The 129,979-nt window shown below is 38.5% G+C and overlaps 8 protein-coding genes across 12 annotated transcripts; 2 read left to right on the top strand and 6 right to left on the bottom strand.

Moving 5' to 3' along the window:
- Positions 1-2,998: 2,998 nt before the first annotated feature.
- Positions 2,999-8,753, bottom strand: LOC131968942 (leucine-rich repeat-containing protein 3-like). Its single transcript, XM_059330018.1, has 2 exons — positions 8,496-8,753; positions 2,999-5,344 (listed from the first exon to the last, which is right to left on the bottom strand). Exon 2 carries the CDS (start codon positions 5,275-5,277, stop codon positions 4,420-4,422), a length of 858 nt encoding a protein of 285 aa, XP_059186001.1. The 5' UTR covers positions 5,278-5,344; positions 8,496-8,753; the 3' UTR covers positions 2,999-4,419.
- A 5,000-nt stretch (positions 8,754-13,753) lies between these two features.
- Positions 13,754-45,525, bottom strand: myg1 (myg1 exonuclease). The gene is made up of 7 exons (XM_059328426.1): positions 45,204-45,525; positions 43,487-43,599; positions 34,851-35,010; positions 32,349-32,498; positions 28,982-29,104; positions 27,593-27,774; positions 13,754-14,268 (listed from the first exon to the last, which is right to left on the bottom strand). The coding sequence occupies exons 1-7, from the start codon at positions 45,480-45,482 to the stop codon at positions 14,079-14,081; spliced, it is 1,197 nt and encodes a 398-aa protein (XP_059184409.1). The 5' UTR covers positions 45,483-45,525; the 3' UTR covers positions 13,754-14,078.
- Positions 45,419-85,148, top strand: LOC131964434 (mitogen-activated protein kinase kinase kinase 12-like). Of its 3 annotated transcripts, none has more exons than XM_059328425.1 (15): positions 45,419-45,532; positions 47,666-47,729; positions 63,850-64,391; positions 68,417-68,597; positions 68,745-68,936; positions 69,802-69,960; positions 72,979-73,137; positions 73,332-73,440; positions 76,653-76,762; positions 77,165-77,281; positions 77,817-77,954; positions 78,396-79,104; positions 79,994-80,061; positions 81,309-81,609; positions 82,850-85,148. In XM_059328425.1, the coding sequence occupies exons 3-15, from the start codon at positions 63,890-63,892 to the stop codon at positions 82,934-82,936; spliced, it is 2,832 nt and encodes a 943-aa protein (XP_059184408.1). In that variant the 5' UTR covers positions 45,419-45,532; positions 47,666-47,729; positions 63,850-63,889; the 3' UTR covers positions 82,937-85,148. The 3 variants fall into 3 exon arrangements, with proteins under 3 accessions (XP_059184408.1, XP_059184406.1, XP_059184407.1); XM_059328423.1 differs by having other exon boundaries at positions 68,414-68,597; XM_059328424.1 differs by lacking the exon at positions 45,419-45,532 and having other exon boundaries at positions 47,570-47,729; positions 68,414-68,597.
- A 228-nt stretch (positions 85,149-85,376) lies between these two features.
- LOC131964487 (poly(rC)-binding protein 2) lies at positions 85,377-98,657 on the bottom strand. 2 transcript variants are annotated; one of them, XM_059328427.1, is made up of 13 exons: positions 98,501-98,657; positions 96,977-97,099; positions 95,946-95,969; positions 95,804-95,836; positions 95,529-95,645; positions 95,296-95,427; positions 94,299-94,427; positions 93,402-93,476; positions 92,304-92,345; positions 90,620-90,719; positions 90,002-90,054; positions 89,682-89,851; positions 85,377-86,649 (listed from the first exon to the last, which is right to left on the bottom strand). In XM_059328427.1, the coding sequence occupies exons 2-13, from the start codon at positions 97,043-97,045 to the stop codon at positions 86,613-86,615; spliced, it is 981 nt and encodes a 326-aa protein (XP_059184410.1). In that variant the 5' UTR covers positions 97,046-97,099; positions 98,501-98,657; the 3' UTR covers positions 85,377-86,612. The 2 variants fall into 2 exon arrangements, with proteins under 2 accessions (XP_059184410.1, XP_059184411.1); XM_059328428.1 differs by having other exon boundaries at positions 90,620-90,692.
- Positions 98,658-101,108: 2,451 nt separating this feature from the next.
- prr13 (proline rich 13) lies at positions 101,109-104,380 on the bottom strand. The gene is made up of 4 exons (XM_059329584.1): positions 103,905-104,380; positions 102,833-102,898; positions 102,234-102,757; positions 101,109-101,646 (listed from the first exon to the last, which is right to left on the bottom strand). Exons 2-4 carry the CDS (start codon positions 102,846-102,848, stop codon positions 101,593-101,595), a joined length of 594 nt encoding a protein of 197 aa, XP_059185567.1. The 5' UTR covers positions 102,849-102,898; positions 103,905-104,380; the 3' UTR covers positions 101,109-101,592.
- Positions 104,381-104,465: 85 nt separating this feature from the next.
- Positions 104,466-114,884, bottom strand: LOC131965066 (anti-Muellerian hormone type-2 receptor-like). Of its 2 annotated transcripts, XM_059328471.1 has the most exons (12): positions 114,845-114,884; positions 112,380-112,560; positions 111,427-111,618; positions 109,972-110,136; positions 109,722-109,826; positions 108,588-108,691; positions 108,285-108,506; positions 107,912-108,026; positions 106,709-106,866; positions 106,382-106,538; positions 105,756-105,892; positions 104,467-105,614 (listed from the first exon to the last, which is right to left on the bottom strand). In XM_059328471.1, the coding sequence occupies exons 2-12, from the start codon at positions 112,414-112,416 to the stop codon at positions 105,498-105,500; spliced, it is 1,509 nt and encodes a 502-aa protein (XP_059184454.1). In that variant the 5' UTR covers positions 112,417-112,560; positions 114,845-114,884; the 3' UTR covers positions 104,467-105,497. The 2 variants fall into 2 exon arrangements, with proteins under 2 accessions (XP_059184455.1, XP_059184454.1); XM_059328472.1 differs by lacking the exon at positions 114,845-114,884 and having other exon boundaries at positions 104,466-105,614; positions 112,380-112,431.
- LOC131965118 (cell division cycle-associated protein 7-like) lies at positions 114,255-120,791 on the top strand. The gene is made up of 8 exons (XM_059328475.1): positions 114,255-114,590; positions 114,879-115,262; positions 116,534-116,629; positions 116,898-117,050; positions 117,990-118,130; positions 118,761-118,910; positions 120,140-120,276; positions 120,530-120,791. The coding sequence occupies exons 1-8, from the start codon at positions 114,477-114,479 to the stop codon at positions 120,570-120,572; spliced, it is 1,218 nt and encodes a 405-aa protein (XP_059184458.1). The 5' UTR covers positions 114,255-114,476; the 3' UTR covers positions 120,573-120,791.
- A 48-nt stretch (positions 120,792-120,839) lies between these two features.
- Positions 120,840-129,372, bottom strand: sp1 (sp1 transcription factor). Its single transcript, XM_059328470.1, has 6 exons — positions 129,213-129,372; positions 128,510-128,586; positions 126,029-127,424; positions 124,349-124,490; positions 123,615-123,805; positions 120,840-122,800 (listed from the first exon to the last, which is right to left on the bottom strand). Exons 1-6 carry the CDS (start codon positions 129,217-129,219, stop codon positions 122,493-122,495), a joined length of 2,121 nt encoding a protein of 706 aa, XP_059184453.1. The 5' UTR covers positions 129,220-129,372; the 3' UTR covers positions 120,840-122,492.
- Positions 129,373-129,979: the final 607 nt, after the last annotated feature.

Below are 129,979 nucleotides of genomic sequence, written 5' to 3'. Positions count from 1 at the left end.
TGTGCCCACTTTATGCGACCACGGCATGCCCAATTTGGAGTATAATACTGAATTTAATTTTCTTTTTTGTTTTGTTTTGATATTTTAAAGCTACCTCACACTAAAAAAAAAATCAAACTGAGGCCTTCTCCCCCTGAAGCTTTGTATAAAAAAAACTTTATTTTAATATCAAAATGACCAGTAGAAGCTTGGTCATGAGAGCCCAGTCTGCTGCCCCCCCTCCCCAATTTGCTGTGACCTTTGACTCCCACCCCTCTCTACTTCCTCCCATCAGTCCCCTCACACAGCGCGTGCCCTCTGCCTCGGCTTACACACTCTCTCTCACACACACACACTCACACACAGTTGAAGAGATTCGGGGTGTGTTTGTCTTTGTTGCTCCAGTCCTACAGCCAGCGCAGAGGGCTCGTTTGTGTGAGGTTGTGTATATTTTTTTATTATTAATAATAGTATTATTATTAATAATAATAGCATTATTATATTATTATTATGATCATGACTTGTTTTTGTTACGTTTTAATTAATGTAAATTGGAAATAAAAGACAAAACCAAGTAACAGGCTGAAGTTGCTTTTTATTTATATCCTGTTTTGTTCTCCCCTGTGTTGAAATATCTGGGGCAGTGGGTTCGACTCTTCCCCGAGGAAGTGCCTGTATTAAAAAAAAAAAAAAAGTCCAGTCCTTAACATTTCACTGTGCCCTGCTGCTTCCCACCACACTGTTTTTGTGGTGATGTCCAGATATATTTTCCAGGGGGAGAAACACCTCAGATTCCAAGAAAAAAAGGCAGTGGAGAGATGAATGAATGCCTGGTCATTTTGATTTTGTTGATGGTCATTTGTCATTTGCGGGGGAAAAAAGAAAAAGTTGAAGGTGGAGATGGTACAGTTCATATCATGTTTTTCAATCATTTTCTTTAGTTTTAACGCATGGCAGAGTAGAAATAGGAAACACTGCTAACCATGATCAGCTCATTCTGTGAATTGATTATGTCTTTCTATAACTCTCTTTATCTTCTTTTCATTCTACAGTAGCAATAAAATATAGAAGCATTTCTATGAACAAAGTAGAGCAATGTTTCTTTTATTTTTTCATATATATATATATATATATATGTTGTTTTTGTTCCTCCTAAAATCACTTTTTGATATATTAATTAATGTAATGGTTTTCAGATCTATGACTTTATCCTTGTTTGAATAATTATTGGCATACAAACAAGTGAAAACAAATCAATGGGACAGAAACACATCACCAATAAAATTTGAAAAAATCCTGACAGAAAAAATCGACAAACAGAGGGCATGCTTGGTTCTTGAGTGTCATTGTAACTTTAGCGAGGCAAAGTGGGTTCAAGATTGAAATTAATTTGGGAAAAGTGAACTTTGACACACAAACATTAGTTGTTATGATTTGTGACAGACAAGTAACATTCAGGAAATATTCTGAGTATGTAAAGTTACAACAATAGTGCTTCACAAGTTTATCCACAGACAGAACAAATATCAAACTTCTTATTCCAGTCTTTTAGCTTGTGGTCTTCCAACCAAAAAACAGGTTTTATTATGGACAAGTTATAACAATATCATTCTACTCAACTGATTCTAGCTCTAATTCACAGTATTTCTTCATCATGAACAACAACCAAAACTTAAATCAGTCTTTCTCTGTAAATTACAAATCACACACCACATTTAATTAGCACTTTACAGTAGATACACAGAAAGTTGTCTATTCTAGGTGTTTAGCCTCAGCTCTGACCACGTCTCCAACCCAACTGGTCAATAAAATGGGGCACAGTTAATGTTTTGTCACGGTATGAACACTTAACTGTACACTTTATGTTGTCTCTGTGAGGCTGCACTGAGGCACAGTGGCATTTTGAGCTAAATGCTAACGTGTGCATGCTAACATGCTCACAATGATGCTAACATGCTGATGTTTTGCAGGTATAATGTTTAATATGACCATCTTCGTTTGTGTGTGAACATGCTAACATTTGCTTATCATTACTAAACACAAGGTGCAGTTGATGAAAGTTGAGCTAGAGGAAAAATTGAAGGTTCACCAAAGGTTTTAAAATTAATTAGGAGCATTTGTACCAAAGTTCATCAAAGTTAATTCATTGTTGCATGTTTTATAGAAATGGATAAGGCGGCGCTGCTTAGCCTTGCAGACAATTTAGCCCAGTGGCCCCTGCAGCCACACAGACCACAATGGTAAAAGTCTGTAAATCTGTAGACACAAACAAGGTCAATTAAGACTCTTTCTATTATGTTTTTTTTTCTCACTGGAGGTTTTATGTTTGTGAAACTATCCTTGAGCCCAAAAGATGTGCTGTCATTGTTTAAACTGGACTGAATAGGTGCCATCCATGAATTCATCCAATAGTTGTTGCCTGACTGGCCGAGACTGTCTTCCGAAGAGCCAAATTGCTAACATGGGTACAAATATTCTCCAGTGGTTCCCAACTTATGTGGCTTGTGATCCCTTAAAGAAAAGTAATGGCTTCTTCTGAATCAAAGAAATGGCTGTTTGAGACAATATCTGCTCAACCTAATATTGATTGTATCATTTAAAGCAGGGTTGCTCAAAGTTTTGATGGCAGAAAGGTAATTTAGGGACCAGCAGTACATCACTAACTTTTCCTAGCAAATTGATGAAAGAGTTGCTATCCAATGAGTAGCTTTTTACAAGTACTCATTCCTAACTTAATAGATGTTTATTCAGAGGATGCAGTTTTTTCCTTGATCTGAAGTGGGCGTGCCATATTTAACAGGTTGGAAAGAGAGTCACGTCTTATTCTATGTCTTCTTATTAACAATGTCTGTTCCATGCTTGTATATGCAAAAATCAATTCCAATTACCGTCTTGAAACTACTATTTACGTCAGTTGTGTAATGAGCAACGCCATCCATTGATGATACATCCTTTATTACAGTGGCACTGCTCAAAACAGGTGGGAATGCGGAATGTATAGCACCAAGAGTGCTCCTGAAAAGAGCTACATTAAGAACCAAACCTAAGTTGGTGCAAATGGGGTAAGACTGAATACACAAGCTCTTGTTGGGAACCACTGTCCTAAACAAAAATTAAATGCTGCTCACTATAAAGTTAAAAGAGGCCTTTTAGCGTCATTATGTTGCAGCAAAGAATGAAAAGCACTCATACATTAACCACACAATGCAGCCTGCCCTCAGAGAATAATGCTCCACATATTGCCTCAGTGAATATGAACTCAAGTGAAATTAAAAATGTTGGCTGTTAATCCAGTCAGGTTTTGTTCCGTATTCAGGGCAGTATACACACCAGAAATGGCATTAAGCTTAACATTGCAGGCGATAAATGTACCAGCTGAGAAAATTATTCCATTTATTATCAAAGTGTTTTGCTTATTTTTCCAGTGGCTTGGGAAAAAAAATCAATTATGGCAAAGCCTATGTGGAAAATGGGAGACAGAACGATTTGTACACAGCAATCAGTGCAGAGAGGACTGAAAAGCAGGACTCAAGAGATTAATTAAAGCTATACTAACAGCTTCTCTCAGGATAAATGGCTACACTAATCTAATTTATGACAACCATCCATTTCTAAATCTGGCTGAAACTTCTTTGTACAAATCAGTGACACACTGTGTGTACACTAAGCTGTCCAGATATTTTAGAGCTGATTGCCGCAGCTCAGAGACAAAACAGTTCACCTCGAGCTCTGATGGCGGGAGTAAATTTAGATCAGCAGTTGCAATGGCACAGAAACCACTGTGGCTTTGTGGTCCTGTATTTGGAGAGCCTTAAATAGCATCTGTGCAAAATCATCGATATCAAAGTAAAAAATGGCCCGTAACAGTGTATGGAAACTCCACATACGCAAAAAACACAGAAATGACACAGGCAATTAGTTGAGGACACACATTTGAGTTTGCACTCTCCTTTCTACCTGATACACACACTGCTGCTGATTAGTGGCTTTCAAGTGTTCATTAAGGGTCACTTGTTCAAAGACTCCTAATTAGCTCTTAATGAAAGATAAAAGACCACAGTATGGGGCATGGTGGGAGAAGAAAAGAAAGGGAAAGAGGGAGTACAGAGGGAGACAGAAGGTTATGAAGTTCAAAGAATTTTCTTTCCTTTTTCCACACTCTTATTTCATGCTTTCCTCTCCTGCTGAGTATATCAAATATTTTTCATTAAATCATGAAACAAGAGGTAAAGAAATATTTCTTTAAAATCGTGGTAAGGGGGCTCAGTTGTAATAAATATAAAGAAATATCACAATCACAAAACACAGCTGTAAAAGGTTCTTCTCCTTTGGATCAGAATCTTCCAGTAGCTCCACACAGCATCTTGAAGTTCATCAGTCATTCTCCATAAAAATGCCCTTTGCTTATTATTTCCATTTCATTTACAGCTGAGCAGGAGTTTAGAAGCCAGTGCTCAGAGTATCTGTCTCTGTGGGGGTCTTGCGTGGGCTGGGCAAACTCTTCAGGTACTCCAAATGCCTGCGGGCCTCTGCTTGGTTCTGCCTCACGTAGTACACTACGTACACAATGACCATGAAGAACCATACGAACATTGTCACCAGCATGGCTACGTCAGTGGTTTTCCTCTGCAGGCTGCAGAAATTCACCCCAGAATCCAACAGTTTGACCAGCGGTTGACCTGCGTGCTCGCCCTGAGACCCCGGGTCCTCCCACCTGCTGCCCTCGCCCACGCCCCGCACCGAGCTCTCACACACGATCCCGTTCACCGTCTCGGGCTCCAGGTTCACAGTCTCCATCAGCTCCTGGAGGGTGCAGTCACAGTGCCATGGGTTGTGGTAGAGGCGCATCTTGGCGCGCGTGGAGCCGAACTCCTCCCTGCTGGCCTGCCTCAGCTGGTTGTGCGAGAGGTCCAGCAGGCGCAGCTCGGGGCCCAGATGCCGCAGGGCCCCTGAGGCGAGCGAGTCGATTCGGTTGTGGGACAGGTACAGGTCCCGCAGGTGGAGCAGGTCGCTGAAGGCACTCTCTGGAATGTTCCGGATGTAGTTGCGTTCCAGGTGGAGGGAGACGGTTTCCGGTGGGATGCCCTCTGGGATCTCCCGCAGCCCGGCGTCTGAGCACAGCACTGTGGCCGTGTCCCAGGAGCAGTGGCAGCTGTCCGGGCACTGTGGGGACACTTGGCCCCACAGAGCCGAGAACAAGAGCAAGACGCGCAGCCATGAATGAAGATCCACTCCCTCACCTCTCCGTCTTTTTCCACTGACGCTGGTACATCTCTCCTCACACCAGCCTGTGCACATCGCCTCACCATAGCCCCCTGACACACACCAGGTCCCAATCTCACACACACGGTCGCACCAGGAGGATCTGAGAAAATGAGAGAAAAAAGGGTCAGTCTGGAAAAGATGACTCTCTCCATCTCTGTCACTCATATACAGTCAGAGCCTGACAGGAGAGATTATCTTGTTGAGGAGCAGGAGGAGGAGGAGGAGAAAAAGGTCAGTGGGTAAAGAGATAGACAATGAAATAAGCTTAAGCTGGTTTACCTGATAAATACGCTCCTGCATGGAGAGACACTGTTACACAAACGTACCAAAACATGTCAGAGGACAACCGTTTCTGTGCAAAAGAAAAAACAACCCTTGTTTTTCACAGCGGTGAGTCATTTAACCCTGTGTTACAAGGTGTTGCCACATGACAACAATTACTTTATCTCAATTTTTCTAGAAGGCAGTAATATAAAAGACATGTTTTCACTGCACTCTACACTGAGCCCCTTTCACACTTGCAGTCTACTCCTGAAATGTTCAGGGACATTTCCTGCATCAGGTGATATGTGAATATTAGCAAGGATCCATTTTCAGGGAAATGTGCACCGCCAGTTTCTTACCTCAAGACCTTGTAACATTTCAGGTAAAATGGCGGTGTGGTCATGTTGTTTATGGAAGCAGAAACATTATAGAGACAAGCATGTAAAGGCTTAGTCTGATGAGGATACATTTACATGGAACAAGCAAACCAATCACAAACTCAACTGAATCCGTGACTTGATTATGGTTTAGTATTCAGCTTTCTTGTGTGAATCTTTGTCTTCAAACAAGCACTTTTCTTCCAAGAATAGATGGATGGTGGACAGTTTAAAAAATAAAAAAGAGACATCCTCTCTGTCTGCACAGAGGGTGAAAATGATAGGCAGCTGTCTGGAATAGTTAGAGATGCTATTGTATTGTGAGATAAAATGACAGATATTTTATGTGAGCTTGACATAATGAGACAGAAATCCCAAGATGAAAACTCTCTGCATTGCCATGACATGAGATGGAAATGTTCCTGGATGTAGTGCATGTGCGAACAGTGAAAATCACCAAGGGTGCCTGAAAGGTTATTCCAGTAACCTACCACGTACAATGCATGGAAGTGGCTTTATATGACTCATAATTGATCACATACATGATCAGAAAATCCTGTCTGCACTGCCTTTTTCCATGGACACGTGACACTGAGAAGGTCATGATGAAAGGGCTCCTAAAGCTGACTCATTGTTCCATATTTAGGCAAAATTTCTTCAAGATAAATATTTAAATGATATCTGTAGTAAGTTAACTTTTAATTTTTATGATTAAAACAAGTTTAGATGGAATAAGTTTTTTATAAAATGGTCTAATTAAGTTGTTAGGCATTAATGGCAACTATATGCACTATGGAAGTGAACTGACTGTTTGGGGATCAACAGTTTGATTCTTTTTTTAGGTTTTTATTTAGATTGAGACATTTTTAACTGTACCATGTAATCTGGAATAAAACGTGCACCTTTTGAAAACTGAGGGAATTGCGATATCCCACCCAAATTATATGTTTGTTCACTTTGGTGTATTCCTTTTCAATAAGAAAGTGATAAGTAATAAAAAGAAACATTAAAACATTTGTATTATGTCAAAGTAATTCATGCAATAAAGGGCTAAGAGTGACAACTCTTGTATTTCTGCATTAAAAACACATAAATCATTACAGATGCTTATCTGGAGTCCTTCCTCCTGCCATCTTTTGTGTTTCTCCAATTCAGAAGAAGAAGAAAAGCATCACATTACACTCATCAATACATGCTCATCTCATTTATCCTTCTATTTATTTTCCCGTGATGCCATGGCTCCTTAATCATATTCCATGGGTGGAGATAGAGTGCCCTGGATGGAGGATATGGGGGTGGGATCGATAGCCCAACTATTGCCTGCTACACTATTAACGGCAAGAACATCAATCCTGCCTCTGTCCCACCGTGTCGATAAGTGACAGAGCTAGGGACAAAAAATAAATAAATAAGGCAGCAGTGGTCTGGGTTTTAGCATGTGCTCGGAGCTCCTGCAGCGAGGAGGCAAAAGTTAAGAAGAAAAAAAGCAATCTGGCTAGACTGAGCATCCTGTGGGCAAAACCACTGGAGAATAAATTACATGTGTTAAGTGTGTTAGGATATCTAAGAGCTGCTTAGCCTCGTCTGACTCACTTTATTTTAATCTACAGTATGTGGGTCTGTAAAGTGTGTCATTTCAGTTTGTCCAGACAATCCAATCAGGTGCATTTTATGGTGAGCTGTGAAAGCTTTATTGTTCTTGTTCCAAGATATAAATCACAATACACTCTTTAAATCTGATTAAAAGACAGCCCTGCTTTTTTACCTGTTCTTTATAATAGTATCATTGTGTCTCTATCCTCCTGCACATACAGCATATACATAATAACAATGGCCTAGATTTGATTGATTTACCTGAAAGTGACAGACAGACAGACCTGTTATGTCCATTAAGTGCTCCAGTGTGAGGATTTAGTTCACCACTCATTAACCGCTCTGTTATTAACATACTGAATGCAGATGCATGCAAATCCCCAATTAAGAAAAAAAATAATCATCTGCTGAATAATTATAAATGGGAATGAGAGAGTGACTCCCAAAGCAAATACAGATGGCACTATGGTTACAGCTGATGATTGCACTTTCCAATTCAGTGTTATTTTTGATACATCCCTGCCTATTTGCTAAAGTAAATGACATCGTTTTAAATAGAAAAAAACCCGAGTCTCGCTGTGCTCTGAGTCTGAGTTCATCTCCGGTGTCACATCTTGATTTTTCTAACGTTAACCTGCATTTAAGTGACAACATTTCCGAGGAAATCTCATTTGGACTATAAATGACATTAACCTGGAGGGGAAGCAGGTCAACAGCACGGATCGGGAGGCAGTGACACCCGGATAACAGCTTTTTAAAATATATATATATATATATATATATATATATATATATATTAGCGAAAGCAAAACATGCACATTTTTGCAACTTTTGAATCATTTTTTTAAAGAAAGCCTCGTTAGGCTCTTATGAAAAAGTTAATGCAATCAAAAAAAGGATAAATCCACGAGTATAACCGGCTGCAGCTACAATATACTCACTAATTATTTCCCAAGATTCTCTATGAGAATTAAACAGAAACTAACTACGGAAATAAATGGATGTATACAAACTTACCTGTAAATTTAGTTTCCTGTGAAGTTTCAAATCCAAAAAACGGGGGAAAAAAGATGCTTATTTAGACTCCGGGTGTAGTTTTTCCGTGGATTTGTCCTGACGGCAGACTGGAGATCATCTTCTCCTACAGTGGAGGGAAACGTTTCAAAGAAGGAAAAACTATGTGAGGAGCGTCAGTAGTAGTGGGTCCGTGGTTTGTCGCCGGCAGACGGCTTCATCATTGCCTGTCGAAACAGGGGGTAGTTATAGCAACAAAGATGTGGGGCAAACTCTCGCTCTCTCTCTCTCTCTCTCTCTCTCTCTCCCTCCCTCTGTGTGTGTGTGTGTGTGTGTGTGTGTGTGTGTGTGTGTGTGCGTGTAAGACAAAGAAACGTGAGGTGTGTCAGTCCTTCTGGTCCCCACTGTGGCTGTCATCTGTCTCTCGTGTTTCTGAGAAGACATTGGTTACCTTCATATGAGATATTAACTTAATTATCTATAAGGTGTAATTCAATTATTTCAGTTGTCTCTTCCTGCAAAATCTGATTGAATTCCGGGCAGGTACAGGTGAAGAGACAAACATGAAGCACACTGTATAGAAGCGCACTTTTTTTATTGCTGAAATATGAAAGTTGCAATGTAACCTACTGTTTGGGAAAATGATTGTTTTGTATCTGCAGGTTCACAAGAAAACAAACAGGATCATGATGAGTGATGGAGCTGAAAGACAATGACAGTAAAGGGAAGGTGCATCTCCTGCAGTCACTCAGTATTCCAGGCTGAGGCACAGGTATTTTGTTGTACATTAATTAATTAATCAAATACCATGATAAAGGTATATTACTTTTACTTATATTGATAGATATTGAAATCTGTAAATTAATATAATGGGACATTATAAATTTCCTCCCAGTAATATTCAACTGCCTAAAGGCACTGAATGTTAAATTAGTGAAATTTATGTTTTAAAAAAAAGAAAGAAAAAAGAAAAAAAGGTTGAATTTAAAATTAAGGCAAATTTCAGTTTCTTACAGTTAAACTTTAAATTTACTGTAAAAAAAAAAAAAGTAAAAATAATTCTTAAAAAACAGTTAAAAATCATATTAAAACCTTTAGTTATTCATGGCGAATGGATGGGTTGAAATTGTAAATTATCTTTAAAATAACTTCAACTGTTATTACTTTAATTTGATGGTAAGTGCAACTTTTACTGCATGAACAAGTTACATGGCAAGTTTTGTAATTCGTTATGAAATCCATTGCATTACAAACAAAAAAGTAATTGAAGAATACTTTTTGAATACTTCAAAAATCAATCACTGAAATAATACACTTATACTTTTTTTAAAAAAGGATACCTCCACAAGAAAAGGACTTCCCCGAAATATTATTTTCTCTTTAAACATCTTATAACATTTTCAATGCAAATCAAATGCATTTTGCATATTCAGCATTTAAAGTTGGTTAGATACAAAAACAGTAGACACAAACCACAGGTGCTCTACAACATGTGGGCTGCTCTCTTTTATGTCAACATTTTATGTATTTTATGTATCCCTGTAATCCCCTCTATCATCGTCTAAAGCCCTCAAACAACAGAGATAAAATAAACAGCACATTAAAAATAAAGACTGAGCAGAACATGTTGGTAACATCTCTACATACATACAGCCCAAAGAATCCATTTACATACACATAAGGTCAAACATATGTTAACCTTGACACCCACAGACACTTACCAGGGTCACACATTTCCATATAATAATAAAAAAACCATAAACACACAGCGACACAAAGTGCATATATTGTATGGAAACATGTTTTCATGATGGTGTACTCTCAGGTCGAGTGCCCTGCTCTCTTTTCTACCATAAGCAGCAAGAAATATCTGCCGGTCTACAGAAGAGCCCTCAGGGAGGAGAGGATAGGTCTGACAGGTCTGATGGCACCTTGTATCCCTCCTCTGCCTCCCCAGCCTGTCCTGCTCCTATCAGACCTGCTCAAAACTATGACATTTCCACTTGTGATAACCACAACACTGAATGCTGCAAGGATAATTCACAGCTGGATTTTTTTTTTGTGTGAATGTTTTGCCCTTGAATGGTGATTGTCTTCCTGGTTGCCAGAGACAGGGCTGCAGACAGGCAGACAGGCAAGAGTTGTGTGGTTTTTCAGATGCAAAATAAGAAACAAAGGAGGTGCATAATGAGAAATCACATGATGAGAGAATTTCCCCTCCACTGTATTACACATTGTTCGCATGACGATGGGTGAGAAGTTCAATTTGCATGAGACAAGGATGGGGGGAAAAATAAGTTGAGGGAGTTGTGTTTATTTGGGGTGCTCTCAGAGGAAGCATTTCTAAAAGATGTACATGCCGAGGAGCAGTTTGTTGATGGTGATGTTGACAATGTGAACTCAACTGGAAAACCTGACTTCAGTGAAGTGAAGCAGTTTGGCATCATCTGTTTGGTTTGGCTGTAGTCCTCTGAGGGGAAAGCTGAATGAACCTTACACAAATTTGTAAACAGATAGAGGCAGCGGAAAAGATCTGACAGCCGGTGGCAGAACACTTCTCCTCCAAGACACAGAGCGCAGGCATGGTTATGAATTTGTCTATTATCTGCAAAGAAAGAAGGAAAAAAACAACCAAATACATGTCCCGGCTGCATGTCGGGTATGCCACATGGAGTGGGAGAGAGAGAGATAAAAAATAGCATTGGAGCATTTCTTGTAACTAGCCTGTCATTCTCTTGGGATTGAATCCACTAACAACAGGTCAGGCTGGGGGCAGGTGTTCTGCTGAGGCTCTCAGTAGCCATTTTTCCACTGCGTGGCCCACTGGGACTTGCCAGGGCTGGAGACGTCGAAAACTGCTTACAACCGAGGACCAGCACAAAGGTTTGGTCTGTTGCTGTGTTGCTAGAAACCACAACGCAGACGGAAAATCCTCCTTGCTGACAAAACAAAGTATTACAAAATGTTGCTTTGTAGGTAATTTGGGTGACAGGAAGGGACTTATTGCTGGCAAGGGGGGAAAAACAGAGCACAGGCTAAAACTTACAAAAATGAAAAATGCAGGAAAAATACAGAGTCAGAGTACCTTGTGATTTCCTGTGCACAGCAATCAGGCAAGTGCACTTGTTCATGAATAAGCCTGAGCTTGTGCATGTAAGGGAAAATTGGTGGCTGGAAAACTCAAATCAATAGATATTGGTATACAAGACAGTTTAGTCCTCGTTTCTATTTCATGTTTATCTCAAATGATCTGCAATTACAGCGCTTAAGTGGATACACCTCAGCTGTCTTTAGTGAAGTGTAAGGGGGGGGGTGGGGGTGGGGGGTGGGGAGTGGGGAGGGGTTGTCTCCCAAAACAACCCAGCACTGGTTTGCAGAGATTACAATACAAACCATGTGACTGTAAAAAGGCTGTCACAAATGTGTATAGATTGGATTGAGACCTTGGCTCAGGTCCAGCACAATACAGAGCAGAGTAATAACACTAAAATGTGTGTGTGTGTGTGTGTGTGTGTGTGTGTGTGTGTGTGTGTGTGTGTGTGTGTGTGTGTGGCAAGGCAGGTGGTGTGGAAAATAGGAGGCTAGAGTATCCCGAGCTAATAGAAAACGTCAGTGCACTCTATGCTGAAAGGGAAACAATAACTCAGCAGTTGAAACTTGAGACTAAATATAGATGAGATGAAACACTAAGAGCTTTATTGTTATGACTTTAGTGTATTATTGGTATACATTTCTAATGTTTGTTTTTCTGAGCAGCATCCACTCAGAGCATAAAAAGCTTTTCCGCTTCAATTAAGAGTGACGAGGAACGCAAGAGAAAGGTGGTGAAACGGTCTCGTCAAGTAAGAGTTATCAATAAGAACACTTTCTATTCACACATATAACTAAAAGAACATTACAATGCATAATAAATGTTTATAATGCATTATAATGTTCTTATAGCACTGTAAAAGTATTTTTAAAAGCACCCATAAATGGTCATAATACATTTAAACATTAATCATAGCACATTATAAAGCATTTTTATAATGATTTATGATCATAATACTTCATAATTGCTGGTTTATAATGCATGATAAACATTTTCATAATGACTTGTAGGGTAAGGATTAGTCTAACCCCTGACCCTAACCCTATTTCCCCATAATAACCTTTATAATAGTGCATTATAAAAATATTATAATGTATTACAACTACAACAGAGATTCCAAAAAAGTTGGGAAACTATGAAAAAAACAGAATACAATAATCTGCAAATCCTCTACCTTCTTGCAATTAAATACAGTACAAAGACAAAACATTTAATGTTCAAACTGAGACTACAAACACTTTCCTTCTGAATTTAACGCATTCTGTATTCACGTTTTACACAGCATCCCAACTTCTTTGGTATTGGGTTGTAGGAGAATCATAACGCACATTAATCTTTGCAAAAACAATGTAAGTGAACAGTATTTATAAAGTACTGTGATAGTTATAAAATGCTTTATTTGAGTGCTTAAAACTAATATTATACAGTGCTATAAGCAGAATATAATGCACTATAATAGGTTTATGATGCATTACAGACATGGGTTTTTAGTGTTATTGAATTAACATCCTGCACTACTGAACACAAACAATAACAGAGTGCAGAGCTACACTCACAGCTATAAGAACCAACGTGTGAATTATGTCTTCCACTGCTGACATTTGAACAACGTGTGCACTGATGGAAACGAAACGCACAGCAATGAAATTATAGAGCAATATGTTGCACAGGGCAAGAGCAGCAGAAGGGCAGCTTTGTGGAGAATGCAATCGGGATGAGTAACAGGTAGAGATAAGAGAGAGGGGGAGAAAATCTTGAGCATTAATGAGAAAATTCCAGGCACATCTGCAGATTTTATTACAGGGAAATCGACTGTACAGCTCGTCCCACTGCCGGTCACCTTGTCACGACACTGGCTGCTGGAAGAAGAAGAACCTCTTTGCGTTTGGACATTTTAGTTCTCAGAATTAATCAGGCCTCATCATTGACGCTTTGATCTCGCAGCCAGAGGAAGTAGCGTCTGTCTCTTTGTAGTGCTGCGTTTAATGTCAGCATGCCGGAAACGAAAGGGTGAACTACTGTCCAGGTGTCTCTATAGGTCGACCCTTGAAAGGTAAGGCTTCACAGGCTTTGAAGATGTTGGAGTTTGAAAAGAGATGTGAGCCGAATTAGAAAAACAAATGCTTAAATGCTGGATTTGACCTCATGAAATGTTAACAAGAGACCTGAATGTAATCCAAATTTGTTTTTTATTGCAAAAACACAACAAAACACACCCACATCAATCAGGGTAGAGAGAAGAAGAGTTACATGAGTCAACATTATGATTCAGAGCGAGCTTGTGTTGGAATATAGGTGTTTCTGGAACTGGTCCAAAGTTATTTGGCTGCGATTTCCATACCATCCTCATCCTGGCAAGGCTGCACAAAACAACATTAGCCCTGGCTGCAACGAACAAGCTCCAAGATCGCAAACTAACATTTTAATACTTGCCATCCTCTCTAAAGACTGACCCCCGAGAACACAATGTGCTGTTGGCTCTCCTCAGTGACCCTTCAGCTGCTTCCGTTTGCAGGGGGCTGGGCGGCAGCCTGCAGGGTCCTCCGAGCCATCTCCAGGGCTCCTTCCTGGCTCTTGTTCCCGCCAATAAAGCCTCCGGCGTGGACGAAGATGCAGTCCTTAATCCCACTGAGTTGTGAGAGTGCTTCATCGCGAACGCCGCGCCACTCTTCTAGCAGGGACAGCCTGGGACAGGGGAGACAGAAGGGCAAGTTGGTTTACAGATGGACACTGTGTGGTCCGTTGCTCAGTTCCTGTTGACTCTTTGGCAAAACACACTGTGCTGTACGTGCCTGAACAGCCAGAAAAACAACAAGAAAAATATCACAGTTTGGGAGTGAGGAATACGCTATAAACAAAATATCAATAAAAGAATAGAATAAAACTAAATAAAGATGTGACAATTAGACAATTGACTTCAGCCAATGAGCCACTTTTCAAGTAAACATACCACTTGCTAAACATATTCAATAACAACGGTTCACACATGCTGGAGGAAGTGTGGAAATGACGAGGCAAACCACTACCACATCTTTTGGAGTTGCCCAGGACTACGACCTTTTTGGGACGATATTGTGGAAACCATACGAAGGATACTGGGACAACAGGTTCCTCTGCCATTTACAACTCTTTTTCTAAGTGATTTACCAGACGGGATGGCAGAAAATGATAGATACCTCTTGAGGATAATGTCTGCAGCAGCAAAAAAAGCTATCACCCGCAAGTGGCTGCAGTCAGACCCACCCACAACCTCTGACTGGTTAGAGGTCATTAAAGAAATTCACCAGATGGAGAAACTTACCTTCCTGCTCAGACTAAAAAAAGGCCTGTATTATGCAAGATGGAAAAAATGGACGGCGTTCTTGACAAACGAGGATCATCATTCATGACCCCCCCCTTCTACTTTTATTGTATTGCCTTGCTAGTGCTCTGTTTGACGTGGTGTATAACCGCCAGGTACATATATTGTTTGGACTGAATAGTGCAAAATTTTATATGTTGATCGTCCTCAAGTGATCCAATTGCCTGGCTATGTTATTTTTCATTTGAATGTACTGTGATGTTGTCATGTTTGACTATTCCTGACATAAAAACTAATAAAAATATAAGTATATAAAAAAAAAAAAAAAAAAACATACCACTTGCTCCTTTGCCCTAAATGAAGGTACGTTGATTATCTTTGGGTTAGTTGGACAAGACTAGCAATGCATATTGTGCAGTCAGATGAGAACTGTACAGAGCCAGTCACGACTCAGACTTAATTTCATTCTGTTTGCCATGTACAGTACCTTTAATCAATTACTTAAGAAAATAAACTGTAAAATAATGACGTGAATGATGATGTCTTCTCAGATTTCATGGCCTGACCTGAGGTGAACTGCTGCCATCCGAGGTGAACTACGTGGGCATGACACACACACACACACACGGCACCACTATACACTATAACCAGCTCCAGAAAATAGACCAATAATAATAAGCTTGATTCTTCTCCAGTAATGTGGCAAATCCCAGATGGGCACATATGAGCATACGACGGCAGCAGTGGAGTCAACAGGCAATCTAACAAAGTAGGGAAGAGATTGGCTCTGTGAGGGTTCGCAGGCTGTCCTCCATAAAGTGCCTCTGGATGTAATCTATGGAGGCTGAGAATTCATAAAAATGTAGAGCAGCTCATTTACCACCCACAGCATGTGGCATGCACCTCTGTCCACAGCGCAGTCACTTAAAACACATTACCACTTCTACTGTGTGTGTGTGTGTGACCATGTGTGTCATTCATAGCTTTATGGGGTTATTATCTCCATTACCTGAGACTACGGGTTTTTGGAAGAAACCTGCCGACTCAAGCATCTATAACGTTAACGATCCATTAATCAATTAATCAATATGTGAAGGTATAAAAACATGCAAAAAAATTAATAAATAAATAATAAAAAAAAATTATATATATATATATACACACACACACACACACATACAGTACTATGCATAAGCCTGTTTTAATAGTGGACACTTTTATTTTGAAAGGATACAAACTGAGATAACTTCAGGGAGTTCAATGTTTTATGTTTTTGCCCCTGAAGAGGCATGAGGTTAGTTTCCACAGTAATCTTGCATATTTAAGTGTGTTTTGTGTTTAAATAAGTTTTGGAAAAAATTAAACTCAGTAATTCATGCTAGCAAGGTTTGATACAGTAAGCTAGTTTTGCATCAAATTAAAACTCTTGTATTTGTGTGTTTTATAAGTGTTATTGCAACTTTCAGTTCAGCAGAACTGAATGCTCGGTTGAGTTTCAGTTCAGTGAGTACTGATATGCAGTTAGAGATTAAATTAAAATAAAAAATGATTGATCTTAATGATCATTAATCGATCATCGATTAATTATTCCCATCTCTTGTGTCATTCATGGCTTTATGGGGTTATTATCTCTATTACCTCAGACCGTTGTTTTTCTCAGAGTATTGACATATTTAGCAGTGATTCTGACTTTATTCTGATTTGTCACTTCATCGCTCACCTCTCGCCCCTCCGCTGCTTCTGAAATAGACTTTTAAAAGCCTTAAGAACTGACTAAATCTGCCAAAAGCATCACATTTAATTTTTTTTTTAAAAGTCACACTAACCTCAGGCTCCTCTTCCTCTCCGTCATATGCTTGATGAATTATGGAACTGTACAGTCTCACTTGTCAGAAATAAAGTGACACGGTTGTCGAACACGGCTGCATTCTGAAAAGTGTTCTCCCTTTTCTCTCTCTCTCTCTGTTTCTCAGGCATTGTGCCACTCTTTGAATATTTATTGCCGTTCTGTATAACATTCTCTAAAACTGTATTCAGTCAGGTAGTGAGGAGCTTCACATGTGAGCCATAATGTCAAATGATTCACATGTGTACTCGAACTGCACTCTCCATGCCATTATCTCAAGTCTACACCGTCGTCTACTGCATCTTGTGCCTATTAAGACCGTCATATAGGACAACCTGGGGAGAAAAGCATGGCAAACGCCTAATCCCTGTGAAATGAAACAACCAATCGATAGCTCCACAGTATGGCTGGAAAACGAGCTCAGGAGAAAAGGTCAACAGGGCGGGTAATGAGAGAAGGAGTGGGAGTGGGATGACTTGTTGTTATGCCAGGCCAGGAAGCTCTGATTCTCAAGATGACCGGTCTAAAAATAAGTCCACAATTAGCAAATTAACTTCTCAAGACCTTCCTATAGCATAACAAGACTGTACATTAGTGCTTCAAGATTTGACACACACGAGAAGAGAGGTTATTAAAACATAAAAGATTAACCGTGCGTTTTGTAGTTTTATAGAGCTTGGACTTTCTCGTCAGTTGTCCTCTTCGAGACAATGATAAGAGACATTTGCATATATGCAGCAAGGCTGAGCTATAATTCATGGTAGAGATGCACAATTTGGGAAAAACATGTTTGTTTTTTAATAGGACCTTTAATTTAAGATGTCTTTGCAAGTTTTACGGAGATTTAATTGATTAGTCTATTGACAGACAAAATAACTGGAAACTATATTGATAGAGATATTATTTAAATCGTGTTCTAGTCCCATGCTCACATGATAGTAAATATATTTCGTTTTTGGACAGTTTGAGGCTTTTTTTTGGAATAGCCGTTGCCATTTTTCACTATTTTCAGACATTTTGACCAAACTATCTGAAAAAATGAAAATGAAAATGCATTAGCATCTAATTCTATAAATGATAACTGAGAAAATAAAGAATAAATAGGAATACAATAAATGGCTAAACAAACATAATTACTGTTCAGTTTCAGTCAATTGTTGACTATTTTCCAAAAAGAGAAAATAATAACTTACACCATTTCTAAATCACGCAAAGCAACGTTTTCTGCATTACACATTGTGTTAAAAAAACAGCACATATCGGACAGCACATACACCAATACTGATGTGCTAATATTGGGTAAATACCCATTTACGGCCTTACACAGAGGCAGAGCAGATACGTGTGACAGCAGCCAGTGTGTTTCCCCAGAAATAGAGTTCTATGTTCTGGTTCAGCTCATATTGCTGTCAGTATTATCCTGCACAGTTCATCTCAGACGAAGGACTGCTTCCACTCCTCTCTTGCCTCTCCCGGCTCACATTTTCTTAGCAATGTGATGCTGATAAAAATAGACCTTTCCCCCTTCCCCAGGTGCTGAAGCAGGGACACAGGTGATAACAACACCCCCTTTTGCAGAGCCGCCACATGCCCACTGGGAGGAAGCAGGCCACCCGGAGAAAGAGCCATCTGGAGCTATGTTGTTGTTTTATCCACCACACAAGCCATTCTTCTCATGTAACTCCACACCAACCGCCATGTTTGCATTAAATTTAATCTTTTAAGTACTCCGCCACCATAAACATATGCCGTGTCTTTATATGAAGGAGCTGCCGCCTGAAGAGATCCTGCAGTGGGGCGGAAAAGAATTCCAGCAGAGGGGAATGAGGTGCGAAAGGTGAGGCGACGAGATAGTGTGGACAGGGCTGATGAGGGGGGAGAAATGGGATTAATGGGGAAAGAGCAAGACCGAAAGGAAAATGGAAGAGGGTGACTAGAGGACGGAGACAGAAATACTGTACATGAGAGAGACAGTGAGAGAGACTGAGAGGCGGAAAAGACACTAATGGGGGAGCCGAGAGCGAGGGGACCACATGGAACGAGATAGAAATAGAAAGCATGTAACAAGGAAGTCAGTGGTCAGATCAGGGCTGAATCATAAAGCTATTCCTCCTTCTTCCGGCGTCTTTGGGCAAACTACAGTGTATCAATAATAAGACGAGTCAAATCCAGGATAAAAGCATAAGGGCACATACTGTCACAGGTTACGAGACATCTGAAGAACATGGCAGTCTGGTGGGCCGGTGGCTTAGAGACCGTCAGCTGCGTCACTGAGGTCTTCATGCACAGCATGAAGTATTCGGAGATATCACATCTGTAGGGTCAATTTAATGTACGTAGACCAAAATAACTATCTCAGAAGGCTTTACAATCTGCACAGCATGTCGCATGAAGATCTTTGGACCCTCGCTTGGAATAAGAGATTTCAAAAACAAACAAACAGAAAGACCCTCAAAAGATGTACAGAGCAGACAGAAGAAGAATTACTATGTGGGGAATCAGAATGACCATAAAACCGAAACACCATTCAATATACACTCACCGGCTACTTTATTAGTTACACCTGTTCAGCTGCTTGTTAATGTAAATGTCTAATCAGCCAATCACTTGGCAGCAGCTCAATGCACTTATGCATGTAGACATGGTGAAGAAGAGCTGTTGAAGTTCAAACTGAGCATCAGAACGGGGAAGAAAGATGATTTCTGTCTCTTTTAACCCATTGACGCCTAAAATGCCTGTAAAACCTCTGGGCGATTTTAAAATAAGCCCCTAAAACCTGAAGTTTTTCTGGAAATTCAACAGAAGTGTCAACGCTTCCTACTAAATAATCGATTTTTCAGCCTCTGTAGCAGATAGAAATTAAATTCAAAAAGTATTTGAGCGCTTATACAAATACTACAAAACGACATATCCGCTTTCCAGGCTTCAATGGGTTATCATGGTATGGTTGTTGGTGTATTAATATGAGTATTTCAGAAACTGCTGATCTACTGGGATTTTCACACACAACCATCTCTAGGGTTTACAGAGAATGGTCTGAATAAGAGGAAATATCCAGTGAGCTGCAGTTCTCTGGACCTTGTTGATGCCTTGTTGGTGACTGGTTCAAGATGACAAAAAGGCAACAGTTACTCAAATAACCGCTCATTACAATCAAAGAAGACCATCTCTGAACACACCATGTCCAACCTTGAAACAGATGGGCTACAGCAGCAGAAGACCACACTGCCACTTTATTAGGTACACTTTGATTGACTTTGAGAGTATTTGTATTGTAAGTTGTTGACTCCACCATTCCTGTGCAGGATTCAAATTGCACAAGGGATTTATAGGAATCGATACAATGCAAGTGATGAAAATTACTAAAATGTATTTTATTAAACCGATATCAGAAGGATATCTGTTTACTCTCTTCTTGGTGCATCAGTTCTGCATTTAAGCGACTTTGAGTATCTTTAAAAGCACTATATAAATCAGATCAAGTATTATTGTATTGACAAAAGCAACCTGAACACTTCTTAACACTATTGTTTACTGCAGCGTACTCTTAACTTTAACACTTATCTGCTCTACTCTACTGCCCTTACTTTTTAACCACACAATGTTTGACTTGTGCTTTTTATTATTTTATCTCTTTTTTTATCCTGCTGTATCTTATTTTATCCTATTTATATTTTTATTTCTATTTCCCTGTTTTAATTGACTGTTTTTACTGTTTTCAATTGTGTCTTGCTGTTTTTAATGTGTATGTAAAGCACTTTGAATTACCTTGTGTTGAATTGTGCTATACAAATAAACTTGCCTTGCCTTGCCTCGCCTTACCTCTGCAAAGCTTTTATTGTGAAACAGTCACAGGAATCGCACTGGATTTGTCACATGAAGCATAGTAGTGATGCTAGATTGAAGAGCCAGGTTAAATTCTCAGAGCTGCTACAGCACACGTTCACCAGGAGACACACACTGACCAATGCTTAGCAGCAGAGTTTCATTCAGGGAGCTAACCCAGCAGCTCAAAGCACATCTCACAGCTGGAGCGCGGGGCGGGGAGCTGCAGGTGAACCAACAGAGTCATTCAGGAGTCGATGCGCTTTTGGTTGGGTGTACACCAGGAGCTGGGTTATTAAAGACAGTGAGTAAAATGTTTGTGATGTGGTAAAAGAGTTTCAGTGGATTTGTTTGATTTAGGTCAGGCCAATTTTAGAATTAATTCACTTACATTTCATAATGGGTTTTCAAAATGTGTTCGCTCAGGGGAATTTCTACAAACAGATAATACCTTGAATCTAAAGAAAAAATTAACAGCTTTAACACAATTATCTCCTCTTTGACAGTTATTAAAAAGAGCCGTCTTTTATATCAACCATTACATTTTTCTATTAAATTTTCCCTTAGGATCAATTTGCATTTGACGTGGGGGTTGGAATAAATACATAAAATAGAAGCCATGAATAATTACTTAGCTACAAAAAATAATATGATTGAAAAGCTGCAGGATTTGTGCTCCGGGGGAAATATCTAATATGAGTGTTGATGTCAGACAATAATGTAAGATTTTATTTTGTGTAAAGGTCGATTTATAATTTGCTACGGAATTGAATGACCCTGAACAAACGGCATAAAAAAAAAACTTTTTATAATCATTTACATGAGTGAGTGGAGTGGAGGACAGCAAGAGAACAGCATGAACAAAGATTCAGGCAAATTAAATTCCATATAAAATGTCTATAAAACTGAGTCTGATGGACTTTAGTTGATCCAGAGGAAACAGTAACAACTATTTGTCTGTATTAGCAGCATATTCCTTCCTCAATCTATCTAAAGTATTATCTATATTCATTTTCACAGAACTACAGTTGTAGTCTGGTGTACTAGAAGATAGGGTTTGATCGTATATTATTAAATTCAAATCCAGTATCGAATGCTCTTATTAAATCTGAATCCCTTATCATGTGATATTACCTTTCAACATTTTCAAGCAACTAAAGACTAAAAAGAACTAAAAGGTGCCAGAATGTGATCCGCCCTCAGATGCTGAAGGCTCTGAACCTTGCAGCTCTGTCTTTAGGCTGTTGTCGAGCCTTTGATTCAAGACGAGAATTTGATGTTCCGACCTGGCCGTTCATTAGAGGACCAGCTCTTAACCTTTGTGAGGCTGCTGGAGGCAGAGGCGCTGCTTGCCAACAGGCAAGGCAGGCAACTGCTTGGGGCCGCAGGTCAGTTTGGTGCCCCCCGAGGGCCGCACCCACTCATGATGCAAGTGGTGTGCATGAGAAAACTTATGGCAAGAATGAAAGCCGATAAAATTTTTATCCAAAGTTGTTAAATATTTTAAGCTTAAATTGTTCACGTATTGTACATATTTTGAATTGCAAGTGTTGTTTATATTCATATTTTGAAAATAATGTTAACTTCTGGAATAAATGCTTTTGCACATTTTACACAGATTATTTTGAGGACTTTGAGCCCATGTTTACACGAGGACGCTTGCGGGGTAAAAACGACAAAATATTTTATCGGAAGTGCTTTTCGTTTAGACGGTGACGGCGTTTTTGGGGCTTAAAAACTCAAAAATCTGAAACCAGCCTCAAAAGTGGAAAAGTTGAATCCGCTCCGCCGTAGCGTGTCCGTCTACACTGCCAAGACACAAAACTCTGCTCAGATCTGCTCACGTCACGTATGTGTTTACGTCACATACATGCTCCAGTACAGGAAAATTAACAAACGTGGGATTATTTCCATGCGTCGGACCTTCAAGCTGCTCTGGCAGCTCTAATAAACTTACAGGAGTCTTTCCACCAAATGTACAGGATATGTAGAGATAGTATTAGTGAACAGAGAAGGATCTGGAATTACCTCCATCACATTCTGGATGCAGCAATTGGTCGGAGGTGAGCCAGACGGCTGTGAACGAGACCTGGGAGATCTAGTGATGGTGGAGAACTTTGTGGAAGGAGTAGCTGATGAAAATGTGTGGTGTGAAAACATCCGCAGGCCCAAAGATGCTCTTATCGCTTTAAGTGATGCCGCCTGGCATCAGACAATCCAATTCCACACACTTTTGCGTCACCGTATGCACGCAGATTTCCTCCCGAAAACGCTCGTCTAAACGTGGAATAAAAAATGAAGACGTGACGCCACTTTTTGCGTCTTCTGTTCAGACCGTCATCATGTGAACGTAGCCTGAGAGGGCTGAAGATCGGGCCTCTCTGGGTTGCTAATGAATCGCTGCCCCAAGTGAGGGAGTTCAAGTATCTCTGGGTCTTATCCATGAGTAGAATGGAGCGATTTACAAGTTACAAACATTTTTCAACGCTCACCTATTGTCATGAGCTTTGTAGTGTAGTAGTGACCGAAAAATGAGACCGCTGATATGAGCAGTCGAAATGAGGTTCCTCCATTGGGCCTTGGGACGAGGAGCTCATGTCTGGAGGGAGCTCGGAGCAAAACTGCTTCTCTTCCTCGTAGAAACTGCCAGTTGAGGTGTTGCAGGCATCTGATAAGTGTGAGTGTGTCAGCCACATCCAACTGGTAAGAGACAGTTATATCTAGCCCGGCCTGCTGCCCCCACAACCCGGCCCCAGATATGAATATGAAAACGGGTGGATGAATAGACCATTTGAGATGGCAGAAGTACAGAAGCTTTAAATGACACGGTCACAACCTGTTACACCTCTACAATGTAATATATAATGAAATGTTAATTAAATGCATCTTAGAGAAGAGTGGCCACTGAAATAGTTCCAGTTGACTCGCGTGTTACAGAATGATGCGTCTTTTCACTCAAGCAATCTTTGGTTAATGTGCTCTGTGCAGCTGGTGTATTTATTCAGCCAGAGAACATGCAAGCTTTTCATTTGAGCCCTTACTGAATTAATGTTAATTACGGTTGATCTAATGTGCCACCGGTGATATCAACCAGTGGGTTTAATAGAGAAGCCTGCCTGGTGGTTGCATGGCTCTTTGCTAAAAATAATAGTGAGGAGAGATAAAAGTTTTGATAATAGTTGGAGCTTAACGGATCGTAACAGAGTTTAATGGGTATGTTTCCAACTGGGATCCATTGGAAGCGGCTATCAGAAACACCTCCCTCAGCAAGACTGTTAAACTCTACTCACTAGTAATATTCCTTCACCTGCACATGGTGAGGACTCACTGCTGCTGTTCTGAAAAGCAGGGATCAATATCAAACAGCACAAGTCATCAAACCTCAGAGCACGAGGACTCAATCCAGCATGGAGAAATAAAAAAACATCAAGCAAGCAGTAAAGCTGCTGGAGGGATTTTGTGTACCAAATGTGAAATGAAACATTCTATGCAACAGCTCATGTTCGCTCAGTATCTGGTGAAAGATCAAACTATCAAAATGTGTTTTGCAGATGACAAAGATGTTGAACGCTGTAATGAAACCAGCTAGAAAGCTGGCTAAAAGTTCATAACTCCATAGATATCACAATATAGCATGTTTTATGGCTATGCAATGTATTAAAAAACAATATGAAAGGATAAAAACAACATTTTGTATACTCTCTTATGCATTTTCTCAGGAATCAGAACGTTTGGCTGCTGGGTTTTTTTATCGTAATGATAGAAATGGTATAGAAATATATATTTATGCTGAACATTTTCATGCTGTTCTGATGATGTATATCATTATCTCACCCAGCCCTTGTGGGACGAAAATAAGCGTGGAGCACATTTCCTTGGCGATACGTCCATATTATGCTCAGTAAGCCTGGCTGCAGCGAAACAACACAGCGACTGCAGGCCTCCTGTGGGGATGCTGATGACGTTATTAGAGCAGCGTTGTGGGTTTGAGTGCAAGAGGCTTCTTAGGCAAACAATTCCCTTCCAGAGGTTACAAACACAGACTTTAGAGGTGCTAACCATCTGACAAATTCACACAGAGGGTCTTTTGTCTCGTCATCGCTGTCATTATGGAGAGAGTGGCAAGGCAAGAATACTAATATGATTTAATGAGCATGGATGAGGCATCTTTCGCTTAAGTGTCAAGCTTGAGGGTTTCAGGGACCTCATTATTGCTAAAAGATGCAGAAAAGCTCCACAACAACAACAGCAGCAGCAGCAGCAGTAGCATCAGGGACGAGGCAAGGAGATATTTATGGCACACACGCAACAAAGTGATTTACAGTACATAAGGAATAAAATGCTTTTCAACATTTAAAAAGACCATGAGAAGGAAAACATAAATTAGCATATCATAAAAGGAAGGAAAATACACAAGCGTGATGGACAAGAGAATAAAAATAGTGCCGTTTCAGAAATAAATAGCCTGAAGTGTCAAAAAAGTAATGGCAAACTAAAAAGCATTTAGAGTTGGATTCAGGATGTTTGTTCCAGATTTTTGATGCGTAAGAAGTAAATGCTGCTTCATCGTGTTTTATAAAGCAGACCGGTCTCAGACAAACTGAGATTTATGGATTATTTTGTCCAAAACCAATTTAAAAACAAGTGAAAGTCGAACACAAAGGTAGAGAGTGCAGTAATCTGAGATCAACACATATTGATTGGATGGCCAGGAAATTTTCTCCACAGAAAAGTGGTTTTAGTGACTTTTCCTTTGCTCACAGTATGCACAAATCTGCTGTAAATAAAAGCACCTGTCAAATTGCCAGCATGTACTGTATATGTGCCATACGTTTAGAGCAGAGGGTGGAAAAAAAAACACCTGAGGGGGGGAGGTGTGGGCACGGAAGAAGGGCTCAGGTGTCTCTGTTAAGGTGTTGAGTGTGTTTACATCCTTTTAACTCCTCAGAGAGAAATGTGAGAACAAAAGCTCTGCCTGAACTGAAGGATCATCCTCAGCCTACAAACAAGTATCTCTATCCAAGCAGGAGTTATTCTCTCACCGGATGACATGTCAATCCTCCGCAAGAAGTTGTCAAATGGTCCGATAAGCATGAAAGTGCAATCATACATCATGATTGGTCTCCATCACCAGAGCTCAACTTATTTCAACACGTCTTGGGAGACTCTGGAGCTATGCCTGTCACTGTATTTTCCACTGATGCTTAGAAAAAAGGGGAAAAAATCCTGTCTGGGAGAACTTCTTGTGTGCGAGTCAGTGTCACAAACAGCCCTGCGAGCTCTGCATGTTTAATTTCCCTCAAGGTAACTCATGCAGGGTGCTCTCTCCACACATGAGATCACAGGCTGCACCTCGTGGAGCAGAAATTTTGCTTAAATAACAACTAAAAAGAGGTTTTTGGTAAAGTGAAATGCATTTGTAGCAGTGTTTCCCCACAGGATTTTATGAGACTGGGGGGGGGGGGGGGGGGCACCGAACCATCTAAGGGGGTCTGGGGGCATGCCCCCCTGGAGAATTTTTTTTACATAAAAAGGCCAAATATGATGGCCTCTCACACATTCTAATGTCACTATTCCATCATATACTCTGATCTCAATGACTGCATATTTTAAGAATAATTTAAAGGAGAATAAGGGTTCTTTCATATTTTATTTAAGGCATCTTATTTTGACGGTCTTCTTGTAAATTCTGTGATCGATACTTGTAACTGTTGCCAATTTATTGCAACAGAAAAAGGAATTCATTTAAGTTTTATTTGTTTCTTTAAATGTTATTTTATTTGGTATACATTATAATGCTTTTATTTTGAAGGTGAACTAAGTCACCAAGTCTCGTTTGGCTGCTCTCGGGTGCGTGTGTGGTAGAGCAGAATTCCCGGGAAGCATGAACAATGGTTCAGATGGAATTGTTTGTCAAGAGAGACTGATCATTAATATGAAGACGACTAAGGATGAAATATAATTCCCTTTATGTAGCATGCAGCCAACGAGGTATTTTGTTTCATTTATCTGTATTTTACTTTGTGGAATGTAATGTTGAATACATTTGATTTAACCTTTATTTCATTATAATTTATGTGCAGTTTTCACTTGGATTTTGAGATGGATGAAGGACGCTCAAAATAAATCAGTTGAAGGAAACCGACTTGTGTTTGCCTGGTGCTTGGAGGGAGTTACAATACTGTTAATACACTGTGCTCTTATTTTGAAACCTGCATGCGTTTAGTGACAGGAAGTTATTCAAAAACAGTCACAGTTTAGTGTGATTAAAACAACTTTAATTGTTAGCTAATGTTAGCTTGCAGCTACCGAACGGTGTGTTTGGACCATAGCGAGACTATAGCGGGCCACATTAGAGTCTGGCGGGCTGCCAGGGTCTAGGTCAGGGGTGTCAAACTCTGGCCCGCGGGCCAAATTTGGCCCGCAGTGTAATTTTATTTGGCCCGCGAGGCAATACCAAATTATTATATAATTATTGTACAATAAAAGCTGACCCCCCGGTATTATACAGCGCATTTACCGCTAATACTACAAATCCCACAATGCCCTGCTGTTGTTTTGGCGCGTAAATCAGGACAGGACCCAGAAACGCGCTCCTCTGGGACAGTCGTCATAGCAACCTCAAGCTAGAGCTGTCTCCGAGCTACCCCTTCCCGAAAAGAAAGGCAGAATTTATTAACCTGTTGAAAAAGTTTATTTTGATATTTAAATCAGAAGGATGCAAATAGAAAAGAGGCATATGATTTTATTTAATTTTTATTTAATAAATTAATGACATTGATGTGCTTTTTATTTGAAATTTGATTTGCATGTCTGCACTATTTAGTTATATATTGTATGTTTATAAGCATTGCTGGTTCCATATTCAATGTTAAAGCAAAACATGTTTGGTATATATTAAAAGGTTTATTTGTTCAATGTTGGCCCGCGATTTTATTCAAGTTTTAAATTTTGGCCCATTGTGTATTTGAGTTTGAAACCTCTGGTCTAGGTGATCAATGGGAAACTCTGTGTTGTGTATGTATTTAGTATGTCACCTGTTCTGGAAGGTGTTGAGTCCAGCAGGAACACACTGGACCCTCCACTGTCCATTCTGGTCGGGATAAAGGATGAACTTGATTGGCGTCTCTACATTGAGCTCCTTCTCCAGGGCAAACAGATGCTCCTTCCAGGGACAGCCGCCCTGGGAGAACACCAACACCTCTCCACTGGGATCCACCTGGTAACCAGGAGGAAATGTTTTGAATAGAAGTATTTTTATTATTTAAATCTGCTCTCACCCGATTGCGGATAAGCGGTTAATGGTAATGAATGAATGAATGAAATCTGCTCTCTGCCTGAAATCAGGCATGGTGTCTGACAACTTTAAGCCTTTAAACTTCAAAGGACAGTAATGAGTCAACAGTAGTTCTCTGTGTAATTTCAGACAGGAAAAAAAATAAATTTCTTCACTTTTAGAGTTCATAATAGTATAATTTGTGATCTAATTGGGAAAAAAGACCCAAAGACCGAAAAAAAGGTCTTTTTGCATCAAGAAACTATTTGCCTAACACCTTTAAAATGGTATTGCTTTGTTTATGCAAAATTCTATGTGAACTGGAGTTTTTTGTATTCATGGTTGTTCGTTTTGTTGCTGTTTTGTGTCTGAATGTTTATGATTTATTTTTGCTGGCGGCTTTACCCAGTTCATTTTCATAACGTTTTAAATAAACCTCTTAATTATCTCATTTCCTGCTGGGTCTGTATTTTGCATGAATGAAAATCAATTAAAATAAAGAATAAAGAAAAAATAAAGAAACTATTTTCCACTGAACTGAAAAAAGGGAACATTGGCATTGAAAATCTTGAATTACCACAGAAAAAAAATGTCCTGTCAAAAAAATGCAACAGACAAGATACACAAACCTGTCACCGAAAAAATAATCAGCAGATTTTCACTGAAAAGATGTGCGTCATTCATTTTTTTCAAAGTTACATTTCTTTTATGCCAATTTATCAAGTTTTTCCTGTTGCAGATTTTTTTAATTACAGTATATTTTTCAGTGATATAACAAGTTTTTCAAGGCCAGTTATTTTTTCAAAGCCTAAAACTTAAAAACTAAAAACTTTTCTGCATTTCTTTGCCCAGAAAACTGTCAGCTACTGGATACTTTTCCCTTTTACCGCCTTTCTCCATAAACCCTAGAGATGGTTGTGTGTAAATAGAAATCCCAGTATTTGTAAAACAATCAAACGAGATATTGTAATTATTGTGACAGGCCTACTATTAACTGCTTTATTGCTTGCAGGATTTCTTAAAAAATACATGTCAAGCCTGTTTGACGATCTTGGCAACTTTATAATGTTTTTGTACCATGGAACAATATTTACAAAGAATAAAGAAACTAAAAGCAAAAATGCACACATCAAGTTGGACGGTCTTGTACCTGAAGTCTCCCCTTCACGGCTTCCTCCACCACCGTGCGAGCCGGCAACCAGGAGGACTGGAAGAACTCCAGACGGTCCAGGAACTCCTCCCCAACCATCTTCATAGCCTTTTTAAAACCCTCCTACATGCAAAGATAGTAACATCATATTATGAAGACAGAGATACAGCTTTATATCACTTTTAGAAGACTACTTATGGTTAAAAAATCATCTTATGTCTGTCATTTCCTGCTGGGTCTGTATTTTGCATGAATGAAAATCCATTATCAATAACCAATCCATTAAAATAAAGAATAAAGAAAAAATAAAGAAACTATTTTCCACTGAACTGAAAAAAGGAAACATTGGCATTGAAAATCTTGAATTACAACAGAAAAAGAAAAAACTCACACAACTCACAAGTGGAAAAAAATGCAACACACAAGATACACAAACCTTGGCGATACAGCTTGATAGCACTTTTAGAAGACTACTTATGGTTAAAAAATCATTTTAATTCATGATCATTCACACTCTTCTTCACTGCTACACCACCTCTGAATTCCAATACAGTTTGACGTGAAATACTTAGAGTGAGACTGTGTGGCAGATGAACCCACCGTCTCCACACTCATCCTTGAAGCCCTGCTTCATCAGCTTTTCATCATGTACTGCAAAAACCTCGGTCTGACCTTGTTCATTCATAGTCTCATGAGCAGAAACTCAAGAGAGCGAGAGAAAAGGCACGACAGATAAAAATACATGCGATCACAAGCACATGCACGCGCTGACTGTATGTATATATATGACTGTGGAGGCTGTGGTGTCCCTGAAATTTAACGGCCATGTAGGGAGTAGACAAAAATCCATTAAGTGTTTCAATTATCACAAACAGGCAGAGATGACCAGGTCAGTCCACCATTAAAGTGTCTGCCAAAAGATTTGTCATTACAAACCTTTCCTACTTTTTCCGATCCCCAAGAGCTGTCTGTGCTCGCAGTGTGAGTTAGTAGGGGAAATGTAAGGAAGTGCAAGGACAAGTATCATATTCATGTGAACTGAAATGGGAATAAAAAACAAATAGCCCAGCTGCTCCACTGAGACAGGAATGGAAAACATATATGCAGACCCATGCTGCAGGTGTCATCCTGTAGAAAACAGTCCATGTTTCCCTGCAGGCATTTCCCTCCAGCACTAACGAGGGGCAGAAAAGTCACACTCGGCCATTTTCGGGCCTCTTTTGTTTCTGCATGGCTTTGAAAACAACCCCTGAAATCCGACTGCACACCGGTTCTGTTTACCACAACACTTTTAACCTTTTTGTGTTTCACCACAGGTTGCCCAATGTGTGTCATTATAATTAAATGATGCGGCCAAAAGGCCTTTTTTTAATACTCGCGTCCTGGTGTTAAATATCAAGATGTCAATAAAATGAATGAAAGGGGATGAAAAGATGAAAAGGGAAGTTCAGGTCAGAGCTGAGTCACCACCCTAAACAATAATCCTTGAGTCATCAATTACATTTTGTTACCTCTAACGAGTAGGTCAGGTTCCGACTTTTTTTTTTGTCAAAAGCATTATATAAACTACTGGCTCAATTTTCATGAAACTTGGTTGAAAGGGGTTAGAACTTTATTTTCCAATAAAAAATACAAATATTTGGAAAAATAATCAGCATATTGATTATTATAGTTGTAAGTTGCAGCTTGCAGTTGCAAGATAGACGTGTGTGTTCAATTCAAAACTTTATCCTTTGTATTTGATGTGTCTTGTAGCTCCACATATAAATCAGCATTTTAAAAACCCATTTCTTGGATGTTAAATGTAAATTATTTTCTGGGTAGAACGAAAGGAGAAGAGGACATAACTAGAAAATTTCCTGAAATTCTGAAAGGGCCATGGGGGCTACTGCCGGTGTGTGTACACTATGATGAGATTCTTCAGAGATTTCAAACAATTAATACTAGTAATGTTATGATACTATATTATATACAATGAGCACACCTACAACAAGCATTCCTTTTCAAGTATTTATTTATACAGCAACTTATGCCCTTTAACCTCAAAATGAGTGTGTGTGTGTGTGTGTGTGTGTGTGTGTGCGTGTGTGTGAGTGAAACATGTGTATCTGGAGGAGTGTTCGTGCTTACACATGCATTTGTGTGTGTGTAACTAAAATCAGATAAAGTTACCTGTGTGTGTGTGTGTGTAACTAAAATCAGATAAAGTTACCTGTGTGTGTGTGTGTGTGTGTGTGTGTGTGTGTGTGTGTGTGTGTGTGTGTGTGTGCGTGCGGGCGTGTGTGTGTGTGTAGCATGTGTATCTGGAGAAGTGTGCACGCTTCTTTTTCGCTCATTTTTTTTCAGCCGTCCCATTCACTTCAATGCAAAATTTTGGGCAGTTTTTGTTCTCAGTACAATTGCCCCATGGCCCTAATAATATCATTTTGGAAATTACGTCAATACATGGCCAAAATGAACACATCTATTTGATCGAGTAATCATCTAGTGATATTCTCAATAGCTTTAAATTATTCCTTGACCCAGAAAAATGTATATTTTGACACCAAGATCAACCTTCTAAGAGGCTTGGAAGATATATTGGTTCTCATAGACTTTATATGGCTGCCATCTCCGATACGCAATCTTGATGAACTGGCTCCCATCAAAAACTGAAACATATGTTGATGGAGAGCATTTAGAAAAAATGTGGTGCTTTTGTCCCCATTCTTCTCAAATCTGGTCCTAAGCCGCCTGACTATAATGCCTATTTATGTCCTGGGAATACTTTAACTGTTCACCGTTATGTTGTGTTTCCTGTGTTATTTATTCACACACAGTACTACCCAGAATGCCCACAAGTCATACTGTAGAAACCCAGACAATGATAAAACACACATTCACTGTATCTATAGAGCAAAAGCTTTAATGGTCATAAAACCTGTCGTGATTCAGTGCATCCTGAGGCACACTGTATAGAGAGGGGGACCTGATTTATGTTCTCACATGAACTCACACCTCCACACCTCCTGCATAAATGTCTTGTTAGTTACACCTTATGATGCTTTGTATCTAGTGTGTGTGAAGACATTCGTTGGGTACAATCATTTCCTGACAGTAACCCTGTCCACTAAACCAAATATTTCACCTTGTAATCCTAAAATCAAAAAGGAGAAATCTGCAATTTGAGGTGTTTTTCTTGTGAAGTCATTTGGTCTTTGAACTAAAACAAGACACAAACACTCATATATTCTGATCTGATATCACACACACACACAGGTTTAATGTAATATGTGAGTGACCTTAAGTTAGAATAGAATAAAAGTGCTGCATCACACCGATCTGCGTGCTAAGTGAGAGTATAAATTCACACTCTTGCATCCCTCACCTCAGTGTCCTGGCTCTTGCTGTTCCAGCGTGGGTTCAGGTGGCCGACACGTGCGCTCAGCGTGGAGGAGACAGAGTAGCGGGCCTCCCCGTCATACTGTGAAATGCCATTGTCAATAGCATCCACCTCCTCCACAAAGTTCTCATACATCTGTAAGAGATTGAAAGAGACACATGACCGGAGAGGTTAGGAACCTGTAATGACATGGGAATTGGCATGGTTTTTTTTTTTTTTTTTTAAAAAGGGAGAATTGAAAGTAAATCCCTTTTTCTAGCCCGGAAAGGACTTTAGAGAAGAGAGCAATGCACTGGGATTACATTATTCTGATTGAAATCCATTTGGTCACAGTGTGTGGGCACTCACTGAAGGCTAAAGTGCATAGCTAGATCATTAAGCCTAAAGGAAGAGGCAAATTGCTGCTATTTTACAGTTCAATGGCAAAGCAACAGAAAGAAGTGGAAGAGGAGCAGAAAAGCAGAGAAGCAGAGACGTTTTTCAGGATGAAAAGTCAACTCCTCGGTACATGGGAAGGTCAAACACCACACATTTGACATTTTATAAGTGGCATACAAGTGGAACTAAGTTTTGGGGCAAAAATAGAGTTTCAGTTTGTCTGAACTGAGGACAAGACACGCAACATCCTAAAATAAATAAAGCCCCAGACGTGAGTAAAAGGATTACTTGGGGCTTAAAAACAAACTGGCACATCAAAAGACCAATGGTAATATAAGTTAATAGAGCTAATATTTATGGTTGACCTAAGATTTGGCTGGCTTAATGTGTCTGACCATCAAAATGTTCTGAGTGCTGAGGCCTCCTCCTGGCCCTGCCGTTGAAAATGCATTAAATATAACTGCATTGTCCTCTGGCACATCCTTGTCTATGTCTTTTTATCTGTAATCTCCACACAGCGACTGCATGCTTTCTGTTGTTAAAACCACCAACACAGACAAAGTGCACAGAGATTAGTGTACTCTAATCTAATTGTAATTCCTTTTATCAAAGTAACTGACAAGTTTTCCTCTTTAGATCTTTACCATCTCGTGGCAATCCTGGTCAACATCACTATCTTTGAGAGGCTGTAGTAGGCTGAGTTTTAATGCCACAGTGAAGATACTGAAATAGTTCCTAACCATTCTGTCTTTCCAATCCATTTGTTCCAACCATGTTATCATATCTTGGAAGCAGTGGCGATTCTAGACTAATTTTACTGTGGGGGCCAAGGAGGGGCCAGTGTTTAATCAGAGGGGCACATTAAAAACGACAAAGATGATATCGAAGCAATCAAAACTCTTATTTTAGCTTATTTAAACACCTTATTTAAGTATATTTGGAAGATATAAATACATTGATTGAAACAATGATACTTACCAACAATTACAATTATTTTTGTGAGAAAATGACATTTCTCATTACTTATTTATTTTGAAAGTGCAGTACAGTGAGGATAATCTTTTTATATATACACAAGCTTTTATTGCACAATTAAACTATTATACGATGTACAAATTCTGGGTTCCTTTTGTGTACAATGAGATATTGTTTGAACAAAAATTAGTTAAGAATTGTTCAATCGCTCGTTATAAATTGATCATTTTAGGGCAGTGGCTCCTGTAGGCCCCTGTGTAGAACCGCCACTGCTTGGAAGGAGGCTAAATGACGCTCCAAACGGCTCATTTTGGTGACGGAAAACTGACATTTTCACAGGGGCCCCTCCCACCTCAAGATAACTAAATGAAAATGGGTTCTATTGTTACTTACAACACTCAGCTTTACAGCCATGTCCGCTTTATGTCAGCTATGAAGTTGACTGGTATGATTGGAAAGCGGAGACTCTCGTGGATTCAATTAGCTCGATTGTATTTATGTTGTGATCTCTATGATAATCACATCCTCTTGGGATTTTACAACCACAAACTAGAACAAAAGCTCACCATCCAGTCATCAAAAAATGCAACTCTCCAAAATCTCAAAAGCTTTTGATACCAAGAAACAGAATTGGTTTTTCTATGATGCTCGTAAAGTTGTTGGTGTGTTACTGTGGATTTTTAGAGGGATTTTTGATCATTTTATCAAAATGTAGCACATTATCTGTGTAACAAGATTGCTGTAGGGAATTTATGAGACATAATAAAGCGTGGGAATGGTCATTGTATACTTTCATCATAATGTTCTGAGCCCTTATACACTAATCATACAGAAACACTAAACATTTGAAAACCAGAACCAGAACACTGTTTATTTTATTTATGACTGAAAAAAACTTGGTTGGTTGTGGCTCTCGTAGGATCATCTTGATTAACTGACTTTGCTGAAATTTGTTTTCCAATTTCATAATGATGATAAACAATAATTAGGTTCAATTCATCAGCCGAGGCAATGTTTTTGATGCGAGTGAAGCGAGGGGAAACATCTGTTTTCAATGGAGTGTTTGTGCTTTGAATTAAACACAATGGATGCTAATCCTTCCCTGCTATAAATCCTTTGTCTTCCTCCTCTCACCTTGTCGAAGAGCACCTCCAGCTGCCTGTCCTCCTCCTTCAGCTGCGTCAGCTGGGCCAGCAGCTGACGACCAAAGTGTAGGTAGACCAGGCCTGCTGAGCTCAGCTTGGTCACCCACGGTTTCTCTGGAACCAGACTGTGGAAGGTCTCTGAAAAGGTCCTGAAGTAGAAGAAAGGCATGTGGTTAGTCGACTGCAACAGAAACAAAAATGGTCTTTTAACGCTAAAAACAATACACAGAGGGTGAAAAGGGGCATTTAATAAAAAATGTTAATAGCTTGTACAGTTTGTACAATGTTTTGAAACTGATGTGAAGCCAATGTGGAGGTGCTTCAACCTGCATTCTTTCTCGTCGCCAGCAGGGGGCGACTCCACTGACTGAAAAAGAAGTTTGGTTGTATAGAAGTCTATGAGAAAATAACCCTACTTCTCACTTGATTTTTTTACCTCAATAAAAACATGTTTCTATTGAGTTTATGGTCTTAATTGCTAGTTTCATGTATTCACGTCATCAAGTGAATCAGGATAGAGGCATAAAATGCTCATCCAAGACACTGTGTACATTTAAATAGCAGTGAACTGTTTTTGGTTTGCCTCAAATTGTGAAAACAGTATAAGTAATTTATCTCAATTAACCAAAATAAAGGCTGTAACTACCTTTTTTAAACAAGCAATTAATCTAGCAATTATTTTGAAAATTACATGAACAGTTTAATCTATAAAATGCCCCGTTTTATTCTGTAAACTACACACCTTTGGATTTTGGAGTGTTGGTCATACATATTAGCGAGAGGAAATGATAGTGGATAGATTTTATCTATTGACTAATTTCTTAATAACTGATATTTGCTTTGCTTTTGTTCAATAAAATCAAATTTAATGATCAGCTTGTTTGTGTCATAGCAGTATTCTTGTGTTGCAGTCATGCCTTTAACACATGAAGGAAATGTAATGCAGCACTGCATGGTCTATTGGAAGATAAAAACCAATACTCAATACTAAAGCCAAGGCTTAGGACATTAAAAAAGAATTCTTTGCTCATAAACATTAAGTGGCCTCTTCAATAAAACATCTGTTGTATCGGGATTTATGCTGGACATTATGGATTGTATGTCAGATATCAATAAAAGGCATTTGCATCATAAATATTCTCCTCAGCTTCAGAGAGCGAGTGTGCATTGACTGGCGGGATAGAAAGCATGCTCAGGCATGTTTGTAAGCGTGAGCACACATGAATAGAAGCCACCGGAGGTCTCTCCTCAGCCACGTGCTGAGATGGTCGGGCTCCAGCACCCAGCCGCTGCTGGTCATTTAATTCAGGCTTAATTAGGATGCTTGGGCTGCAGCACAGCGGAAAACAGACCGTCAAATGAATGAGTGACATGCTAGGGAAGCAGGGGGTAATCACAGCCATTAAAGGGGCTAATTGGCCAAGCTGAGACATTTCTATGCTGATTATCAGGAGTTGGGAGTGAATGAGCGAGAGGAAAATGACAGAGTAAAATGAAAAACGGCTGAGAAAGATTACCAGCTTACCAAGCAGAGGTCATCAAACTGTTAGTGTGAAGTCAACTGTGGCAAAGGAGCATTTAATTAGAACTAAACAAAGGTAAGGGAGTAAAGGAGAATATAAAAATAACTGGAAATACTTTGGAAAGAATTCAGCTTTACTAAGGTGAATTGTTTAAAAATACTTATTGAACTTTGATTCCCATACTGCACCAGCTGCAGCACTTTCTTATGGTAATCACTATATCATTAGACGGAATGGCTTCATTGCATTCTATTTACTGTGTGCAAAATGATGCTTCACCAATCTATCCCCTGCTCAAAGCTTCACAAGAAAGTCAATGACTCGAGACACTCAAGCACTTTATGAAAAGATTATTTCTGGCCAGTAATTTCCCATCATTCGGATAAAATTATGTGAAATTTACTTGCTGAGAGACAGGCACTGTATTAGAGCACAGTGTTGGCTTTCATGGGCTTTAAAGGAGCAGTGTGCACTTCTAGGAGATCTACTGGCACAAACTGAATATAATATATACGTTTTCATTAGTGTATTATCACCTGAAACTAACAATCATTGTGTTTCCTCCTTTATGTCTACATATTACATCGCCATGTGTCCACAGCAGCAAAGAGCTGGGTCATGATTTCAAACGTAAATCAAAAATCATTGGAAATGAACTTTACATTTCAGTTGTCAAAATCAAAAACTGAATCTGTACATCTGAAATTTGCCCATATGACTTTAGTGCAGTAAATTACAAAAAAACTGTCATATCTCCCTTGGTACAATGGAGCCCATTTTTCTAAAGAAGAATTTGAAAATGTGAATGACAGTTTTCTGGGCATAAAACCAATGATCCGTTGATCTTTGCAGCATTCAAAAGTCTAATAATGGCACAGCCTTAAGTGCTGCCAAAAAATGTTTTGAATCAGAAATGCAGTCAAACTGAAACTCGAAACGAATTATCGATTTAGGGAATTGTGATCCCCCTAGTAGGGTCCGGGAATGTCTACCAAATTGGCATATGAAATGTTATTGTCAGCGCAAGTCATCCAAACTGATAAAATCATAGGAGCACAAAACCCACTACAGGGACGATATCCACCAAAAAAATGTTAATAGCTTGTTCAGTTTGTACCATGTTTTGAAACAGATGGGAGGCCAATGTGGAAGTGCCTAAAACCTGCGTTCTTTCTAATGGCCAGCAGGGGGCGACTCCATTGGTTACAAAAAGAAGTTCGATTGTATAGAAGTCAATGAGAAAATGACTGTACTTCTCACTTGATTTATTACCTCAGTCAACATTTTTCTATTGAGTTTATGGTCTTAATTGCTAGTTTCAAGTATTCTTCAATACAGCGTGACTTTCAATTTGTGAATTACGGTCCCATTTAGATTTCATACATACTATATACAGGAGATATCCACCAATAAGAATTATCATCATCTTATTAGTTCTTTCACCAGAAATTTGTTTGTTACATAAACTGTAAAAATAAGTGTGTTCTTTAACGTTTGAATTAGTTTGAATTAATTAAACTGATCTGTTGATGCGACAGCTCAAGCATGCACCTTCAGTTGCACTCGTCAAATCAGTCTGCACTGCAAAAAAGCCAACTTGTATTTTTTGGCCTAAAACAGTGATTTAAGTAAAACTTGGAAATATAAATTATTGACATTTAGGGCAATAATGTAAGTTAGCACAACAAAGGAAGCCAGTTGTCTGCTCAAAAACAAGTTGGTGAGTTGTTGTTACTTATATCTTTAAGTTGGGGTTCAAAACAAGAGACAATAGTTCTGATAACTCTTATTTCTTTGTTGTGAAATGCGGGAAAGCGGTGAAATTCGGTCATTAGCGAAAGCTATCGGCTAACTGATGCTAGCAGCTAACTGATGTTAGCGGCTAACTGATGCTAGCAGCGCTGCTTGTTACAGCTATAAGAGTAGCCATTAGCGTATCAATGCTAACTCATTTCATAGCGGCGTTACAATCGTGCCAATTCAGCACATTGCAGAAGTTAGCAAAAGTAAGGATTAAAAGTTATTATAATGTAAAATTACAAGTTGGTACAACTTACAGTTGAGTTGACAAAAATCTGAATTTAGAGTTAAACAAACTCAAAAACAAAACTTAAAATATTTAGTTTAATTGTCCAACTTAAAATTTTATCGAAGTTTGTTGCCTTGGAATTTTGAGTTCACCCAACTTTTCTTTTTTGCAGTGTGTGCACCATTAAATAAATCAGAATTGTTACTTTTTAAGTATTTAATAAATGCCTCTGCAAACACACCCAGGTGTGGAGGGCGGGCATTTTCAATCACAATGCTGGGCTCAGTAGTCGATGGACAATGGCACTGGCCTTGGCTTTAGACAGGGACTTTCATGCTTTTACATAAACTGAATTGGGAGAAGTGAAGGAAAGCTTCTTCAGTTGGTTTCAATATGCAAACTCTGCTCGATCCCACTAAATTTTTTTTGAAAGTTTTGAAAGTAAACTTTGTGAAATGTCACAAAAAAAATCTCTTCAACTTCTGCCTGTGTTATAACGACCTTGGGCAGTAATCATTGCATCAGTGAAAACATTTTAGCTGTTTCTCTGACTACTCTGGTTTGATCTGTTGCTGTAAACAAGCAAAGGTTGTACCTTGCACTGTGTCCTCCTAATTAGTGACTCAACTTTTTCTTCCATGTGCCCATGAAAGAAATTGTTTGGACTATAAAAAAATTACATCACTGAAGAAAAATGTAGAAATTTCAATCTGATTACTCCCGTCCTTCGTTGAGAGGCAGATGTTAATTAATTTACGGTCACTGTGACCTTCAGTGCTGTATAGTACACTAAATCACTTTATAGGAGCGCTTCAGGAACAGTAATGGCCTCTGGCTCATTGCAAGTTTAACCTCTTTCTTTCTGGGATAATCATTTTAGTTGGATCTGAGGACAATTTATTATTAGTACTGTGAGATTAGGGATGGCCTTAAACAGTTTGTATCTATTTTTAAAGGCGTTTTAATCAATGCCTGCATTAATTTTTACTGTGTACACCTGTTGAGCTACACCTACATATAAGATGTAAATTATTGTTTAAAATTATCCTACAACATGTGTGGATTGTCAAAAGAAAACACAAATTAATTGAATTAATTCAGGTTATTATAAAAAAAAAAAAAAAATGAATTAAATACAGGGGAAGCCTGCTCTGTCCATGAATCTTTTATTCATGGACTTTTTTTTTTCTTGCTGACTTTTATAATTATTTGTGTTATCTTTTTTGTGATTTACATTTTTATTGTAATTTCTTCAGAAAAACAAATAACCTTCTATACAGTATACAGCTCTGGATAGTAATTAGGTAAATAATAATAATTAAAATGGATGAGAAAAATTATATATATGTACATACGTATAATGAATAGGAGAGAAAATGTAAGAAAAATTAGAAAATATATATTTTCTTTTAATTTCTTTGCAACTGTAATTCTGTGCTTTTAACTTGCTGTCTTTATTTTATATACCCTAACTGATTGTGATATATTTTGTCCATGGGAAGCACGTTGTGCCTCTAGCTTGTAAAGTGGTATTTAAATAAAATTATTATCATCCTTATTTCTGTGGAAGCCACCTAACCTACATCACAACACAAAGCAGCATATAGAAAACTTATCAATTACATTTCTCTCCTGACAAAGATGCTGCAAAATGAGCACATTCATCACCGCCTCACTGTTGCAAAAATATACGCTTTCTAGTGTGAGCAACCACAAATGAAATCCCTGGCAGATCTAATCTGTGGTGCTTTATTAACCTTCAGTCAGTGTTTGGAGAACATTTCTTACTCCTCCTACTCTTTCAGACATTTTCTTTCCTGCTTACAAAGCTCCAAAGATAAAAAGTGTTTCCATATCTGCAGTAGTTGCTCACATTAGAATTATATTTCCGGTGAAATATTACAGTATGCAAACACTGGACACTACGCTTTTATTAAAAAATTTTAATGGTTCATCACGCTTGCAGATGCCAGTAGTAGAGTCGGGGTTGGCACAGGTTACCATGAAGTGATGAGGTAATCACAGCTCAGTGCACCCGGAAAGATAAATACTACTGTTTTTTCACACCAAAGTCTGTTGAACCATAGTACACATATTTGGTATGTCGTGCATAAAATGCAAATTCAGACAAACTATTGTGTCTGGTAAAGTAATATTAATGGAGAATTGGCCTTTTGGTATATTGAACAAACGAGATATAACGTGTAATAGGAGCAGTAGGATTTTGGGGGATCTTAATTTAGGGATTTAGGCCACTTTATTAGGTACACCTGTTCAACTGCTTGTTAACACAAATAACACTTTTAAGTGGCAAATCTACGAGAAAAAAATGCATAGATCTGCAAGAAAAAAGTAGTTATTTCCCACTTTTTTCTCGTAAATCTGCAAGTTTTTTTCGCAGATTTGCCACTTTAAATCTCTTAAATCTGAAACTTTTTTTCTTATAGATTTGCCACTTTAATCTAGTTAATTTGCAACTTTTTCCTTGAAATATTACCCCCCTCCCCCAGGTTTGTATTTTTATTTTTGTTCATACTTGGCCCTAATATGCCGTCATAGTCAAGTTCTCCTCGTACAACTCATTGAAGAATAACTGTGTGTACGACTGTTTCTTGCAGATTTTTTTTCTAAATTTTTCATTTTTACATTGGAGGTCAAGGTCAATTATTACTATATTAATATCACACTGATTGGTCAGATGCCATGGTGTCACTGTAGCCTGATATTTGCTGATTAGCTGGAAGAAATCCATGTGGTTCTACGACCAAACAGAGAGTTTAGATATCCACTGAAGTTACCAAATATAGTTCTTCGCCCGATAAAGGGTTAATTGGTTTCATTTTAGGCTCTTACTGTTCTTACTCTGATGTATTGATATTGCTGTCAACATCTGTTTTTAAATTAAAATTAGGACACTAATTGTTCTCCTCCTCCCCTCTTCCCCAACCTCCTCCAGCCCCCCCAGCCCACTCACATCCATCCCTGCCATCACAACCATCTTGCCCCCATCCGTGCATGTGAGTGACAGCCACGCTCTCCTGCGGCCCCTGACAGCGACACGGCAGCCTCTGTGCCTCGTGAACCAGCAGCAGGGGGGCGTTCAATTGAGGGAGCACTAATTATCACTAACCACCTGCCAGGAAGAGAGCCCTGGCATATCTTTATCACCGTGGTCATAAAAGCTATCTCTGATTATCATCAGGACATTAAGCTGACAAGACATCTGGAATGGGCTGATTACTCACCGTGATGCGACTTTTGAGTGAATGCAATCATACGGAAGGAACTTCGGCAGGAAATTTAGCGGATAAAATAAGAGTGTGTTCCTTCATGATCCATGCAATTAGCGTGCTTCAGGGATGTCAGAACACTAAAAATATCTCCTTGATGGACCCCACCCAAAAAAAAAAAAACAGAGGATCTGATTCTTTACACTTTGTTTTCTGGATAACAAGAAATGAACAACAGGTCTGAAATCCAGTTTGATTTCCCAGTCTAGAAACAGGAGGATTAGAAGTGAAAGCCAGATATATAAAGGTTATAAAAGGTTAAATCAATAGGTCTCACAACACTTTACGGCTTAATAGATTTTGTCAATTCTTCTCACCTACGAAAACAATTCAAAATAGAGCCTGATCGAAACTGGATTTTAAGGCAGACACTGATATTAATTATTAGAGTTTTAAAGTCCAATAATAATATATCAGCCCATAGTCTCTCTTTTTGTTTTAAACATTATACATATTAGGAAATATAGCGTTTGTAGGGCTGCAACAACCCAAATATTTCTGATTAATGTGCTGTATTTCTCAATTGATGTAATTTTTAAAAATCTAAATATTGAAAAAATGCAAATTTGCTCGATTAAAGTGGCAAATCTACAAGAAAAAAAGTTGCAGATTTAAGAGATTTAAAGTGGCAAATCTGAGCTAAAAAAGTTGCAGATTTACGAGAAAAAAAGTGGGAAAAAGCAACTTTTTTCTCCCAGATACACCACTTTAAATCTCATAAATCTGCACATTTTTAATCTCGTAAACTTTTTTCTCAAAATATTATTATACATTCTGGCAGTATGTAATATCCTCCAATATTCTCTAGGGTCGAAATTTGGAATTTGCAAGTATTTCAATGAGTGCCCTATTAAGGGTTAAAGTGGTGAATTTGGGAGAAAAAAAAGTTTTTTTCTCGCAGATTTGCCACTTTAAATGTCTTAAATCTGCAAATTTTTTTCTTGTACATTTGCCACTTTAATCTAGTAAATTTGCAACTTTTTTCTCAAAATATTACCTGAAGTTACCAAATATAGTTCTTTGCCTGATAAAGGGTTAATATTTTTCACAGCAGGCATGATGGCAGGTTAAAGCAGGAGTAGCTGAGGTGTAAATTCATCACATTAATTATGGTGGCTGGCTCGATGACATGGCTTTCTGGTGCATCTAAATGGAACGAGGCATTATTAATAATATTAGTTACCGTGTGCTTTACAGCTGCGACAGTTCAAAATGGCATGAAAGAGACATTTTACAGTGTTTGGGTAGTTTTTCAGCACTAAAAAACTCATCATGCTTTACCTTCATACAAATGTTGAGAAAAAAAAGGATAATAAGCCTTGAATACTGACAAAAGTTATTTGGCTGAAGTCCACCACACTGGACTATATCATCACTTTAATTGTAATTTTCAGCAGGCATTAAAATATTTCACAAAATGACTTAAATGTTTAGTCAGTGCTCTGAATCATTATTTTAGTATTGATTTAATAATAAAACAATGTATCATGATCCACTACATTAAAATAAACCCACAATATGATCAGCTGATGAGCGATAAATACTCCTCAGCCTTGGTTCATTATTCTCATTTATTCTTATTCCAGTCTTTAGTTCTTTAATCTCATTTTATTTATTTATTGTATCTCATGATTCCTCATATTTTCGCACTGGAGTCTCTGTGACGAAAGCAACTCGCCCCTGGGGATTATTAAAGTAATTCTGATTCTGATATTTCAAACTGGTGAAATCGAAAACTTTATAAACTTAATCTCTTTGCAGCAGCTTACTGCCGCAGTCGTACCTCTGATGATGGTCATAGCGATGCTTCTTTGGGTCAAACTCTCCTCCCACGTCTACCACGATGTCACACTCTGCCAGCTGTGCCGGGTCCCTGGTCCGAATGATCTCAGAATCCTGTGCAATGAACAGAAGTTTTTTCTAGAAATGCAATCGTCTATCATCAAGAATCTGACATCTGGATTTTATATAAAGGCCTCATTTCGGGTTTCTAAACCCTTTTTAATCCATGAGCCAAATGCATCTAGATGAATTCTACAAAGACTGGTAATTATAACAAGAGTGTGACCCCAATACTTTACAAGTATTTAAGGTTTACAGCTCCAATCTGTAATTTCTGTACACATACTCTACTGCTCAAAAGTTTGGAATTGCCTGTCACAAAAGCTTGATTCCTTACAGTCACATTTTGAATGGCCTTTCATGCTTTTAGGTTGTAAAAAGCCCTTTTTACAAATATGTTATATAAAAGAAACTGGAAGCTTTGCATGAAAGCATGTGCAGATTTACATATTAACGCGTTTCTGTTTCAGTGTCACATGCACAATAATGCCTATAACGTGCTGGAAATAACAAGCATGATGCTTTAGCAAAGCTTTTCTGAAAACTTCACAATAGAAATAAAAGCTTAGTCGGGTGTAGGCTCAGTTGGAAATGGATTGGGAGATATCAGATGAACATACTATGGACTGACAAACCGCAGATTAAACCTTTTCATAGCTGAGCGGACTGCAGAGGGCCCAAAGAAAAACAGACTCCAAGAATATTTAAAGCCCAATTTTAACTGCTGTTGTATAATAACTCAGGGTCATTTCCCCTTTTCTGGACTGGATAATATATTAAAAATCAAGAAACATGGGAGATTGTTCCAACAGTGTGGGAACATCAACTATTTAATCTTTTAACAATTCTTCTTTTGGGGCCCAAACTATTAAATGTAAACAATACATTATCTGTGTGTTGGTTGATTCAGATGAATAATAATGGTTTTGTCTGCTTCTCACCCATCATAAATGAACATGTAGCTGCATTTACATTACTGGAGACAAAATGTTGAAAGCATCAGAAAAACAGTGTTCTAGTTTCTTTAATGTCTTTTTTTTTTTGGCCTAAATCATCTCCTCATGACGCCGGCCACCTATGGTAAAATCTACTACATCCTCAGATGATCTGATCATGTGATTCTTCAAAATAAAGTGTTGCCATATCTCGCTTAAGTCACAAAGGCATGTTAAAAAAATTGCCTAAGTCATTTATTTCTCTTCAGTTACATAATTTACACTCAGTGTTATTACTATGCCAATAGCCATCCTTTTTTACATCCTTTTTTGAGTGAAATGATCATTAAATGTCATATGTTACACTTTTGGTGAATTTTTTTGTGTTTCCTGCAAAACTTGAAAAAATGAGTTAGACGAATATTTTAACAGGGTGACGAAATTATCCTTCTGGGAGCTCCATCTCTCTGTACAACAGCACCCCCGAGTGGCGTGTTATAGTATTACAAGAGATGTGTGACAGAAACACAAAATTTAAAATAAAAATAAAAAATAAAAAATCAGCCAATGCAGACTTTAGAACCCCTTTTAAAAGAGCGGGTTTATCAACACGGTTTATAAGAACTGTCGACACAGACTGAAACTTAAACAGCAGCGGTTAAAGGAACAACACAGGCCTCCATCACCTCTATAACCTGCTGTTATAGAGAGTATCACACTCACCTGGTACTCAGGTAGCTGTCGGAGGAAGAAGCACGCGAGCACTTCGTCGCAGTGGAAGGTGCCGTTATGAGTTCCGATCTTTTTACCGGGCATGTTGTTGTCGGTGCGGAGCCTCTTCGCTTCACTTGACATGTATCGAGCTGCTGAGCGGGTAACGTTCACCGGGAGCACACAGCGGAAGTCAGCTAACAACCGTGAAACACTGGCTGGTTTGCTTGAGTGTATTAGTTTTGTTAAATTTGTAAGAACTATCAGGCGGGAACACCACATTAAAACCATAGATTGAAACACGCTGGTGACGGACGGATTTGGCTGCCGGACCGGAAATGGTGCGTCCGTTTCTTTTTTTTTTTTCTTTTTTTTTTATTGAACAATTGAAAATACAAACTCTCAACGAGAATAATAATAGTAAAAATACTAATGAAAATTGTGTACAATACAAGTGCAAAAAAAGGGGGATGTGGGGACTCAAGAAACAAAAAGACACATATTATCAGGCATTTAGTACAAAAAAAAAACGGAACAGTAAAATAATAAAATAAAAATAAGTTATAATTCAGAACATCAGGAGTAGGGCAAAGTCCAGACTTAATTAAATGGCATATTTGCTTTTTATCTTTTTGAGGGATAAGAAAAGCAAATTCATTAATAAAACCAGAGAAGGAAGGCTTAGAATTTCTCCCCTTTGCACAATGAATATGATATTTACAGATATGTCTAAATGATCCATGTAATATATATATATATATATATATATATATATATATATATGTATATATATATATGTATATACGATGTGACATTAATATAGCAATGAATTTAAACAGAAGAAAATACAATGTTATGTATAAAATAGATTTGATACAAAGTGTAATAATTCAGTCGTTTATTAGATAGTGTTTGTATGTTGACAGCAGAGGGCGATAAAGGTACTGGAAAAAAAACATAAAATCCTAATACATGGATAGATGTTTCTGTTATACATTGTAACATTTCAATAGTTCACTATTTACATTTTTCAACTGTTTAACTACTGTTCAACTATAGACTAAATATGAGCACATTGAACATGATTTCATAGTCTGTATAGCTACGTAGAATTACAAAATAAAACTGAATACATTTGACAATAAAAACAAACTAAATTAAGTTCAACTTGGCTAAAGATGTAAAATAATAATAATAATAATAATAATTCCGTCACAAGTAAAGGTTTTCATTGAAAATGGTTCTTAAGTAAAACTGCAAAAGTATTACTATCAAAATATACTACAAAAATACTACTTCTTAAAATAAAAAACAAACAAAACAAAACTGAATTAAGTTGTATTTGAGTAAAAGAAGCAATAATACTGTGTAAAAAATACTGTTACAAGTACAAGTTTTCATTCAAAATGTTACTTAAGTTCAAGTGCATCAACATATACTTAAAGTACCAGAAGTAAAGGTACTTACTGTGGCGAATGGGCCCTTTAAGTAATGTTATATCACTGGTTTATTGAACGATTCAAAGGTACGTTACTGTTGCAACTGGCAAAGGTTGGGCTACTTTAAAGAAAGACCTATTTATTTTTATTGAGACTTTAAATGCTGTGCTTACCTTTTAATTATATATCATTAACAGACAGCAGAGGGCGTTGAAGGCAATGAAACAATCCTTTCAAACCTTCATACATGGAGTAGCAATACAACAGTGGAGGCTACAGCTACACTGCTATAAACTTTTAATTCAAATGCTACTTTAATAAAATTGCAAATTTATTAGCATTAAAATATACGTAAAGCACCAAAATATTACAATGCTGCTTGGGCATTTTGGGAATCATATATTATTGGTTTATTATATTGATTAATGTTTGTGTACATTACTGTTGCAGCTGGTAAACGTGAGGTTAATTTTAAATAATACTTGATATATGTTTATTTAAATACTTGAAATACTGCTGTGGGCTTACCTTTTAATTAAATATCATCATATTGTATTAATCTATATTTGCAAAGTAAGTAAGGCTATCAAATAAATGTAGTTATGAGTTAAAAATTACAATATTTCCCTACAAAATGTAGTGGAGTAGCTCCAGGGCTGCAGAACCTCAGGGGTCCCAAAGGCTTCATGTTCCCCGTAGCAATTAATTTAATTTAATTTAATTAACTGCACATTTGTTTCATAATATGCACCTCTAAAGCAGAATATAAACTGTGATTAAAAAGGTTCTCAGGCAGGCTATGCAAAAAAAAAAAAATAGTGGTATAATAGTTATGAGTAAGTTTAAAGGCTGGAATCAATAAGGAGGGTCAGACTCAGCTCTCACCACCAACTCTCGTTCTCGCGGTATTACTTTCAAGGTTTATTGACAAGGTAATTAGCCAGATGGGACCTCTGTAGTAGTCAGGCTGAGGAGAGGCATCATCGCTTTCTGTGTTTTCTCGCATGGAAAACTCTCTTGTTTTGATCTACAAAGGGACCCGGCGCTGGAAACCAAACAGATCGGCGTGTCACTGCATCCGGTACCGAGCCTGCTGAAGGTAGGTTTTTCTTCTTATGATTGCAGAATGTGTTTATCTGCAGGACATGATCCCTCATCATCCCTGCGATGCTTGAATGGGAATCCTGCTCAGTGTGATCATGCACCAGCCTGATACTGTTTGCACACATTTCACAGACACGTGCGTTTTTTTAGAGATTCTGTCTACGGAACAATGGAGAGTCTTTTTAAGGCCACACGGTTTGAATCATTAAATCCAGTCGTAAAATATTTGATGCGGTGTGAGTTTAATTTCTAGCAGCCAGGGGGCGCTGTAGGTCAACCAGTCTGCTGAGCGCCTTGGCCTTGGCTGCATCCTCACCAGCTCACTAGGCACGTTGACAACTCTTCATTTCAGCTTAATTAAATCGATAAACATTGATTTAAGGGGGCTTCCATTTAACTCAGGGGGTGTCGGGTTTCTCTGAAAAAGGACGCACCATCTTCTTGTAATAACATCTAGCCTTGATTTTCTCAGCACAAATCATAGATATGTGTTGTTTTTTAAAGGTTTGGCAGGTTTTTTTTGTCTCAGGGCCACAGTGTAGCCTACTACACAAGTTGTTTCACATTTTAGTCTTGTATTAGTCCTTAAAAGACTATTTCTGTAAAATGAAAAACAGACAATGTGTTTTGATTGCATCTTAACATGGTTAAAACCAAATCATTCATCACATTAATGTTAAAATCAAGAAATAACTTCAAGTAATATTATCCCTTTCAATATAATAATTATCAAGATAATTTAACTTTATTGGAGCATGTGTTTAAAAAAACATTTAATTGAGGTTTTGACAAAATAAATTGTTCATTTTTAATGAATTTGTCATTTAAATCTAATGTTAAACAATCTAGAATTTATTCCAACTTCAAACCATTTTCAGCATCTCATTAATCCCAATCATAGGGTTGAATTAGCAGGTTAAATAAATGCATAAATCAAGCACTTTTTGCATTTGCCATGATGGCCTTACTGCCCTGATCAGCACCATGGACAGTGCTCTGCTCTGAGACAACAGGCTGACCTGATGTTTCTCTCTGGATGTGTCTTTGATGTTGGTTTCTTGTTTTTGAGGCAACAAGAGCCCTTTGTACTTGTCATTTATATCTTCTATTCTTCATGTCCCATCACTTCCACCACAGTTTTGTAACAAATGATAATTGGCCTCTTTACTGCAGCTGAATTAATGACTCTTAATACAAGTAATATGTGATCCAGTCAAGTGGATAATTAGCATAACTCTGTATAATTGGCGGCTGGTATTCCTCCAGAATACAAATTTAGAAAACAATGCCACTTCCTCTTATTATTCTGAATATATTAGTAAAATGGGGATAGGATCATCTCATCTGTAGAGAGTTGTGTGTTGACAGAACATTGGTGGACACAAGCAGCACAGAGATTAGAGAATAAAACAGACATGTGAGGGAACAGAAGAAGATTCAGGATCAAGAAAAGATAAATGTGAGGGGTGACAAGGAAAAAAATTGACTGGAGACCAAGATTGCACAGTACGAAGTACAAACAAAATATACAATAACACAGCTGTACAATAGAATCATAACAGTACAATAGCACTCTGCAGAAATGAAGGGAAACACAAATTACCATATAATAGTATGTCGTTTTCTGCAACTCGAGGTCTATCAATAAAGACAATAACATAATTCAGGAGGTAAATAAAAAAGGCAAATGTCTGCACCTCTCTAAACAGAGATAACAAAAACCAGTAAAAACACTCAATTTAGCAGTTTCACATTAAAAGTAAAGTAAAACACACTGTTCAGATGCCGCTAACAGTTGCTCAGTTTGTTTTATTTTTGATAGTTTAAGATCTAGATGTGAAATGACTTAAATCTGGTTAAAATATATAGTTAAAAATGACCAAGATCTATAAAGTGTGTCATAAAAATGTGGCTTACACTGGTACATACTCATTAAAAAAATGAAGAGAGGATAAGACGCCATTGACGGGGACCAAATAAAAAGGAAAATTGCCTTCATTAAAATGAAGATAAGTTCACAACAAAACACATTTAAACTCAAGATATTTTAATGTGGAAAAGTTGAATATCATACCTTTTAAACATTTGTCAAGAAGGCACCAAATGTATACATAACTTCAAACATATATGACTAATAACAACATTTATTCAAACATAGAAATAGATTTTGTTTTGTTTTGTGTTCAGGCATCCTTGAAATAGAATAATCTGAGACAGGGGAGGATCACAGTTGGTTGACTCGCTCTTAAGAATCAGGAGATATCCATTTTTTTTGTTTTGCCTTCAGGGGTGCTTGAGCTGCCCCCTTTTTCCCAAAAATTGAATGAGTCATAGTCACAGGCAAACTGAAATAAACAAGCCTGAAGATAATGTTCATCAGCCAGCCTCCTTCAGCGCTGACCAGTCTGCAGCGTATCCCACAGACAGCCAGCCCCTCAATTGGCTCGCCCCGAACCAGGAGATACAGTTGTGGGTGGTGACCGAGAAAACGTCACACTGCTTGTGATTTTCCCTGCTGCTTCCAGTTTTACACGCAGCGCTGATGGGAAATGAACCTGCCCTGGCTTTCCTTAAAAGGAAGAGCAAAGCAGCGTTCAATCAAAAAGTCAATTATTCGCTATAGGGCCAGTGTACGTCACATTCCCCTGAGTTATAACACTGCAGTGGCTGCAGGGAACAGCGGGAGGGATGGTGTCTGGGTTGTGGATGGGAAATGGTAAAGTGGAAAAGAAAAATATGACAATTATGGTTTTGTGCGGAAACATAAATAACATTAAAAAAAATCAAGTGACATAGTCAAATAATGTTCAAAGCTTGTCGTGATTTGTGTTCAAGCAGTACATTAATTTCCCATCACTGGTGATGGATTATGTTAAAGGTATAATATAAGATAAGATAACATAAGATATTCCTTTATTGATCCCCCATGGGGGAAATTCGGGTGTTGCAGCAGCACAAGTCCAGAGTAAAAACAGATCGAGGTAATGAAAATAGAAAAATAAAAATTAAATAGAATAAAGATTAAAAATACAAACAAACAACCAAGACCATTTTTTTAAATAGTAGTGCAAACAAGTGTTAAAATGCAAGTTTTCAACATTGAACATGTCTAAAAACAACCGACGTATGTTTTGTTTTGTTATGTACATTACCTGTTCGTTTCCAGCTAATTTCAAACCCAGAGAAATCTGTTATTTTAATCAAGGTGCAGTTCATGTTGTCACCTGTCAGTGGACTGAGAGACTTCTAGCTGCAGAAAACTGCAAATTGAGCATTTAATCACACACATTTTAAAAATAATTTTTCTTTATTTTTATAAAAGTTCAATCATTTGACATAACCAAGTCTCCCCTCAAGTAAAAAGAAATATAAACAAAGGATGATGTAAATTTATATGCTTCCATTATTATTACGACATTAATAATTCACGAGCATAAAATGAACAAAATGATTCCAGCCTTTTATTACTTTATTATTTAAGATTCACAGTTATTATGTTATACCATAGTATAAGATGAAATACTAGATACCTGCATCACATTAATCAAGAGAATCCATAAACACAGTGTATTCTCACCGTAAAGTGCACTGGCTCTTGTTGTCAACCCTGAGGCATCTCAAATGTGCATTTTTGAAAATCTCTGTTTAATGTCGCTGCTTCCTGTCCCGCACCCTGAGAGAGAAAGTTCATTAACAGGGAGTGCTTCCCCCTCAACAGATCTAATGGGATACAAACTGATCTCCCTGCAGCCAAAAGAAAAGAACCCTCAAAACAAAAGACAAAAACAATCGTCTGCATAATTATTAACTCTTCCCCTGTAACAGCTGGTGATCCTCTACACTCAGGGGCATTTTGGAAGTGTAGTTAATCCAGTGATAATCTTGAGCATGGTTTACACATATTATCGCTTTAATTGCTACGTGTGCTGTGCAATTATACCGCCGCCAATTACATGGCTATAGTTTACTTGGCTGTCTAAGCATTTGGTTCCCTCTAATAGATGCCCTTTATCAACGCGTGCAAGTGAAGCCATCAAGACAAACACTAATGGATCTTCCATTGACATAATGAATTAATTATACGTTGTGATGTAGAGTGGTGCAGGATGATGCTGAGCTGTGCCGTACAGTTGTAGATGCACAGTGGAGAGAAACGGGAGCTTGGTATAGGGACAGGAGAGGATGTAGGTGTGTGTGTGTGTGTGTCCACATGTGTGTCCGTCCATTAGAATGCAGAGTGCGTCCTCCAGTGTGAGTCACCCTCCTCCCAAACTCCCCTCCCCGTCCCTTTCCCCACCCATCCACCCACCTCACACCACCAGCAGTATCTCGCTGCAGTCACCGCCTAATATTACGCCTCTGACTTCACGCCGGCCAACTGAGGATTCTGTTTCTACGGCAACACGCTCCAGACTCCTCCCCCGCCCCCCCCACCTCACTCATCCCCACCCCCTCCTCTCCTCCACCCCCACTTCCCGGCACAAACCATGTGACTTTCAGGAAGGCTTCTCCAACCTCCCCTTTATTGTTATTAACCCTCTCCTGCCCGAACGCTGCCAGAGGCTCTCCTCAGCAGGCGGCCCGGGCCGGCTGCTCGCCTCTCGGAGGTTTCAAAGGGGAATCAGACGTATCGCTAATCTCCCCGGAAGATCAAAGCAGCGCTTGATCTAAATGTTGGATTTGCATATTTTAGAGCACGCTGGAATGAGTCAATATGGTTCTTCATTTGTCTGGGTCACATCTTGTTATTGTCAACAACAGAGTGGAAAAGTAAAAGTCAATATTTTCATATTGACGGTGAATCACATGAATACTTGTATGTGAAAGGGTTTCGCTCATAGTGATAAAACCACAACTCTGAAGTTAATTGACTCTCAGCTTTGGGTTTTCAGGTCCACAAACACCAGTTTCTTTCATTCTAACCGCTCTTGTCGATATCATTTACCAGACCAAAGAACAGCTGTAGAGGTCATCTGAATATGCAGCGATTTACAACCTGTTGTTATGATTGTTATAAGGCGGCGACCTCTAGTGGCCGTAGTAGATTTGACGGGAGGAAAGGAAGGAAGAAGTCAGGTGTTGGTTTACGGAATGAGTCCAGTTGTTGTTTAACACATATTTTTACAAACTGGCTCTTATAATGGGTTGACTGGGTGCATATATAAACACCCTGACCCATGCACCACTAACAGGGAAGAAAAGTAGCCTCAGAAAGACCGGGTGAGTAGGTGAGGATGGACGGTTAATACGGCTTAAAAAGGGGGAAAAAAAACATATAATATATATAACATACATGTTTTACTGTGGACATTGTGATGTGTCAGTTTGTTGGACCAACCCAACCTTATAACCTTCATATCTACATTAGTGGTGAACTGTATAACGGAACCTAAACCATGATATTATCCTAAACCTAACCAAGTGGTTCTGTTTACACATATGGACTGTGGCTGTGCAACCATTAACAACTTTAATAGAACAGTTATATATGTTATTTTGGGAGTCACTGGCAAAAAAATCTATTCTGTCCAGGACATGTTAAAATTTTCAGCTACAGCCAGCAGCTGTTTTCAGTGAAAAAGCTCTACAAAAACCCCACTGTACTGTACCTGCTCAGCATCAAACAGCAGTCAGTTAATGACCAACTGGTGACCACAGTGGAGCATTTAGCAGCTAATGAATCAGATATTTCCCTCAGGAGCTGGTGTAAACCAGAACAGAGCAAAAATGATAGGGAATGTTTGTTTTTGATGAATTAGGTGGCCAGAATTGCACCTGATCTTCAACATATCATCTCAAAATTTGATAATATGAGTGTGTTGTATTGAGAGCTCGTTTCCACTGCCCCAAAGCGCACAGAAAATCCGCTAATGCAGGTTTTGCCTCATTCGTAGAAACTGTAAATGACTAAAGATGTTTGTTTACCTTGAAGTGGTGTTTCCGGTCAGTTTTCTGACATCTTCTTCCCGCTCTTGAATATGTGATGCTGTAATGGAGGCGAGGTGGATTAATAAAAGGCGTCAAACATCCTTGATAGAGTTTTTAAAAACGGAAATCGGAACCTTGGCGTCCGGCAATGATCTCACCTAAATATTGCCTCATTGGCTCGATTGTTTCCCCATCGTCCCGTTGGGAGATGCGCTATATTGTTTGTGTATGCATGTGCACGCGCCTGAGCATGCATGTGTGTGAATGGAGGAACTTTATGAATGAAAACTCTTCTTCCTGAGTTGCAGACAGGAGGTGAGATCATCTTGTTGAAATGGAGAATCCTCCCACCCCACCAACTCCCTTTGCCCGCCCACCGATACTGGTTGGCGCCAAGCTTAATGAAACCCATCAGTAGCGGCACCCTGATTGATGACAACACCGTCCAATATCAGCTCTCACACCCCCCCGACAGACAGACAGGAAGGGATCACTGATGTAGACATGTATAAGCTCTGACTGATGTAGAAACGATGAGGTACCTTCTTTCATCTGATATCTGAAAGAATGTATCTGGTAGTCTGCTGTTGCTTTTCAGTCAATATGATGTTGCAGCAGAGTGCCAATTATCTTTGCTCCTTTTGTTCACGTTCCCTTCAGGAAAAGAGTTGAGTGAATTTGTTGATTGGCCACCTATTCAGCAGTGTGTGTGAGTGAAAGTGACAATGAGTCACACAAGGGGCTCTCGATGAGGATCCATAAATAGGCTCTACAAAGAGCCACACGCTGCCCTCCCCCTCATTCCCTACACTAAACAGCGCACACACACACACATACACACACACACACACACACCTCTACCTTCCCCTCTAACAGGACTGAGACAATCTGTGACCATTTGGCACCAGGCCTTTCACAACATACTGTACACTCACAGTCAAACACAGGCATGTGCACACACATGGCATTCCTCTTGACATCCTTCACTGCAGGCTTCTGTTAATTCCCTCCTACAGATTATGAGGCATGTTGCCAAACAATGCAGCATTTTACATCAGCCATTCGGTTGGACACCACAGAGTGTTGTACAGTCATCCCTTCAGTAGTGCGATTAAAGCTTTGCGGTTCTAATCGTGCATAAAGGGCACATATTTTACTTTTATTTGTATTCTGTCATACGTGTAATATTACAATGTTGGATGTTCACATTGAAAATTGTTGAATAATTTGGTAAACATTTGTGAAACTAATTCTTATAAGCAAAAACTTCATCTCTTCTGCAAAACTTCTGTTTTCAACTTTTTTTTTTCTATTGTCAACTCAAACTGACACAAGCGCATGACAGATTTCTATTTATGATCATTTGCACCAGCCACGGTACTGCAGTTTTTATATTACATTTTATAACACTGCTACATGTACATACATGGCAACATCAATGAAACCTGTAATCTGTGTTGCTGGTGTTGTAATTTCTCCCCAATTTTAGATCACATTCCTGCTGGAACATGTTTGATTGTGTAGTTTTTGGCTTTTGGTCATTCCTGTGGCTTCAATGACCGTGGAACAGAGAAATGGATGTATTATAATAAGTATAATAATATAATTGTAAGAACTGGATTCTGGACTCAAAGATAGAAGTTTTTCTGTCCAGTGAAAATTGCTCATCTGGCACATGATGCCAAAAAAGTTTTCTGGCTTCCAGGTTTAGCCCACTGAATAACGTAGTAGTGTTTCCCCCACTCAGCCCGTCTGCAACTTCCTGCTTTACATTGCAATGACATCACAGATTTTTTAATCACTTTTCTCAGCTGGAGGAAAGTTTTACAAACACAAAACCTTCACGGATCAAAAAATTCATAATAGAAAAGTCATAATCACGCTTGTTTGCAGCTAGAGGTGTCCTGTCGAGAATGACGATAAGCAATTGCAAAAACCATACGTCACCTCCAGAGTCTCTAAATCCCTCTGGGGCCTTTTTTTGTAATGGAGACATGCCAAGTGAGCGGCCATTTGAGAGTGCGTGGCCTGAAACTTTTGCAGCAGTTTTACCCAAATGGAAACGCCCCTGCAAGATGCCCTTGAAATGCTAAGCAATCTAAGCAGAATGGGCTTTTTTTGTGTTCAGCAGCCATGGGTAGTATGAGAAATATTAAGATTTTTAACATTTTAAACAATAAAGCAAGTAAACATGTTTTAGTAGAAACCCGAAATGCTAGTACTGAACCTGAAAATGAGCATAATAGCTCGACTGTAACATACCAAGATGGTCTTTGCATGTAAGTGTCAGGCATTTAACGTGACAGAACATAACTCATTCTGAATCCACTGTGCAATCTCTGAGAATGAATGGGAGTCCCACTGAATATATTCCTTAAAAAAAGCTGTCACTTTGTAGATTTGAGGTTTTTATCTGATGGGGAGTGATACCCCGCGGCGTTCATTCTGTGCTCGTTTCTGCTGGAGTAACCACAACCAAAGCAGAAACTGTGTTGGTGGACATCAGAGGCAGAAAGCACGGACCCTCGGAGGACTGAACATCCCTGACGAGGAGCCATCCTGCAACTACAAGCACTGATAAATAAATCATGAAGAAAGTTTTAGAAAAAAAGATAGAAATAGAACAGAGGATGTGCTTCTCCATTCAGACCGCCTTAAGACAGAATTCTTTATATGGATGGCATAAAACAGCAAGAATGATTAAAGCAGCTGATTTTTTTGCCCACTATTTCTATTTCATGTGATATTAAAACCAATTTAAACTTTCATAAACCACATTTTTGGAAGGCAAGGGCTCCTCGCATATTCATTTGGGAACTTGAAGTAAATTTCCCATTCGATTGTGAAATTGAAATACAAGTATCAGATCTGCTGACAAGAACAGTTTTGGAAATGCAGCAATTCTCTGGCAGTGACCAGTTGTTAGAATAACTTGCAAAGAAAAGGCACTTAAACATTTAATTACATGCAAAAAGCAATTTTGCTGTTCCTCTCTGTTTCACCTTGTTGGATTATTATTAAGTTGTTTAAAAAATACTCGTTATGGTGCCTTTGCATGCTCCATCACAGCAAGAAACAAACCAAAGTACTCAGAAAATCTTATTTTTATTTGGCAAGGTGGAGAGGGACTCTGGTGAATAGATGAATAAAAGAAAACAGAAGCAATCAGTTTATTCTAACTGTAATTTCAGGGTATAAAACTCAGCAGTGATGTTTTTCATCAGGATTTCATAAAGCTCTGCAGAGAGAAGAGGAGGGGGTGGATAACTTGTGCACTGTGCAGGTTTGTCGGTCTCACATGGTTGGGCTGCGCACTAGTTGGGGTTTCCCCCGCTGTCTGCCAGCAGAGCGATGAGGTCATCGTTAGGGGTTTAAGCCTAACACAAGCTTAATCTGGGAGATAAGGTCTGGATTTGGATTTAACGCTCAAAAAGGGTCACGTAGCTACAACTATTTAGACTGCCACAGTAAATACACAGCTCAGACATGGGATCCCCAGCTGTTCCACGAACGCACATCTTCATCGGCACCAGCCAAATACTTTGACTCTTGGAAGATTCTCCGGTGTTTACAGTGATTTCATGATCTCCCAGTTGGCCTGCAGAGTTACACTGGCATCCATTCACCAGGCAGGATTTCCCTCACTGTAATATGTGAGCTGTGTAATTTGGCAGAAGAGAATAAGTCCCATTTTGTATAGTGTTGCACATAGAAAGTGCTATATATGACATTCAGAACATTAATAAAGCAGCCAACAAATATTGGTTATGTAAAGATATAATTGAGTAATAGTGTCCTGACTAGGCCTGTCACGATAACATTCTTTAGGACGATATATTTTCCCTGATACTATCACAATATATGATAGTATTGTATCGATGATGTTTTAGTTTTGTGTTTAAGTACATCCTTTTCCAAAACAATTCTTTTTTTAATCTTGAGAATATTAAACATTGGAATTGAAATGTGGAAAAGAAATATTAAAATATCCTAGATAAATAAAACAAATAAATAAACTACAACCAAAACAAATAAAATACACCTTCAGACTCTGTTAAGAAAACATTGCAATGAGATAATCATTATGTATTATATTGTTTTATTATTAAATAACATATAAACAGTTGGAATGGCTGCTTGGGGAATACAGGGTTTTTTTGGCAATTCATACTGCCTGTCAAACATTTGTAGCATTACTTTAAACACAACACAAAAAAGCAAAAAAAGTCACACATGTAAACGACAATATTTTGAGTCCAGAAAAAAAGATTGTGTCTATTTTTATATATCGAACGATAATTCAATATAGTAATTATCGTGACAGGCGTAGTCCTGACCAGAGAATAAAGTCACGCCCCTCAGTTTGTGTTTCATTCTGAGCTTCTCTGTGCTTTGTTTTGGTAGTCAGTCAGGCTGGCGTGCATGTTAGTAAAAAGAAGAAGTATGCGATTTGGAACGCAGCTAATGCTCGCGCTGTTAGTAGCATTAGCGGCTAGCCACAGCCACATTGAGAGCCGCGTGCAGGCAGTCAGTATGTTTTGAATCTCAGAAAAAAAACTTTAAAGTGTGATGATTTAGTGTGCATTTCCTGTGAAATGTCTCAACAAAATCCTGAAAATATAAAAGAAAAATTTTTGTTCAGTTTTGATATGTTAAATTGCACAAATTGCATTTTTAGGAAGGTAAATAATTATTAATAAAAGTTATTTCTCTAGTATTTTAGACTAATTGTTTTGCCAGTGATTTCTGAATTTTGTTAAGGACATGGTCTTGGTCTTAAAATTGAATAAAGACTTCTCATTATATTTAGTTTTGTTTGAATATATACACTATACGCATCATCGTTATGAATTTCATTTATGTTCGCAGTGTAACGATACATTAGTCTGGATCGCTGGAGAGCCTGGTTCCGTGTCGCCTGTGAAAACAAACGTAAACCATTTTTAACTTAAGTTATTGTAGGTTGTTTATGTAAGTTATGTGAATCGCGTTTTTTGAATGTAAGGTTAGGTTTCTTTATAAGTTGCGATAGTCACGTCACCCTTGTAACTACTTCACTTTCGGCACTTACATACATTTATGTACTGTTTAAACTCTTTTATAACGCCCTACCAGGATGTTGTTTGCCCTAAACCTGGGTCAGTGGTTTTACAACATGAATCCACAGAAACTTTTTTACAACCGCTGACCGTAGCTATGTGTGTGCTATTCTTAGAACGAGCCGTTGTACCGCGAGCCGCAATACATACCTATGTGTCATAACTGGCGGGACGACCTCTTCTGCCGTTTAGGTTGGGGAACTTGTTTTAAATGGGCATATGACATCATCCCATATCGATTACTGGCTCCTGAATTGAATGGAATCGAAATTGTATCACGACAGACTTTGCGATATCATCAAATATTGTATTGTCCAAATCGTTTATATGACTTTGTTGTGTCTTGTAAGCCTGTGTGCATAGTTTTAAGCTACCCAGATAAAAAAAATAATAATTTATTCATGTAAAATGGCAGCAATGCAGGCACCTTGAATAATTATTAGTTACCCTTGAAGATGAGGATGTGTGGTGGTATTTTCAAACACAGAATGACATTTGTGATGACAGTTGTTTAAACGAGTGGGATATTTTATTTCATTCAGGTTAATTAGAGTCGCTGGGGGAAACAAATCACGCCTGGGGAAAGTCCCATTTAGGCCCTGTGCTGTCCCACTCTCCCAATCAGAGAGAAATGGGTCAGTAGAGATTGGAGAGGATAATAATAAAAAACGACCTGCCGTCCTTCCTCCGTGTCCCCACTGTGGCAGACGGGGTAGTTGCGCACAGATTATGCACCAATTACACTCCATACAGCCGGCGTTAATAGGGTTTGAAGGGATTTACACGACGCTGTCCGGTCAAATGCTGCATACTTTGGGGATGACATCATTTTGATCACCTCACTCACCGGCTGACCCCCCTACCTCCCTGCCTAGCAGCCGCCTCACAGACCCGTTTCACCTGCAGGTTGTCCCGTGTCTCACCGGACCGAGCTCGTCACGGTGCGTTTCTCCTCTGATAGGAGGACTCCGGAGCTGCAGCCCTCCCATCTCTCCTCTGCCGCTCCACAGTCGTGTTTACTATAGGTGAGACAGGCCGTGTATAAATTCCTGAGTGTGCGCAGATCGCATCCTCAGAGGAGAATGGAAAAGGAGGAGGAGGTTTATTAAGGAGCAGGAAAAACAAGCGAACCAAGGGGAGCGTATAGCTGTCGCCGTGTTTACTGCTCAAGAGGGAGAAGCGCAGGAGGAGACGCAGACTTCCAGTCATCCAGGGCGGAGAAACCTCAGTGGATGCAGAGAGGAGGAGGAGGAGTGAGTGAGGGAGCGAACGTGGATGCTGATTAAACCGAAGAAAGGAAGTATCACTAGATGGTTATTAGAATCCGAAACTATAAAGTGGAATAATCTTTTACGGGCAGCGATGGACGTCAGCTGTCGGCACTGAGGTAGGAAATTTTACTTGGCAGCATTATAAGCAGATATACAATAAGAGGGGAGGTCATATGTGGCTGATTTTATCCCTTAATAACGCCCCTCATCCTTTATCATTCAAATCAAATCCGCACTAGTGTGTTTGACAGTAACTTAGGTATTGTCAATGGTGCACCGGGGATCGTACCCGCAGCAGGAGGTGCCATGATGCGCACTAGAAACCGACACATCCACAATGCACTGGCCTGTAACAGAGCGTAGCCTGCTCCTGCAGCTCCCGCAGCTGATACCTCGAAATAAATCAAGTGAGAGCCGGAGCAGCACTATTAACAGGCAGGATCAGTCGGATGTGAATGATTATTCCACATTTCAGACAGCAGATGTGTCTCAGAGGTTTTGGGTTTCGTTTTTTTTTTTACCGATGCAGCTAAAAAATTATAATGACCCAGCGCTGTATATGGTTGTGGTTTGGTTTGATTCGTCCTCCGGGCTGCCTGTCTGTCTTGTTTTGGGCTGATTCTCTCCTCCTGTTTTATGAATTATAGATGGTTATATACAGCTATAGGTGCTGGTATCACGGATAATTGCTCATACATCAGATTCCAGGCACAGCTCTTGCAGTTGTCACAGTAAGGTGGTCGATATAATAGCCTTAATAGCATGTTAATACATTTAGGCTTCGTAATTTGACTCAAATTGACCTTTTATATGGGCAGAAAATGTAAAATACACATCATAATTACTGAATGATAATCTGGAAACTCATCCAGCTTTATGTGTGGGGTTTTATTTTTTATCTTTAAAAAACAAAACAAGACATATCAGGAGAACAACATACACATGGTGAAACTATACAACAACTTTCTTATACTGCTGTCCCCTGTATGTACACATACTGTTTATTATGCGTACAAAACAAAAACGGACAATAAACAGCACAAAAGACAAAACACAAGGGGGAGACATTTGCAATAACAGAAAAAGCCTTTTTAGCAAATTAAAGTGGATCTAATCCATTACAGGATGTTGCTGGACGCTCACAACCAAAATGTGTTTAGAGGGGCGACCACTCTTTCACAGACTTATCTAAGGTTTCTCTGCAGTAAAACTTTAGCGATTTATTATATCATAAAGACAATGTAGGTGGATGCATGTTAAGCCAAGCATGCAGAATACAGCATGATACAAAGCAATTCTACATTTGGACCAGACAAAGACCTGAGACCAAGAACACATAGTTTTGGATCCATTAATGTTTTAATGCCAAGATATTTCTTGATTTCTGTTTGAACAGAAGACCAGAACATTGTGATCAATGGCCATGACCACATTAGATGAAAATAATTGTCATATTTAATATGTATTGCAAGAGTCACAGGCAGTTTGTTAATGATTCTTGTATTGTGTTTTATGTGATTTGTCTGATCTAGTAATTGTTTTGACATTGCACTAAACCTTGGTTCAGGTTTGGTCATCTAGGTAAACACCAAAGTCCTTACCTTTCATAAGCAACTGGTCATATATATACAACTTTCTTATTGAGTTGTGCTGCTTTTATATAAAAACTCTTGACAATACTCAACTTCTGCTATCATTATAATTGGGTGTCTAGTTGAAATAACTCCTGATTTGGAGGTCATGATGAAAGTGCAAATGAAATTCTTCTAGCTATTGCCCTGTTAAAGCCTTCCCGTCTCTAAATCCCACATATGTACAAGTGTAATCAAAGTGAGAGTTATTTGCAATAGGTGCCAAGAATAAATATTGGCTAATTTTAATACCATAAAGCGTTTATTGCACAGCACATGTTTCAACTATAAAATTGTCTTTCATCTTAGCTTGCAACTTTTGGAAACGAACAAAAGGAAGGTCGAACTAACTTTGATACGTTATTGCGATCAAAACTTTCCAAATTTGCAGTGCATTTCATAGACCAGTAACCTGCTATTCATGGTAAAGCAAAAAGTTAATGCTTTTTCTGAACAGTTTTTGAACATCACCATTATGGGTCTTGTTCTTGAAGATGCATTCAGTGCTGCAGTCCTTAAGTTTGCAAAGATGAATCCTTCTCTACCTCCCAGGATCTCATTGCAAACAATGCAAACAGTGATGTGTCATTCTGATCCACAACCTCCAGCAGCAGTCTGCCCTGTGATCTTCTTATCATCGTCCACTATATTATACTCTGCTTGTGATCATTTAACCAAGTGCAATCTTTGAGGAATGCATTTAAGCAATCTGTCTGTATTTGTTATTGTCTTAGCAAGAGTACATCTTTGCTTCCATTCACTGCTACACATGGACTTTGTAGAGTATTACTGCCTACAGACGTTGTAGTAAGAGGTAGTCTAATTAGTTGCAGACACCCTTGAGACTGCTGTGGTTTCTTCAGGTCACAAACTCGAAACGTTTAGTCCAGTTGTAACATATGAGTCTATATTGATAATATAGAAGTTGTATATTGCCAGACCCACACTGTACTAACCTGTTCACACAACTTTGTATAAAAGGAAAACACATGTTTGCTTTGTCTCATATGCCGTAGAACAACCCAATGATGCTGTTGCGGTTTTGATGTGTATCATTATTTTACAGAGCAGGTAGAACCTGTCAGCTCTTAGTCGTGCTCATCAGATAACGCAGAGGAGGAGTGAAACACTTAAAAGGCTCTGACAAGAAATAATGCATTTTCATTCTCCACTGAGCGTGCACATGCTGCTGTCCTTAGAGAAATGACAGTCTTTGAAGAAGCCTGCAGTATTCTCTCATTACTATACAGCCATCATTTGATCTCATCCATGTTAATACACCAGTGATGATTTTACCAGCAGGATGTAAATAACCCACTGTGGCACCATTCTGCCTATATAGTATTTGGTTTGTGAAAACCAAAAGCAATGCATTTTGAGGTAAGGTGGAACAAAATGACTAAATTTAGGTATTCTGATGCTGTGGCATCTATATAAGGAGGAAGTGTTGGGGATGGGGGTGGAGGGTTACTGTGCACTTCATCAAATGTAGTGCTGAGATGAGGCTTTCTCTGATTTATGTTCCAGACAGACTGCTCTTTTGTCCTTTATCCACTCGTGCTGAATCAAGTTTCACGTTCTAGTATTGATTTCATATCTTCAGATATCAGACATCATGACTCATAAGTTAATGTCATTGCTGTGATCAGGAGGCACATGCAGCGGCAACCACTGTCCTCCCATCTATATTTCATTTTTACAATCAACAAGCAATAAATTGTTACTGCTGAGTTGTGAGAAATGCTAAAAATTTTGAATGTTGACGATGAACAATTTAGTAAAACTGTCACTCAATCTGCAGAGTCCTTAAAGTCCCGATGTCCAGAAAGCTGCACAACGCTGAAAATTGACTGGAGCCTGAGGAGCGTAGGGACTATGAATGTGCATTTCTTTTGTATTGATCACAGCTTTAGGGAGATGTGTCTTCTTGTCAGCCTGCATTTGCAGATAGTTCAGAGAGCTGCCAGGCTCAGACCTGCCACTTATGATAACTTATACTCAATGTCCTACTTATAGAAGGCCAAAATAAGCATATTCCAGAGGTGACTCTCTCCTGCAAAGTCAATCTATCTGAGTCAGACTTTATGTGCCCCAGAAATGAAAATAATTATTTCAATTTTGATTTGATTTCTAACAATTTCCCTCCTCTTTTCCTCTCTTTCTCTCTCCATGTTTGGTCTATCAAGATTCTAGTTTCCCTTCTTGTTCTGATGACCAAAGGCCCTCATGGCGCTTATTCATGAACCTCGTGCCCCCTCTCCTTCTCTCTCCGGCTTCAACTCACCTCTGTCCGATCCACCATCCTTTCGCCGCCTCGATGCCGAAACGCCCTGCACCCCCTGCACCCCCGAAATGGACCTGACCCCGACCCAGTGCGTCCTTCGCAACGTCCTCTCCATAGACACGGGAGGTGCTGTGGAGCCCGGGGGCGGAGGAGGAGAGGGGCAGACCGCTGGGCACAACCAGACGCCGGGCGAGGAACAACAGGAGCACTTTGCCAACAGTGTCCTGAAGCTCCACGAGCACGATGGGACCCAAGGAAGGACGGAGGGAGAGGGGCAGGAGATGGACAGCAGTGCGGTGAGGAGCCAGGCGGACGACGCCAGGCTACAGTGCCATTCTACCGGAGGGGGAGGAGGGTTTCTGGAGGGCTTGTTTGGGTGTCTGCGGCCTGTCTGGACTATGATTGGCAAAGCCTACTCCACAGAGCACAAACACGGCCTTGATGGTAAGTCAAGCAGCGAAATCCATTTCAGTGGAAACTAGGGCTGGGCGATATGGCCCTAAAAGAATATCACAATATTTCAGGCTAATTTTGCGATAACGATATTCTTGACGATATTACCAAATACTTAAAAAGATATAGAAAATATGATTTTTTTTAGTCTGTATAAATAAATAAAAATCTAAAATGTAGTGTGAAGTGCAAATCTCAACAGTTGCCAAATACTAAAAAATGTACTCTTGACTCTAGAGTATGAGAAAATAATAAAAAATAACCATTTAGGGGTTCTGGGGGCATATTTTAATGACATTTTGTAAAGGAGAATAAAGGTTCTTGTATGTTTTATTTAAGGCATCTTATTTTGACAGTCTTCTTGTAAGTTCTGTGGTGGATTCTGTCAACACACTGTGCTCTTATTTTGAAAGTTGCATGTGTTTAGCTACAGGGAGTAAGTAGCTTTTTGTGATTAAAACAACTTTAACCACTACATCAAGAAGTAGGAATGTTGCCAATATCATGATATGCATTTTTTTTAACCATAAAAAAAATATACCAATATTATTGTGAACGATACGATATGGCACACCCCTAGTGGAAACACAAAAACATCTACACATACAGCATATAGCTTATAAATAAAAGGCACTCCCATTAAATCCAGTCTGAAGCTTTGATATGCTAATTTAACGATCTTATCCTCCAGTTTAATTACGTTAAACAGTCGGTATAAAAATGACTCCCAAAAAGACCGTGTTGTAAACAAACACTTTTCTTGACGTGAAAGAGTCACAGCCAGAGAGAGAGAGACTCTATCAAAGCAGCAAAGGGCTTATTTTCCCCTGATATCTTCCCCCCTCATCCCTTTGCCTGCTTGTGCCCACCCCACCTTCTCCCCACTCCCACTCCCACCCCCTAATGAAACTAGCTCCCTGTGACGCTGTGTTGTTTATGTCTGCAGCCACTACAATAGCGCAGAGCTCCCCCGGGACTCCTCTGCCAAATCTGCTCCATGAATTATGCATGGCCACGCTCTGACCCTGCGCCTCTCATCTCTATTAACGCAAACCTGACACACGCACACACACACATATGGGAGCCCAAGGATGAGTGCTCGCACGCATAAACACATCCACAAATAAAAACATATAATATCACTGACATGAGCACATAAAGTACGATAAGATGCCAAAAACAAACTTGATAGAATAAATAAGGCCTCGCACATCAAGCTTGAAGGTGTCAGGTTTAAATGTCTCCTTGTCTTTATAGATATTTTATCACCCGTTTGACTTCCACATCTCCCCTCCGCTCCCCTCCTCCTTCCAATCTCTCATTGTCTCCTTTCCTCTCCTTTTCATCCCGTGTTGTTATCACTCCCAGCCCATCTGCACCTCGCTGCTCCCCTCCTCCGTGCAGCATCACAGGGAGTCACACACACTGACGAGAGCAAAACGGATATTATAAAAGTGACATAAATAGGGGTACAGCAACTGAATGGCTGCCGAACATATCACAATGCTGTATTCTTCAGCTTTGAGTGAAAGGCACAATGTAGCACAATAGAAAGCAGGGAAATAGTCTGTCCTTTATTGATGGTGAAGGACTGTGGGGTGCACGGTGATGTGCTAAATTTCCTTAATTATTCATATCAAACAAAGCAGACCTGGCAGTATTCTGGTGTATCAGATGTGGCCGTATGTCTTTACTGTGGGACATTTGAGGGGCTCATTAGAGACAGAGCCCTCAATCTATCACCGGAAAGCATTAATCTTTAATATCATCCTTATTAATATGATAAATGTCTCTAAATCTCCTTTCCACGAGCCTCAAGAACAGCAGTAAAGCAGGGCGCTTATTATCTGTGCATTAACAATCTGTTTCCAGCCACATGGATATGGGAATCCCCCTCTTTTCTTTTCTCTGTACACACACACAAACAGAGCAATGCAAAAAGTCAGCTTTAAAAAATGAGGGAGGGGAAAGAGGAATATAAAATGATACAATAGGGGAAATAATTCTTAAAATCAAACATATTTTTTTCCTACAAAGATATTTTTGAAACATAAAAACTTCTAATCTAAAAGAACTTACTGATATCTTAAAACAAGTGCAGCCAGACTAAAAATAGCCATTTAAGATTTAATGTTTTTAGTTGTTTTTATTTTAGCAATTTCTAGCACCATCGTCTTGAAATAAAGCTGTGTGTTTATGAATTCTACCCAAAAACCGGTACAGCTACACTAAAAATAAGTATATTTGTATTGATACAAGTAAAAGATTTATGTTTTTTTTCTCCGTATTTAGGAAAACTTAGTGCCATCATCTTGAAATAAGGCTACCGGTATATGTTTTAATAATGTCTGTATTTGTCTCAATGGATAGAAAACATTAAAGATTTATTTTCCCAAACCTATTAAAAGCTACCACCACCACCACCGTCACTCCCCTGCTACCTCCCTATTCACCGTACATCCACATTAGGCTCTCAAATCCGCTCCCTCTCCCTCTCCCGCCCCCCCTCCTGAGCGTTGGACCCCTGTTTCGCGTCAGCCCCACAATGGCACTAAGCAGGATTTAGGAGGCTGAGGGAGAATTACCCACAGGAGATTAGAGCTCCCTGTCTGCCTGCGTGTACACTCTGAGTCTTAGGTTAAGGTGAGGTTCAACAACCCTGGAACATATATCAACGTGGGCTCTGAGTTACTGTAAGAGCCAGAGATTACAACAGGTTTTACTGTTACACGTCTAACTTATTCTTCTGTGCTGTACGCTCCCTGCTGCTCTTACTAAACGTATATTTTTAATGAAGGCAACAACAAAACAGCTTTGGTTTTATGTGCTTAACATTTAACCATGTTGACTTATTAAAAGAATAATAATAATAATAATAATAATATAATTATTGTTTTATATGTAGATTATACAATAATATAATAGGAAAATATGAAATAAATTAAAATTATTTTTAGGCAATAAAGACTGAAGGTTACAATGGAAAAAAAACACACAAAAAAACATGTTGACATATTAAAGGAATAATTTAACATTTGGCTAATTGCAATTAAATGCATTTTTGCTGAGAGTTAGATAAGAAGATTGATGTCAAACTTGTGTCTGTAAGTTAAATATAAAGCTAATATTAAGCTAACCCCAGCAGCCAGTTAGCTTAGCTTAGCATTAAGACTGGAAACAGAGGGAAGTGGCTAGCATGGCTGTCTCTAAAGGTAACAAAATCTCTCTGCCAGATCTTCTAAAGCTCACTTGTTAACACATTATTTCAGGTTTGTTTAATTTGTACAGAAATGTGTCTTTGTTGCACTTTTGTACCTTTAGACCTAGCATGACTAGCTGTTTCCTACAGTTTACCATCTTTATGTTAAGCTAAGCTAACCAGGTGCTAGCTGTAGATTCATACAGAATGGACAGAAGAGCGGTATTAATTGTGTCATCTAAATCTCAGCAAGAAAGCAATTTTCCGAAATGTCAAACTACTCCTTATAAAGTATGAACAAACTGACGACAAAATGACTCAATCATGGTACTAGACTGGATGTGATACATCTGTAATAAAGCAATATGAATCATCATTACATGTAGAAAATAAAGGATATTTCTATTACTCATCAGAGGTTCAGTGCTTAACGACTGTCTGGTGTTTAGTTACATTATGAAACATCAGCAGCACTTAACAATATGACTTTGCAGGTTAATATTATCATCACTCTACTCTATTTGTTGTTGTTTTTTGTTTTGTTTTTGTTTGTTTTTATGTTTTTTGTTTTTTCTCTTTTGTTTTGTTTTGCCTGGTTTTGTTTGTCAATTTACTTGTGTTATGTGGAATATGTGAAATGCGATGTATCTTTTTTTATGAGAAATGTAACTTGGTGATCATGTTCCACTGCTGTCTATAAATGTGTAAAATTCAATAAAAATATTGTGGGGGGAAAAAAACGAAATTTATATATCTATTTGCATGATTTTCAGTTACTAACAAACGACTTTTCCTCCATGGTTCTTCCCCTCAGAAGCATGGGAGATCCCATTCGAGGAGATATCTGACCTGCAGTGGGTGGGCAGCGGAGCCCAGGGCGCCGTCTTCCTGGGCAAACTGTACGGACAGGAAGTGGCCGTAAAAAAAGTGCGGAACATCAAAGAGACAGACATCAAGCACCTGCGCAAGCTCAAACACCCCAACATCATCACTTTCAAGTGAGTAGAAATGATCAATTGGATTATTAGATCACAAGATGTGCAGTGGCATAAAAAGTATCAAGTCTTTCACATTTATCTCTGGCATTGTGACAACTCTAATGACTTCTGTCTTCACATACTGAACATACTTCTCTACACTTTCAGAGGTATTTGTACCCAGGCGCCATGCTACTGCATCATCATGGAGTACTGTGCCCAGGGACAGCTGTACGAGGTGCTGAGAGCAGGCAGGAAGATCCATCCGTCCCTGCTCATGGACTGGGCCATGGGCATCGCTGGAGGCATGAACTATCTCCACCTCCACAAGATCATCCACAGAGACCTCAAGTCACCAAAGTTTGTTTTCTACGCCTGTTTTGTACTAAATAGACACAATTAAAACTCACATCCAACTTAGATGTTTCAGTTCATTTGAATACTTTTAAGAGGCCTGAAGAAAATTAATTGGGCAGTAATTTGCAGGGCGAAAAACCCCTAAATAATTTTGTGTCGCAGAAATATGATTTTAATCCTTTCCGAAACTGTTAATCATCTCACAAACTTTACCTTTATTTGTCTATAATATATTTTGTGACCTGCAGTGGAAGTGCCTACCTCCAAATTGGGAACCACCACTTTACAAAGAAACACTGATTGGCTAAATTAAATGTTATGATTAATGGGCAACTTTATGAGAAGACGAAGCCTAAAAGGGACCATATTGTGATGTCTTTTTTTGATTATAAAGCTGTTCCAGGTACAATGGTAATTCATCCTTTGAGAGCTCATATTCAGAAACTAAACCTTTAAACAAGCCTTCCGGACTTCCATAAGGTTGTGAATTCACAACTATACTATCTTTAGGGAGAAAATTGCGCTACAGTGCAAGTAGGTCTACATGCAGGTCACAGAAATACATGAAACGCCCTCAAAACTGTCGCAATTATGTTAGGTTTAGGGCTCAAAACTACTTAGTTAGGTTTGGCAAAGTAAAATAGTGTTTTTTAAACATTAAAGCATGTAAACGTCTAATAGAAAATGTATGAACTTTGAAAATGAGCAAAATATGTCCCTTTGGTTGATACCATGCACGGCCCATTGTTATTTTGAATTAGTATGCATTTAGTAAATATTTTAATTACAGCTGATTTAACTTAATTACATAATTTATAACACACAGATGAACTCAAAGATAAACTTGGCATCCAATATTTTATTCCAGCATCCTGATCACTTACGATGACGCAGTGAAGATTTCTGATTTCGGCACGTCCAAGGAGCTCAGCGACAAGAGCACCAAGATGTCCTTTGCCGGTACGGTGGCCTGGATGGCTCCTGAGGTCATACGTAACGAACCGGTCTCAGAGAAAGTGGATATTTGGTAAGTGTCGTAACCCTTTTTTTTTTTTTTTAACTGTCCCATTGCATTGGTGAACCTTTGCAATTTCCCCTTATGATTTGTCTTATCTGTCATTGAATCAACATAAAATCTCATTAGTTCCAGCCTACTACAGTATGGAGCTCAGGATCCTATTTCCAGAAAATCTATCGAGTATTATGTACAATATCTCATTACATGAAATTCTATAGGGCCTCGGCCATATCTGATGGGTTGCCCTGTGTGTAGCCCTGATCACCACCAATGCTTTCTCCCCCTCTCTCCCCCACCCTACATCTCTCCATCACTCTTCCTCTCCGTCCTGAAAGGAACGCTGGCTAATTTAATAATTGATTTGCCAGATGCTGCAGTGCTCAGGAGAGGCTGGAATAACCTTCCAAGCCTGCGGATGGTTTGGCCCAGAGCCAGCAGTGCATTAGCAGAGGAGTGAAAATAGGATTAAAAAGCTTTTCACATGGAAAAAAAAGTGAAGCATTGGTGCATACTGCACAGTTTTGTTTAAATTTATGTAAAGTATGTAGCAGCCCATGCCACAAAAAGAGTGAGTCAGAGAAGGAGGTGGTGAAGTATTCTGTTTTAATCATTTTGTTTTGTTTTGTGATGACATACTTAAACCCGTGTTCCTGTCTGATTGTATCATATAATGACACTGAGATTGCCACAGGTAGAATTTAGCATAATCAACTTTAAAGTGATTAAATTAACTGAAGAACCTTATAACCTTTGTCAACTTGAACTCAATTCAATCCAATCACTTTTATATGCAGCAGCTTGCCACTCAGTTCAACAAATAATCACACAATAAGGAGAAGAAGAAAGAAAATCCTTAAAAATATATTAAAATTCTAAAAGCTAAAATAAAATGTGGAGATAAATAAATGTAGTTATCTAAAACATTATAAAACTTGCTTACTGAAACAAACCGGGACAAAGGCAAATGGAAAATATTGACTGATTTCAGCACAATGCTGCATTGTATTTTGTAAAATAAATGTTCTGCAACAAGAATTTGTTTCACTTTGGTATGTAGCTGCTGGATCTGTGGATAAAATGATCAAACTAAGTTAATTTCATGCCAAGAGTGGTTCATAACAGCAAAAAACGATTAAAACAAAATTAACAAACGTGGAGTGCAGCTGTAGTTTAAGTGTGCTGCATTATTTTTTATTTGTAATGGTGCAATTCTACATTTTTTGCGAATACTTTGAGACAAATTTAATGTGATTTAATCGACAAATGGGCAATTCATTGTTTTCAGTCGCAGAATGTATCAAAGCACTTCACTGGACTTTACTCGGGTATTTACATTTTATGCATCTTTATATTTCTGAATGTATTTTTAATTGTATTTTTTCCCAAATATTTATCTTGGTGGAAATAAAACAAAAACCATGCATTGCCTTGAAGCATCTCTTCTTGTGCATTTATTTAATGAATCATAAAGAGGTGGAGAGACTCTAAATATTCACATGTAAACACAACATCACACACCTCCTCGGAGCTGCGTGTGAGGCTGCTGGCACCTTGGATACTGTACATGGTCACTATGGCAACCCAGGGAGTCACCAACAACAGACTTTCCATAGTTACCATCACCCATGGGCCCGCTCTCTTACTCTCAATGAAACACTGAACCGTAGTGAAATAAAGAATCATGCTTAGGATGTGTTTATACATTGACCTGACAGCAAGATTATTAGTAATACATGCTTATTATGGCCGATACAATAAGGTAACTGAACATTTCTATGCAAAAAAAGAAGAAGTTTGTAACCTGTAGTTTAAGCACACCTGAGGGCAAGAAAGGCTAAGAACACTGAGCAAAGATGGATGATGAAATATTCAATGCTCAGAGCGCACCATATTAATTATTATTATTGTTATTGTTATTATTATTGTTATTGTTATTATTATTATTATTATTATTAACACAACAAAAAATATTTACTTAAAAATAAAATAAATAATACTTAATTTAAGTATCGGAATCATCCAAAATATACACGATATAAATATAATTTATTGGTGATATATGTTGTACATCCCCAGTATATTTACAAATAAAAGAAAATTACTGGTAAATTGATCATTTTCTGTACATTATTTCGGCTATTACCAGTTTAACTGTTGATATGATTCCAATAATAGAAAAAAATTGGCCCATGTCTATAATGCATTATAAACATACTTATAACGCATTATTATCTGCTCATAGCAATGTATAATTCATAAGCACTCATAAAAGTTGCTTATAGCAATAGTCTTCAGACATCATAAAGCATTTTAATGACTTGTGACTCGTGCTGGTCACTCACTAACATTGTTTTTGCGAGCACATGTCTATAATGTGTTAAAAACATGCTTATAAATTATTATTATCTGCGTATAGTATATTATATACTGTATATTTCATAAGCACTCATAAATGTTCCTCTATAATCCCAATTATAACACATTATAAAAGTAATTATAATGTATAATACATTGTAAAGAAAATATATTATAATGTATTTCAACTATGAGAATTGTAATATATGGTGATCCTTGCAAAAACAATCTCTGTAAGCAATTATAAGTTATTACAAGTTTTATGATACTATTATTTAATGCTTTAAATAATATAGGATTATTGTTATATTTATGAATATTTGTGTTTATAACTATAATTATACAGTGCTGTATAAGCAGATTATATCACATTCTAATATATTATTAATGCATTATAGACATGGGTGTCAGAAAATGTTATCAAAGAATAAAAAAGTAATGCACACTGCCTAACTGATTCTACATTGATAGTAAGTCCCCACAAGGCATCAGCTTCAAAGGCTTTCTACAGCGATAAAGCATCCATCAGATGTAACATTTGAAGTAATCTAAATCTCAAGATTTATTTCTGCAAAGTTGAAAGTGTGACATTTCCGTCACGCTTCCTTTTATCAGTTCACTTCACATCTTTATCAATGTGTCGGAAATTAAATTCCAAACATCTCTCGGCAGGTCATTCGGCGTCGTGCTGTGGGAGATGCTGACAGGAGAGGTGCCCTATAAGGACGTGGACTCCTCCGCTATCATCTGGGGAGTAGGAAACAACAGTCTGCAGCTGCCTGTACCTGATAGCTGTCCAGACAGCTTCAAACTGCTCCTGAGGCAGTGTTGGTGAGTGGGTGGGAGGGGGAGAGAGAGAAGGGGGGTAACAAGGCAAATGGAAGTTGATGCATCAGCACAAAGAGAATATAGAAAATCTAGAAGCTTTAAGAAGGCCGAGACACATAAAAACAACATAAAAAGATGTAATTTTCTTCCATGTTTTCTTGCTATTCTGACAAAACTTTTGTTTAAATCATCCACAGGAACTGCAAGACGAGAAACAGGCCGTCCTTCCGACAGATTCTCCTGCATCTGGACATCGCCTCAGCAGATATCCTGTCCACTCCACAAGAAACCTACTTTCAGTCTCAGGTAAGCTTTCTTTATCTCTGCCAACACCTCCGAATCTCATAATATCCAAATGACAAGCTTTTTACACTCCGTATAAGCACTACATGGGGTCAAGGTTGATAAAATGTGAATAAACAATTACATTACAGCACATTAAAAAAAAAAAAAAATATATATATATATATATATATATATATATTAACTTTAAAATAAATGGCATATATTTATTAACCTTAATAGCACACAAAGAAGATATTAACTGTTAGGTAACTGCTAATAATAGGTGCAAAATAAAATATGTCATCAGTAAGTTCAAGTCTTAACTCATTATAGAGCGTTATTAGAAACTCATGCAGCTTTTATTAATATTCTTGAGAAATTTATAAACAATAATTTTCCTATAAGTCTTATAAATGTCTTATAATCCAACAATAAACATGGTTATGATGCAAAACTTTAAACATTTTATTTGCCCATATTAATGTTTAAAAGCATCTTATAAGGACTTAGAAGGACCTTATTATCTCTAAGTACGGCTTATTACAAGAACCTTGCAATAAAACATTACTGGAACAGCACTTAATTCACAATCTTCTTCAGCTACTGTATATGTGTCATTACATGTATAAAACAGAAATGTGAAACATCATTTCTCAAGCCACTGTCTCCTCTTGTCAAATAAATAATAATAAATAGACATCAGATGAGGTACACGTGAGCTCTGTATGTCTCTTAATAAATAAACCCTCCTGTCATCAGCAGCCAGTGTCTCTAATAGTTATTTTGTTGTCATCACGCTGCCATTTGTCTCCAGTTCGCTGCAGTAACTACAGGCACCGCAGCTGCACCGGGGGCCCAGGCCCCTCGGGAGCCCACTAATAATACCTGTGCTTTCAATCACAACATATTATTGTTGGGTCCTTGGTCTTTGTTCCTTGTCACATGTGAGACCTTTTTCAACCTCCATCATATCAGAGCTAATGGTGAAGGTCTGTGTGATGGAGAAGGAGGGTCTGGGTGGGATTGGCTGGGGGGATGGGGGCAAAAATGTTGTGAACCCAACAGATGAAGGACAGGAGAAAAGTATAATTGTGTGGAAGATATGTCTTTACTCAGCCATGCAGAACCACACATCCATCTAGAACTCAAGCATGTATAATTGTGAGACACACTCGTGTACACAAACACACAAAATGAATAAATTTGATTTCCTCTGTGCAGCAACCCGCTGCCTCCTCCTTCTTTTGTCTCTCATGATGCAAAACACAAACCTCTTTCCCTCTCTCCACTTATCCTTGATCCTTTATTTCTCCCTGTTCCCCTTCCCCCTCGCTGCAGCCCTCTGCCCAGTTTCTCCTCTCTGCCCCATAATGGATTTTTCTTGTGACGTTAGAAAGAAGTATTTGCTGCTGGAGTGTATTGATTGCTTTAATGGCAGGGCGCAGAGAGCAAAGAGAGAGGAGAAAGAGGGGACTGGAGACATAGAAGAGTGCGCACAAGAGTCCATTAGCTTAATAAGAAGAGCATCACTCAAACACACACACAGGTGCTACATTCACATGCATGTGTGTGCACACACTGATCTATCAGACTTCCTTTGTCCTTTGATATGACAGGTATCAGATAACAGCTGTCACGCTCCACTGTGTTCAAAAAAATGCCCATGCTGCATCTTTTCTTGTGCTCATGTCATGTCAGTTCATGTTGAGTTTGGCTGCCTGTGTATTGATCATCTTCTGACAGCTTAATGGCTTCTGTTTCAGTGATACACATGAAACCTCAGTCGCTCAGCAAATTAAGAGCTTTTTTACTAGATCAAGGTGCAATGAAGTTTATTTTCAATATTGATATCGTTTGCTGTTAATAATATTACTCAGATGAAGTTGAGTCATATCTTATTATCCCAGTGGAAAAAACAGGAGAGGCAGCTCAAAAAAATGTACAAATCATAATAATAAAACACCGATATCAAAGATAGGGATATTGATGGCAAAACTCCAGCCACAGTGACCATTTCCAGCAGAGCGACCTTTATTTATGACTAGATGGAAGCAGTGAGAAGAATAAATTGATGGCGTGCCTGGGGTTGTGTGCTCTGCATATCATGGTCTTTCTGTAGAGGTCTGATAAGTTGGGGGTGGGAAGGCCAATCATTTTGGAAGTGTTGTGTGTGATGTCCATGAGTTTCTTCCTATTGAAGGCAGTTAACACTGTTATAAATTCCCTTTGTGACCAGCAAATACACCCTATTAATCTGTTAATTTCATTATATTGATATTGTTGATTTAAACAGGTTAATAATTATATTTAGGCACTTTTTAGTTCAGTCTGTTTGAGTCGGGCAGTTTACAGGGCAGCTATGTTTACGTTCGGGGTCCTTAGAATCAGCATGTGTTCTACAATGTGCGTGTACTGACCTGCTGCTGAAAAAGTTTAAGATAAAGAAGTTAAAGTCAAAACGGTGTCCTTATTCCCTAACCGGAGTACGCTCACGGGTGAAGAGTCCCAGCACAACACTTTCCCCCTATAGTTCTTTAATAAACACGGTGAAGAAACAGGGGGAACAAGACAGTGTGGTCGCAGCACAGCACATCCAGGCTGGAGACTTTTCCGAACCCTTTTAACCACAGACAATGTTTTGCTTGTCAGCATAAAGACATTTTTATTACATCCAGGCTGAGTCTGGAGAGCATCATGCAGTGGATCATGTGTCTATCTGTCTCTCTGCAGCTAACGAGCACTACTGGACCCATAGGTCTAATATTTTTCGTGCACATTTATGACTGCTCATGCTCAAGGGCCTCTCATGGCTGTAGTGAATCATAGCTTTTAAAATATCTATTTTATTGATTGTTTTATACAGTCATTGACTGCTGACTCCTCACTCTTTTCTGCAGCCAGGCTAGAAACAAGCCTTACCCAGCCTGTTGCAAGCCACATTTTAGCCTCTGGCGTGGCTCAAAAACTGACATCCAAAGAAAAGTTTGGCCTCATTTGAACCAGAGCATCTTCAGATTAATTCCATATCCAGTATGATATGATCCACTTGACTGTAAGGGAGCCGGGAGGGCTCATGATGCAACTCTTATTTGTTTGAGAGGGGAGAGGGAGACACATCTGGTGTATCTGCACTTTACTGAGGGCATTTTTCTGATTTATTCTTGCAGCGGTAAAATGGTAAAATACTGTATTCTGTTGCTGTAAGTCTGTATGTGTTTTCTGTGTTTCACCAGGCGGAGTGGAGAGACGAGGTGAGACACCACTTTGAGAAAATCAAGTCTGAGGGGACGTGTCTTCACAGGCTGGACGAGGAGCTGATCAAACGACGCAGAGAAGAACTCAGGTTAGTAAATAAATTGTGACATGCACAAAAGGAGGATGAACATCTTGAAATATATATATATATAAAATATATAATATATATATATAATATATATTTATATATATATATTTATATTTTATATATATATTTTATATATATATATATTATATATATATATGTATGTTTATGTATATGTATATAGATGTATATGTATGTACATATATGTATATGTATATAGATGTATATGTATGTATATATATGTATATGTATGTGTATATATATATAAATATATATATATATATATATATATATATATATATATAAAATGCCATAAACAAAGACACGGGATACAAAACTAATACAATTATGTTAGCTGTAGACAAATCTAATAAAGCCCTTCTTCCCATTTTTATCTCCACACAGACATGCACTTGACATCCGGGAGCACTACGAGAGGAAACTGGAGAGAGCCAACAATCTCTACATGGAGCTCAACGCCATCATGCTGCAGCTGGAGATCAAAGAGAAAGAACTGCACAAGTATGAAAACTCCCATTGACTTATAGCACCTACAAAAACATACTCACCCTTTATGGAAGTTTGCCTGTTTTATTGTTTTACAACATTGAATAAAAGGGAGGTGAATATGTGTTTTGGTGCTGATTAATAGAAAAAAAAATCTTTGAATGTTAAAGTAAAACCAGGTCTCTATAAAGTGGCTTAAATTTAAAATTTAAAAACCCACAATTCAGAATACATGTAGGCGTAATTCAATGTACTGTATATTCCTCTTTTGCAGTAAAAAAAAAGTAGAAAATGTTTCTCTGTAACAAAACTAAAACTAGGGCTGTAATTATACAAATACTTGTATTAATAGCTTCATCCATCGACTTTGGTTAAGTAGTGTTTTCCTAATAAAAGGGCACGGAAAAGGTAATCCGTAATGTAAAGTGAAGAGCCATTATGTTCAGTCACAAAGGGTCTTTGCATGTAACAAGTGCTCTCTTACAAAATACAGCACTGAGTATCCATTGACATCCATTAAACGGGTATTGGCTTTGTGTTTAAACTTCAGGAGGGAGCAGTCACTGGACAAGAAGTACCCCGGCTGCTTCAAGCACCACAGCTCCAGACAGTCGGCCTCCTCCAACTCCATGGAGAAACTCATGAAGAAACGCAATGTACCTCAGAAACTGCCTTCACACAGCAAGAGGTGAGACAGCAAGGAGTTTGCAGCATTCTTTTTTCCTAACAAACTCTACCTCTGTATACAAACACTATTTCCTTTGTGCAATGTAGACTTCAATTGTTGTCCAGAAGCTATAAAAACTGGGTGACATAAGCATTAGTGTACCAAATTAGCAGCTTAAATCTTCATTAGGTTACATTTATACGCACAGAAAGAGTCACAGAAAGGTGCAAGAATTACTGTTTCCCCTTGTTATTTTTTTTTAAACATATTTTTATTGCACATTTTGTTAATTTACAAATGGTGAACAACAAAGAACAAGAAGGCACATACAAGAAAAATAATAACAATAATGATAGCAATAATTATGCTGAAAAAATAAATAAATAACTGGGGAAAGAAAGAGAGAGAAAAAATTTCCTTTCCCCTTGTTATTTTTGTTAATTCTGTCCCTGTCACTTCCAGGCCAGACTTACTGAAGTCAGAGGTCATCCTCCCCAAACTGGACTCTTCCATGACCCAGGTCACAATCCCCAACAAGGGCTCTACCTCCCCTGGCCGCTCACGGCGAGGAAAACCCCGCTACAGGAAGGCTGGTAAAGGCAGCAGTGGGGACCTGGCTCAGCTGAAAGCCACTCTCTCCTCTTCACTAGCCATGGTGAACGCCACCTCATCCGTCCCCAGCAGCAAGCAGCATCTGGACCCCAGTGCGGCCCTCAGGGGCCTGCAGCACGACCTGCTGCTCAAAAAGATGTACTCCTCCAGCCCGGATCTCATTTCAACCACGTTGGAGGCAGAAGGCCGGAGGAAGGGGCAGGTCAGGCCGGGGCTGGACCGAGCGGGCAGCCAGAGCGCCTCAGCTGGGCTGGGGGAGAGCAGGACTGGCGGGCCCGAGGAGGGGCCCGATGCGGGCGTAGGGGCCGACGACCAGCCAGAAACACCTCCACGCAGTGACACGCCCAGTGAGGATGCAGCTTCTATCCCGTTCTCCAGCAGCCCAGACTCACCGTGCGGCAGGGGAGCAGCTGCAGGGAGGGCGTCCGTGCTCGGGAACCCCCGCGTTCCCCACGATGGGGAGGAGAAGGAGGAGGGGCCGGTCATCACACGCTCACCCAGAAGTCAGCGCCTCACCCCTGCAGCGCTGCTGTACAGGGCAGCTGTCACACGCAGTCAGGTGAGACTTGAACAGCATCTTCTAAGGTCCAAGTTGGACGAAGCAGTTTCACAAAGTCATATTTTTTTTTTTAATAGTAGTGAGAAGCTTTGAGGAAATGTAACCATTTTGATTACATTTTTTGCCATTAAGCAAAACATTTTCCTTTCTTTATCACTGTCTTGTACAAATCAGCATCTTTCAGCATCTCTACTGCTCATTGATAGTGCCATACATATTGTTTTAACCCATTGAAGCCTGGAAAGCGGATACGTCGTTTTGTAGTATTTGTATAAGCTCTCAAATACTTTTTGAATTTAATTTCTATCTGCTACAGAGGCTGAAAAATCTATTATTTAGTAGAAGCGTTGACACTTCTGTTGAATTTACAGAAAAACTTCAGGTTTTAGGGGCTTATTTTAAAATCGCCCAGAGGTTTTACAGGAAGTTTTAGGCGTCAATGGGTTAAAGTATGGAGAAACACTTATAAAACTAGCACCTTTCGGCACAAACTAAACTGCTAAATATAATATTCTGCTGAATATAGCCACCATCACTTCATTATAAACATTTTTTATAGATGCCATGAATGCCACCTTTGCATTTGTCGTTAGTGTTAGTTGCAACTGAGATTTCTCTTTAAGGTGTTAGCTGAGAGTATTTGTATGCCACAAGTGAGACACAGTATGACTCATGGATAAGTAGCAGGATACATTAATGATGAAGTCATCCTAAAACCTCGTTACTTTGGCTTTCTTAAGTAACACCAATGTACAGTTTGTACCCGTGGTGTCATCAGGGTCATATCTGACCAGATGGCTCAGGAATGTTGGCAGGAGCGAGAGCGATTCATGTGCACTGAGACATGAAAGCACTGGGGTTTCATACATGCTGCTAATTTCCTCCGCAGAGACGTGGAGTATCATCAGAGGAAGAAGAAGGAGAAGTGGACAGTGAAGTGGAGCTGCCAAGGAGACGGTAAGAGCTGTTAAACGCACTGAATATGATTACTGAAGACCGACCGTACTTTTATTACCATCTGTGCAGCCAAACAAAACAGTTCACATGTGCATAGCAAAGCCAGAATGTGACAACACCTGTGTGTGTGTGTGTGTGTGTGTGTGTGTGTGTGTGTGTGTGTGTGTGTGTGTGTGTGTGTGTGTGTGTGTGTGTGTGTGTGTGTGTGTGTGTGTGTGTGTGTGTGTTCTGGGCCTTTTAACACATACCGTGTGAATATTAGCAACAAACAATTATGTGTGATCGTGATATTTACATAACCAAATGTAGCTGAAGAGACACAAATGTAGGCATTAGGTACATTTTCAACATGGATATTGTTACATATTTTAGCTTTACATTCACATGGCCTAGTGAATTCAGACTGCAGCAGAAAAGAAAAGGTCTGGAGTGCTCGGAAGTTCAAAACAGTGTTGATAAAGTTGCTCTTAGGTAGGGATCACAACAGTTAGAAAAATTATTATTAAAAATCCAAAGCAATCTTCTGGGAAGAAAAACATGAAACCCTCATTCAGATGGTTATTGCATTTTGAAATTCTAAAAACACGGTATGACCACTAGATGGCTCTAGAAAAAGTGTAGAAGTAAGAAAATAATAACAAGAAATTAAAGGAACAAAATAAGAAAACGTGTACATACAACAAGAGAGAGAAAAAAAGAACAAATATAAATATACATAAATATATTTAACTATTTACAGCAACAGCACCAGATCACATGCATTCAAATGCTTTCAGTCATTTTGCTCCATGCAGCTGGAACAGCCTTCCAGAGGAGCTGAAAAATATTAATATTTTCAAACATAAGCTAAAACCCAACTATTAAGTCTGGCTTTGTGGTTTTATCATTAAAAATGAATTAAATATATATTAAAAATTGTTTCAACAACATTTTCCAATTGAATTTTATTTTATTTTATTTTATTTTATTGTATTCATGCATATTTTATTTTGTGCGGGCAGTACATTTTACATTTTATTTTATTTATTTTTATCCCATTTTTAATTTATTTTATCTTATTGCATCTTACTGATCTATTGTTTACTAAATCTCTTTGTATTGTGTTATTTATTTATTGTTTGTGCAGCACTTTGGAAACCTTGTGTTTGCTAAAATTGTGCTATATAAATAAAGGGGATTGGATTGGATTTCATTCATGTCTCTCCACTGTAAAATGCTTATTGTACTTTTTTTAAATTCCCACTCAGGCGTCCCGTCAGCATGAGCAAGTGCCAGTCCCTGTCCACCTTCAGCTCAGAGAACTTGTCAGTGTCGGACGGCGAGGAGGGAAACACCACCGACCACTCCCACAGCGGCACGCCGGACGTGGTCAGCACCAACACCGACGAGCGCCTGGACGACAAGAGCGACGACCTGCTGTCTCAAGGCTCGGAGATCCCCGCCGACCCGTCCGACCCGACCCAGTTGGGCTCTGACGGGCTGTCTGAGAAGGAAGCTATTCTTCGACAAGTCAAGACTCAGCTCGCTAGTAACGATCATAATTACGAGGTAGGCTTCATGAGAGGAGAAAGCAGGATAAAGACTGATGTATAGCAAGGTTATTATAGTTAACGAAAACAAACAAAATAACGAAAACTAAAATTGAAAAAACATTTTCGTTAACTGAAATAAAAATAAAAACAAGAGTTTTTTAAAAAACGATAACTAACTGAAACTGTATTTTGTGGTTACAAAACTAACTAAAACTAACTAAAATTATAGTGAAAATGTCCTTAGTTTTCGTCTTTGTCAACTTTTTTCATACATAATTCAGTGTTTCTATTTCAACATGCAGGAACACATGGTAAATCTGTTTACTGAGACTGGGATGTCTACACTTCAACCAAAATACAAAGCAACCCGAACTGTAAGAGTTAATAACCTTATTGGGGCTGAGATGATAAACCAAAGGAAATGAAGGCACATACCCATTACAAAAAAACTAAAACTAACACTAAAACTAATACAAACTAAACTAAAACTAAGCATTTTCAAAAAATAAAAACTAAACTAAAACTAGCAAACTCAAACTAACTGGCCATTGTAAATAAGAATTTGTTCTTAATGACCTGCCTGGTTAAATAAAGGTGAATGAATGAAAAAAACTGAATTTGAAAACAAAAATTCACAACGAAATTAAAACTAAAACTAATGAAAAGAGCTTTGCCTGAAGGCAAAGCTCTCGATTTACCGGTCCATCTACGTTCCAACCCTCACCTATGGTCATGAGCTTTGGGTAGTGACCGAAAGAATGAGATCGCGGGTACAAGCGGCCGAAATGAGCTTCCTCCGTAGGGTGGCTGGGCTCAGCCTTAGAGATAGGGTGAGGAGCTCAGACATCCGGAGGGAGCTTGGAGTAGAGCCGCTGCTCCTTCGCGTCGAAAGGAGCCAGTTGAGGTGGTTTGGGCATCTGGTAAGGATGCCTCCCGGGCGCCTCCCGTTAGAGGTGTTCCGGGCACGTCCAACTGGTAGGAGGCCCCGCGGAAGACCCAGAACACGGTGGAGGGATTATATCTCTCGCCTGGCCTGGGAACGCCTCGGGGTCCCCCAGGAGGAGCTGGACGTTGTGGCTGGGGAGAGGGGCGCCTGGAATGCCCTGCTTAGCCTGCTGCCCCCGCGACCCGGCCCCGGATAAGCGGACGAGAATGGATGGATGGATGGACTAATGAAAAATCCAAAACTATTATAACCTTGATGTATAGAGACTGCTTTAAGAGTCTGTCTAATTCATGTTTCTCCTTCACACCAGGGCCTGTATGATGACTCGGACTGTGACAGTGCAGAGCTGGACCACTCAGGCAGTGCAGAACCCAGCCAACCTCCAGCCAACTGGTGAAAATCTGACACCTCAACCCACACAAACTCATGCAGATCTGGCCTTTTATGGCTCTTTTATTCTCTCAAAAACCTAACATCCCGGAGAGAAAAAAAAACCCAAAACAACAGAAAATCTCAGAAATGTGTCACAATAATGTGAAACTGAATTGGGGCACAAGCCGAGCTGACGGAGAAGCAGCCGCCATAACAGTAACCGGCCCGAGATCAGCTTTGCAAAAACACCTCAACAACAGAGGCGTCAGTCCAAGAAGCCATCCACACGTTCACGTCTCTTTTCATCTTCCATGTCGATTTGTATTTTTATCTGGAAATGTGTCATGTTATTTCACATCATGTCATATGAGAACATAACTATAAGATCCTATCAGGGTGTCATTATATTTAATGTTTCTATTGTCAGCATCAGTCACTGATGTTGCTGTTTGCACTTAATTTATGAAATCATCGTGTCATATCACATTTCCTCTCAAAACGTTATGCACTGACTAATTTATTATTGTTTTACAGTGAATTCATTGACATTTAGAAAGAAAACAATGTTTACATTTTTCATTTGTTTACATTTTTTTATTTATATCAGTGTCATGGATTATGTTTCCATTTTCTACTCCTGTGTTTTAATATCTATGTAAATATGTGACGTTGTAAAATGAACAAATTTTTAAAAATGTGAGATTGTATAATTTAAAGGTGCTGATGTTTCTAATTAGGTGGCGCTACTCTATTGGAAAAACCTCAAAAAGCTTATGGTAGTAGAATGTACTGTAGCTGCTGTTCGTGTCCGAGCATCAAAACCCAGAGAAAAGAGGAACAAAGAAAAAGCAATATGTCTGCTCTGGTACAGTACGTCCTGTGATGTCACAGGTCAAAAGAACCACAGCTGAGCTCATTCAGGGCAGATGGACGTTTTTATTCTATTAGTATTGCAGTGTTTACTGTATTAAAACACAATACCAGTTTGTAGGGGTGTCACGATTGCAATTTTATTTAATGAAATCAAAAGCAGAATTAGTCAAATCAAAAATGTAGCTTTATTAGTGTGGTACATTCCAGAAACAAGTGGCATCCATATCACACTTGATACCATGAAGCCTATATTTTTTAAAAGAATTAGAAAATTCAGGGCATAAAACCAGTGATTTATCGAGCTTTATGAATCAAGAGTTAATATGGGCTTAGCCTTCAGGGCTGTAAAAATGTTTAAATGAAATTGAATCATGACCATAAAAGTCTAATCAAATCATGGATTTGTTGAATCGTGACACTCTTACCAGTTTGAAAATCCCCTTCTGAACATCTCGGGGTGTAAATAGCATCAGAAAAGCATGCTTGTGATAAAGTACAGATGGCCGATTGGTCACTGCTTGTGACTCAGATCAAAATTAAATGTTCCATCCTCCATCCATAGGGGAAGAAAAATGCAACAGAAGAAAAGACTGCAGACTTATTGACTGAAGGCATATAAATGACAGGGACACAAAGCATTGAAATACAATACATCTCAGAATAACTGCAAAATATGACGTTAATTTCATGGTTTCCTGCTTTCACTCCGTTCTGGCCACACTGTTGGCAGTGAACCAGCACAGAAGAGAGATTATGATCAGACTTTTGGTTATTATAGGGAACCATAACAGTGTGGCTCATATAGTCAAACATCTTGATTCTAGTATTGTTTGTTAGTAAATTGCAAAACACTCACAGGCTTATTATGTGTGTCAGTAATAACCTTTACTGAATAATGCTTTTTGGACCTTTATTTAGCAGTTTCTCTGTCTACTCAAATTAGGCCTGTGATGTCATGATTTGGCCACTTTTATTAACTGCCTCGCAGCATAGCAGATTAGATAGATGAACCATAATATGGGATTGTAAAGATTCACTGTTTACAGAAAGGTCACGTTGACATTGTCCTCACCAGCTGAAATTTTGACCATAACATGGTAATTTTTCACAAATGTGTAAGGGCTCCTTCATAACAGACAGTATGATGTGTTTGTGTCCCTTGATAAGCCTTCCTGTGTGCATCTGGTTTAATCTGTACAGCAGCACATTGCATCCTGTTCCACTCAATGACTGATCAGGTCCCACTCAATAAGCTACAAATGGCAGCTTCGTATTTATTTTTCTGGTATTAAACAATTTCTAGAGCATTTTAAATGGATTGTTCCCCCACGATTTAAAGCTAGAAATCCTCCTGCAGGATAAAATGTTGCCAAAAAGCAAACCTACTGCCCTCTAGTGTCTCAAATGTGGAGGTACTTGTGTTTCCCCACGATGCTGAATCAAACCATGTACGAACCGAAGCGTTTGCTTTTTATATTATTGTAACTGTACAATAAATATATTTAAGAAACAATTTAAAAATAAAATCAAACCCTGTTTAAAATCTCATCTTGTTTTTGTGGTATATTTCAGAAAAAAAGTCTCCAGACATGTTGTGGTTTGAGCATTTCACATCTTTATTTCTGTATTTTTTAAACAATGTTGTGGCACCCAGGTCTACAGTCTCAAAAACGTGCACAAAAGTTTTTTTTTTTCTTTCCTGCAAATAAAAAATAAAATAATTTTCTGACTTGAGCAAAACAAAGAGCAGGAAACTAGTGTTAACTCACAACCCTTATTCTTCTAGTTCCAGAGCTTCAATGATTTCAGTTCTCAGCCTCATCGTGTCTAACAGACAGTCAGTGTCCAGGAGTTAATACCCCTTTGGTAGTTTTAAAAAAAAATATTTCCTCCATTTAAAACAAATATTCCAACATTTTTTTTTTAGTATATATCAGTCTTTACAAAAAAAGCGAGGCGAACCCTCTGCTTTCCGATCCCTAGAGCCAAGCCCAAATCCCCCAAAAACCTCCCATCCCAGCAAAATATCAACACATGATTTCAGGGCTAGGAGCGGGGAAAAACAGGAATGACATGTAGAGGAGGGGAAAAGTGACATGTGTAGTTGTACACATTTAAAATTATCTGGGTAAGTGTTAGAACATTTGTCGTCATAACCAAATATCATCGGTGACAGTGCGTTGTACATCTATGTAGTCTCCTCTGTGACACGAGTGTAATCAATGTAACAAGCACTTAAACTTGAAAAGGTGACAAAAAGGGGAGAATGCTGTGAATATTTAAAGTAAGTGAGTATGGACATAAAATGGACAGACCGACTTTAAGGAACTGGGTGAGAAGGGTGGGGGGGCGTGTATATATAAACACAGAATAAAACAGTCACTCTATTCTTATTTTTGATACTTTTTTTTATTTTTCCTTTTTTGTCTTTTCCTTTTTAAAGAAAAAACTTGACTGTACAGAACTAAATCTATATGCCTAATCAGAGTTTTCCAACTCTACTCATCTGTGATGGCCAAGAAAGAAAAAAAGGGAAGAGAGCGAGGGATCCTTAAAAAAAAAAAAAAAAAAGTCTAATAACAAATCATTAAAACCTCCAACTCGACTCAAGAAGGGAATTAAAAACCTAATCGTTTGCTTCATTTGACTAAAACCAAAACAAATGAAATAAATAATGAACCCAACGGATCAAATCAGCGGCGGTTGACATGATTTCAAATGAGGAAGAGGCAGCATAATATATAAACTCTTAAGTTGGATAGTTGCATTGACTGCTTTATGGTGGCCGACGATATAAAAGTGAGATTTAGTGCAGATGCAGTGTCTTATCAGTTGGCTGCCAGTCCTGTGGCCTCAGACGAAAGCCTGGAGAGACAGAGAGAGACACCCGGAGACCAGGGAGGGAGAGAGAATAAGGCATGCAATCAGACAGACAAGGTAAATGTAATTTACTGTACATTACATTAGAATAAAATGCTAGATAAAGTGATTAACCTTTACATTTATTTAAAGAAAAATGTATGTTCTGATATATAAATAAAAGCAGATATTTGTTCAGTTTGGCTGCTATGATTATTATTCTCAACCGAAAGGTGATCAGAGGCAAATCTCAAACAGATAGTGAAAGCTGGGGTAGGCAGATTACCGGATAACGCAAAAACAAAACCACCAGAAATTTGAAAATACAACACTCATACTGCAGCTCCGCCCTCTGTTCAAATGCTCTACCAGAAAACACAGGCACACACACTTCACACAGTAACCTGTAGAAGTACTAGTTAATAATATCAGTCATTCCAATGTTGTTATATAGTGCAGTTCTTTGAGACTTGAAGACCTGTATGTGCAAACTTGTTGGCCTGTAAAGCCTTTTGAGATGACAGACTGTTATTGTGAATGTGCTACAATTGTGAGCTGTTGTCTATGGTTAGCAGAAGGCTGAACTATGAACAACATTTCTCTCCATTTCTAAAATGCATTGAGTTAAGTATATTTTGGATTTGTTTTGAAACAAATTTTTGAACTGAGCCATGTTGGTTTTGAAAAGGCTGACTCTTCAGAATGAAACAGATCACTTCAGATCAAAAAATTGTTCTGTTCCTTTGTAGTGTAGGCGGTTGTTGCCATTGCTAGAATAGCAACTTTTTGCAGGAGATTTCACTTATTGATTCAGACTTTCACAATCAGAAGGCATGTGCGCACACAAAAAAAACCTGCCTACCCAAGCTTTAATGGTTTAATGGAGCGGTGTTAAAAGTTCAACATCTTAAGGAAATATTTGTATTTGCATTCTTGCTGAGAATATAGCAAAAAGATTGATAGCAGCTGGTTAACTTAGCTTATCTTAAAAAATGGAAACATCTAGTCTGATTCTATCCAAAGGTTAAACAAATTGCTTACCAAATTCTCTCAAGCTCACCAATATCTGGTTTGTTAAATCGATGCAAAAAAAACACACCCTTATTGTCACTTTGAGGATGTCTCAAGGCTCAATGACTCGTGGAATACTCTCACACATAACCCTTGTAAAAGCACAATGTTTTTACACATTTTTTCTCCTGATAATACAAACAAGATAAACATGTTGATTACTGATCCTTACAGGTGTCGTTCCCTGTTTCCATCTGTCTACAGTCTTTTTTCTAAACTAAATAAGCCAGCTGCTGGCCCTTTCTATATATTAACTGTACAGACATGAGTGATATTCATCTTCTCATCTAACTCTCAACAAGAAAACAATTAAGCATTTCCCAAAGTGTCCAACTATTTATTTAAAATCAAGCTAAGCTGGTTGGATGTTTTTGTATTTTTTAATTAACAAAATGATAACGTGTGGCTTGGTGCCTTTGATACCTGAGGGCAGATTTACTTGGAATTGAAATAACAATCGCTTCTTATATAAGCCAAAATAAAAACCATCATGATACATACACTTCATTAGAACAGCCAACAATAGTCACTTAAAATTCACGAAGATAAAACTATTCCCATTAAATACAATGTGACATCTTAAAGAGAGCCGCTACCTGAGCAGAGCTTACACAAAGAGAGAAATGCTTCAGTAAAATCAGTGAAATAACTCACTGTCCATGCTAAATTCAAGGTCATTTAAAAATATAATACACTCAACATGTCATTTCTTTAAGAGACAGGCCAAATCAAGCTACAGTTATCTATTTTATAAATATGGCAGCAACCACCTGTCTGGCTGTTTAACACGTGTTTGTGTGCATTTGTTTTCTGTAGCAAGCGTGGCGTGGCACAGCCAGATACAAAAGCAAGTGCAGGTACAGACAACAGAGCATTGTCAGTACTTTAGTAGTAGATGACTTATGTTTCCTTCGTTAGTAAGGGGAAAGCCTTCGCCTTTTAGACTTGGAGCTCAGCTCTGGGGCGATTTTGGGCTCGGTGGGTATTGGGTGTGCGGGGTTACTGGCCCCGCTGACAACATGGAGGGCCAGGAGAGGGAGGGGCTTGAGATTGAGGAGACTTGACACACAGGCAGGAGAGCTGGGGAGCAGGGAATCAGTGGAGGAGGAAGAGGAGGAGGAAGAGGAGGGAGGAGGCGGCCCTGGAGCCAACAAGGACAGAGGGATGGAGGCTGAGGGGGGCACCACACAGGAGGAAGAGGAGGAGGAGGAGGAAGAGATAGCAGCAGAGGAGGTGGTGGTAGTAGTAGTAGTAGTGGTAGTAGTAGTAGTAGAGGTGGAGGGAGGGCACAGGCTGGTCTGTTCAGGGTTCAAGGAGGAGGAGGAGGGAGGAGGTTTAGAGGACTCTACACTGTAGAAAGAGAGACAAGGAGAGAGGGACAACACAGTCGGGATGGGTCACAGGGCAGGCTGGTGAGCAATGGGTGAGGAGGGGGGCAGCGGGAGGAGGAGGGGTGAGGGAGGTTTGCGGGGGAGGGGGGGGGGGGGTGAGGGGGGATCACTCAGGGATGTGATCAAAACAAAAAGCTTCATTAGAAGTGAATGTAAATTTAAAAAAAAAAGAGGAAAAAAAGAATGAAAAAAAAAAATCACATCTCTAGAGATGGATCAATGTTGAGCTGAGTGAAGGGAAGAATCAGGGACAAAGCACAAGTGTAGACTGATCGAGAGCTAGCAACACCAAAGAGATGATTAGCAGTAGCTTAGGAAACAAAACAAAACATTAACCCAATCATAGAAAAGTCGATACAGGGACACAAACGATTTTTTTTTAGGTGGATTATTGCAGTATTGTGACATTAGGAGAAATCTGATGAGACCAAAGAAACAATAGTTTTTAAAAGAAAAACATTTAACTGATGCAGACAGAAGAATTTGCCTTGAAGTGAACCTAAAGCAACTGATTTTTATAACCCTATTGGGAATCACCTGTCGGGAGCTAACAGGGTATTTGACTGATGATCTCACCTGGCGTTGATGAGGTACTCTGCCAGACTGATGCTGGCAGGCGAGCCTGTGATGGTGACCTGGCGGTCAGTCGATCCATCCACTGGATTCGCAATCTTGATCTGGGCGCCCGACATTTGCCTGATCTCGTTGATCTTGGCTCCCTGGCGGCCGATGATGCACCCAATAAGCTGCGGGGGAGAAGAACGGCAAAGTGACAGGAATCGTTAATGGACCCTAAATGAAACAAACTTTAATTCCGGCCTTAAAACCAGAAAACATGCCTCAACTGTTTAACAGAGATAAAATTAAAAAAAAAATTGGCTTTTTGAAGCACTTACATCATTTGGAATGGTCATCTCGTGGGAACTGGTTTGAGCAGAAGCATCTATCCCTGAAAAACAATTAAACAAGAAAATGCTGACCAAAGATGTTTAAATAACCAACACAAAATGTTTAAAATCGGAAAATTAATCTTCATACAACATGAAGGCCATATCTATCAATTCCAACTTTTAAACTTCTGATGTCTTCCCCCCTCCCCTCACACCTGGTGTGTAGTCTGTGTTGATTTTTTCTACTGGATTACATTATAATGTATTATTAGTAGTCAATGAGGTGGACAAAATATTAGCAACAAAGTCAATGCAGTCTGGTAGACACCACAAAGTATAGACCCAAAAATCTAGAGTTGAAGGCCTTTTGAAACAGTTTCAACTGTAGTAAAACTGTCATTTTGGGATTAAATTGCTTTCCTGTGTACATTTTTAAAATTTCCCCTCCCCATTCGTTTTATTAAAACTTTTGTAAGACTTGCAAAAATGTCTGTGTATGTGTGATTGTGTATAGAGGAGCACATGTTACTATACAGTCCATAAAATCTAAAAATAAATAAAACAAAAAACAGATTTGGGGGAAACGTGTCATTGCAACTCTACAGGGCTTGTTGCGCTGCATACCAGTGAATCCCTGGTTGCTTGGTGCGATGGGGAAAGGGCTTTGCTGCATAGCCAGTTGGTGAAGCTTGGTGAGCTGTGGAGAGATAGCAGCAGAGGAAGACTGTGAGAGTGAGAGAGAAGGCAGGGAGAGAAATGGAGGAAATGGAAAACACAGGAAGAGGGAAGAACAGAACAAAACAAATCACAGTCAGTACAGACAGCTACACAAACAACCTCCACACACAAAGAAAATACTGTGGTGTGTAGAGCTCTTATCCTTTCACAAAGCTACACTCAGGTGTCTGAAAATCATTGTGTTTTTATTGCTTGTCTATGTGGGGTACCCCAAAGGTATTCCTCCAAAGTGCAGGCTGCATCCCTTGGCAGTGCCTTCGTGCAGTCTTCACGGTCAGGGTAAAGTCACATTACACGAGGGAGGGAGTTCAATATGATGTGGAATTCCTAATCACTGCCAATACAAGACCCAAGCATGCACTGAGACGACTTAAGTGTGATATTGCCACTGTGATATGATTCCAGATATTGGAGGGAATTATCATTTTGCATTTAATTCTCTATTTGTTGAAAAATATACGGTACAGGCCAAAAGTTTGGACACACCTTCTCATTCAATGCGTTTTTCTTTATTTTCATGACCATTTACATTGTAGATTCTCACTGAAGGCATCAAAACTATGAATGAACACATATGGAATTATGTACTTAACAAAAAAAGTGTGATATAACTGAAAACATGTCTTGTATTTTAGATTTCTCAAAGTAGCCACCCTTTGCTTACTAGAATATAAGACATGTTTTCAGTTATTTCACACTTTTGTTAAAACATAATGTGTTCATTAATAGTTTTGATGAATTTACAATGTCAATAGTCATGAAAATAAAGGAAACTCATTGAATGAGAAGGTGTGTCCAAACTTTTGGCCTGTACTGTACATAAACTTGATAGTTGTGTGAGGATTTGTATAAAACAAATTTTTATGCAAAAAGTTTACATATACCTTTAATAAACAAAAACTGCCACAAGCACTAAAACTTTTATGAGCGTAATCGCACTAAACTATATGAATGTTTTTATGATTTATGTAATGTTATATGGTCCTGCTGGGCTCTGTTGCAAATATTTAATGGCAAGTTAAGACTGATAATATACAGTCTAAGATATCAACTGGTCCTGATGAAACATCTATAACTCGTTTAAAAAAAAAAAGAGAGAAAGATTAATTTAGTCAAGAGACAAGTGGGTAGGGTACAAGTACTAACGAAGGGTTAATGAAGAGGAGGGGGGTGACATATTTATCTGGGACAGACTAATGAATGAGGCATGTATAACAAGACAGAACAAAAAAGGGAAAAACAGAGAAGAGTGAGCAGCAGGAACAGATTATTATTCATGGAACAGTGGAGAGTCTGGACAAACACAAACAACAAATGTCAGTTTAATTAACAACCGACTGCCAGCTGACTAAAGAACTACACACACATGAAGTACCAACAGTGCTGCTCTCTAAATGGTTACAAAACCTGATAATAGTAGGTCAAAATAAAATTAGGGGCAAGTTTAGCTACAGGCTGTAAAATGAGGCGTGGGTGGATGGGTGGGCAGTGGAACATTTTGGAAGAGGACAGTTGTAATTATGGGTTGGAGTGGTGGGGGGTCATATGAAAAAACATCTACTGCACTTACATCTGGCTGTGGAATCGCGTGCTGTCCTTGTACGGCGTACGCCTGAAACAAATGAAAACAAAGCTTTCATAGGCCTCACCTGATTTTGGTCAACTTACTTCTCCAGCTCTTCTACTATATAAATAGCTTTACAAGACCCATACACATAAAAGCCTATTCAAAGCTACATCATTTAAGAACATCAACACATGTCTTGTCCAAAGTCTCCACATTTCTGGGAAAAAAAGAAATCTTTAGAGACATTAGAGTGGAATTAAAGAAAACCAGAGGGAGAGATATTCATCTTTTCAAAGGATAAAAAACAAGTATTAGGTAAGATCAGTAAAGACCTTGTAATGTTAGGCCAACAAGCACTAGAAAGCATTTTGGTTCAGAGGATAAATAGAAAATAGGCCACAAGACTTGTGAAACCGAATACCCTTTAACAAAAGTGCCTCTTGGAAAAATGTTAACAGTCATCAGACGACAAAAACTGTTGATAATCTCTTGAGACAGTAAGCATAAGCAGCTCTTGTTGCAACAGTTTTCTAGACTTGTTGCTCTTTCACCCATTCTGTTTGCTCGTTTTGCTCTGGTCAAAATCACTTAATGAGTTTAAAAGCTTGGACTGTTTTGGTTTCTTTTCACTCAGAGGAATATCCATGCAAACCCAGAGAACATTCACAATATTCACTTTGCTTATAGGTCAGATGTGTCTGGAGCAGGAAGAAGATACTAAAGACAGGAAGAACTGAACTAAACATCCTTAAATACCACCACAATTATGCTTCACTATTATGGTCTTACCAAATGATATACAAGTATCAAATTTGGAATCATCATTCAAGAGGTTTCTATCGTAAAGTATATTCAGAGCCATTTATCAAATAATAAGATTTCAAAGCATATAAAATTCAACACAACTATGCTGCAATACAATGGCAAAGTGTGGTAACTACAAAATTATTAAAAATAATAATATTCCATTAGTAGTTACTGCAATTTGGCTTTGTATGGCAATATGCATCCCACACTGATACAAGCTTAAATGACCCACAAACTGACACAATAACCCCCCAAAAACATCATTAAAAAGGTGCCATCCAGGGTTGTATGTACCTGTCCGCCTGCAAAGATGACGGGGGATCCTGAAGGTTTGGGTCGGTAGGGGATAGTGACCCCCTTAGGGGGAGACTGTGGAGGAGACAAAGAAGGAGGATGTGCAATTAAATTACTACCCATGTTATCACACATCTTTGATTCAAAAAACAGTGGGGACACTGAGAAAAACAGGCAAAAAACATTCTAAAATTAGAATCCTTTCCCACCTACATTCAGTTGGATAGAGTATAACGACATCTAAAACTGGTAATTTTGTTTTCTTGTAAATATATACAATCATTCTGAATTTGATGCATTCTGTTTTTATTTACTTTTTTACACAGCATGCAATTGTGGCGAAATAAAGTACACCACTGCTTTTACTAGCAAAAAATTGTACTTACAAATATATCAACATGAAAGTGCAATCTTTAAAAAGCTACAGTCTATACTACGGATGTCTCAATTTAGATTTTTTATACCCCAATGCCAACTAAAGCACTTTGAATGTCTGCCAATATGGAGTCTTAATTTGAGGTTTATATTTTCCTGTGGGATGCAGCAGCATTTTGCTCATTTAGCTCAAAACATCAGAAAAAAAATCAGATATTTAAATGAAAAAAAGTGAGGCTATTTTAATGTTTGACGACTCAATAGTTTTAGATTATACCGCCAATATTACCACCATCCTTCAAAGGTTTCCTTCAGTGTATTTAGCATATTTCCCTGTAGTGACTTTATAATATCTGAAAAACACTATAGCTGAAACCCTGTGGTTGGGCTCAAGCAACCCTGGTCCAAACCCAACACACACACAGCAGCTCGCAGCCCAGAGATCACACTATTTCACACCATTAATTTACAGGTCGACAGCTGCCACTTCATTTGCTTCATAGCTTTCATGAGTCCACTTACCTCAAGCATGACCACACAGATCTGCTTCACACACTCAATTATCGACTGGGGAGTCCCAGCGATGGTGATGGCTCGCTCTGTGGAGTTGGGGAGCATGTCTCCCGCCACTTGTACCTGAGCACCAGTTGACTGGAACAAACAGAGATGAGATGAGAATTCAAGACCAGCTGTGTATCACTGTTTGATGTGCAGTAGAAAGGTGACAGTCTGTTAATGCTGAAAGGACTGAGGCTTGTATAGTTCATAGGTTTTTTTATTACATTAAATAAAAATATAAATATTTGACTCCCATTTTCCACAAGTTAAAATGAAAATGGCTTATTTCTTTTTTAGTCATGATGCAACATTTGAGGGAGCGTGCCACTGGCATGCTGACTGGAGGAATGTCCCCCGGAGCTATTGCCTGTGAATTGAATGTTCATTTCACTGCCATAAGCCGTCTCACTTTTGAGACATCGACAGCCAGTACATCCAACCGGCCTCGCATCCGGAGACCACGTGTTACCATGACCACAGACGACCTCCACATCTGGCTTCTTCACCTGCAAGATTGTCTGAGACCAGCTATGCAGACGGCTTATGCAACAGTAACAACTTGCTGGAGTGGGCAAAATCACCACCTTCAACGACATCACTTTGGCTAAGTGTTCTCTTATTGATTAATTGTGTCCCAAAAAACATGTATATCTATAACCCTAATTGTGTGAAATTCATAGTTCTGAGGGCCTTAAAAATCATCTTTTTTTCTTTTGCATATTTTAGAGTGGCATTTTATTGTGACCACCTCAAGGTATGCTTTGTCTATAATCATTCTGTTTAATCAATTCAACTGATCTTTAATATTTAAGTAATTCAATTGTATTTGCTTAGGATTCTCAACAGAGATTATAAGCCGTTTGTCTGCACAGAAAAGTATTTTATCTTAACTTGTGAAAAATAAGAGCAAAAACAAAAGTTTTGCATCTATATTTCTGTACATGCTCCTCTCTACATTTACCTCTCGAATTTCCTTGATCTTGCAGCCACCTTTCCCGATGAGGGAACCACACTGGCTGGCAGGCACCACAATGCGTAGGGTGACTGGGGGCTTGCTGGTAGCTGTACTGTTTGTCATTGAGCTGCTTATGTCCTAGAAAAAATACAAAAATGAAGGTTATACAAAGGTTAATCTAGTTTGTGTTGGTTTCTGCTGACCTGTGAATCCATTAGTCAGCATAAATTGTGACCTACCTCTTCCAGCTTTTCAATGATCATGGAGAATGCTTTAAAGATGGCGGTGGTTGGACCTGCCAAAGTAATAATCCTCTCAGGACAATTGCCCTCAGAGATGTTGATGCGAGCACCGCTCTACAGAGAAAAGCAAGAAATTAAAAAGAAGAAAGAAGAAAACTGGAAGACTTCCCATAGTACAGAGAAACAAAACTGCCCACTGTTGCCTGTTGGGAATTACATTATAAATATCCTGTTGTACTTCTTTTACTAGAGGAAAGGAAAAAAGACCTCACCTCTTCTCTCATCTTCTTCACAGATTCACCTTTCTGTTAGCAGAGAATCACATCACAGTCAGACTTAATATCACTTAAAACGCACAGATCTTCAAATAATAATAGACAATTAAAATATCAGGTATATTAAACAACAGCTTACCTTTCCAATAATACTTCCGACCTCCTAAAATGAGAAGAGATACTGTTTAGCCTGATAAATAACCCTTTTACATCATTTCATGTTTACTACCATGGTTGGCCCTGTTTAACATCCCTAGCTACAGCTTGCCTTGTTTATCAGGCAATGAAAAACCTGCTATATGGGTTCCCAACACTGTGACAAGAAGAACAGTCGTCACTGTAAACACTCAAACTGCCTGATTCGTCATGAATTCTGCAGCTTCTGTCTCATCTCACACAGACTCAAGATGGTGCTGTTGACCACTGTGAGATCCAGGATGCAGTTGATCACAGTATATGTAGGCTGCTAATACCTAGCAAGTGTAGGGGCCTCTTTGCTACGAGCTAGCAGAGCTTTTGGAGGATCATTGTTGTGAACCTATCACAGTTTGGTATGTCTGCAGTACAAGCTGACATGTCAGAGTCAGATTTTGAGCAGCCAATTCTTGCTGCGTAGCATGCCTCTGCATTTGAAACCACAACAACAGGCCACTGTGGAACTCAAAGATGCAACAAGTGTGTGTCTATGCTACTGCTGTGACAGCCAGATGGATAAGTGACAATGGTGAATGCAATGCCATGCCTCCTAGTCGTACATTTTTTTTTTTTATACCAAGTTTACAATGTAGAAAAGTGGTTTGCATAGAATTTGATCTTAACAGCTGCTGTGTGAATATTCAAAGAGGAATGCAAAGCAAGGTGACGAATTTAACTCTCAGCAAAATAGAAAATTATTCTGCAATAACTAAATGGCAGCAAAGAGGAAAATGTTCATCTTTCAGCAAAGAAAGGCCTACAACACATTTAGACATAAGGGAAGCATGTTCTATTTAAAACCTCAAACAGAATAACATGCCAAAGCACCACACAGGATTCTATCACCGAGTCAATACCCTTACTCATCACATAAAAGTCCCTACCCACTACACATCCCTGAGGAGCTTCCTTTCCATAAATATAATGTCACAGACTATTAGAGTGCCGACACAAGCAGCTGATGGGCAACCTCACCTTGCCATGCATGAGCAGCCGAATGGTTAGGGTGACATTGAGCCCTCCTTCAATCACACCGGAGTCCATAACTGCAACCTGGGCGTCCGTACAGAACTGGGGTCTTTGGTCACTGAGATGGATCTAGAGGGACACAGCAGACAGGAAATTACATACCAAGGATGATCATATGAGAAGACTGGATTGCAATTCAGTGAAGAAAAAAAAAAGAAAAAACAAAATATGGCTACAGATTAGGGAGAACAAAAGTAAAACATGTGGTGTGCCTCTAATTCCATGTATAAAAGTGCCCTGGTAACACTGAGCTTATAAGTGGCCAACACTGTCTCTCTTGAAGTTACAGCAACAGTCACATTCACATGATGAGTAAACAGTACACGTTGTGATATTAACAACATCCTACAATCTCCTGCCCTTTACACGTGGTAATTCTTTAGAATTGCATAGTGATTAGATATACCGTTGCTATGTGGCCACATGTTTAAATGTCAGCATTGGATAAAGTATTTACAGGGCCCATTTAACCTATTTTCTATGCAAATATCTTAATAATTTGGTCACACCAAAACATGCAGTTAAATCACACCAGATCACGTAACATACTTTTGCTAAATGTGTAACGTTGAACGTCATTTCCCAATATGTGACGGCTAAAGCTATAGAGAGAGAATATGATAAATCTGTCACAGCACATGCTAATGCTCATGAAACTGGTGCGTACAGCGATGAATTATAACATAAAATAGCTTCGGACTCACTTTCGCTGTGCCAACTACACGCTGCTAGTTTGGTGCATTTTTTTCAAACACCTGATCGGTGCTCAGACCTAAGTTGCCTGGCTCCAAACAAGTAAATCGGCATTGAATCCATTCATCCTCACGCTAACTGAATAAACATATGGCTCGTATGCTAACGATGCCCTCATCATTAGCGACGAATCAAGTTTATCAACAAATGTGCGGATAACCACTCCCTCGTTACTACAGTTGAGATTTACATTTCCTCAAACACACTCACAAATATGTCCAACAGGAAAAGCAGATATTTAATTGCTTACTTCGCGCGTGGTGTTTAGTTTTAAGTACGTTAAGTCCATTAACTGTTAACGCTTCTTGTAAGTCTGTTAGCCAGTTAGCATGTCGGTTGGTGCTGGAAAATGAATGGAGCATGCGTGCGCTACTTAGCAAAGCTAACTAGTTAGCTTAATTAGTCAACGGTTTTAATAGCTGACCAGATATCGGTAGCATTCGTGGCATGGTAGTTATGTTCTCTTTTATTCAAGTAAAAGCCCCAAATAAAAGACTGTTTTTTTAAAACCAACATTAAGATCAAACTTCTCTGTGGCTAGCTAAGCTAAGCTAGCCGAATCATGCCGTGCTGAGACTGCGTGCTCATCATCGCGCGGCCTTGTTAGCATGCTGGCTAGTAGTAGCCGCTAGCTGCTGGGCGCGATTTCTTTCCGCTACTTCTTGATCATAACAAAAAATATATCTAAAAAACACAAAACATCGGAATAAAACTCACCTGGGTCGTGTGCTGGTAGGTGACCGGGGGGAGGGTTGGGGTTGTAAGGGTAGAAGGGGAGAGGTTCGGGAGGGTAGAAACCCGGGGGAGAGTTTAGAAAGGACTCGGGGAAGAGGGAAGAGTGATGTGAGATCGAGCTCCTTCACACAAAGACAACAACATTATGACCTCTGAACTTTCACCTTTCACCCAACACAAACCCCCTCCCCGACTCTGACCTGAAGGAACCCCCAAAATCACGCTTATAAAAAAAAGTTACAGTAGCACATATGTGGGGCATTATGCCACAGTTAAATTAAAGTATGTTATCAAAAAATAAGTTATTGCGCACAATAGAAACATTGCTACGTTGCTTTAAAACGTCAGCAAAGGAAGCTCTGCTGTTGAAAATAACTGGTGGCCCAAGTGACTCTACATTAAACATTAATTATCAAATAGGCGTTTGCTTTACCAATGTTTCCCATACGTTCTTATTTACAAACATTAATTAAAAAATATAATTATAGGGACACGAGTGGACAAAAAGTGTATTGCAACTCATCAAGACATTAAATGATTTACCATCTTGGAGACAACGCATTGTATGCCTTATGACTAGCACATATGTGGGACATTATTAAATTAAAGTATATTATCAAAAATAAGTTATTGCACACAATAGAAACATTGCTACGTTGCTTTAAAACGTCAGGAAAGGAAGCTCTGATGTTGAAAATAACTGGTGGCCCAAGTGCCTCTACATTAAACATTAATTATCAAATAGGCGTTTGCTTTACCAATGTTTCCCATACGTTCTTATTTACAAACATTAATTAAAAAATATAATTATAGGGACACGAGTGGACGTAAAGTGTATTGCAACTCATTTAGACATTAAATTATTTACCATCTTGGAGACAACGCATTGTATATATCCACATATAGGTTTTTGAAGAAGAAAACAACTTTATATAAATATTTTCTTCTACTTTCTCTACTCACAATGTTTTTTTCTCAATTATTATATATAAATTAAATATATTTTTTCTCAATTATATCTATAATTACGCCTATAAAAAACGTATGACTTATGACTAGCACATATGTGGGACATTATTAAATTAAATACTATTAAATTAAAGTATGTTATCAAAAAAATAAGTTATTGCGCACAATAGAAACATTGCTACGTTGCTTTAAAACGTCAGCAAAGGAAGCTCTGCTGTTGAAAATAACTGGTGGCCCAAGTGACTCTACATTTAACATTAATTATCAAATAAGCGTTTGCTTTACCAATGTTTCCCATACGTTCTTATTTACAAACATTAATTAAAAAATATAATTATAGGGACACGAGTGGACGTAAAGTGTATTGCAACTCATTTAGACATTAAATTATTTACCATCTTGGAGACAACGCATTGTATATATCCACATATAGGTTTTTGAAGAAGAAAACAACTTTATATAAATATTTTTTTCTACTTTCTCTACTCACAATGTTTTTCTCAATTATTATATATTATATATTTTTTTCTCAATTATATAATTACGCCTATAAAAAATGTATGACTTATGACTAGCACATATGTGGGACATTATTAAATTAAATATTATTAAATTAAAGTATGTTATCAAAAATAAGTTATTGCGCACAATAGAAACATTGCTACGTTGGTTTAAAACGTCAGGAAAGGAAGCTCTGCTGTTGAAAATAACGGATGGCCCCAAAAAGAAGGATGATGATGCATATTTTCTTATAAATTCAATTTTTCTTTTTGCCAAATACCACATACACAAATGTAAGTTTTCAAGTAAAAAAACTAATTTATTTTTGTTGAAGTTAGAGTTTTATCAGTATATCTCAACTCTCTCCTGTCTACAAAACAAAAAAGCTGTGAAGACTGCCAACATATGCACTTAATGCGTTTAATGTCTTTAACATGTAATCTTGCGTCTGTTTATTTTATTATTTATTTGTTTTTGTTTCATTCTTTTCCATTTAATTATTCTTCTATTTTATTTATTTTTTAAATATTATTTACTTCTCTTTTATTTTTTGCATTGTTTATCTTTCTGTAACTCGTTTGTTCTTCTTTGTAACTGTGCATTGTATTGCTGTTTAATATAAATAAATAAATTTAAAAAACTGATGGCCCAAGTGCCTCTACATTAAACATTAATTATCAAATAGGCGTTTGCTTTACCAATGTTTCCCATACGTTCTTATTTACAAACATTAATTTAAAAAAATACTTATTTATAGGGACACGAGTGGACGTAAAGTGTATTTCAACTCATTTAAACATTACATTATTTACCATCTTGGAGACAACGCATTGTATAAATCCACATATAGGTTGTTTGAAGAAGAAAAAACCCTTATATAAATATTTTCTTCTACTTTCTCTACTCAGTGTTTTCTCAAAAAAAATAAAAAAAATAATAATCACGCCTATAAAAAAAACTTAAGAGTAGCACATATGTGGAGTGCACATTTGCACAATATAAATTATAATAATAATAAAAACAATTTAAAAAATACTTATCGATAGGGACACGAGTGGATGTAAAGTGTATTACAACTCAGTTTAGAATTTCTATTATTTAATATCTTGGAGACGAAGCATTTTAATTTAAATTCATTTTATTGAGCAGCTTAAATTGGAGACCCTTTACATTATGGTTACAATTAGTACAGATAAAAACAATGCAGAATGATGTAGTCTACATACAATCTTTGGTCATTCAGTGTCAGTATCATTCTCTACTTCTAGGTTAATCCGTCTTCGATTAGTCCCTCTTCAAAGTATTTCAGTATGTTTGTACACTAGTGTAGGCTATTTGTAGGGTATTTACAGAAGCAGTAACTATGCTATATTTGACATCAACACCAGAAAATTAATAAAATAATATTAATTCAATACATGATGGAATGCAGATACAGCAACAGTTTATACATTTTTAGTATAAATAGCCCATGCAAGATATGATAAAACTATTCTTTGTTACATCCTGTTGAAAGTAATAAGTAAGACTTTAGTGTGTTTATTGTCAACAGTCAGATTGCCCTTTGACATTTCTGTGAAATACTTGTCTTGAAGTGTTGGTCTTTATTCTTCATCACTGCTGCTGCTGCTGCTGCTGCTACTGCTGCTGCTGGAGGACTGTTGATAAAAAAAAAAGAAAAAGATTATACATTTATATTCACATGTCAAACGTGAAAAGCATTTTAATGATGTGAAAATCTGTGCTGGACATTTTTCTATATTTTTTCACATCTTACAAATCTTACGATTAATTCATATGCAAATAAACAATACAAAAATCTGTAGTTGCAGCATTTTATCTACCACAAATGCTGTTCATAATGATAACACTTCATAATTATTTTTTATAATCAAGTGTTTTATCTGTGCTCATACAAGCCATCATCATGTTTAATAAAACTACTGGTAATTACATGTGCCATGGCAATCTTAATGATCAAAATTATAACTCTTCAAGTAGAACGTAAACCATGTTGATTCTGTACAGTGTTTCTTCAACTGTGCTGCACTTTGCCCTTGTTGAGTCATGACTGCATTTACATTGTTTGGTGATGGTGTGTTATTATATCCGAAAGGCCTGGGGCTGAGGGGCGTGGGCAGGTTAAAGTTTCATCTTTTTATCATGTAGTAGCATTAATATTTTACCAACAGGAGGAGCTATTTGAAACTATTTATACATTGAGTATCTTTAAAATTAATCTCACCTTGCCGTGTTTGTGATCCTTGTGTAATTTCTTCCCCTTCTTCATCTTCTTCATCTTTTTGTGAGCTTTATGCCCGCCATACCCCATTCCCATTCCCATTCCCATTCCTGCCAATCCTCCGGCACATGCTCCACCCATGGGATTTAACCCTCCATGATGACCTTTATGATCTTTGTGACCTTTGTGACCTTTGTGGTCTTTATGGCCTTTTTTGTGACACCCTTTTGGAGAGTGTGGGTATGGACCTGGGTGAACACCTGCAGGAGGGACCACTGGATATCCACCTGGAGCCGGAGGAAAAAGACCAGATCCCGGAGGCATTGCCCCTGGTGGTGCCTGTGGGAACATAGGGTTCATGCCACCTGGGAATTGTCCGGCTGGGAATTGCCCGGCTGGGAATTGCCCGGCTGGGTATGCAGGATTTGGAGGTTGGGGGAAGAGTCCTGATGGGGGTGCAGCAGGATATGCAGGGTTGTAGGCAGGAGGGAAGGCAGGGTTTGGTGGGCCCAGTGGAGGGCGAGGACCTGATATGATAACATCTTTATTAACAAGAGGCCTAAGACAAAATAATAATATTCTGCTTATTTATAATATCTCACCTTGATTTGGCCACATGGGTATTTTTTGTCACCTGACAAGTCGCACACTTCAGGTCTCACAAAATCCTGAGGAAACAATAAAGGTTTATGCAAAGACTATGTAATTAAAAGCTAAATTACATTAAATTGTAAAAAGCAACTATTATTTAGAGTGTTACTACACTCTATCTTATTATATATTTTAGTACCTTGGTGTTGATTCAATACAAATCAAACAGGTCACTACATATGTTTTCCTCAAACAATGTAGTTCTGATAACAGTAACAGAAATGTTACATGTATTTATACTATATCGGCCGATGAATCAATATAGGATTTTTTTTACACCCTATAAAAATCAGGCTTTATTTTAGTTTCCAAAACTTTTTTTTTTATCAATACTCTATACCTTATCAATACTCATATCTGGCAGTAGCAAAGGCCAAGAAGATATCCTCTAATTACTTGTTTTTCCAAAAAAGAGTGAAAAAACATATATATTTAGAAAAAAAACCCTGCAAATTCCCAAATTTGAGAACCATATAATTCATCATTTATTAAAATTGTTGATTTTCATTCAGTCAATCAGCTGATCGATTGAAAGACTAATTGTTCTAACTTTTCAATTGAGAGTTTTGGATTTGCTGTAAATTGGAATTGTATTGATTGAAATAAATTGTGAAAGATGGTTATAGAGATAGATGTATAGATATACTCTCAGTTGCCAGGTTATTGGGCAAAACCAATCAAATTTTTTTTTTTTATTTCAAATGAAACAATCATGTAACCCTCACAGTAGTTAAATTTAACTTTACAATTTCCTAAATACTTAAATAACAAACACTATCACGCCAACATTAGTCATTTTTCGACACATTGCACCTGACACAGGCCATGACGTGTTTAACAAACTACGACCTAATGCTTCAACAACTACAGTCATTTCGCAACACTTTTTACTACTACAGTACAGGTATGATATGGCAAAAATCACATACAAGTCAAAATCCTCCGATTGTTTAAAGTAGTTTCTAGTTGTTTTCCTTTTAACACGCCACTCATAATCCCTGTTTGTTAATGTCATGAGCTTACCTTAGAAAGTTGTCTCGGGTCTGGTTGAGTTTATCAGGAATTCTGAGCTCCCTGCTGGTTTATCTTCCGCATTGAGGAAGCAAAACATGCACCAGGAAACCACGCCCGTTGTTAAAGGCTACGCACGTTGTTTACGTAATGGAAAACGTCCTACAAGCTTTTGATAAAAAGTTTACCTAGGCGTTTCTATAGTACAAAAGGCAATGTTAAATAATGTGATCGATGTATCCTCCCAACCTTTGTTATTGTTATTTAAACGGGAGGAGCCACGTGGGTTCTCCCTATGACACATAGGGCAATCACCTGATTATTGATTACATACAACTGAATTCAAATAAAACGTATTTATACTTTTCGACAAAAAGACAGGGCTGGACAAAACTATAGGTACCATTTAAGATGGAAAAAAAGATTTTAAAGAAAGAATATTTAAAAATGTATTTTAATGTCTGATTTCTATTCTGAATTTTATGTGGTTTCTTTTCAGTTCATTTGTGAATGTAGTATTTTCTATATAAAAATAAAAAATCAAAATAATCCAATATATAGGAATTTTCTATCATCATTGAATCTCAGAAGCACTGTGTTTACAAGATAAATCAAGAGTTTAATTTTAAATGATGGTAATTGAACACAATTATTATTTAAATTACAAACCAGGGGTGAGCATTATGGCCAAAACCTTCTATCCTGATATAGGACAGTTCATATTTCGATAATACACCAGTATAATCACAAAATAGCATGTCTTCTAGTATAGTCTATATAAAATAATAACACACAAGTTTCAAAATAGTTTGGCATGAGGAGTTGTGGTACTGATTTATACTCCATAGTCACACATAAAGCCATGCCAATATGGATCCACAGTGGTTCAAACAGCTAGGCATTCAGTACAGGGGTTTGTACAGCTTTAATAAACATTATTCTGCCAAACAAAATGTATTGATCAAAATAACTGTACAGAACCAAACCAATGACAGGAAAAGCAAAAGTGATGGCTGTTAGATGTAGGTAAGTTAGCTACAGGGTTTGAGATAAAAGCCTTTTTCACAGACTAGTAGGAAAATGTTTTACTAATAACATTAACAATGCTTTGGTTCAATTCAAGTTTCTCAGTAAATCATGACAGTGTGACAGTGAGCGAGCATGCACAATGCAGGGTTCACACTCATTTTCATCGACAGCCATCGATAATGGTATTCGCACCACATGTGATTCATCTGCTATAACAAGTTAAAAAACATCTGTTCTGCAAAAATGTACCTACTGTAGTAGCTGGTAAGTATCTATATCTTTCAAATAATCTTTTTTTACTATGAACACATAGTTACATAGAACTTTGCAAACTAAGCAGTTAACAATACATAGAAAACTTTCTCCCTCAAAAACTGTGTTTCCAATATGCCATTACTGACATGCTTATGAATATATATAAAGGAAATAAAGCGAGGACTAGAAAAATGTCCAAGTCAAGAAGAAGAAGAAGGCAGAAGTATACTGAAAACCTTAACAGTAGTGATGCAAGCTGAACAGAGCAAATCCTTTATCTGTAGATTACAACATGTCATATTAAAACAAAAGAAGAAAAAGTCATGGAGAGTGGCACGACTGAATACAGACTAACCTGTCTACAACACACTGAGCAGTCAGCCGAGCATCTGGGTCACAGTCCCAACAATCTGCCAGGAGCTCCTGCAGCACAAATCCCTGCAAGTTTTGAACACAGTCAGGACATAAACATTATTTTACTATCATCAGGCGCTATCCAGAACATTTATCTTCATCTCTACTTTGCAAATACAAAAAAAAAACTGTACGTTGAAGTAATAAGAACCTGTGGCAGAATACCTGTGGTAGTAACTCCCAGTGTTTGGGTACGGAGGGTCTCATGTCCAAGTGAAACACGAACTGGACGAGGCTCTCCAGTGTTACATTGGCTCCCAGCTCAGATTCATAAGGCAACAGATGCTGTGGAGCAATGCCGCCTGCAGATGGAGACATTACCATGAATTCTAACATTCATTTAGTATCGCAATTCAGGAAGGTTAATTGTATCAGTGCACAGAGATACAGCTGAATACGCTGATCAACCTCGAAGGAAAGAAAAAGCAGTAGTTCTGACAGCACTGATCGATGCAATGTTAATCAATTACTATGACGTGCAGGGTTCTTCAGCTGAAAAATCGGTCCCATTAAATGCACAATATGAAATTTGTTGTTGCTAGGTGTCTCAATCAAAATAATAGCGGAATAAAAGGACGGAGTTTGGTGACGTTGTGAAGTAGCGAGGGATCAGAGAACTTGTTGTCTTAACCACCTTCACTGAAGTCAACCAGTCCAGATTTCTTCAGTTTATTGATTCAGGAGGTTTCTACTGGGAGCCTCCCCTCCAAAATAAACCAGGAGTCACAAGATTTGGACATTTACTTCAATAAATAATGGCTTTTCATGATTATCTCATAAAGGAAGTTTACCTTCACATAAATCAGAGCAGCGGATCCAGATCTCCCACAGCAGCAGTCCCAAAGCATAGACGTCCCCCTGCATGAGACACCAGCTGCTGCTCAGGTTTACAGAGCCTTCCAGGATCTCAGGGGACATGTAGCGCAACGTGCCCAACCGAGCATGACCCTGAAGATAGACAGCAATGTGAACTGGTTGTTTTGATGTATTAGATGTTGTTCATCTATTCTAAAAACTGTAATGACTGTAAAAGCAGCCACATTGTGCAGAGATTCACTTTTTGATAATTTCACTGTACTGTGAATTAACAATAAGTTGTGGCTCCCCCTGAGTCTCACCTCCATGTTTCTTGCTTGGCTCTGCCAGCGGCGATGTCCTGAACAAGAACGCAGGATGGTTGAGCATCCAAAATCACAGAGGACACAGGTACCATCTGCTTTCACAAGCACATTGGAGCTGCTGAGATCTCTGTGAGCCACGGGAGGTTTATGCAGATCTGCAAGAAAAGACATGTAATATCAAGATGATCCTGATTTAAATGACAAGCAGTAAATTACTATTCCTGCATAAGGCAAGGCAAGGCAAGTTTATTTGTATAGCACAATTCAACACAAGGTAATTCAAAGTGCTTTACATACACATTAAAAACAGCAAGACACAATTGAAAACAGTAAAAACAGTCAATTAAAACAGGGAAGATACAGCAGGATAAAAAAAGAGATAAAATAATAAAAAGCACAAGTCAAACATTGTGTAGTTAAAAAGTAAGGGCAGTAGAGTAGAGCAGATAAGTGTTAAAGTTAAGAGTACGCTGCAGTAAACAATAGTGTTTTTAGTCCTGATTTAAAGGAGCTGAGCGTTTGGGCAGACCTCAGATCTGCAGGTAGTTTGTTCCACAGGTGAGGAGCATAATAACTGAAAGCTGCCTCACCCTGCTTAGTTCTTGTTTTTGGGACACGCAACAAGCCAGTTCCAGATGACCTAAGGGGTCTGGATGCTTCATAGAGAGGGAGCAGATCAAGCATGTCATTTGGTCTGAGACCATTCAGTGCTTTGTAGACCAGCAGTAAGATTTTAAAATCTATCCTCTGACTCACAGGAAGCCAGTGTAGTGATAGTGGTCCAGTTTCCTGGTGTTTGTGAGGACTCTGGCATAATGAAGCTTTAAAGGGTCTGTACGTGATGTGTTGTTTGTCGACAATAAACAACAACAAATTGTGGTAGCCGGCCAGGTTGCGTAGCTGTGCACTGCTCTCATACTGCGTTTATCGCCAATAATACCATCTGGAACCACAACATTGTTGTGGTATTGATAACGACTGTTTGCTGTGGTGTTAGCACCAGTCTGTGTAGGCTATCTGACACATTTGACAATGTATCTAATCTGTTAGATAACAACAGTTTAATCAAATCAAATTTTGAGTCATGTCTAATATTTTCGTTACAATAAGTGCATAAACCCACATGCTTGCTTTCTCTATTGATAGGCTACAACAAAGACATGCACACACACATTTGTTCAGTAATATTCTTGCCAATACCGTGTCTGTGAAGGTCGGAGTGGAGATAAGAAAGTCCCTGCGATAAAGATTGGCACAACTTCAGTGACAACATCCAGTTGGTTGTGTGTTTACACAGATAGGAGTGAAGAGAACCCTGAAATCGAAAAAGGATGCCAGTAATTTATGTCCAAGAATGTGAACATGAAAGAATTTAAAGTTTGTACAAAAAGGATATAAGGCTAGATTTCAAAAAGGAGAGTGGGCAGGCTGTGGCTCAAATGGTAGAGCAGCTGTCCACTGATTGGAAGGTCAGTGACAATGTGTGTGCATTTTAATTGTTTTACTGGAATAACTTCTGATCTCTAGGAAATTGCGAGGATATTTGAAATTCCAATGATTGGTGGCCACTCACACATTCAGCATATTGCAGGACAATGAGACAACTGTCTCCATCCAGTTTCTTCCCAGTTCCCAGGAAGTGGACAATCCCATCATGCTCCATCAGTGGGAGCTCATACACCTCCTTCTCTGCTGTAAATTGATGTTTTCGGCCAGCAGGGAAATCTTTCACTGCCACCAGTGATCCCTGGCATTTCCCCTGCCAAACAGTGGCAAAATGTCCATAACCCACAATCTGAAAAAGATTAGAAACAACAATATTTTGCACACTGCTGACCATTCAGTATAAATCCATGTGATAGACAGCTGGGCTTACCTGCTGCAGTTCAATGTTGCTGATGTCTATCTCTGAGGTTTTTGTCGTTTGGCAGGAACACAGTAATGAGCCGCCAAAATCATCCAGGGAAGGTGGATTTTTCTCTAAAACAATGCAAGTAGACAGGTCTTGTATTTAACACAAGCCCTGACTGAATAGCCACAGAAAATCTGATTGCAGAGTAACAAAGGACAGAGGTAAAGGGGAGCGTTACAGCAGAGATTAACGCCAAGGTCAGTCTAGCAGAGAAAATGAAACAGTTACAAGGTCAGACAAAGACATCATGAGAACTGAATCGGGGTTTAGAAAATGTGGGAATGTGGCTGAAGAATGCTTTTCTTAGACGTTTGGTATTTATCTTCTCACCTTTTTAAGAGCAACAATTGTAAGTCATTGAAAGTAGACTTGTCAACAAATCCATTAGTTGATCAACTTCATCATTGAAGTAATTTTTAATGCAAAAATAGACAAATGGTACATGTTGTTTTTAGCCTTTGAAATGTGGAATTTCTTGCATTTCAATGCCTTATTACTAAACAGAATATATATATATATATATACAGTACAGGCCAAAAGTTTGGACACACCCATCTCATTCAATGCGTTTTTTCTATTTCAATGCGACTATTTACATTGTAGATTCTCACTGAAGGCATCAAAACTATGAATGAACACATATGGAATTATGTACTTAACAAAAAAAGTGTGAAATAACTGAAAACATGTCTTGTATTTTAGATTCCTCAAAGTAACCACCCTTTGCTTACTAGAATATAAGACATGTTTTCAGTTATTTCACACTTTTTTGTTAAGTACATAATTCCACATGTGTTCATTAATAGTTTTGATGAATTTACAATGTCAATAGTCATGAAAATAAAGGAAAAACATCGAATGAGAAGGTGTGTCCAAACTTTTGGCCTGTACTGTATATATATATATACACACACACACATATACATATATACATATATATATATATATATATATACACACACACACATACATATACATATACATATATAATATAAGGACACCAAACTTCAGTTTAGTTTCCAATGGTTGCCAACTAAAGTAGACAGTCAAATGTTTGCATTCCTGTATCGATTACGTTGAAACTGAAAAGAATCTTACTTTTCATTTGAATTATTCTTCTCCATCTGGCTACAGCAATCAGCAGGAAGCACAGGACTACAAACGTTCCAGTCAAAATTATTCCAGCAGCTTTCCCAATGTTATCTAACAATAAAACAAAAAGTCCAAATTATAACACTTAAAATATAACTTCTTTGGTAAAATGTCAGGATATTATGTTATCACTCTGCTGGTTGCAAGTGATAAAGTGATATTCAATGATTAGTTAGAAGTCTTATAATTATCATACCTACAGGATTAGAGTAGGTAGGCCGAGGCTCTTCCGACTCCGGGCTCCATGTGATGTTGCTGTTGCAGAGGTCTGTGTTGCACAAACACTTCATAAAGCGACCGTTGAGGCGTGTTTGTGCCTTGCAGGTTGCATGTGGGCAAGACTTATCAACCATGTCACAAGCTGCAACAGAAAAAACAGTAAGAAAATAGACAATGAAAAGAAATATATAACCAGATTGAGAACCCCTGGCATAAACAATTTCTGCAAAGTGTATTCTACAGTTAATCATTTAATACAGTTTACTGTTCAAATGACAATATCCTATTTCAATTTCAAATTAAATGCCATGTCTCGCTCCACAGGTGTTAAACAGTCCTAATTTTTTGTTATGTTAAGGACTTTTCCCTTTTCACTTTTCCCCGTTTTTTTCTATAATAAAAAATGACAAATTTACTCTTTGTATGTTTTAATACGGTTGTTCTCTTCTGCAAAACCCAATGAAAAAAGTTTGAAAAAAAAAAAAAAAAAGCGTTTGTCAGACTAAATTAAGTTTGGTTCTTTTTGTTTACACTTTTTTTATTTGAATTTTAAAAAATGTTATATTGTAGATCATGGTGAGCTTTCAATGACTTCCATGTTCTCATTGAAAATTATTTTATCAACACACACATGAATCTAAGAAGGTGGGTCTTTTCTATATAAAAATGACTTCATGTTATGTGGTTCACAGTAGACCGTCTGGGTCACGATCCAGCTCACTGTCAATAAACAAGCCAGATTTGAGAAACCAAAAAATCTAGACTCTTGTCAAAACATTACCATTCTGATCTGTATTATTTAGTTATCCATATACAAAGAACCCAGATATCTTACATTTAACTACACTGTAAAAAATGTCTGTAGATTTTACGGTGAAAAACTGCTAAACCATGACAGTAAAAGACGTAAAATGATAAATGGGTTAATTCAGTTTCATTAACAATGAAGCACTGTAAATCTATATATCAGCCAAAACAGTATTTTTTACAGTTTTGTTTTTTTTAAAAATACATTACTCCACTGTTAAATACACTGTAAAATGTATATATACAAGCCACCACTGTAATTTTTGCATTTATCTTTTGTAAAAAAAATACTTTTTCTCACTGTTAAATGAACTAAACACCATATCTCTAACAAAAGTATACTGTAATATTTAAAGGTAAAATCTTTCATTTATGCGTTTTCATTTATGAAGTATTTTCTTGTCAATTATATGGCAAAATAGCGTTTCTTTTGATGAAACAGTACAAATTTGAATAAAATGGCAATCTTAAACGTGAAATCAACAGTGCCAATATCATTTTACCGTAACATCAAAAAAAGTTTCACCGTATTTATTATGGTAAAGTTCTGGCAACCACAGCTGCCGTTTTTTTACCGTAAAAACAACAGGGTTTTTTTTTTTTTTTACAGTGTAGGGCTTCTTACCGAGAACATCAACCTCTGGCTGGCCATCGATCATCAGAAAAAAGCCCACGCAGCATTGGGTGTTCTCACAGAGCTGCACCGACCCACTCACGTTGCCAGCAGTTCTGTATCTGTTGTTCTTAGGAGTCACCTGGAACGCACACAGTCGCTTCTGAGGAACAGACTGGCTGGAGGTGCATATGAAAATGCACCCTGGAGAGAGGTAGAAAAACAAACAGATGCTGTTTTAGCTGTAAAAATGACCTTTTCTCTCTGGTTATGGCAACAGTAAGACTGGCAAATTACTACTAGCTACAGCTTTATCATTAAGTGTTAAAGAATGAGAAGATTGATCTCATTTGGGGATAGATCTCTTGTGAAAGGAAGATTTATTGGAGTCAATATGACTTAGAATATCTGAAAATGTATTGTCTTTTAAATTGTGAGAAATTTAGCTCAGTCTATGACTGAGTCCTGTTGATTTGTTTGTGGCTAAGTCAAGAAGAAGACCAAATGTGCATCTTCTCAGGAGCCAAAATATTCCTTGCAACGCCTCTGCACTCAATAGTTCGCTGCTGTTACACTGTTTCTAACTCTGAATAACTGAATTAAAACTCAAATCATCCATTCTCCCCTGGTGCTTGTTGATGAATCTGATATGATCTAAAAAAAAACACTCTTGTCACAGGAACATTTTATCAGCACTGTTGTTAGGCAATAACAAGGCTTAAAATATATCTTTAACTACAATTTCCTTGCATGATTTTAATCTGGTTTTACAGAGGATTGGCTTTGTATCAAGGGAGTTAAGTTACACCTCAAATATGTCTTTTCTTCAATTGCAAAATTTAATTTTTGCAAGGAGAGGATTTGCTTATTAAGATTATGAGTTACATTAGGCATATCAAAATGACCACATGTAATAAAAAGAGAGAGCGTAACATACACATGCAGGTTAAAGGGAGTTCACTCACCCACAGCAAAAATCTGCCACCACTGTTGCAGTATCATGGCCACTCTGAGCCAGGACCGGCCGAGCAGGGAGGGAGTATTTATCAGTCCTGGGAATGTGAGAGGAGTTTCCCACGTTTCACAGCATCACTCCCACTGCCACACACCTGCATGGACAGCATATACTGTCTGCCATACAATGGGCTGTGGGAATACAGGACTTCTATCAACAAAGTCATCTCCAACTAGGATTACCATCTGCACTCAAGTGTGGTGTTATCTGCAGCTGACAGTTCTTTTAGGGCCACAGAAAAAGTCACTGGGATTTTTTTGCCTCATTTTATTACGATCCCTCAAAAATATATGGAAGCCCTATTCTAAAATGAAAAAGACAGAATAGCTTATAGAAAGAAAATAATAGCATTTCCCATAGGAAATCTATTAGCACTTGCTAAATCAAAGTTATGAATAACTGAGATGAATATTGAAAATATATGATTTTCAATTAAGCTTGTTTACTTCTTCAGTGAAAATGGTGAGTTGCAAAGTCAAAATAGATCAACATTATGGTCAGGTCATCATTAAGTCAAAGCCTTTAATATGTACAATACTTTGTTTTATGATCAAATACCTGCAAAACCATTGACATTCCCACTAGCCTTAGAAAAACAGTATTTAAAAAACAGTCAGAATTTTATAAGAGCATTGCTTAATTTATGCACCTATGTCTTGGAAAACAAAATGAATGATGCATTAACTTTGAAAATGACAATTATTAAAAAATATATATTTAAAAAAGTCAACCTGGCAGTTGCCCTTTAAGCATTGTTCTTTGGGTTTTGTTCGTATGCTAAAATGCTAAACTAAGATGGTGATCAAAGTAAACATTAGCCTTATGCTTGCTAAACATCACATCTTTGTTGCAGTCATTGTCAGCACATTAGCAAGCATGCTAAAACCTTTAGCATTAAATGTTAACATTAGCTCAACCAAAGGAGCTACGAGGCTAGCTAGCATCACAGCAGACTAACTTTCATATTTTTTGTCTGATCAGTTGTAACTTTTTTTTTTTTGCAAAATGATTTCTGCATTGTGACTTAGTGTTACATGACAATTCTGATTTACTGCAAGTATTTTTAACTTTTCGCCAATTTATGTTTGAAGATGGGCCTCCAGAAACACTATTTCCACACTAACAGTATGACTAACGAATATTTAAAAAAACAAGATAAAAACATAAACTCATCCTTGGCTCTGCCTCTGCTGAGTCTGATGTGTTTTAGAAAACATGTTTATTTCTTTTATTAGTTTAGTCTATCTTGTACGGATACGGAAGAGGATTAGGGCCACACAAGAAATTTTTTTTTGAGTTCTGACTTTATTCTCAGAATATTGACTTTAAAGTCATTTTGAAGTCAAAATTCTGAGAATGAAGTCAGAATTAAAATATTTTTTCTATTCAAATTCTGACTTTAAAGACAAAATTCTGACTTTATTCTCAGAATTTTTACTTTAAACTTTAAAGTAAAAATTCTGAGAATAAAGTCAGAATTTTGTCAGAATTTTTACTTTAAACTTTAAAGTAAAAATTCTGAGAATAAAGTCAGAATTTTGTCAGAATTTTTACTTTAAACTTTAAAGTAAAAATTCTGAGAATAAAGTCAGAATTTTGTCTTTAAAGTCAGAATTTGAATAGAAAAAATATTTGAATTCTGACTTTAAAGTTTAAAGTCAGAACTCAAATATTTTTTTTATTGTGTGGCCCTAATGCTCTTCCGTAATCTTGGATACTGTCTTTAATATGTGTTTTTTTTTTCAACGGCCACCGTAGTCAAACATTTTAAAAGTTGCCATTAACTGATGGGCACTACTGCGTCTTGAAAGGTTATCATTTTTTTTTTAGCATTTCAAAACAAGCACACCTAGTTTTCAATCAGAGTAATTGGACAGGTCGCTGCGCGCGGGCGGGTTTAACCAAACTCCAGAGGCGAGTTAGTCACCGTCAACAAGAAGATGGTAAAGTTTTACTAATTATCGGTTAAAAACGTACGATAGACGATTTTTTAAAAGCTATACGCCCAGTTTGTCGTTATATCTGTATTCGGGCAGGAGTTTTAGCAATGACCGCCATCACTCAAAAGCGAGCTTTGGCGCATGTTTTTGCGGAGGACTCTGATGATGAGCGAACATTTTACGGCTTTTCTGACAGTGAAATCAGCGACCACCGAGATAAGGTGAGTCATTTGTCTTAAATTAAGGCCCTCATTCTACCAGATCAGCATCATATTGTCATGGTATGGTAAACATATTTTTCACTTAAATTAGGAAAAGGCATTTAGTTTGGTTGCTTTATGATTAAACGCTGTCAAATCATAAATATTACCCTGGAAAGATATGTCATTCTTAAATACAGGTGGCTGACTTTTAAATCTTTTAATAAAATGATTAATTTTGCTTTAAAAACTAAGGTGTAAGATGTTTCACTAACCAAATGAGACACCATCTCTGTTTATTTCCACCAGAGTCCAATGTTGGAAGATGAATCCCAGCTTGACCTTTCCCCCAAGAATCAAAAAGCCAAGTCTAAACCCTCTTCTGGTGCCCAAACCTTCAGGCTGAGGGTGGCTCTCCGCTCCGCTTCCTCTACCCAGAAGTCCACTGATGATGATGATGAAGAAGAGGAGAAGGAAGCAGAGGAGGAAGCTAAGAGAACAAAAAAGAGAGGGGTGAAGAGGGCAGGAAATACCAGCCAGGCGAAGAAGAGAAGACATGTTAAATTTGAAGATGAAGAGACACCAGTGGGTCAGCCGTCTCCTTCTAAAAAGAAAGGATCCGATTCAGGAGATGATGTATCTGATTCTTTCCTGGCCAAGAGAGAACAGAACATCAAGGCCAACAAAGCAATGGTAATCCAGAAACACACAAACATATACAGTATTTGAAAACTGAGGAAGCTATGTGTTTAAAGCTGTGGTGTCCTTTCTACCTGATCCAGAACTGGATACCTGATAGTGTTACATTTAGGTACAGCCTCTTAAATAATAACTTTTTTTTTTCTCGGGTCAGATAATGCATTTGATGTCTAATCCATAGATCGAAAATTGAGACAGAGATCCTGCTGTATCATGCCAAATATTGCTATCATGGCAAGAGGTTCAATGGGTATTTCTAGCATGTCAGAAAAGGATTTGAATATAGATTTCTGTTCCACAGCAATCAGTTAGTGTATATTTGGTGTAAACATTTACTAATTTGGCTTTAGACCAATGCAGTCTATGTACAGTTTTAAATTGTATTGCTTTATGATCGTAATCAAATTTAAGATCACTATATATTATTTTAGGTAGATTGCCACATGCCCTCACAGTTCTGTGTTTAATTCTTGGTCGGGGGGATATGACTTATATGAGATTGACAAAATGAAAATTACAGTTTAGGTAATTGCTATATTAGTTTAATGCAAAAGTACTTTAAGTTTAAAATGCTGAAAGATATTCACACTTCGCCACACATTGGCATTTTTGGTCATCCGGAAGATTATACCCTATATTCTACTAAAGAATTGGAAGTGATAGCTTTTACCTCAGTTATTGCTAAACGTCACCTCCTTCTGAACTGGAAATCCACAACAGCTCCTTCAGCACGCAATGGATTAAAGAGACTATGTCCTTTTTAAAAGTAGAGAAAATTAGATATTCAAGAAGGGGAAACTTGAGCAAATTCTACAATAAATGGCAACCGTTTATGGACTTTTTGTGTCGATGTAACCCCCCACACTCCTTTTTTTTGTCTTTTTTTAATTATTTATTTTTTACTTCCTCCTTTTTCCCCTCTCCCTTTAACTATTATTTATGTATGTTATCTGTTATGTTTATGTGGTCAGTTTATTCATTTTATACAGACTATGTTTAAATATCTAAATATTGTATAGTCTATTTGGTTTCGTTTTATGAGACTGTTTGTTCTTAAAATTATACAATTTAAATCTAAGGATGTGTACAACATGTTTAATGTTGACACCAATATACCCTGATGTAGGTATGTCCCTGTTTTTTTTTTTTGTATACACGTCAATAAAAATATGAAACACGAAATGCTGAAAGATATGCCCTGCTGAACACAGATGTTTGTCATTTGCCATGTCTCTAATCATTTTGTCCTGCCTGTTTTCTAACAGTTGGCTCAGCTGATGGCGGACCTGCACAAGATGCCAGGAGGAGTGGGGATTCTGAAAAAACAAGCAGACAAACAGAAGAAAAAAGAGAAAAGTTCTGTGAGTAGGAGATGATTTAAAAAAATCTCTCGCACACCAGTTCATTTTTGCAGTCCTTAATATTTATTATAAGGAGATGATGGACAGAAATGTAGATATTTTGCTCAAAGTCCAGAGTAAACAAAAGGTTAAACATATTCAGCAAACAAGATGGCCTCTATCTTCGTTTTATCTCTCCAGAATTCAGCAGAGTTCTGAGTAATCGTATTTGTAAACAGACCTTTATGCATCGAAGTGATTTTTTTTTTTTTTTTACCATTGCATGCAGCGTCCACCACGCTCTGGTGCAGCTGGAGGAGAGTCCAGGAGGAACCCAGAGCGTGCGTCACGCAGGCTGACACGCTCTATGGGGGGAGTCGAGGAGCTTTCAACCCCGAAGGAGGAAGAGCTGGAGTACAACCTGGAGGAGGAGCTGCTGGAGGTCAGTGCTGCCGTTTACCAACGACCAGCTGAAAATGTCTAGAAAAGCATTTCTAATAGCACTGTGTAACAGGCTGTAGGCTACTATCTGGCTTTTGTGTTGTCCCAGACAAGGTTATAATAGTTTTGGATTTTTCATTAGTTTTAGTTTTAATTTCGTTGTGAATTTTTGTTTTCAAATTCAGTTAGTTTTAGTTAGTTTTTAGAGTGAGTTTGATAGTTTTAGTTTAGTTTTTATTTTTTGAAAATGTTTAGTTTCAGTTTAGTTTTTATTAGTTTTAGTTTTTTTGTAATGGGTATGTGCCTTCATTTCCTTTGGTTTATCCATCTCAGCCCCAATAAGGTTATTAACTCTTACAGTTCTGGGTGTTTTGTATTTTGGTTGGAGTGTAGACATCCCAGTCTCAGTAAACATATTTACCATGTGTTCCTACATGTTGAAAAAGAAACACTGAATTATGAATGAAAAAAGTTGACAAACACGAAAACTAAGGACATTTTCACTATAATTTTAGTTAGTTTTAGTTAGTTTTGTAACCACAAAATACAGTTTCAGTAAGTTATCGTTTTTTTAAAAACTCTGTTTTTATTTTTATTTCAGTTAACGGAAATGTTTTTTCAGTTTTAGTTTTCGTTATTTTGTTAGTTTTCGTTAACTATAATAACCTTGGTCCCAGAGCCACAGTATAGAAAAGCATTTACAAAAACTGACCAGGATGTGGAAAAAGAATAAAAACTCTCTTTATATTTGTGTGTTCAGTGAGTCGTTACCTCGTTTTTCTCATCCGTTTTATGTTTGTAATATGTTCTGTAGAATGGTTAGATGTGACCATGTATTTGTCGTTGTGTTGGTCTGTGTTAAGATAACTTAATCTGTATCTTGTCAGTTTCAGTGTAAAACGTCATTGGAAAGAAATAATTCTCAGTCTTTGTGTTCCAGGTACGTCGAGCCCCGCGCCGTTATACCCCGCGGCCTTCTAAGTGCAAACCTCATTTAATCCGTCCTGTGGAGGACATCACAGAGGACGAGATCCAGCTGGTGGCAGACAACATGACAGAGAAAGTCTACAACAGCGAAACTGTGAGTTCTCACCTGCACTTTCCTGGTTAATGGTAGAGTACAGGTTGGCGTGCAATACAACAAAATTTTTTAGAAACACTGTCTATTCTTTTCAACCTGTTTTCCTATATAACCAAATTGTCAGATGTGATCAGGTTCATTCTTATGTGACAAGGTCAGCTAATGGTGGTCAGATGATGTTACCATGTCCAAAATCAAATGCCTTAAAGAGAACAGTTATTTATCGTGCTATCAGTTATTGGAATAATTGCCCACTGAATATACGTGAACTGAATAGTAAAGTATCTTTTAATTATTACTTGAGAATGCACTATTTAAATTTGTGTGTAGTGAATTAACATAGTTACTGTATGAAAGTGAGAATTAATGTAATAGATATGAATGTAATAACATATTCGGAATGATTTCTGATGACGTATATAATAATGTCTACAATGTTTAATTAAGTGATTTTTGTTTTGTCTTGTGGACCCCAGGAAGACTAGCTCGTCCCACTTTTGGTGACAGCTAATGGGGATCTTTTTAACAATAAACAATAAACCTGCAGTGCTTTTTTTCAGTGACATTTATGGGAAATGTTATAAAATGCACCTGCCCACCATCTCGTGAGGTTTCTTATTGCGTTTTCAGGGCTCCACTTGTCATCAGTGCCGTCAGAAAACTGTTGACACCAAGACTTGCTGCCGCAGCGAGGAGTGTCGTGGGATTCAGGGTCAGTTCTGCGGGCCGTGTCTCAGGAACAGATACGGAGAGGATGTCAGGAAGGCGCTGGTTGATCCGGTCAGACTGCTGACGCACAAGCACACACTCTACACCTGTGTAGATGCATCAAAGATTCATTTTGCACTCATTGTTTTATTATTATTGTAAGTGTTAAGGCTTGCATGGGTGACAGCTTTTATAAAACAAAGGTACAAAGAGTGACTTAACCCATTGACGCCTGAAACTGTCTGTAAAACCTCTGGGCGATTTTAAAATAACCCCCTAAAACCTGAAGTTTTTCTGGAAATTCAACAGAAGTGTCAACGCTTCTACTAAATAATACATTTTTCAGCCTCTGTAGCAGATAGAAATGAAATTCAAAAAGTATTTGAGAGCTTATACAAATACTACAAAACAACGTATCCGCTTTCCAGGCTTCAATGGGTTAAGGGCAGGGTTCAAAACAGATGTTTTAAAATGACATGGACATCATTGATCAGTAAAAAAATCAAGTTTTCAGCACAATTTTAACTCAGAGATTGGAGCTTATGGGTCACAATTATGTATTTTCACACCCAGGCCTAAACATAAACATAAGCACATATCAACTCTTCATTTAGTCACAAGACAAGAAGTGAATAATATCAACTTAAATAAAAGGATGGTTATTTTATTATTATTATTTTTTTATCTTCCAAACTACTTAGAAGGCCAATCTTGGTGTCAAAATCTACATTTTCTGGGTCAAAGAATCCAACAAAGCCACCGAGAACATCACCAGATGACCACCCGATCAAACAGACATGTTCATTTTGTCAATTTTATATTAATCTATGTCCAACCGCAGGATGGTTATTTTTGAAGTAGGGTTGTATGAGGTACAGTACAGGCCAAAAGTTTGGACACACCCATCTCATTCAAGGCTTTTTTCTTTATTTTCATGACTATTTACATTGTAGATTCTCACTGAAGGCATCAAAACTATAAATAAACACATATGGAATTATGTACTTAACAAAAAAAGTGTGAAATAACTGAAAACATGTCTTGTATTTTAGATTCCTCAAAGTAGCCACCCTTTGCTTAGTAGAATATAAGACATGTTTTCAGTTATTTCACATTTTTTTGTTAAGTACATAATTCCACGTGTTCATTAATAGTTTTGATGAATTTACAATGTCAATAATGATGAAAATAAAGGAAAAACATTGAATGAGAAGGTGTGTCCAAACTTTTGGCCTGTACTGTACTTATCCATAGTCCGATTACAGTCATTTAGTGTTTAAACCATTTGTTTTTCTCCTCAGGAGTGGAGGTGTCCTCCCTGTCGTGGCATTTGCAACTGCAGCTTCTGCCGCCAGCGTGACGGCCGCTGTCCGACCGGCATCCTGTTCCCCCTGGCTCAGTACCACGGCTTCACCGACGTCCACTCTTACCTCAGCAGGTGGGGAACCACACCATTTGTAAATTCATTAACATGTTTACATAGCCTCTTTTTCACAATGGAAAATACACTTGTGTGTTTATGGAGCCCATTCAGATCCAACAATATGGCTCGGGGCTGATTCTTGCAGAAAAAAAAATAAGTAACACAAATGATCCAATCCTAGGGTTGGACCTGATAATGAAAAATCTGGTTATTATGCTGCTAATCAACTTCACAATTCATCTACAATGTTGTATTTCTCTCCTTATAGCCTCCGTAACAAACTGAAAAATGAGGACGATGTAGAGATGTGATTTCAACACTAGGTGGAGCAACTGTTCAAGCTGTTCTATTCTTTCCTTTAATCCAAGTTTTTATTCTAGGTTTTAATCATAGTTGAATACACAATCTGTGATTTTAACTGTATAAAGTATAATGTGACCAGTTTGTTGTTGTGGTTTTAAATGGATTGAATTTTCGATCAGATTGCTGTTTTTTCCATTTTAAATGAATAAACTTATTTTTGTTCAGCTGATTGTTTGTTTGATTGAAACACAAGTTACCAAAAAAAAGAGACAAAGTATATTCATAGTTTTAATCCAGCTGTTGGCATTTGCAGTAGTTGTATACACACAATATAAAATCCCTTATTTAAAATGGGGCAAGAAATAAGAGCACTTGTTGTCCAATGAACTTAGTCTATAGTTTCAAAGGAGAGCTTTTAAACATACATTTTCTGACATAATACAAGTTAACAATTATCTTTCTCAAATAAAGCAGAATCCTGGGGAAAAAAGTGGAGAAGCATCTTTTTACAAAAAAATCTTGACCCTAAATACACTTTGTAACTTATTTGGACAACAAAGGGATGCGTGTCCGGTGCTTGCCTCAAGCTGGATCTTTTCCAGTTAGAACTTTAACATATGCAATATGAGTAAAAATGATTAGGAAGTTCATGGATCAAAGAAAGCGATTTCCTAGTTTTTTTTTTGCTTATAAAATGAGTATGAACCTTTGGTTTTGAGCTTACATATTTATGCTGTCTGGACATAATTACAAAATACTTCACTCTGACCAGATATGACTAAGCAAGAAACGGAAACTGACGTGACTGCAAGGCAAAGATTAATAAGTATACCACAGGGGGAAAAGAAGAGTACTGGGAAGATCTGGACTGTATAGAATACATCATTCGATGATGGAAAGGCTCTTAAATTTAAACATTTACTCTACATATATATATATAAAAGTAATAACATAGGTTTAAGATGATTGTGCATGAGAGGTTCAAACAACTGAAAGGCAATCTCTTGCAATCATGTAAGATGATCCTGCCTAAGCTAAGAATTTCTGTAGCCTTTACATTACCAAAAAAAATATATATACATAAAAAAAAATCAAACTGTTTTGCTATGATAAACATATCAAAGCATGATGGCTTGAATAGGTGTACCTACGTAAGAGGTTAAAGAGTTATTCTCAGGATTTCAGTGCCCTGACACACCTCCATCCTCACACTGGTTAGTGCTCCTGGCTCTGACCTGGACGTGACCTTGTGTATTCCAGCGCCCTCGTGTTATTCCTATGTTAATTTGTGAACATGATCTGTTCTCACTAAACTGCAATAACAGAAATGTGAGAAACGACACAGAATATTTGCTGCTCAAGGTTGTTATAATTTTTATAGTTAAGTTAAAGGGGCAAATTTAGCATTCAGGGCTAGTTAGCCAGAGGGTGAAGACAGCAGCCCAGTCTGAGAGAAACACCTGAGGTGAAGAGGGACAGGTAGCGAAGCTCAAAGCCTTGGGAACGAGGGAGAGTCTGACTTAGTGTCATCTCTTTCCTATAGAAGCTTGTAGGGAGGATATTACAGGCTACCAAATCATCAAGAGTGCCAGTCTTATTGCAATCCCACTATCGAGCAAGATTGGGTCTCCGTGTGGGACAGATGTTAGTGTTGTGCCATTTCCATTCAGGGAAATAAAGATTTCATGATGATTTCTCTAGTCTAACATTTAATCCAACTCTGGCCCTTAAGTGTCACAGGTATCTAAATACAAGATGGAAATCCATATTACTGCCTCAGTTCTCAAATTGTGTCTGTTGCATCTGACTGCCTCTCCTGTCTGAAGCATCTGAGTGGTTTTGTGTCTGGAGACAGACATGCCCTTTTTAACCCCAAATGTCCAAATGCATCATCCACCAAAGCAAGCCTTCCTGCTCCTCCACCCTCCTTAGTAGCTGTTGCCGTTAATTTGATGAAGGTCCACCTGCATCATGTTGATCCCGCTGCTGGCTAATCGAGCTAAGCTCTCTTGAGATAAGGTATCCATTGAGACGATGGTGTGCTGCTGGTCACTGCCTGACACGGCGACTGTGCCGACTTTTGTTCCCGATGTAGGGGAAGCAGCGTCGGTGACGATTGTGGTGCCGGCGGCGCCGGCGACTACTTTCTTGTTCAAGTGGGTTTTGATGTGCTTGGAGAGGTGATCGCTGCGCATGAAGCGTTTGGGACACTCTGGGCAAACAAACCTCTTCTCACCTGAAAAAAGAGGGAGAACAATCAACATGCTGGACTTTATTCAGCTTTTTATGAGTAAAATTCAAGCATTTCCAAGGTACCGAAACCAACGCTTTCCAGACTGTCAAAGCCTTTAACATCACCATCTACACATTTACATTAGAAAAGGTTTACTCATGGCAACTCATTCAGTCCTTTTACTTTCTCATTTAGGGTTAGCGTCCACACTGCGTCTGGTGTGAGATGGCAAACAAATGACAGTATTATTTAATTTCAAATGTTAAAAAGATTTTTGGTTAAGGCCACATGCGTGACTGGATGAAATTTGATTATGTTGAATATCAAACATTTTTTTAAGGACTATATTGGAATTCAAGATTTTCTTCATCTTGAACATAGCTGTTAAAAAAAAGCATTTTCCAAACTTTTAGGGCTTTTTACAAACCCTGAATATAACAGCTGTCTGATATTACCAGACTACAACAGACTATTGGCTTTGCATTTGAAAACATCTATTTATGAAAGATTAAAAGTGTACTGCAGTATAAAATACCTTTTGTAAATATTTGGGAGAAAGAAAAGAAGAAAAGATACAAAATAAAGTTGATAAGTAATCCTAAAGCAGCAACAAACGATTATCTTCACTATTATCCTGATTAATCATTTAGCCCATAAAATGTCAATGAATGAAAATTACAATTTCCCGAAGCCCCAAACGGACTGAAGACAATTGCATTTATTGTATTAAGTAGTAAATATTTATTCTAAACAATAGGTTTGGTGTCTAATTAAATGTCTGTCACATAATTTTAGTTAAAACAAACTGAATCCTCACCTGTGTGTGTCCTCTTGTGGCGCTGAAGCTCATCTGAACGGGTGAATCGTTTGCCACAGAAAGACCAGCCACAGACGAAAGGTCGTTCTCCTGTGTGCCAGCGCAGGTGGGCCCTCAGGTGGGACGTCTTGCCGTAGATCTTTCCACAGCCAGAGATGTGACAAATGTGCTGCTTCTTTTTAGTTGGATCACTGTGGGACAGAAAAAAAAGAAATCACTAATTAAAAAAAACCCCATTATATTCTGCATGTACATACAATCAGCTGAAAAAGAAATATACAGTACAGGCCAAAAGTTTGGACACACCTTCTCATTCAATGTGTTTCCTTTATTTTCATGACTATTTACATTGTAGATTCATCAAAACTATTAATGAACACATGTGGAATTATGTTCTTAACAAAAAAGTGTGAAATAACTGAAAACATGTCTTATATTCTAGTAAGCAAAGGGTGGTGACTTTAAGGAATCTTAAATACAAGACATGTTTTCAGTTATTTCACACTTTTTTGTTAAACACATAATTCCATATGTGTTCATTCATAGTTTTGATGCCTTCAGTGAGAATCTACAATATATATATATATATATATATATTTCACCTCAATGTCATTGTAAGAACAGAATTTATGGTAGAATAGTTGTATTGGATTGCATGAGACTGTACAGGTGTACCTAACCAAGTTTTACCAAGTTTTACCAAGGTGTTCCTTCACCCAGATTTATTGACATACCGTCCTTCTCCATCCTTGCAGAAGGGGCAGGTACAGGCTTCCCTGCGGTTACGTCTTCCTTGAGGTGGTGGACTGATATCCCCATCATCCAAAGCTGTGCTATCATCCAAACTCTCTCCGCCTGTCTGTAATGCTGGCTCTCCTTTAGTGATAGAATAGAAAATACTTGTGAGATAATGTCCAACAATAGTTTGAGATGTTTTTGCTTTATTGACATTTCATCAGTCATGTACATGGTCCCTTAAATATTGCTTTAAAAAGAGGAAAGAAAATAACCAAAAAAGTAAACCAGTCATATCTAACACGCATTAAAAATGTGGTAGCCTCAACTGAATGTTGAGGATCTGTGTCATTTTTAAGATCTACTGCAACTATTTCCAATGGTATAGTCAGGAATTTAAACTGCTTCTTCTTTCCTTATTAAAGGGCATTAAAAAAAACTTTATTCAACATCAGTTAATAATCTAACAACAATACTTAACCTAGGATTTTTGAAAAGCTTGTCTAGCAGCATGGACACGTACTTTTTTGAATATGATCAAGTAACTTTAAAAACTGTTAAACACTAGATAGCCCCGAGCCCTCCATGCTTTAACTACTATACTAAAGTAAATGTTTGTAATGTCAGCAGAGACACAGATGTGTAGTAAAACCCTCCATTCAGTACTGCTGGAGTCAAAACAAAGCCTGCCACATACATGGCTAATGGGAAGCACATGATTTAATTATTAAGACATCAGAGCAGTTTACATGCATGCTGAAACAGACCCAGTGACTCCTCACAAACGTCACAAAGGTTGCAAGCTTATGAAACAATATGAATGGCTGCCAATAGCAGAACTAAAGAAGGGTTTTTTTTTTTTTAGACATGATAACGGTTGCTCTGCAATGGGAGGGACAATGTTACACCCCTATGACACAGAAGTTGTGGCCAACCCACAACTTCAGTGCTATAACGTAACCAACGAGTAAGGATAAGCAGTGTCACCAAGATCAAGGGGGGAACTTTTTTCAACAAGAACACAAACACAAACACATGCAGTGAAGACCGCCTGGCCAGCTGAACAGGTTTAACCAGTACGGTGTGCTTCACACACAAAGCGAAAGAGATCTAATCCAGTGATAGAGGATACTTTGCATTTCAGTGTGTGTCTTTGTGCGTGTGTGTGTGTGTGTGTGCGTGTGCGCAAATAGGGAACTAACAAAACATCAAGTAAACCTCATTTTCAAGTCTAATGTTCACTCAGCCTAACTGCCAGTTAGTGCACCGCTGACCAACTACTGTTCGATAACACCTGTGTGTTCTTAGTCTTGCCTAAAATAAGTGAACATAAACAAATTCAAAAGTATCAGTTTCAAAAAGGAATGTAAAGATGATGTCTGAACAGTGATGACTATGAATGTCAAAGTTGAATAACATAAAAACATATTCAGTTTATATATGGATACAGTCCTGCATGAGGATTGCCAAATTTAGTTCAAATAAAGTCCTTTTGTCCAACTGTTTAAAATACAACAATTATCTATCAAATGTATTCTTATATTTATTAATTATTATTCTTTTTTATTTTATGTTCATATAGCTTACTTTTAAAAATATTATGCAAATGTTTACAATACTATGTATAAATTGTTTACAATGAGCATCAATCATTCTGGGATAATAGGCTACTGACTGACCTGCTGTGTTAGCGATGGTGATGGGAACAGTCTGCAGCTGGTGCATCTGCAGCCCAGAGCCTCCGAGTGTGTTGAGATTTATGGTCTGGATGCCTGGGATCTGCACTGTGTTGACAGATACTCCTCCAGCTGCAGCTGCACCCTGAGCCTGGCCAAGTTGGGGGAGAGACTGCACGGGGGCCAGTGTGATCTGTGGTCCTGTCGGACTCTGGATCTGAATGGTCTGCCAGCTCACTTGGCCATTAGGTCCCACAGTACGCAGGAGGATGGGCCCTGTGTTTGGCATGATTTGAAGATTTTGAAGCCCTTCCTGGCTGAGTGTTGGAGCCGCAAACACCTGACCCCCAGCAGTCGTGACAGTCCCAGCTTGGATGGTCTGTAGGGGTGTTGCGCCTTGGATAACCTGCTGAGGCTGGATAAGGATCTGCTGTGGCTGCTGCCCGTCTCTGTTATCTGGCTGTATCGGGACACCCAGAGAAGCTGCTGGGTTCTGCTGGAAGGTCCCCGTCAAAACGCCGTTGGTGTTCTGCGTTTGGGTCATTCCATAAGAGGTGGCGGCCTGTGTGGTCACAGTGGACGCACTTGTCATGTAACCCACCCCGCTGGACACTGGATGTTGCTGCTGCTGAATGATCTGGTTTCCCCCTGTATCTCCGCCACTATTTGCCTCTCCACCTACACTTGTTCCAGTGCTGACGGGCAACAAGGTGATGTTTCCATTTAGTGACACTGGCATATTTGCCAGGAACTGGTGCTGGTTTTGTAACATGCCATTACTTAAGCTTATATTTTGTATGGGGATGGCTCCCTGAAGAAGACTGGGCATCGTTATGATGTTTCCTGCTGCACCGGCTCTGTTGGTTGCAGCTATAATCTGCTGGCCATTAGGAGATGACACTATCTGAAACTGCTGCCCTGCTGCTGCAGTAGCAGAATCCTGCTGAGCGTGTGCCAGCTGCAGTGGCTGGCCGTCTACTGTCTGAAACTGGGGAATAACCTGGTACTGAATGTTGGGCATCATACCCGATATGGCGGTGAGCACCTGCTGACCCTGCATCGATGGAGCCTGAGCTACTACGTATTGCTGTGGCTGCTGCTGCTGTCCCTGAGTGCTCACCACTGCTGACGGTGACAACACTTGTCTGCCCTTGCCTACGTCTACTGATGTCATCACTCCTAAGGAGTCGGTGGTGACCGTGTTAGTGCCTGAGGTTGCTTGAACGCTAAGAGGGACAACCTGCCAGCCGTTGGCACTGGAGGTGAAAACACCCGGGTTTAGTTCCAGCTGTTGCTGCTGGTTTTGTTGTTGTTGTTGGTCTGAATCGTTCTCTCCTGGGGTGTCGATACGACTGCATGTGGCTGCCAGCAAGGCAAGAGGAGATGGCTGCTGGGAGTCCTGGAATAAGAATTTGGGAGAAAAAAAAAAAAAGGTCATTTCATATCTCAAAAACAACACATCGCAATAGTTTTGCTACTATGTTAGCCCTATTATTTAACAAAAATATAAATGCTGTCAAAATGGCAATTAAATGAATTGAATGATGCAGTTCAAAAAAAGTAAATAAGTTATAAACAAACTAACAAACATTACATTTACAACCTGATTTTGACTGTGTATATTTAATTTTCAAACAAATACATGTTTATTTCTTTTTTAAATATACACTCTTTGCATGGAATTTAAAATTTACACAACCTTGCAACATTGGTTTTTGGGGGGAATTGGGGTTGCAGAATAAGCAAAGCAGGATAAAAGCGGTTTATAACATTAAGATCCAAAGTTTGAAGGTCTAAACTTAAAGATCAGGGGTGTTATAAAATTACAATAAACAATTTGACAAAACTGACTTCTAACATGTGAGATGGACTTAAGATTTAGGTAGTTTGTTTTTTTTTAATAATAAAAAATATATATTCTAGACTGACTTTGTTAAATGCCAGTCTAATCATGCTGTATTGCAGCACTCCCAAAAAGCTATTCATAACATTACACCTCTTTTTTCTGATAGAAGTCTCTTTGCAGCACTTCTCAGAGAGTGGGGCTGCACTAAGAAGCCCGAGGGGGAAGCTGGGTGGGAGAGTATGGGAGGGACCACATTTTTCCAGAGCAGCGGCGGGCTCGGCTTCCCCTCCCCCCAAACCCACCCATCTCCCTCCCACACTTTATTTTTGCCCTATAAACTGACACACTCCTCTAGCCACCCCCTCCAAGGCCAGCCAAATGGGCCGAGCGAAATGCACAAGAAGTGCCGGGGTTTGACGGGAACACCCCGTGTGGGCGAAATTTACCTGCCCATTCCCCACCCCAGTGACATGTGCTCTGGAGAGGAAATCAACAAGCAACAGAGATGACAGACAGAATGAAACAAACGGTTTGGGAATACATAACAGGATCAAGGGGACTGAGTGGAGAGTGTAGTTAATGTTTCTCGGCTGGCGATTATCCGATCAGACAAACAGCAAAAGTCCGCTTACACATACTTGTGAATTTGTGTTTCGCTTTTGACTGTAGCCTCCACCGCTCTCCACAGCGGCCATGTCACCCTGCTGCTGCTGATCTGCGGAAGAAGAGTTCGTAAGATCACTTCTACTAAAAGTTGGTCCATTTCAAAACAGCAAAACCATCAAACTCAATCAACGCTGCAATTCAAAAAACGAAAAGAAAACACACATACAATATCCATGATCGACCTGAAAAATTCATTTACTTAAGGCGTGTTCTAACTTGAAGCAAATAAGGGAAGAAATGCAAGGAAATCTATGCCACAAGTGCTCGAAAGGGCCAGCTAGCATAGTTGCTAAGCTAACACAAACTCACCACAACAAGTAATGTTCTGAAAAGCGTAGAGACCGACACTGTTTCTACCGCGCTACTAAATATAACACAGCTTGCCCACGTCCATTTAATAAGTTGAATTACTGTGTAAGCGTGTGTGGTATGATTTATAAACAGAAGTTACTGTTATACAGTTAGCGGGCTAAATGTTGTTAGCTAAGCACCGACAATTAGCAGTTAAGTAGTTGGTCACTTTTAAACTGCTTGAGACAATAGCTGAAAAAACATCACAGCGGCATACTTACGACAGTGAATACGTTCAAAACATGTACTTTACTTCTACTTGTAACTTCCTAACTTTACGCTTCGTTCACGACATGCCACTGAGTTTTAAAAAAGTTCACTTACTGCTCATAATTTGAAGACGGGAGGAGTTTCTCTGCTCTTTTTTCGGGTTGACAACTTTTCACAACTTCACACAAACTTGACGGGCTCCCCCTATGAAGGAGAAGGACGGGTGCGTTCGATTTGAGGACTCGTGTAGCCTCCAGTCTGTGGTAGCCTCCAGTCTGTGGTAGCCTCCAGTCTGTGGTAGCCTCCAGTCTGTGGTAGCCTCCAGTCTATGGTAGCCTCCAGTCTGTGGTAGCCTCCAGTCTATGGTAGCCTCCAGTCTGTGGTAGCCTCGCCGCCTTCGAGTAGCACAAATATTGACCGGGAAAGTTAAGAGCGTCACCCTGTTAAAAATAATCGTCTAACTCATTTTTTAAAGTTTTGCAGGAAACACAAAAAACTTCACCAAAAGTGTAACATATGACATTTATTGGTCATTTCACTCAAAAAGGATGTAACAGTGGTGGTCTATAGCGTAGTGGGTTACGCAGACGCCCCATGTGTAGAGGCTACAGTCCTCGCTGCAGCTGGCCCCGGTTCGAGTCCCGCATCGGACGGCCCTTTACTGCATGTCATTTCCCCCTCTCTGCCCCGTGTTTCCTGTCTCTCTTCAACTATCCTATCCATTAAAGGCATGGAAAAAGCCCACAAAAATATATTTAAAAAAAAAAAAAAAAAAAGGATGTAACAAAGGATGGCTATTGGCAAAGTAATAACACTGTGTTTAAATTATGTAACTTAAGAGAAATAAATGACTTAGGCAATTTTTTGAACATGCCTTTGTG

This window comes from Centropristis striata, chromosome 3, assembly GCF_030273125.1.
Source record: "Centropristis striata isolate RG_2023a ecotype Rhode Island chromosome 3, C.striata_1.0, whole genome shotgun sequence".
Taxonomy (NCBI): Eukaryota; Metazoa; Chordata; class Actinopteri; order Perciformes; family Serranidae; genus Centropristis; species Centropristis striata.
Note: the sequence above shows the minus strand (reverse complement) of the source record. Positions and strands in the feature narration are given on the sequence as shown.

Coding starts and splice junctions, on each gene's coding strand:
- LOC131964434 (XM_059328423.1), top strand. CDS start 63,890: ATGGCGCTTATTCATGAACCTCGTGCCCCCTCTCCTTCTCTCTCCGGC. Junction 68,937..69,801: donor AGAGACCTCAAGTCACCAAA/GTTTGTTTTCTA, acceptor ATTTTATTCCAG/CATCCTGATCACTTACGATG. Junction 80,062..81,308: donor GTGGAGCTGCCAAGGAGACG/GTAAGAGCTGTT, acceptor ATTCCCACTCAG/GCGTCCCGTCAGCATGAGCA.
- LOC131964487 (XM_059328427.1), bottom strand. CDS start 97,045: ATGGACTCCGGTGTGATTGAAGGAGGGCTCAATGTCACCCTAACCATT. Junction 94,428..95,295: donor AGATCAAGGAAATTCGAGAG/GTAAATGTAGAG, acceptor TGTTTGTTCCAG/TCAACTGGTGCTCAGGTACA. Junction 93,477..94,298: donor TCTGTGTGGTCATGCTTGAG/GTAAGTGGACTC, acceptor TCTCCTCCACAG/TCTCCCCCTAAGGGGGTCAC.
- myg1 (XM_059328426.1), bottom strand. CDS start 45,482: ATGGTTTTAATGTGGTGTTCCCGCCTGATAGTTCTTACAAATTTAACA. Junction 35,011..43,486: donor CGCTATGACCATCATCAGAG/GTACGACTGCGG, acceptor CTTCTACTTCAG/GACCTTTTCAGAGACCTTCC. Junction 27,775..28,981: donor CCGTGAAGGGGAGACTTCAG/GTACAAGACCGT, acceptor CCTGGTTACCAG/GTGGATCCCAGTGGAGAGGT.
- LOC131965066 (XM_059328471.1), bottom strand. CDS start 112,416: ATGATACTGCAACAGTGGTGGCAGATTTTTGCTGTGG. Junction 111,619..112,379: donor GTGGCAGATTTTTGCTGTGG/GTGAGTGAACTC, acceptor ACCTCTCTCCAG/GGTGCATTTTCATATGCACC. Junction 108,507..108,587: donor GCAACATTGAACTGCAGCAG/GTAAGCCCAGCT, acceptor AATCTTTTTCAG/ATTGTGGGTTATGGACATTT.
- LOC131968942 (XM_059330018.1), bottom strand. CDS start 5,277: ATGTGCACAGGCTGGTGTGAGGAGAGATGTACCAGCGTCAGTGGAAAA.
- prr13 (XM_059329584.1), bottom strand. Junction 101,647..102,233: donor AGGATCACAAACACGGCAAG/GTGAGATTAATT, acceptor TTTTATCAACAG/TCCTCCAGCAGCAGCAGTAG.
- sp1 (XM_059328470.1), bottom strand. Junction 127,425..128,509: donor AGCGAAACACAAATTCACAA/GTATGTGTAAGC, acceptor TTCTTATTCCAG/GACTCCCAGCAGCCATCTCC. Junction 122,801..123,614: donor CCACAAGAGGACACACACAG/GTGAGGATTCAG, acceptor CTCTTTTTTCAG/GTGAGAAGAGGTTTGTTTGC.
- LOC131965118 (XM_059328475.1), top strand. CDS start 114,477: ATGACCGCCATCACTCAAAAGCGAGCTTTGGCGCATGTTTTTGCGGAG. Junction 115,263..116,533: donor TCAAGGCCAACAAAGCAATG/GTAATCCAGAAA, acceptor GTTTTCTAACAG/TTGGCTCAGCTGATGGCGGA. Junction 118,911..120,139: donor GGAAGGCGCTGGTTGATCCG/GTCAGACTGCTG, acceptor TTTTCTCCTCAG/GAGTGGAGGTGTCCTCCCTG.